Genomic DNA, 114,729 nt, shown 5'->3' on the forward strand with positions numbered 1-114,729 from the left:
CACCTTGGGCAACAAGCCTTATCATATACCACTTTTTGACTATCAAGAATCATATTTAATTTAGTTGAACTAAGTGTAAACTTATTCATTAAGGATTTGTATTTTTCTGCATCTTCTTTTAGCTTGATATTTTCAGCAATTAGATTTTTGGTTTCATTTGTGAACCTCCTACTTAATGTTTTATAGTTATTAGATAGTTTCAGCTTATCTTTGATAAGAGATTGATTTTCATCTTTTAGAACTTTATTTTTATGAATTAGCTTCTTGTGTTCTTCCATCAGTTCTAAAAATGCATCATGTAACTCTTCTACCGAAAAATCACATTCAAGTTCAGAATCTACCTCATCGTTATTGGCCATGTAGCAGATTTGAGCCTTCTCTTGTTGATCTTCCTCTTCCGAACTTGACTCTTCGCTTTCACTCCATTCAGCCATAAGGTTTCTCTTTTTAAGTTTTCTTGCCATCCATTTTAATTCCGGACAATCTATCTTGAAGTGCTCGGGCTTGTTACACTCGTAGAATATTGGCACTTCTTTTTTCTTTTCCTTTTCTTTTCCTTTTTTCCGGCTTGAGCTACCTCTTACGAAAGGTTTTCTTTTATGGAATTTCTTTTTACCTTTAATGAATTTTCTGAATTTTCTTGCAAGCATTGTCATTCCTTCTTCATCATATTCCTCCTCATCATCGGACTCCTCTGATGTAGTTTCCTGCTTTGGAGCTGTGGATTTCAAGGCAATGGTCTTCCTTTTCTTAACCTCCTCTTCTGAGTTTTGTTTCATTGTCAGCTCATAGGTCATGAGTGATCCAAGAAGTTCTTCCAATTGCAGTGTATTGAGATTCTTTGCTTCTTGAATTGCAGTTACTTTGGCCTCCCAAATTCTTGGTAGAGACCTAAGAATTTTTCGCATTAGTTCAGAGTTAGCATAGGACTTTCCCAAACTCTTTAGTCCATTTATGATTTCAGTGAATCGAGTGAACATTTCAGTTATAGACTCAGTGGATTCCATTTTAAACAATTCATACTTATGTACTAATATATTTATTTTAGACTCTTTGACTTGATTAGTTCCTTCATGTGTGACCTCTAGTTTATCCCAAATTTCTTTAGCGGAGATGCATGTGGATATTCTATTAAATTCACTTATATCTAGTGAGCAATAAAGTACATTAATTGTTTTAGCATTTAATTGTGCAAGTCTTCTATCACTCTCATTCCAATCCATTTCAGGCTTAGGAATGATTGTGCCCTCTATACTAACTGTGGGTGTGTGTGGCCCCCTAGTTACGATATTCCACATGTCATAGTCTAGTGCTTGAATGAATATCCTCATCCTAGCTTTCCAATAAGTATAATTAGTGCCATTAAATAAGGATGGTCTATTTGTGGATTGTCCCTCGCTAATAGAACATCTTACTTGGGTTGTTATGATCTTTGACTCTTGATCGTAAGATCAACAAATACTATGAGAGCACCTAGCTCTGATACCACTTGTTGCCCAAGGTGACAAGCCAAGAGGGAGGGTGAATTGGTTTTTCTTGATTTTCGATTCCATAATTTTGCTAATTGATGAGTGAGTGATTTGGTTAATATAGATTAACTACAAATAGTGAACTTAGAACAATACATATACAAATAACAAGAAGTATAGTAGTTCGGTGCTCTCCTATGCACCTACGTCCACTCCCCAAGCGACCCCTTGGAAATTCACTATAATCCCGTGGATTACAGTTGGATTATTTTCGAGGCTCACAATCCAAATACCTTTACACTTGGTTTTTTGGGATCACCAAGAATCTATATTGGTTTTACGGGCTCACCAACTAATCTTCACCGTTGGTTTTACGGGTTCACCAACAAACCTATACCGTTGGTTTGACGGGCTCACCAACAAACCTTACAAGATTGTTAAAAAGAGAAAGAAGAAGAAGCGACCCCTTGGGAATTCACTATAATCCCGCGGATTACAGTTGGATTATTTTCGAGGCTCACAATCCAAAAACCTTTACACTTGGTTTTCCGGGATCACCAAGAACCTATGTTGGTTTTACGGGCTCACCAACTAACCTTCACCGTTGGTTTTACAGGTTCACCAACAAACCTACACCGCTGGTTTGACGGGCTCACCAACAAAACTTACAAGATTGTAAAAAAGAAAAAGAAGAACGTTTAAACTCTTATATGAGCAGATATAACAAATATAAACTACAAAGAAGAGTTAGAATATAGTTATTGCTTTGATATGGCTCTTCTCTTCTTTGTCAAGGAATGCTTCACTCTTCAAGGGTTGGTGGAGCTCTTAATGCCTCTTTTTGATCTGCTCAACCACTTCCTTTTGACTCTTGAATGAAGCACCTCAATGAATAAAATTAAGGCTTTTGTCTTTCTTGGGTAAGCTTTGATATTTTGTAAAAGGATACTTTATTCTGATGAATAGTATCATTATAAATACTTTTCCACAAGTTTAGGTTACTCCCCATTGGTTAAATTTGAAAAACTATCCGTTACTAGCCGTTGAAAGGTCAAAAAGTACTTCTGCAGAACTAGCCGTTATGCTTCTGCCCGTGCTGGGGTCGACCCAAACTTTTCTGGGGTCGACTCAAACCACTGTTCATCAGACTTGGGAGGTCGACTCAACTTTCAGTGGGGTCGACCCAACTTTCACTGGGGTTGACTTCTGCTACAGTGGGGTCGACCCTCTCAGGGATCACAGAACCTTGTATTTTAGCTGTTTTTCACTGGGGTCGACTCAACTCTTTTTGGGGTCGACTCAAGCTACAGTGGGGTCGACTTAAGTTTCATTGGGGTTGACCCTCTCAGGGATTCCAGAGACAGTTTCAAACGACATAGCCTTGGGGTCGACTCATGTTCAGTTGGGGTCGACTCCATTGGGATCGACTCAAGCATTCCTGGGGTCGGCTCCATCTGGGGTCGGCTCAAGGAAAGTTGGGGTCGGCCCTATCAGTAAATTTCAGAGACTTATTTTTTTGAGGCTTGAAGCTAGGGTCGACTCAAGTATACTTGGGGTCGATTCAACTACTGTTCATCCGTGCCATTTTCGCAGAGGTGTGCCTAATGGTTCCATGATGTGCCAGGGTTGACTCCATCTTTCTTAGGATCGACTCATTCCACACTTTGCTGCATCTTAAGGTTAGACTCATCCATACAATAAATGAAATATACTTCAAGCAATTTTGAATGTATGCCATGGTAGTGCTACGTACTCTTAACAATGAAAATTACTATTGTGCCCTTAAGAGTATGTTTCATTTGAAACTTTGCTGAATTAGTATTTAGAATTTACTATCCCTTTTCTATCGCAAATTTTATCTCATATTAATCATTGAAGGACATCTTAATCTCATTCTTCTAATGTATCGAGAGTGTCGAACTCAATAATGATGTATCATGTTAACTTGTAGTATTTAATTAGATATTTCTTCAATGATATTGTTCATCATCAAAATAACACTATCATCCTCAGCTATTAAGGAAGTATTTGGTATGGAGTGATCATCTCAAGATTAAGGGTGATATGCATGGACGTGATGAGATGACCATGTTTGTTTACAACATGGTGATTCTATGTGACAATAATTTCAAATAACCGTCCAATATCGAAAAATCTATCCTTAAGATTAGGTATTTAAGATCATCCTAAGGCAGCAATTTTAGACTTAAATTTGAGGAGAAAAATATCCCTCATTTCAGTAGAAAAAATTGGTATAATAATATAATATATTATAATGTATTGATCTTACATATATTATATTTATGATATATACATATGATATATTGTTAATGATATTATTGTCATATTATTATTCAATTATAATGGAAAATATTATTGTAATTTATATTTATATTGTGAAATTATTTAATATTTATTTTTATTTGCTATAGTTTTTTAATCAAATTAAATATTAATATAATAGTAATAATATATTATATGAATTGATAGGGAAAATATTGGATACCTCGATCTCGAACCAAACCGACCTCGATAACCTTGGCACACGCAGGTGACTTCAGCCCCAGTTGAGGAGCCAACCAACTTTGTCTCCGACTAAGGAGCCAATTGATACGTGCTGACAAAGACTGATAATCCTGGCAATCGGCCGTCGTGACCATGACTAGCTGTAGTGGCAGCTCTGCATTCGGCGAATGGTCAATACCATACGTTGCCTACGCCAAAGCCGCACTATTGGCTATTGCCTATTGCCTGGAGATTGGTGCATATCATGCTGACCTAGGTAACAATAAAATTGACTCTCCTATATAAAGGGGCAGTTCGAAGGACCTCAAGTATATAATATTATGCAATATTAATTCTTCCTTCTATATTATTGCCTCTCTATTCTCACTTCGGCATCGGAGGATTCTCGCCAGAAACTCTCCAACAAGCGGCTTTCTTGCAGGCCATCCTTAGAGAAAGTCAGCTCCAGCACACCTCAACCACTTTGTTTAGCTTGGTTCCTGCCGACTTCATGGTCATTTCATGTTGCAGTTTGACCTCGGTCCGAATTCAATGACAACAAGTATAAATAAAAATATTAATTCTATAATAACAATCAATATATTTTTTTATAGAATTAATCATTTAAAAGATTAAATATAATTTCATAAAATATATTAATAGATATATTAATAATTTATTATAATATATCTTATATAATTAATAAATATATTTTATGAAATATATTAGGGGTAGTTTTGATATTTGATGGCCAGTGACCTTAAGTTTTGATGAAATACCAAATAGATTACTCTTGAATATCTAGAGATCTCTAATTATTAAAATATATTATATAAAATATGGTAATTTTAGATCATGAGAATTAGATTATTTTAGAATAAAGATAATCGGTCATCGAAGATCATCTTGGGGAGTTGCGGAGTTGCGAGCGGCATGTGAGGGCCTCGTTTAGGTCAGAGTGCATTTGGATGCTCGGTGGGTCCTACTTAAGGGAGATTCGACTACAGTAGTCGACTGAATTTGGAGCGGGCGTGTCAGGCTAGAACTGCACCCTCTTATCTATGATATCTGCTATCTTGTGTGGGAGTTGGACTTCTTCCGAGCCACGCATGTATTTCGGAAGGCGAACAGTGAGGCGGACTAGGTCTCCTTATTCGCAGCACACTACTCTGGGGCCGTCCTATGGGGGGTTTGAAGTGAGTGCTAGTGGCACTAGAACGTGTTTTGCTCTGTGATTATTCTTGGCGTACTCATGGCTGATGTAGTGCGATGCCGGTACTACCACAAAAAAAAAGAGGAAAAAGATCGTCCTGGGGATCACTAAACGCCTCGTTAGTGTTCAATCGGATCCATCTAGTAGTGCAAATGGGTCGGGTCGGGTCGGGTTCTGGGTGACCCCGATCCGATTCGGTTTTTTGTTTGGATCCTAATTTTGGATCCAGATCCGATCCGGTTGAAGATCGGATCGGGTCGGAGTCGGGTCCGAATTGGGTTCGGATCCGAGTCAGGTCGGATTCGGATCTGAATTGGATCCACTTTTTTGTACTTTTGGAGAAGGATTTGGACAAATCTAATTTGGTCATATCGTAATTATGAGGTGCTGGGTGACCCATGACTTGAAAGACTTGCAATTGACCTCCAGTCAGAACAGATGACCCATGGCTTTAACTAAGTCGGTTTGCAAGCCAAATTTCATATCACGCCCTATGTGACTGATTGGACGGAACTTGGCGTCTCCCAGCTCCCCTCTCACCAGGACAAAAAAAAATCCTAGACCTTCTTCCAAAATCCAATTCCATTGCAGAAAACTGGCACATGGCCCATATTCAGTTCAGTGTTCCCTCACCTCCTCCCTGCAAAAGTTAAAAAAAAACAGAAACAAAAAAACAGAAGGAAAAAAAAAAAAAAAAAAGCCAGCTACCGAGACACCAGAGGTATCAACAGTGTAATAGATGGGAGAGACTCCTGACAGACTATACGACTCCAAAAAAAAAAAAAAAAACTCTCTTTGCTTTTTTTTTTTTCCTTTTCTCTTTTTCTTCAGGTCCATCGGATAGGATCGGATCCGCTTAGTAAACTCAGATCCGATTCAAAAAATAATTTGAATCTAATTTTAAAATCCGATCAGAATTCACGGATTCTAAAATTTGAATCAGATCGAATCTAAGACCGGATCGGATCTCGAGTCGGCCCCACCCATTTGCAGCCTTAGATCCATCTGTACCGGTAGTTGTCGAGTTATGTCTGTATGTGTTGCCAACCCCAGACAAGCTACCCTGTTCCTATTTTCTTCTTGTGCACATCCATCTACCCTTCTCGCTTCGTCGCTGATTGCATCAGCTTTCTTCTCCGTCTGCGTCCCTGTCTCCTCCCGAGATGGATCCAAACCCTAAATCCTTCCCCATCCTCTCCTACGTCATGTCCCGCCTCCCTTCCATCGTCGGCCGCCGATCCCAGATCACCCTCGAGCCCGACATCGAGCAGCCCCCTGTCGACGACTCCCGCCGCCACAGCGATGCGGTGGAGCTCGTCGACCGCATGCCCCACCTCAACAACCCCGAGCTCCTCGCCGCCATGGCCGCCGCCGTCTCCGACGTCGCCAAGACCCGCTCCGTCCTCCAGACCCTCGGAGAGCGCCCCGACCACGAGGCCGTCGACGACGCCCGCGCCCGGATCGCCGAGATCGAGGCCATCCTCGCGCGGGAGCTCGAGGAGATCGTCCGTGCGCCGCGGCCGGACGAGGTGGACCGGCTCCAGTGGCGCGCGGAGCAGGCGGAGAGGGAGAAAGAGTGCCGGGCCCGCGCCGAGCGGGAGCGGCGCGCGTACAAGGCTGTGATCCAGCTCGACGAGATGCATGATGCCTACGAGAATTTGCTCAAGGAGGCCGAGGAGCGGCTGGTGAAGATTTACCGATTGGCGGAGGCCGGTGGCGACGGTGGCGGTGAGGGCAGCAGGGATCCCGCTGGGCAGGAGGACGTGCCGGTGAACGAGGAGGTGATCAGGATCTTGCAAGAAGCGTCGGAGAAGTGCCTGGAGAGGGTGGACCTGTCGGCCCGCCAGCTGAGGTACCTTCCAGAGGCATTCGGTAAGCTGCGTGGATTGGTCTCTCTTAACCTCTCCAGCAACCAGTTAGAGGTTTGTAGCGATCTTCTTCCCACAAGCTTTTGCTGTTCAACGATTAAAATTCCATCCTTGCTATCTTATCTCCTTTTGCTGGAGGGTTCATGGTCGATGGCTATTTTTCTTGGTTGTGTGCGTAGTGCTATGTTGAGCATTTATTTGGTATTCCATAAAGGGTTGTCTTTGAAAAGTTTGCATTTGCTCTCATAGCATCTTGGAGCATGAAGGCTTGGTGTTCTGTGGTTATGATCCCACTTGGTTTCATGAATTGAAGATTGTTATCATTTTGCTGCCATGAACTCTTAGTAGCATGCGTTTGTCAAGAATAATAAACCCACTCTTGCTAAGAAGTAAATTGCACATTCCTCAACATGCTCAAATTGATGCTGTATTATCTCATCCTTCATTGAGGCTCCTCTTCTTTTGTGTGTTTTATTCTTATTGAGCATGTGCTTTTGTGTGTTTAATTGTATAATTTGGTACATAAAGATGGAGTTAATTGTTCTTTCTCGATGTGAGAAATGTGAGACAAAGTAACAATATGCAGTGTTGGTGTTTGGTTGTTTTAAATTAGATGTCTGCTAGTTATAGAGATCATGAGGGGGGGAACAAAAATTTCTACCTTATCACTTAGAACCAGATTTAATTCTTTTCCCTTAGAACCAGATTTAATTCTTTTCCCTTGTACCCCAGTAGTATTGTAATTAATATCTGCACTATGTGGTACGTTTGTACTTGCTTGGTTGTCTAGAAGATGTAGATAATGGTTGATAGAATATAGGAATTTATAGAACTTCAGACTTTTTCATAATATCAATCACATATAAGTTGAAGCTATGAATGATGAATCCATTTATTTTACTTATGATTTATGAATGTATTTACTATGCAACTTAGGTTTTTGTTTCTTCTTCCAATTTGAACATAGACTAGTTCTCTTTGTCTCAATATCTTTGAAGTGCCCTACTTTCCTAACACCCATCTTAATTCCTAAGAACACTCCTGCTGTAGGCTACTATGGTTAAAATTAGTGCCTAGACATTAATCCAACTCTTAGGCCTTGTTTGGTTGCAGGATAGGAAATGAGGGGATAGAACCTATTCATGTGCGTCCCTCCAAGTTCCGTTATTCACAAGATAAATTGATTTATATTTGGTTGCACCAAACACTATTCCATGTAATGATTGTGGGATGGGATAACTCCAAAAATCTGTTTGGTTGCATGGGGCTGGGATAAGGGGATCTAAGTCCTTTTTTTATAGAAATGGACAAGATTGCCCCTTGCTGCCTCTTGAATTTGGTTGTGGAACAATCAAGTTACCGTGAGACCCTTCTCCCATGCAATGGCATTCGAAACAAGCCTAACTAGGCTTTACCTAAGTAACCAAATTGCCTGAATGCAATCAATTACGAATCATAATGACCTGTTGGTCATGTATGTAGTACAAGTGCAAACTCACCACAACAGTTTTTTCTAATTTTTTGAATGTTAACAACGATATTAAGAAATCAAACTCACCACAATCCTTTTTTTTAAAATGTTAGCAAGAATAGTGTGATATAGGTCACCATGTTCATGGAACCAAGGACAAACAAGACATGTACAATTATGGGTGAACGATATGGTAAGACTTAGGATGGCTGGTTGATCGGTAGATTGTGCGGTTTCTTGTCCTGAAGAGATAATCTGTCCTAGCATATCTCTGGAATGATAGCTAGCTTCACATTATCGCCAATAGAAGGAAAAAAAAATTAAATTAGAGGTATGCACGAAAAACTATAAGCTAATAGTTCACCGTTGAACTTGGTCCCTATGAACACAATGACATCCGTTCCAACAATGACTTAAACAGTTACTCCCACCCACTGTATTTAAGTCCACTAGAAGCCCCTATGCCAACCTATGCATCATCACACTTACCAGCCTATAAAATGGGGAGAAATTGAGCTTAATGCCATGCATTTGCCACAGAGCAACCCCACAAGTGGATTCAAGCTACCATGGCCTTCCAAACAAGCCATTGCTGGAGGGTTGAGAGGAGCAAAAAAAGGGCCAAGGAACAAAGATCCTAGGTGGCAGCAAGGTTCGAAGGAAGGTCAAATTGAGCAAAAAGGAGCATGATCACCATGGTCATGGTCTCAAACCAAACTATGAGGGAGGATTGTGAGAAGGAAAATAGGAACCAAGCCGCGAGCATAAGAGGGAGGTTGTGGTGTCTAGCCACCTCAACTGCGTAAATTGCCTTAGGAGCAAGATAATCCACCAATTGATTGTTATAATAGGGTATGCCCTAAAAGATATTTGTATATCATTTTTGAATATTGGTTGAAATATAATATAGATATTTTATTCACATGATCACTAAATAATACTGGATAATATAAATTCCAATGGCTTTTGCTACCATGACTTCCCCAACCATGATGCATATGCGGCTGAAGCTATTCTTGCATCTCCAGCCCCGGCACCTCTTTCTTTTGCACCTCCCTATAGCCAGCCTAAAACTCCTCTTTGCTTTCTTCCTCTGATCAAGTCCAAAAAGAAAAAGAAAAGAAAGAAGAGAACGAAAGGAGAACCGAAAAGGTGGCTGACTGGGCTTTCTCCTGGATCAAAGCAGATCAGCTCGCCGAATTCGTCGATCGAATCGGGCGCCAAGATTTTCTTCCTCTGCCTGCAGAAGCGTCTTGCCTACTTATCTGGGTTGTGTTGGGAATTGTAAAGGTGATCCTTCTCAGCCGGACTCTACTGGATTTTTTTTTTATTCCTTCCAGGAATTTCACCTAGAAATAAGAAATTCTAATGGTACCAAATAAAAAAAAAGTGTGTTTCATCGTTTCTATGGTTACTTTTTTTAAACGGTGACGCGATCTTGCTCGTGAAGGTAATGAAATTATCTGTGAAGCTAGCAAATGGAGCATTGAACTAGCTGCTGCTTGTGAAGTATGAAAGGAGATCAAATTTGAATTCGAACTAGTAGATAAGCTACCGAGATCCGTTTCATCTATCCCCTGCTTTCTTCTCTTTTTAGTCAGAGCATGGTTTTACCAGTTGGCTACGTAATGGGAGTGAGCCATACAGATGCTACACACTCATATTCCGGAAATATTGAAACAAATAAATCTCATGGCTGAACTACCAGAATGGTTTAGAAATCCGAGTCTTTCTTACCGTAGAGCAAGAAAAGAGTCCACGAATACTTTGGAAGAATTATCCATGTAGTCACAATGTTTATCATAGGATGAATGGATATTTCTAGCATCAAAATATTGTTCCCAACTGTGGGTGAGTTTGGTCATTGCATCTATATGGTTGTTGAGGTATGTCATGACTACATGGACTTCCTCATCTACTAAGGTGATCTTGCACTGGCACTTCAACGCGCTATCGTATTAAGCAGTCAACAATGGTAATCTACCTTGGAAATCACTATCAAGGATTGGTGATGGGGACATCAGCTAGGTCACCATTTTATTTGCATATTTGTTTATTTTTATTTCTGGGTTTATTTGCATTTTAGGGTTTATTTGTGATTTATTTTATTCTGGGCTTATTTGCATTTTAGGGCTTATTTGTGGGTTATTTGTGTTATTTGTGGGTTTATTAGGATTTATTTCTGTAAAAGGGAATTTATGCAAATTGTGTATTTTGGCCCTATATATAGGGACCTATTTTTATGATTAGGGTTTAATGAAGGTTTAACAATTTTCTTCCCCACGTCTTCTCCTCCTCTCTTTCTCCTTCTCTTCTCCTTCTTCTCTTCCTCTTCCTCCTCTTCTCCCTCTTCTTCTGTTTCTAATTTAAAGCTACAACGTGAGTACATCGTCACCACTGAAGTCTTCCTTCCCGGACTTGGTTCTACACCAACTTGGTATCAGAGCACTGGTGGGCTTTGCCTCTGTTGCCAAAGCCTCGATCCAACAACAGTCTTCTTTCCCTCTGTCAGTGTCAAAAAAAAAAGAGAGGAAATCTTCCCTGTGGCCGAGCAGTTCCACCGTGCCCCTCCCTGCCGCAACCACCTCTTTCCATCAGATCTGCCGGACCCCTCCTGCAGCGCCGTCTCTGGCCCTCCGCCGGTGCCTGCAACCGACGCCACCACCACCGGTGTATGGCCGAGCGTCGCCGGATCCCCGGATTTCAGTTGGCGCATGAGCTTTACGTGGTGCCCCGACCCCGGACACCGGAGCGCGCCGACGGGCCACAAGCGGTCCCCGTTGCCGTAAAGAAGAATATCACCGTCCTTCTTTCGGCCTTGTCGCTCGAACCCGTCGAGACACCCGCCGGCCATCGTGTACTCGTTCAGCCGCCGCCTGTCGCCGCCGACTACGGATCGGCGTCCGCTAACGCCGTAGCCCCTCTGTTCGGCCGTTCCGCCGCTGCCGCCGAAGCGACCGGTTCACCCTCCCGAATCGGTCGGGAGGTTGAAGAAGAAAGCCGAGTAACGGGTTAGTTCTAACCCGTTACCCACAACTCGGTAACCCGGGTCCAACAAGTCAAAAAAAAAACTGTAGGTTCACGTGACCCGCACGTGTCCCAAAAAGAAAACTTACCTCTGTTCTGCCGAGAGGAAACCCAAAAGGTTTCCACCGCCGCCACCGCCGCCATCGCCACCGTCTTCGCCGCCGTCACCACGATTTGTCGCTGCGCCGCCGCTGCTGCTGTCGCCCGCTGCCGCTGCCGTCGTCGTCGCCTTGCCGTCGCTGCCCTTGTCGAAGCCGTCGCAGCCAAGCCGCCACCATCTTCTTCCTCGTTTCCGAATTGACGGCGTCCGCCGTGCCGCCAGCGCTGCTACGCCGTCGCCGAGTTTGCGGTGCCTCTTCGTCTCCCCGCGGTGCTGCTTCACCTCCTTCTATGGCCGCCATCGTCCCGCCACCCGAGCTCCGACGTCTCTTCGCCGGCAGTCCGCCCCCCCATCTCCCTTCCGCCGCACCCCGCGCCACCCGAGCGCCACCGCCACCTCTCCTCCCTTTTGCCTCCGCCGAGCTCCGACATCTCTTCGCCGGCAGCCCGCCCTCCCCCCTTTCCCTCAGTCGTGTACCACCCTTCTTCATCATCTTCGTTCACCCACCCACCAAAGGAAAATCCCTAAACCCTCCTCTGAAGTCTCGCATTCCACTGTGGGCTTCATCCGATCCCACGCCCACGCGCCTAGCCCATTGGGGCCCATTGGTTTCTGCAGGTTCCTCAGGCCCGATTACACTCCATAGGCCGCCAACACTTCTCTCCGCTGCGGGCCAAAGCCCATTTTACTCCTTGAGCACGGCCCAGGCCCAAGCGGCCACAGGCCCTATCTCAGGCCTGAGCTAGCACCTTCGTCAGTCCATTCCAGGAGCCCAAGAACCCCTTTTGGCTGCAGATCCGGATCCACAGTTCGAGCTAGCTCTGCCTAGCGCCAACTTTGTGTTCAAGACTCTACAACAGACGCTTCCAGTTGACTGCATTCGCCACAGGTAACAGGTTCTTCTTTCTTTTGGGCTTGTTTATCTAATTATGTTCTAGTTCTCTTGCATGACAGTCCTATGTTGAAACTTATTTTATTGTCAAACTGCAAAACCTAGAACATTTACCACCACACCCGTCCTACCCCCCATTTAAATCTAAATATTAAATTAGCACACCTTAGCGACATGATAGTTCTCAACATCCATGGATCAGATTACTTTCGGACCTTGAATGACCGTAAAACGTGTTTGCAACCTAATTTTTATAGTGACTAATTTTCTACTTTAATTCTGAAATAACCAAAGTGCAAATTAGTAATATTTAATTTTAAGTTATTTTTGTGAAAATTTGCTGATTTCCAAATTTATAGTAGATTGCATTAGTAGGTTGTCCTGCATTGCATTTAGTAAGTTAGGGTTCATTAGTAGCATTGCATATCATATCACCAACTAGAGAAGTTCCTGCATGCCAACCCGTAGTGGTAGAGAGTACCTCCTCATTGACTCTTAGACCCCTTTACCCACTATGGACCCCAGAGTTCTACAAGATATTTTGAAACAATTAGCTGCATTACGAGCTGATCAAGAAGAATTCAAACGAGAGATCCGTGCTCTAGTGCAACACCCTAGGACTCCTGAACCGTCAACCCCAATCGCAGCTTATTCCGAGTTTGGTTTGACCACACCACCTGTAGCTTTTCCCCATCCCCCTAGGAACCAACTTCCTCTTGATCACCAGCGCGATCTTGATGAGCAACTACATCGTACTGTCCGAGTAGATGCTCCTACATTTGTTGGTCAATTAGAGCCGAGTGTGTACCTTGATTGGAGAGCAGCCATGGATAACTATTTTGAGTGGTACGAAATGACTGATGATCGAAAAGTACGATTTGCTAAAATGAAGCTTATTGGGCAAGCTCACTGGTACTGGCATAACGTTAAACATAGGCGTGAGACTCAGAGGCTTCCACGTATCACCACCTGGGAGGATATGAAAGAAAAACTGAATGAGAAGTATCTGCCATTCTCTTACCGACAACGCCTTATGGATAGGTGGCAGAAACTAACTCAAGAAACTTCAATCGTTGCCGATTATATTGCACGATTTGAGAAGTTTCACATGAGGTGCGGTGTAATCGAAGAGGAGACTGTTACTCTTTCTATGTTTTGGGCAGAACTCCGCGAGGAGATCCAGAAAGAATTAATCCTTCGAGAGATTACCACCCTTGGCCAAGCATACTAGTTGGCTCAAGATGTGGATAGTTTCTTACGAACCCTGTAGTGAGGCGTACGGACTCTCGGTCCATACCCCCAGGAGCCCGACCTAATCAAAACTATCTTCCGCAATCCAGACCATTTTCCAACCACCCTAACCAGCCCAGCTCTAGCCAAACACCAACTACGCCGTTCCCGATGCCTGCTCGAAGTACGTCAACTGATAAAGAAAAAGGCATATTAGGGGCCAACCCGCCCTCAAGAAGCCAAACCCAGTATTTCAGGTGCCAAAAGTTTGGCCATATCGCGTCCCAATGTAATGCTAAGACCTATCTAATGACTGAACTGGAAGCAGGAATTTAGGAGACTGAATGTGTCGAAGAAGTCTATGAACCAAACATCGAGGATTTTGTAGAAGACTTTGGAGACGAACAGACCGGGTTAGAGTTTGTTCAGACTGAATTCCAAAATGAGTCCATTGATCGGAATGACCAAAACCCTAGGCTTCATGTGGTTAGGTGTACTCTAGCCCAAACCAAGACCGAACAAGATTGGCGTAGAACCTCCCTATTTTACACGCTTATTAAGAACAATGGTAAAACATGCAAAATTCTATTTGACAGCGGGAGTTGCATCAATGCCATTGCGTCTAGAGTTGTTTTCCGCCTTGGTCTGAAATCTACCCCTCATCCAAACCCATATAAGGTAGCCTGGGTAGATAAGATGTCCATATCGGTGTCGGAAAGATGCCTGGTTCCGATTCAATTCTTATCGTATAAAGACGAGATCTGGTGCGACTGTCTTCCGATGGACGTAGGTCAAGTCATTCTAGGAAGACCTTAGTTATATGATAGGGACGTCACCCTTCATGGTCGGTCGAATTCGTGTAGCTTTCTGTTCCAGGGTCGGAAAATTATACTGAATTCATTGCCTCCTAGAGATTTCGCCCCTGAAAAGAAGGGTGCTACGCCACGGAAAGATGAGTCACTTCACATCATTACTTCGAAAGAGGTAATGAAGGATATTGAAAGCCAATCACCTGTGTTTGCCCTTGTGGCTAGGGTTATCAATGTGGAGTCAACTCCCAAGCACCCGCCCGCAGTAGTTTCCCTATTGGAGGAGTTTCACTCGGTTTTTCCTAATGATCTTTCAGATGCACTCCCTCCGATGCGTGATATCCAGCACGTAATTGACCTCATTCCTGGAGCGTCATTGCCAAATCTTCTCCAACATAAACTCAACCCAAATGAGCACACTGAACTGAAACGTCAAGTTGACGAACTCTTCACTCGAGGGTATATTCGTGAGAGTCTGAGTCCCTGTGCTGTACCTGCACTCCTCACTCCCAAGAAAGATGGCTCTTGGAGGATGTGCGTCGATAGCCGTGCTATCAATAAAATCACGGTTAAGTATCGTTTTCCCATTCCTAGGCTGGACGACCTTTTAGACTATATGTCTGGTGCTACAGTTTTTTCCAAGATCGACCTAAAGAGTGGGTACCACCAGATTCGGATTCGTCCTCGGGATGAATGGAAAACTGCATTCAAAACCAAAGATGGACTCTACGAATGGTTAGTAATGCCTTTCGGATTAACAAATGCTCCAAGTACTTTTATGAGAGTGATGACACAGATCTTTCGACCTTTCTTGAATAAATTTGTTGTTGTATATTTTGATGATATCCTCATCTATAGTCAAACTCAAGAGCTCCATCTCTCACACTTAAGGCAGATTTGTGATGTCCTGCAGAAAGAAAGCTTCTTTGCAAACCCTAAGAAGTGTGCCTTCTTGACTGATCACGTCACTTTCTTAGGGTTCATAGTGTCTTCCAAGGGTGTCTCCGCTGATCCGGAAAAAGTAAGCGCGATAGTCGATTGGCCTGAGCCCAAGATCCTAGCAGAAGTACGCAGTTTTCATGGCCTGCTACTTTCTATCGTCGCTTCATTAGAAATTTTAGTTCAATAATGTCTTCCATTACAGATTGCATGAAGAAAGGAGACTTTATCTGAACTAAATCGGCATCCCAAGCGTTTAAAGAAATTAAGAAAAGGATGACAGAAGCGCCTGTCTTGCGCCTCCCTGATTTTACTAAGGTGTTCGAGGTCGCATGTGATGCCTCTGGCGTTGGCATAGGTGGCGTGTTAAGCCAAGAAGGTCATCCTGTCGCGTTCTTTAGCGAAAAATTAAGCGACGACAGGTTGCGTTATTCCACCTATGATAAGGAATTCTATGCGGTAGTGCAAACTTTGCAACATTGGCGACACTATTTGCTACCGCAAGAATTTGTCTTGTATTCAGACCATGAGGCTTTAAAGTATCTTAACTCCCAAAAGAAACTGAACCATCGGCACGGTCGATGGATTGAGTTTTTGCAGGCCTATACTTTTGTACTGAAACATAAAGCTGGAGTTGAGAACAAGGCTGCTGATGCGCTCAGTCGACGGATCTTCCTCCTATCCGTGATGAGCACTGAAGTAATTGGTTTTGAAAGGATCAGGAAACAATATACCACTTATCCCGATTTTAGTGAGGTATACCTGACCCTACGAGATGGAGTAGAGAGAAAACAAGATGATTTCTTTTTACGAGATGATTATCTCTTTCGCTCCGATCGATTGTGTATTCCTCGAACCTTATTGAGAGATTTTCTAGTATGGGAAATACACGCTGGAGGACTGTCTGGGCATTTCGGAAGAGACAAAACCATTAAAATGGTGGAAAGACGTTTCTCCTGGCCGAGTCTCAAGAGAGACGTGGCCAAAATTGTCGGTCAGTGTCGCACATGTCAACTAGCCAAATAACGTAAACAGAACACTGGTCTTTACACTCCACTATCCGTTCCTGATTGTCTTTGGCAAGATGTTAGCATGGATTTTGTGTTAGGGCTTCCACGTACCTCTACCAAACACAATTCTATTTTCGTAGTGGTGGACCGATTCTCTAAAATGGCTCATTTTCTCCCCTGTTCTAAGACTTCTGATGCTTCTATGATTGCGAAACTCTATTTTGATGAAGTCGTTAGACTCCATGATCTTCCAAAATCTATTGTGTCCGATCGGGATGTTAAATTTATGAGCTATTTTTGGAAAACCCTTTGGCACATGATGGGCACCAAATTAAAATTTTCCTCTGCCTATCATCCCCAAACTGATGGCCAGACAGAAGTTGTCAACCGAAGTCTATGAAATCTTTTAAGATGTCTGATAGGTGAGCACGCTAGGACTTGGGATCTCGTGTTACCAACTGCCGAGTTTGCATATAATAGTTCAGTCAATAGGACCTTAGGCATGAGTCCTTTCGAAGTGGTGAATGGATATAAACCTAGGCAACCCATAGATTTGATTCCCATGTCTCATCAACATAGAATCTCTGAGTCTGCACAATCATTTGCTTCACACTTGCATTCATTGCATCAAGAGATCAGCAATCATATTCACTCTAATAACTTAAACTATAAATCACTTGCTGATTTGCACAGACGTTATAAAGAATTGAATGTAGGTGATTATGTTATGGTAAGAATTAGACCTGAACGACTTCCTTCGGAAACGTTCAAAAAGTTGCAATCTCGTAGTGCGGGACCGTTCAAGGTCCTAAAGAAAATTAGTTCGAATGCTTATGTTGTAAATCTCTCTGAAGACTATGGGATTAGTGCGACATTTAATATTGAAGATTTAGTCCCATACAAGAAATCAACATTCATTCCTTCTGACCCTTTTGTTGATTCACCCACTGTTGTTGATCACCCTGATCCAGCACCTGCTATTGAGCCTCCACCTCCACAGTTTCATGCACGCAGAGAACACATAGAACATATATTAGATGAGCAGGTTATATCTACCAGGAGAGGAAGCTACCAACATTACCTTGTTCGGTGGAAAGGTCGATCCGAATTAGATGTGACGTGGATTTCGCGAGCCGAGTTGCAGCGCCTTGACCCTGATCTTCTGGAGCAGTACGACAGTCTGCCAGATCTACACTCGACGGGGTCGAGTTTTTCCCACCCGGGAGGAGTTGATGGGGACATCAGCTAGGTCACCATTTTATTTGCATATTTGTTTATTTTTATTTCTGGGTTTATTTGCATTTTAGGGTTTATTTGTGGTTTATTTTATTTTTGGGCTTATTTGCATTTTAGGGCTTATTTGTAGGTTATTTGTGTTATTTGTGGGTTTATTAGGATTTATTTCTGTGTAAGGGGATTTATGCAAATTGTGTATTTTGGCTCTATATATAGGGACCTATTTTCATGATTAGGGTTTAATGAAGGTTTAACAATTTTCTCCCCCATGTCTTCTCCTCCTCTCTTTCTCCTCTTCCTCTTCCTCCTTCTCTTCCTCTTCCTCCTTCTCTTCTCCCTCTTCTTCTGTTTCTAATTTAAAGCTACAACGTGAGTACATCGTCACCACTGAAGTCTTCCTTCCCGGACTTGGTTCTACACCAATTGGCCTAAGGATAGGATACCTTTTTGCATTTGAAAGATACGTAAATTTGGGGCTCATGTATCGATCTTATTATTCTGGATTAAATCCTTAATAGGGAGCACCTAGTGTACTAGGCTCAGATGTGAGTGAGGGTCAAGTTGTCCAACAAAGAAACTATTATATGTTATGCTCATATTAGGACAAAGACATGTTCAGACATAGGAATCTTGGAGCCTAAGCAATTATTTATGTTTTTAGTAAATAATTAATTTAGTCTGCCCAAATTATTATATTTAATAACTAATTATTTTGCAAATAGTTTTGCATAAATAGTTTTACCTAAATATGTCTAGCATGATATTATTTCCTAATAGGCCATGACATTCTATGACTAAGGCTCTGATAGTGCATATGTTCTTAATTGTCATGCGAGGGCACAACAATGATGGGAGATTGAATTACAAAAAACGAAATTGTGTAAGGATGGGCAGACCATTAATTTCATCCTAGCTTACTAGGAGTTGGTAGTGCAATATAGGCTCCATATCCCGATGCCAAGCCACATTGCTAGTGGACCTGAAGTGGTAGGTTATTGGTGATGCAAGAAACTTGAGTTGACCATATACATAGCTACCTAAGTTGACCTATATATAGCTCTTCAATGCTTTTAATAATCTACAAAAACCATGGATAACTGTCAATCTTAGTTTAAAGTTCCTAATACTGAAACTACTATTGCTTGACTTCTCTTTTGATTATTTGATATCACCACCCGATATATGTTGTCTTTGCTGGGGATGGTACCTCATTTCACATTATTCTTATTCTACATTACGATTCTCAAAAAATCCAGAGACACTAGGTCAAGCTTGAAGGTCTTTAAATTCAAAAATGTGATCAAAGTAAATCATGGTTAGAAATGTCATTACTCTTCCTTTTGGAGATAAATAGAATTTTTTTTTGGGTTCTTCATAAATATTCTTCACTATCTCTGCCTCTAATGTAGTCATCACTACATCTTAGTAGTTGGAATACTCCACTTAGGGTGGCATATTCGCTTCACATTCTCCTTGGGAGCTCATCTTGGAACCCGTTCTCTAAGCATTTTTGCTTTCTAACCATTTCTTACGAACCTCTACTGGCCTTTCCATCAGTATTACCATCCTCGCCAACTTAGGTTCTATTGGACCTTTATTATCGCCTATGTCACTGCCCTTCATCCTCTATTGCTTGCTTTTTTGCATTTATGAGCCTAAGAAATCCCCACCTAGCCTCCAGTTTCATCTTTCCTTGCTTGTCATCACCACCACCACCTTGGGCACCATCATCCTTGATCAAGACCTCCTTGAACCTTTTGCTACTAGTGATACAACCTACTACCACCCCATTTGCATTTAACTGCTTCTACCCATAACCATCCAACCTTTTCCAAAACTATTTGGGGTTGGCTTTAACTATTTACATTTATATTGCAAAACATGGCAATATGCTCGTCGATGGAGACAAAAGTCACTATGATTTCCTTGTTCTTGAAAATATTTTATTTCCTAGATGTCGTAGAGAATTAAGAATTCTTTTTTGTTTTAGTTCTTGTAAATGAAATTTTGGTGGACATAAATCTAATAATTTGCAATAAAAAACACACAAGAAACTCTGGACAATTTTGAACGAGGACAAGCATTTCAATACTAATACTGATGCAAATGAATTCATTAAATGCAAATTGTTTCTTTGGCCCAATAACCAATCTGAAGATTTAGCTTATATGGTAAAAATGGTAGTTGTTTCTATATATTAAAGGATATATATGTGTGTACATATTTATCCTTACAATAAAAAAGGATATACTATTAGTTAATAATATGTTTTGGTACTTTGTGTGATATTTGTTGCTAGATGAAAGCCAGAAGATGTATGTATGTGTTGTTAATATAACTATAACAGCTTTTACCCATAATGGCTATATTACACTTTTTCTGCACTCCATAACTGCCATCCAATCCTTTGCTGAAATGCAAAGCTTCCTTCCTTCACCACTTCTAACTTGTTTGCTCTTATCATCTTATCACGGTCACTGTTTTATTAGCACTGCATTAGCTCCGTGCATAATCAGCCTCATGATGGACCCTAACTCCCCATCACCACCTGTTAACTGTTGATCCTTGCTCTATAAGCCCATGGCTCCTGTGGATAATAAATATCACTCCCCACTGGACCTACAATCCAGACCTTATATCTGCTAAAAGGACTCCTTTGGACCTCTAGAGATTTGTACTATGTCATATTGTTGCTTTACTAATTTGTTCCATTAAAAGATGTTGCAATTTTAATATCGTTGAAATATCTTATGTCTTAGAATGGATAGGAGAGGGGAAAAAGAATATAGGACCAGAAGTAGCTATGAGGTTTGTCTAATGCAAAACTAGTGAGTATCGATCCTCATAACAATGATGGTAGATTGATCCTTTTTTAGCAAATTTTGCTACAGCTGGCTCTGCAAATCCTTGTTACTACATGGGTGTTCAACTATAGGCAATCTTTGTATTATTCCCTGAAAACTATTGTGCTAGTTTGTAAACAATAATGTTTGAGTTGTAATTGAGCTTGGCAGAATCCTATATTACTATTGTGCTCCCATACTTGGACTTATTAGTGCCATTCTGCTGTCTAATACACCTTTCACCACCTACCATTACCAATATAGGCAATCATAATCATCAACTATTCATTCTTGTTCTTCTCACTCATCTTTTTTAAAGTAGATCATATGGTGGGTGTTAGAAAAGGAAGGAGTTTTGGTAGATATATTAATGTGATTAAAGACATATATAATGAAACGGTTACTAGTGTGAAAAATTGGTAGTAGTAATACTAGTGAGTTTCCAATCATAATAGGTTTACAACAAGGATCCGCTCAAAGTCAACACTTTTTTGCATTGGTTATGGATGTGCTTACTAGGCATATTCATGATGGTTTGATGAATGCTGTTTGTGGGATGATATAGTCTTAGTGAATGAAACTAAGGTTGGAGTTAATTGTAAGTTGGAATTATGGAAAACTATGTTAGAATCTAAGAGTTTTAGGTTAAGTAGGACCAAGGTGGAATATATGGAATATAATTTTAGTAAAATTATAAATAGAGATGAAGGTGGAGTGAATATTGAGGATTATGAAATTTCTAAAAGTGATCATTTTCTAGGATCGATTATTCATAGGAAAGGGGAGATTGAAGAGGATGTTATATAGGATAAGTAGGTTGGATAAAATGGATAAGTGCAATTGGAATATTATGTGAATCATAGGATACTTGCCAAGTTGAAGAAAAAAATTTATAGGATACCTAGGCAACTATCTATGCTTTATGGCACAGAATGTTGGGCAGCTAGAAAATGATATGTGCACAAGATTAGTGTTACGGAAATGCGAATATGAGATGGGTATATTATAATACAAGAAAAAATAAAATAAGAACTGAAGTTATTTGTAAAAAGGTAGAGGTAGCACAAATTTAGGACAAATTGAAAGAAAGATGATTTAGACGATTTGGATATATACAATGTAGGTTGAGGGATGCACCAGTATGAACAAGTGATTTGATACATATAGATGGAAAAAGGGATAGAGGTAGACCAAAAATTACATGGGGTGTAGTAAGGAAATACTTGATGCCATGACATCTTTCACAAAGTGTGGTCCTAAATAGAGCGAAATAGAAGAAAATGATTCTTGCAGCAAACATTAACTTGTTCAGGATGAAGTCTTAGTTGAGTGGAATTGAATAGTGTTACTTTACCGTTCTTGAATCCATTAGCGTGCCATCTTGTCCTATTGTGCCTCTACACTACTTATTGTTGCCAAAGCTTATTCCTTACCCGTATGCGATTGACATTATCGTTTTCTTCACTTGTGTAATGTAGTTAGACCTAATAATGATTTCTTATTAACAATATTGATTCATTGAGGTTTACAAAATATAGAAAGAATAGTTAAAGCTTATGAGAAATTTCCTTAGCTCTCCTAGCCAAGGTGTAAAATCAGTTTGGTTTTGCCTAGACCATAGGAGTTTCATTTTTAATGATTTTGGTAGTTTTGATAGTTTTGGCTTTAGTTTTAGTCCTTTTGAGTGAAAGTTATAAAACTTCCAACAATTTTTTACTAAAATTTGGAAAAATGTCAAAAAAAATAAATATAATAAGGCAAAATCAAGGGCCACACAATTAGTACTGGTTCATATCATACTGACATAGTATGAGGACCATGTTGTTTAGGCGCCGGTGCAGCAAAAAGGCATTTTTTTTTAAAAACTTTGTAAGGAAAAATCACCCTAGGCAATATTGTGACTTGGTGGGGGCAAGGTTGAAGTCGGCTAAGTGGGGTTGCCTTTGATGGAGCTGGCCTAAATATTAGGAAAGTGGAGGATGCAGCATTGGGGGGGGGGGGATGGCATGACAGTGAGAAAAATCTTAATGTGTTCCCAAGATGGTGGGGGATATCGGAGGAGGCTATAATGATGAAGGTATTGGGGTCCGTCATCTGAAATCAAAGAACGAGAGAAAGATAGCAAGGCGATGAGTGAAGAGAGAGAGAGAGAGATATTAGGGTTGGGAGAGTCGGGGAATTTTTTTAAAGGGTCTCAATTTAGTCCTGAATTGATAGATGCTAGTCAAAATCGAGTTGGATTGAGCGGAAGGGATCGGTTCCACTTGGTTAGGACCAGTTTAGACAAATGCATGCTCCATGCTGAAACATGCAGAATCGTCCCAATTCTACATCAGTTCAATATGGTACACCTTAAAGTAGGCGGTTTGAGCCAATTGTTCTGACCTTGGTCAAAATAAAATGGAGTTCATTTTAAAAGCATGCTACATGCTTTGGAACCTTTGGATGTATCATTTTGGTGAGTTCATGCTAAAATGGTCAAAATTTCCATCATAAAATTAAATATTTAAAAATCATGCATAAAACGTAATTGATCACATTACAATTTGATGGCAATTAAATTTATGGAAATCCTAAATGCTTATGACATGAGTTATATGATAACCATAAAAAACTTAAGATCTACAAAGTTACTTATCTCAATCTTCTTGAAGCCAAACTTTGCACGATTCAAAATGTTCTTAGAACTCATAAAACTTATATTTAGTATAAATAAAGTGATTTTTTTTCTATTTAAAGGAATAAATATTATAAATTAACATATGCAACTAATTTATACATTTCAAACCCTAATAATAGTGTTGCGATGAAATTTTAATGACAAACATTGGTCAATATAAAAGGCAGGGATCATGTTTCACATTGTTGATTACCAAGCTGCTTCATCAATTTTTACACATTATTACAACATTGCATATCCTTTTCTTACTAATATGGAGGGATATGAACTTTTACATAGTTTGATACTTTCTTTAAATTTACAGTAGTTAGTGTCAGCTCTTGATACATTGGTTCTAGTATTGGTTGGAGAGATAGGTTTGAAAGTAAAAGGGTAGGGAGCTAAAAGCTAAGATCAATAAATGGAAAGCAAGATGCTCGGTGTGATTGTGGGGACATAGAAAATGCAATTAAGCAGCAGAGGAAGTAAAAGAGATGATAATATTACTTAATAGCGATAGAGAATAAAAGTAAATTAAGATTTAATTTGTTATTCAGGAAAAAGCAAGTTTGTTTGGAAAAGGTGAAGTGGTTGAAGGAGGGCCATGAATCATGTAGATTCTTTTTAATAATGTAATAGCTAGAGAAAGGATTCTATGATAAAAAAGTGAAAATATACATTACTTTGTTTTTCTTGGCGTGGGACCATATTGTGTTGTCTGTCTTGTGGCTTCTATTCAATTGTATTTGTTTTGATATATTAGCCCATAATTCCACAAGTAAGTTAAGAAGGCTTAATAGATTAAATATATTTTATGGCTGTTTGTCACTTGTCGTCAACCTTTTAGCAATTAGTGCCGAATTCCAAGACAAGGCAAATCTAGGAAAGAGAGGAGCTTGCCACGAAACTTATATGGCTAGTTGGTTGGTAGGAAGATTTGTCTTGTTGGTCACAATTTAAATTTTTGCAACTATGCCGCAACCACTAAAATTGTCCTAGACTTGGAAAGAATTGAGATGGAGGAGAAAAATCATAACTGCTGATGTAGTAAGATATCTTCATCTCAAAAGTAAAAATAAGCCAAAGAGACAAATGTAAAGCAACCTCACAGAAGGTTATGGTTATAAGGAAGCTTGAATGAGATCTGATCAGATGGCGTATGCAATTTGATGATAAGGTTCTTGACTAATTGGTCCTAAAATTGTCCTTTTAAGAAGTCAGAATGGATTGTCTAAATGATGTTATGCAAGAACAAAGGGACTTCATTATTTATGAATAGGCACTGGAAGTCTGGAAGAATCATTGCTTTTTTCAATTCTTATATTTTATTTTTTGGCCTTCTTGCCTAAGAAAGGTGGTATAGGGGTGAAAGATTGTTAGTCTCTGCTTCATGTAGCCTTTTAAGATCGTGATAAAGACTTTAAATGTTGTTCAAAGGAGGACCTAAAGGTGGCAGGTTGGCATCCTTTAGTATCAGTGGACTTTGTAGGGTAGAGATATTTTCTTTATTATGTGCAACTTATGGAAGCAAAATAACTCTTAAAGGATCGAGATATGGAGGTGAGGTCTATGGAGGAGTGGGTTTTCATTGCATTTCATGCTAAAGCCTCTCAGTTTATGATGATTACAAATCATGATTTTTTCTTTTATAACCTCATCTATTTCATTTTGTTCACCAACAACCTTTTAAGTACTTTAAAAGCATCCATTTTGCACCTTTTGTTAATTATGAGATTTTGTTTTGTGAGGATTCAAGGGAAAGCAATATGGCTACCGAACTTGTTGGTTGGCTTGCAAGTGTGCTGGTAGCCCATTTTTTAGAGGAATATATGATAGTGAAGTTGAATGTTGATTGTAATAGGAACCGGGATGGAAGGCATCAATGAATATGGAGAGGTAGATATGGAATTGCCAACATCACACACCTTCCCCTCTTATAACAAATCTAATGAACCTTATCTGACATCACCTAAAAAGATCTGACTTCCCAAAGATTCTATTCTTCATTTATTTTATTCCATTTCCTTTCCCAGATCTAGTGTCATTGTTGATATGATTTTTCGGATGGTGTCAGTTTAAACAAATAAGGACATCTTGCACTAAAGTTGATAGATGGAATCATTTTGGCATATTCTCTCATTTTATTATAGATTATGCATGAGTTTCCATCATCTTTGGTAAAATTGAAGGATATCTTAGTATATTTAGAGAATACCTGGCCTTCTCGTTTGGTGTTCCTATGTTCTTCTGAAAGTAAAGTATGACATGTGGTGCTTGCGCCAGTCTCAGTTATACTTTATGATGCTGACACTTAACACACACTTGCTGCCTTGCTTGGAATGTTACACCAGTTTGTCAAAACATCTGTAATTTCTTAAAAATAGTTTTTACTTACTATATGGAAATACTATGTTACAAATTATCCTAAATACATGGGTTGATTGTTGTTTTAAATTTAGATTGCATAGTTTCTACTCTAGTCTATTTAATGATAAAAACTATAAAGGCTCGTTGGTGCAACTGAAGGATTAGGACAAGCTTTTCTTGAACTCCAAATCAGTTTATATGGTTAGGCCTGTTTTATCTCGTGATCTGATTCTATGGAAATTTTTTTAAAGAGAGCTCTATGGTTGTATTGAATGTCCATATTTTAGTACCAGGAAACTTCACCTAGGGTAATGTACCTGTTTTAGAAATTCCCTAGAAACTTGTACCGGCACCTGCTTCTTAAGCGCTCTCTTAAAGAGTTTTTAAAATGTCCCCTTCTCTGATCCGGCACCTGTACCCATTCCTGAACCCGCTCCTGATCCTAGCAACTAAGATCCATATAGCTGGCACTACAAGCCCAATATACCTTTAGATTATTTCCTTTTAAAGAGTTCTGATTAAACTCAAGTAAATATATAATTGCCAGCCACTTCTATCATTTGGGATAGCATGCAGTAGCTTGTTTCTCTTTTGAAGGTCCTGATAGGTTTCAAAGTAGAGGAACCAAGGATGGCCGGTTACTCCTTAGTTCTATGATTAGTTTCCTGTTATGAAATCCTAGAAGGTTTTTCAAAGAAAAGGGAGTCCAACTACTTCATATCATTAGAGCCTCTAATTGTTTTTTGGTTCTTAGGTTAACCTAATTTAGAAATCTAAGTAGGGTAGGAAAACTATTGGATTAGGTGTCCTTATAAGGGATTACTAGTTGGCTGTTTTGGTGGTGAATAATTCTGTATGCAGGTTATATTACTAAAAGAAATAAAGGCTAAAAGCCTTTCTTTTCCTTATCCTTTTCTTCTTCCTTCTACCTCCCATTCTCCTTATCATCGCCTTCTTTCTTCATTTTTCTTCTCTTTGATCTATATTTATCTTCATTGCAGTGATAAAATTTCTACAAGACGGCATTTCATTTGAAATCAAAAAGTTTTCAAATTCAAATCCCAATTTCGTTTGCTGTATATCACATTAACAAAAATTGAAAGCAGGAATTTTGTTCAGATTAATCAATGCTCAAATAAAATCACTGCTATTTGTGCAGCCTACAGAACATTTCCAAGTCTAAGGACGTGTATATTTTCTTACATACTAATGATACTGCATCCCTACTCCATAACCCTTGGGTATCTGACTCAATACTGTGGAGTCTAATGTACATGTTAAATAGGCCTGTTCATCAAGTTTATTTGCTTGCATAGGATGATTGGTTGTATTACAGTTAAATCTGCTGCCTTGTTTTTTTTTTCTATTATAATCATCTCTAATTTTTCAAATAATCTAAAAGAGAAAAAAGTTCTAATGGAAAATTTATACACTTCATCTTATGCTATGTGAAAATGTGTTGCATTGTCATTTATTTGTGTCATGCTAATTTTGATTGTCAGTGCAAAGATCAAGGGAACAGAGTGATGGGATGAGGGAGTGGTTGGAGGGGGCCAAAGAAGCTATTACTAGTAAGAGAAAGGATGGGAGGAAGGGACACAAGGAAGGTGGTTGAGGCTACGGGAAGGGTGCTAGAGAGGCAGTGGAGGCTATGGGGAAGGGTGAGGTGAATCATAGGGATGGTAGTCAAGTCATACTCTTTTAGGCCCACTCATGAGGGGCGGCATCCACCGTACTTCAGGAAGCAATTTTACTACGATGGTATCCTCCAACATGGATTTGAACACAATTAGGCCTAATACCTTGTTGTTTAGAGGCTTGAGAGGTTACAATGAATGGTGATTGAGTTACTAGTGTGAAAAGGTATTCTAGTAGCAAAAGGAGGAGAGCTGCCACCTTCACACAGTCTTTTCTAAGGTAGATAGGCTGAGGCTATTTCTCTCTCTGTGACTGTGATTTCTTTTCTTGTGCTGGGTCGTTGTAGGAAAGAGAAAAAAGCACCATAATGGAATTGGGAGGAAGTCACTTTTTCTTGGAGACTGCTAGTCTTCGTTTGCGACCAGGAGAGACAAGGAGGGTACAGTCTCCAAGCACTATTCGATCTTCAGAAGTTGAAGAAAGCTTCAAAATCATGGGTTTGGATTAGGTAAAGAAGGGAGAATAGGGGCTGTATAACAAGAGAAAGTGGATGGGATGAAGTAGGAGCCCTTTCCTCGATTTAAGGGAGAGAGCCTGATAGTTATTAGCTATCACAAAGAGATTAACATCAAGCTCCATTCATTGTCTTTGGCTGATGTGCAGCCTTATTAATTGCCACTTTTTTCGGACACACCAGAACTAGTGGCTTACAAGATAGCTATCGTGGCAAGGTCGTATGAAGGAATTGGACTCTCAAGTTGAGACCTTGAACTAGAGAGGATCCAATCTTTTCAAATATGTCTCTCATTCTAATCTCTCAATTTAGCTTAACAATTAAAAAAGAGTATTACTTTTAATACCTTGATTGTTAACTATTCTCTACAAAGACTAAAATCTCAATTTAAGAATTATTAAACCGGGTTATATCCATTGTTGAAATAGTCCAACACTCTACCAATTTGTTAAAGATTCAACTTAAAAAGAGAAACTCGAATTGTCAACATGTTTGAAGCATATGCGATTATGATACATAGCTGATGTAGATAATAGGTGTTAGATGCGAGTGTCCATGTAACACAGGATGAGGCTCGTTTTTCATCTTTGTAATTATTTTGATTGCTTGATGACAAATGCCATTGCTGCAGTTCGCAAATTAGTTTGAAATTCACTATTTGATTTACCCTTTTGGTAGTAAGTGGCATAAAAATGTACATATCAACTTCTACTCTAGGAGTTTAAATTATAAATTTTCTAAGATTAATTTCTTACTATCATCTTTGTCACACTTTCATAAAATAGGACCTGTTTGGATGTCCAGAGATCCTTTCTGTGGAATAGGACTCAAATCTTATTAGTTTTAGTTTAGAAAGTTGTTGAAAGGGAGGAGTTGAGCGAGGGATCAGGGTGGCCTGTTGATATTAAATCCTTATCTTTTGGGATAGGAAAAATCACCTTAGGAACAAAATGTATAATTGTTGAAAATTGGAATGCAGAATAACCTAATTGCATTCTCTCCAATCGAGGAATGCTGAATCGGGCCGAATCGCCCGGTTCGGCCTGTACCAAGCTGACCCGATGGAAAATCGGGTCGGTTCGGCTTTTGGATTCGGTTTTAGCCCTGAACTGGCCGGAATTGGTCCTGAACCGGCTGGAAAAGGTCCGAACCGGCCTGGAATTGGCCAGAATTGTCTAGAACCGGCCGGTTCTATTCGAACTTGGTGCGAACTGGCCGGTTTGCACTGAGTCGATTTGGTTCTGAACCAGGCCCCGCCCTTTCCCTATCTGGTGTTAAAATGTTGGGAAGGCCCGAGAAGGCCTTCCCAACATTTGTAAACGGTGGAGAACTTTTCGCCTTTCTTTTTTCCATCGGATCAAAAATCACACCGATTTAGCATTTCAGAAAAAAGATCCGAGCCTAAATAAGGTGTGCTTTCTTTCTCTTATCTTATTTTCTCTTTTTTTTGCTTTAAAAAATAGCTCAAAATTTGCAAAATAAGAGATCATGCCAAAATTTTTTGATTTGGGCTTGATTTTATTATATGTTGTATATCTATGAACGATTTACATGGTGACATAAAAATTTTAAATTTTTGGATTATATATAATTTTTCAAAATTAAAAATATTATTGGATTAAAAAATAAAAAAAATAAAAAATAAAAATTAAAAACATAAAATTAGAAGCGTATTTAGAGGCATGCAAGCTACTTTTTAGCAAAATTTGGTGTCCATTCATTCAAGTTTTGATACGATTATGCGCAAAGTGGCTTAGGCCTAAATTTGAAAAAAATTGAGAAATAAGTAGCTTTTGATGCATGCTCAAGGGCCTAAAAAAATATATGTAGTATCCATTGTTGGGTTCTACATGAATCTGAGATAAAATATTAATATTAAAAAATATTTTTAAATTCAAAAAATAATTAATAATATATAAATAATACCAAAAATTATATAAAAATTAGTATTACATGATTCAGAAGTAATTTTTGAAGGAGGAAACATATTTTTCTGCATTTATGACATTTAAATATAATTTTAAATTTAAAATTATTAAAAATATATAAATAAATAAAAAAATATAAAAATTAGTATTATGTATTAGATAAATCAGATATATTTTCTGACTAAAAAAATTATTTTCATCATAAGCTAATTTTACTATTTTAAAGAATTGATAAACTGATATAGTTGATAAACTTACAGTAATGGAGCCATCAAGAAAAAATGGACTAGAGCGTGATATTGGATGGGATCATGGGCATATATTCTTAGATCGACACTATTGGAAGTGCAACTAAGGCAACATAGAGTTCAAAGAAGGGATAATCAGGTTGAAGCAGCATTTAACTGGTGGTTATCCCGACATATCTATATGTCGAAAATGCCTACAGGAGATTCGGAAGATGATGAAGAAGTACTTCGCTGATTTTAGAGCAGCGAAGGAGAGGACTTCCAAAAAGATGGAGGTGGATGTCGAGCGAGAGAGCCATCTTTCTATCACTCTACAGTGTTAGAGGAGGCTTCCTCTCCAGATGATGAGGAAGCACAGATCCAGGTTGCTATGCAAGCGAGTCTGGATGATCAGTGGCAATAGGATAAGGTGGCCAGGTATAGGGTTTGATTTGGGCCCTCGTACTACGAGTCGGACTTCGGTTCTGTGAGCAGCAGGGTAGGTCCAGAGTTCAAGAGGATCTTTTCAATTTGGAAGGCCAGAAACAATGGCCGGATTGCATCTATGTTGGAGGCTTTTGGTAGCAAAAAGAAGTCATCCAGAGAGATTCCATTAGGAGTAGCAATCCATGATTTAGATTCACATGCTTTTTTCAACAGAGATTCGAAGCAGCAGAGGGTTGACTCAATACTGAAGAAGGATAAGAAAAAGAATATGTGACGAGCTATTGAATTCTGGTTTCATTTTAACCACATCCTAGCGAATGTGGCAGACAATACGTACTATAGGTTTGCCATTTCTGTCATACAGGCTGCTAGTCCTGTTATAGATTCTCCATGTCTGAAGAAAATCTACGATGAGCTTATTGACAATAATGAGCTAGAGAAATGGATTGCCACATACAAGAGTAAGTGGCCCACATATGGGTGATGGTGATGTGTGATGGTTGGACCGGTCCTATTAGGTGGAGCATTATCAACTTTCTGATATTGTGATACAGAAACTTTCTTTTCCAAGTTGGTTGATGCTTCTGATCAGGTGCACGACGCCACATTCTCAAACTGATGGAGGTGGTTGATCAGGTAGGAGAGGAGAATGTCGTGCAGGTCATCACTGATAATAAGCCACAATATAAGGCTGTCGGGGAGATCTTGATAGAGCGGCGGCCATATTTTCTGGATCCCATATGTTGCACATTGTGCCGATCTTATGTTGATGGATATTGCGAAGATTCGTAGGGAGCAACAGATAGTGGAGATTGCTCAAACCATTGCTAGATATATTTATAACCATACATGAATTCTTTCACTGATGAGGAGGTATGTAGGAGGAGAGATCTTGAGATCAGGAGTCACACGATTTGCTACTGAAAAGAAAGCAGCCCTATGTCAGATATTTGTTAGTTTCAAATGTTAAAAAAGTAGATATGTGAGGGCTGGTACTGAAGGGAGTATTGTCGAGGACTTAGTGACGAGGCATATATTCTGACAGCGGGCCATTGCGATAGTAAAAGCTATCAAACCATTGTATGAAGTGTTTCGGGCCGTTGACAACAAGAGATCTTCCAGATGGGCTTCTTGTATCACATGGAGAGGGTAAAGATTTAGATCATGGAGGCAGATTTGATGTATGCCCATGAGTACATCGACATCATTGAGCGGCGGTGAAACTATTAGATGGGTAGGAATTTGTCTCTAATAGGTACCAGAAACATAAAAATTAGACTACTCTTGTATTTGTACAATTTCACTAAGATAAAAACAAACTCTATCTGCAGTATACTATCTGAACCCTTGGTTTCAGTACATCAGAGTTGAAATCGATATGGATGACAACTTTTTGGCCGCTCTACGTAATATGATTTATAAGATGAAGCTTGATCCAGAAGTCGCAATCCTATGTCTAGAAGAGGTAAGATAACTTAAGTAACATATATAAGTAACTGGTATCTTCAATCAATAACATAGTGCAACATGGTTCTTTTTTACAGACCAAAATATTTAGAAAGGGCACCGACAGCTTTGGAGTCTCGATAGCTATCGTAAGAAAAATATAAATTTAGGTATGTTATACATCAGAAGGACATTTATCTGATGTTAGATGGTTACTAATATGATACTATCTTATATAATTTTCTTCAATATTTTTGCAGCTGAATGGTCGATTCATTTTGGGTTGTTCGTGAAAAATCTTAAGCGGTTAACTATTCGGATCCTCTTCCAGAAGGTCTCCTCGAGTGGTTGTAAGTACAACTAGTCCATCTGCGCCCTCATCCACAGCAAGCAGAGGAACCTGTGGAGTGATTGATTAAACCTCTATTTGATTTTGATGAGCTCAAAGCATTTGAGTATATCTTATGTTATACTAATTAATTCAATCTAGTATATCAGGCATATATTTGTATATTTTCAATTAAGTGCCTCAAGCTTTGGTTCAAAATAAGTTGGACAAGTATTGAACCCTATTTGAACCAAGGGCTGATTCTCGAGTCGATTCCGGAAGATTACAAGTCGACTCCAAATGATTCAGAGTTTCTGGCACCAGCTCGAGTCGACTTCGATACTCTACGAGTCGATTCCGACTGAGAACAGAAAGAAAGACAGAAAGTTGGTTTTCAGACCCTGTCAGCGAGTCGACTCCAGAAGGCTTCGAGTCGACTCCGATGCTTGACGAGTCGACTCTCTACAGATCCAAGTCGACTCCAAGGAGTAACAGACAGAAAGACATAGAGGTGTTTTCTAGACCCTGTTACCGAATTGACTTCAGAAGGATGCGAGTCGACTCCAACGTTTGGCGAGTTGACTCCTAATCATGCCAGAGTTGACTCTCAGAGGAAAGCGGACTGAAAGGCAGAGAACCAAACTCAGTGTCCCTGTGAACGAGTCGACTCCGTGAATTCCAGAGTCGACCCCAAGTTAGTCGAGTCGACCCCAACAAAGTGCGAGTCGACTCCGAGGCAGCTCAGATCAACAGACAGAGGATCGGTTTTTCGGGCTCTGAGAACCGAGTCGACTCCAGAGAGAAATGCAGAAAAATAGATCTCTAGAATCCTGAGAACGAGCCGTCTCCAAAATGCCGAGTCATCTCCAGATCTTAGCGAGTCGACTCCAGGATTGGACCAAGTCGACTCCAGGTCGGGACAACACTTTAATTCAAATCCTAAACAGTGGGCGAGTCGTCTCCAGTAAAGTATGAGTCGACTCCAGCAACAGCCGAGTCGACTCCGACCCCAATGGATACATTGTCAGGAGGTGCAGACTGTGCAGAACGGCTACAAATCAGTGTCTAACGGCTATTTTTCAAAGGAGACTGTTTAAATAGCCAGAGTAAATAGTAGTAGATAATAAGAGAGTTACTCCATCTGTGCATGAAGACATTTTCAATTACCAAGAGTCCATTGAGAGAAAAGACAAGCAAAAGAAGGAAGAAACACATTCAATGCATTCCTAGAAGTTTTTCCTTCGTATTCAAGGCTTTTCTTCTGACATCAAATCTTCAGTGCACTCAAAGAGGAGACTTAGAGTTCGCCCTTTCTTCCTCTTCCGAAATCTGTTTGAGGGCTTCTAACTTTATTCATATTGATTCATATTTGCTTTTTAAGAAGCTTTCCTTGTATCTTTTCACAAACTGTTTTTCTTACTTGATTCAATCAGGGGATTGAATCAAGGGTTGTAAGGTTTGTTGGTAAGCCAAAGGAAAAACCAACGGTGTAAGGGTTTGATTGTAATCCCGGAAAAACAATCGGGTGGTTCTAGTCAGTGAGTCTGGAAAAACCGACCGAGTTCGTTGTGATCTCGCGAAAACAACAAGTTGGGTTGTGATCTTGTAAAACAACCGGCTGTAATCTAAGGGATTATAGTGAACTCCCAAGTGAAGCTGGGGGAGTGGACGTAGGAGCAAGGGTTGGCTCCGAACCACTATAAAATTTTCTTGTGTTTGCATTGGCTATTCGTCTCTTCCAATCTCCTCATCAAGTAGCTTAATTAACCTGCTTGCATTAGAATTAAATAATTACTCATTAAGTTTTAATTTGTCAATAATTAATCCAAACCCAATTCACCTCTCCTCTTGGGTTGTCTCCTTGGGCAACAAGTGGTATCAGAGCAGGTGCTCTCATATCGATTGGTGTTTCAATCCGTAAATAGAGTTAAAGATTAAGATGACAACCCCTTTTGGGTCTTCTTTTAGTGAAGGGCAATCCACCAATAGACCTCCATTGTTTAATGGAGCTAATTATACCTATTGGAAGGCTAGAATAAGGATATTTATCCAAGCTCAAGATTATGATGTTTGGGACATCATAATTAATGGACCACATATCCCTTCTATCTATGTTGATAACATTGCTATACCCAAGCTTGAGAAAGATTGGGATGATAATGATAGAAGGAAGGCACAACTAAATGCTAAAGCAATGAATGTTCTTTATTGTGCCTTAGACCATAATGAATTCAATAGAATCTCTACTTGCAATTCTGCAAAAGAGATATGGGATAGACTTGAAGTGACCCACGAGGGCACAAATCAAGTTAAAGAAACTAAAATTAACATGCTAGTTCATAAATATGAACTATTTAAAATGGACTCTAGTGAAACCATCTCTTGCATCTTTACTCGATTTACTGATATTGTCAACGGCCTAAAAAGCCTTGGCAAAAGTTATACTAATAGTGATCTTGTCAGAAAAATTCTTTGTTCTTTACCAAGGTCATGGGAAGCCAAAGTCACGGCAATCTAAGAAGCAAGGGACTTGAACAAGCTGCCACTCGAGGAGCTTCTTGGATCCCTAATAACGCATGAGCTCACAATGAAACAACACAGCGAAGAAGAATCCTCTCATAAGAAAAAGGTAATTGCCCTCAAATCTACTTCTAACAAGGATCTATCTTGCAGTAGCAGCAGTGAAGAAGAAGACAATGAGGGAGACGATGAAGAGGCTCTTCTCGTGCGAAAGTTCAGAAGATTTAATTAACCGGAAGAAGTCTTTTCATCAGAAGAGAGGTTCCTCAAGTTCCTTCAACAAGGATAAAGGTAAGGAAAGGGAAAGTGAGGGAATCGGATGCTATGAATACAAGAAGCCGAGACATTTCAGAGTCGACTGTCCCTTGCTGAAGAAGGGCAGCAAATACAAGAAGAAAAAAGCTCTTGTCTCCAGTTTGATAGACTCCGATCAATCATCATCATCATCGGATGAGGAACAAGAGGAAAAAGCAAATCTTTGCTTTATGGCAAATGAAAATGAGGTAACATCTGAAACTCATTTAGATTTTACTTTTGAAGAATTGTATGATGCCTTTAATGAGCTAATGGATGAGTATAAATTAATAAATCTTAAAAACAAAGATTTGAGGCTAACTAATCAATCCTACAGTCATAAAAATGACAATCTGATTATGGAAAAGGGTTCCATTGTTAAGGAGAACTTAGAACTTAAAACAAGCAACCAATTGCTAACTCTAAAGAACTGTACTCTAATTAAAGACAAAGAAAGACTAACTAAAGAAATTTCAGAACTTAAAAACAATAATCAAACTCTAAAAGATAACCTTACAAAAGACTGAAGCTTACTAAAAACAGAGAAACTGAACTTAATAAAAGAACTTGAAAAATATAAACCTATTGTTAAGAAGTTTACCTATAGCTCTGAAAAATTAGAAATGATTTTTAACAATCAAAGAGCGTGTTTATTAAAACCGGTTTAGGGTATAAGCCAAAGAATAAGCAAAAATTTCTTAATTTTTTTTTGTAAAAGTCGGAGAAAATAAAACTAAAAATGTAACTTGTTTCTATTGTGGAAAAGTAGGACATAAAGCTAATGTGTGTGACCATAGAAAAATAGAAGCTAAAAGAAAAATTAAAAAGGTTTGGGTTCCAAAAGAAACCAACATAGCTAATCTTGAAGGACCCAAGAAAACTTGGGTACCTAAGATTATATGATTTCCTTGTGTAGGAGTGTCTTGCAGCCAAGCTCAATAAAAACTGTTGGTATTTGGATAGTGGCTGCTCAAGACACATGACGGGTGACAGGGAGCAATTCTTCGCCCTAGAATCTAAGAAAGGTGCGGTGACTTTTGGAGATGATAACTAAGGTCACATCATGGGTATTGGTAAGATACAAATCACACCTTTAACCTTTATTGATAATGTTCGGTTTGTAGATCGTCTTAAGCACAATTTACTTAGCAGTAGTCAATTATGTGATAAAGGTTTTGACGTATTGTTTAAGCCATCTATGTGCATCATAACCAACTTAACTAACAATAGTTTAGTTTTCAAAGGACTAAGACGTGGCAATGTTTATGTAGTAGATCTTGAAGATCTTGCTAAAAACAGCCACTGCTTAGTAGCTAATGATACTAAGCTTAGTGAGGCAAGTTGGTTATGGCATCGTAAATTAGGTTATGCAAGCATGGACACATTATCTAAATTAGTTAAAAGAGATTCCGTGATTGGTTTGCCAAAGCTGAAATTTGAGAAAAATAAAATTTGTAAAGCATGTCAATTTGGCAAACAATCTAGAAGTTTTTTTAAGTCCATAAATTGTCTCTACAATTAGACCCCTTGAGCTACTTCACATGGACCTTTTTGGACCAACTAGGACCACAAGCCTTGGTGGAAACAAGTATGGACTTGTCATAGTTGATTTTTCTAGATACACATGGATCATGTTTTTAGCTCATAAGGATGAAGTATTTTCAGTTTTTAAGAAATTCCACAAGGAGGTAACAAATACAAAAAATAGTTCAGTTATAGCAATTAGGAGTGATCATGGAACGGAATTTGAAAATCATCTATTTGATTAATTCTGTAGTAAAAAGAAAATAACTCATAATTTCTCTACACCTAGGACACCACAACAAAATGAAGTTGTGGAAAGAAAGAATAGAACCCTAGAGGAAATGGCTAGGACCATGTTGTGTGAAAGTGACCTCCCAAAGTATTTTTGGAGAGAAGCCATTAACACATCATATCATATATTAAATAGAGTTCTATTAAGACCAATTATAAAGAAAACACCTTACGAACTTTGGAGAGATAGAAAGCCCAAAGTAAACTACTTTCATGTGTTTGGATATAGGTGTTCCATTCATAATAATGGCAAAGATAACTTAGGTAAATTTGATTCTAAATCTGATGAAGGTATCTTTTTGGGATATTCTACATCGAGTAGGGCTTATAGAGTCTTTAACAAAAGAACTCTTGTTATTGAAGAATCCATTCATGTTGTTTTTGATGAGTCTAATGATGCTTCCTCCAGCAAGAGAGTAGTATTTGATGATGATGCAGGAATAATTGAAGAAAAGATGGATCACATGACTCTACAAGAGGATGAACCCAAGCAAGTTGAAGAAACTACAACAAGCCAAGAGGTAATTACCGAACATGGGCTTACAAAGGCTTGGAGGTATGCTCACGGTCACCCAAAAGAATTAATCTTAGATGATCCATCTCAACCTGTTAGAACTAGAGTCTCTCTTAGAAACATAAATAATCATCTTGCATTTCTTTCACATTTAGAACCTAAAAACATTGAAGAAGCTGAAAGTGATGTAAATTGGATAAATGCTATGCAAGAGGAACTTAACCAATTTACAAGAAATAAAGTATGGAACTTAGTTGAAAGACCCACTGAATACTCAATAATAGGAACTAAATGGATATACAAAAATAAACTTGATGAAAATGGAGTTGTGGATAGAAACAGGGCTAGACTAGTAGCAAAGGGCTATAATCAAGAAGGTATAGACTTTGATGAGACTTTTGCTCCTGTAGCTAGACTTGAGGCAATTAGATTGTTACTAGTATTTGCATGTAATAAAGATTTTAAATTATTCCAAATGGATGTAAAAAGTGCCTTCTTGAATGGGTATATTAATGAGGAGGTTTATGTAGAACAACCTCCTGGTTTTGAGAATCATCAATACCCCAATCATGTTTATAAACTAAATAAAGCACTTTATGGTCTAAAACAAGCCCCTAGAGCATGGTATGAAAGACTTAGCAAATTTCTATTAGACCATGAATTTTCTAGAGGAAATGTTGATACAACTCTATTTTTGAAAAAAGAAAATAAAAATATGTTAGTATTGCAGATTTATGTAGATATTATTTTTGGTGCTACTAACAATCGTCTTTGCGAAGAGTTTGCTGAATTAATGCAGAGTAAATTTGAGATGAGCATGATGAGAGAATTGAACTACTTCCTCGGATTCAAATCAAACAATCCAAGGAAGGGATTTTCATCAATCAAGCTAAATACATCAAGGAAATGCTAAAGAAGTTTGATATGGATGAGAACAAGTCAATTGGCACTCCCATGAGCTCATCATGCAAACTAGAGAAAGATGAATCAAGTAAATCAATAGATCAAAAGCTGTATAGAGGTATGATAGGATCTTTACTATATCTTACAGCAAGTAGACCTGATATCATGTTTAGTGTATGCATGTGTGTTAGATATCAATCTAATCCTAAGGACTCATACCTAATTGCAGTTAAGAGAATTTTTAAATATCTAATAGGAACAAAAAACATAGGTCTATGGTACTCTAAAGAATCAAGCATAAACTTAATAGGGTACATTGATTCAGACTTCGCTGGTTGTAAACTTGATAGAAAAAGCACCAGCGGGTCATGTCAATTTTTAGGAGAGAACTTAATTTCATGGTTTAGCAAGAAACAAAATTCGGTTGCACTATCTACGGCTAAAGCCGAATATGTTGCTGCCGGAAGTTGTGGTGCTCAAATTTTATGGATCAAGCAACAACTTGAAGATTATGGCATTAAATAAGATAAGATTCCCATAAATTGTGATAATATAAGTGCCATAAATCTAACTAAAAATCCAATCCAACACTCAAGAACTAAACATATTGAGATAAGACATCACTTCATAAGAGATCATGTGTTAAATGGTGATGTGATGCTTGAATTTATTTGCACTGATGATCAACTTGCTGATCCTCACAAAATCCTTGAGTGAAGATCGATTTTGTATCCTAAGAAGAGGGTTAGGAGTGATTAATCCATTTTTGTGATACTCTCCTATAATTCATTGATTTTGATGACTAGCTTAAGTTGGATATAGGATTTCTCGTCTATGGTCACCAAATCATTCCTTAAGTTCAAAAAATTTCCATATCTCTCTCGTCTGGCACGGAATTAACTGAGTTCTTGGTTATGTGCCAGAGTTCGAGTCGACTCGAATAGATTTTAGAGTCGGCTCGTGGGCGAGTCGACTCGCACATGTTTAGGAGTCGACTCGAGGTCGAGTCGACTCGAGGTCGAGTCGACTCGCGCATGTTCAGGAGTCGACTCGTGGTCGGCAATCCGACTTTTAACCCTAAGTGAAATATCCTTTTCTCCACTTCTATTCTCGGCCGCCACTGTTCAAAAACCTAGAGTCATCTCCTACATCGTCCTCGACCCTTTTTCCCGTCATTTCTTCCTTGTTTTCTTCCGTCCTTCGAATCCATCCTTCCGTATTAGGTTAAAAATGCCTAGAAAAGCAGTTGTCCCAAGCCGGAAGAGACCTCTCTCCGCGAGCGGCGCCGAGAGACGGTCCAAGGCGAGAAACGAACCCGTGAGGCCACCACCTCCGGTTCCTTCTCCGCCAAGGACGGTTCCCTCGCAACCGTGCGCCGGGAGGGTTGTCTCTACCGAGAGACGAGTCAACTTTGACTTCCTCTTCCGGGAAGGGTTCAACCTAGGGCATCACCTTAGAGCCCAAAACTTAGAATATTTTTGTTCTCTTGACCTCCCTACCTACCCAGGGTTAGGAAATTTTATGGGACCATCACAAGGGGTGGCGGTGGTATCCAAGGGGTAGTAGCCAATGTCCCCATTCTCATTTCAGAAGATCTCATTGCTAGGGTCCTCCACTTGTCTCGCGATGGGATCGCTCCCACACATCCCACAGACAGGACAGAGGTCCTTACGGCCATTTTAGGGAGACCACCCCAATCCCCCATAGAGGTGTCTGCAAATCAGCTTTCGGCTGAAATGCGACTCCTCCTATGCATCATATCTAGGACCCTTTTTTCTAAGACTGGTCGGTTTGACTTTGTCTCAGAAAAGGACCTAGCATTGATGTTCTACATTCTACATGACATTCCCCTAAACTTTCCAAAGCTAATGTATAGGTATCTCTGTGAACCCTTAGATAAGCTTAGGCTAAGTCTTCCCTACGGTATGCTCTTTACACTTATCTTTAGGGAATTAGAGGTCCCTATCCTTGAGAGAGAACCCATACGCTTCCTCAGGTACGCTGATCATTTGGGTGAGGGGACTCTTCACAGAATGGGCTTCCATTGAAGAGGTGGATGGAGAAGAAGAATATTGTATTATTTTTCACTAAGGAATGAAGAGGACTTTACTCTATATTAAATTTCTGCAACTCTCTTCAATACAAATTGACTCAAGTAACAACCCCTTTATAAAGAGGATTTTACAACCCTTCAAGTAACCTCTATACAAAATACTAAGTCATATTTAAGAATGACACTTCGGTTTTACTCATGAAGAGGAATTCTAAGTAAATTTCATAGGTAAGATAAAAGGTCTTTTTGGAAACACAAATGCCTTAAATAACATCTCTTGGATCAATGCACAATTAAGTTTATCTATTTCCAACACCCCCTTTTAAACTTAATTGTCTTCCATCCTTCATACCAAGCAAATCTTTGAATTTGTTGAAGAGATCAACTCCAAGTGGTTTGGTAAAAATGTCCGCAACTTGATCATGAGTCTTCACATAAATAAGCTCCACATCTTTGTTCTTCACATGCTCCCGGATTGAGTGAAAACGAACATCTATATGTTTGCTCCTTTGATGATAAACTAGATTCTTCCCTAAAGCAATTGCCGACTTGCTATCAATGTAAATTTGTGTAGCTTCATTTTGATCAATATTAATCTCTTTTAGCAAGCTCCTTAGCCATATTGCATGACTAACACATGAAGATGCCGCAACATATTCTGCTTCCCAAGTTGAGAGAGTAACAATCGCTTGCTTCTTAGACATCCATGAGAATGCCGTATTACTCATAAAAAATACAAATCCGGAAGTACTTTTTCGGTCATCCAAGTCTCCACCCCAATCACTATCAGAATAGCCTTCAAGTTGAAAATTATTAGAATAAAAATAGAATAAGCCAAGGCTTGAACATAACGTAGGATCCTCTTTGCCGCCTTCCAATGAGATGATTTTGGTTCCTCCATGAACCGACTCACCAAACCAACACCATATAGTATGTTCGGTCTTGTACATGTCAAGTATCTTAAACACCCTACCAAGCTTTTGTAGAGTGTAGGATCAATCACCTTGCCTTCATCATTCTTGGACAATTTTACACCACAATCCACTGGTGTGTTAATAGGATTGCAATCTTCCATCTTGAACCTTTTAATCACTTCCTTTGCATAGTGCTCTTGGGAAACAAAAATCCTATCTTCTAATTGATTCACTTCTAAACCAAGAAAGTAGGACATAAGTCCCATGTCGGTCATTTCGAACTCCTTTGCCATTGCTTGTTTGAATTCTTTGATCAATTGTATAGAATTGCCGGTGAAGATAAGATCAACATACAATGAGACAAGTAATTTGTTCTCATCCTTCTCTTTGATATAGAGAGCTTGTTCATAGGGGCATTGAACAAACCCATTTGCCTTGAAATAAGCATCAATTCTTGAATTCCAAGCTCTAGGTGCCTGCTTCAAACCGTAGAGCGCCCTTTTTAATTTCAATACTGTCTTCTTGTCCACTTCTGACATAACCTTTGGGTTGCTCAATGTACACTTCTTCATTCAAATAGCCATTAAGAAAGGCTGATTTGACATCAAGTTGAAAAATCTTCCATTTGTTTTGAGCCGCCAAAGAAATCACCAAGCGAATGGTCTCCATTCGAGCAACGGGAGCAAGAACCTCCTCATAGTCAATTCCGGCCTTTTGCTTGTAGCTTTTAGCCACAAGTCGTGCTTTGTATTTCTCCACTTCACCTTGTGGATTTCTTTTGACTTTGTAAACCCACGTTACTCCAATTGGTTCAAGCCCCCTTGGTAGAGAAGTAAGCTCCCATATCTCATTTTTTTCTATGGCTTCTATCTCTTCATTCATGGCTTTCCTCCACTTCTTATCTTTGATAGCATCGTCAAAAGAAATTATTTCTTCATTAGCAAAAAGACAAATAAGATTTAAGGAAGTTGTCACCTCATATAAATCTTGAATGCTTCTTGTCTTTAGTGGTGTTGAAACATCTTCAACCGATGAAGTAGGAGATGAAGGTGGTGTTGGCTCTCTAATTTGCTCCTTGATCTGCTTTTCATCTTGTATCATCACCATGTTAGTGTTCCAATTCCAAACGCTGTCTTCTTGAAACTTCACATCTCGGCTTACAATGACTTTTTTCTCCTTTGGTTCATAAAGTTTATAAGCTTTGGATCTTGTATTGTACCCGATGAAGATGCATGGTAAGCTTTTATCATCTAACTTGCTTCTCCTTTGATCCGGAATATGTGCATAAGTTATGCACCCAAACACCTTCAAATGAGAGATATCAGGCTTGTATCCACTCCATGCTTCTTGTGGTGTTACTTCTTCCAAGTTCTTTGTGGGGCATCTATTAAGCAAATAGACTGCACAATTGACAGCCTCGCCCCAAAACTCCTTCGACAACTCCTTTGTTTTAAGCATGCTTCGGATCATGTCAAGTATAGTCCGATTTTTTCTTTCCGCGATGCCATTTTGTTGAGGTGAGTATGGAGCGGTCAAAGGTCTCCAAATGCCATGAGTTTTGCAAAAAGCTTCAAACTCCTTGGATGTGAATTCTCCTCCACGATCTGACCGCAACGCCTTGATAGTATAGCCACTTTGATTCTCCACCAAAGTTTTAAACTCCTTGAAAGCTTGAAATGCTTCTGACTTCTCCTTCAAGAGATACACCTATGTTTTCCTGCTGAAATCATCAATAAAAGTTAGAAAATAGCGATGACCTCCAAATGAGCTTGGAGTGATTGGTCCGCAAATGTCGGTGTGGATAAGTTGAAGTGGTGTTTTTGCTTTGTTGTAAGACTTCTTTGGAAAGCTCCTCCTTGAGTGTTTGCCAAGAACACACCCCTCATATATATTATTAGGGACATCAATATAAGGCAGTCCCTTCACCATTCTTTTACTTGAAAGAAGCTTTAGAGCACTGAAGTTTACATGTCCGAACCGCAAATGCCAAAGCCAAGATACATCCTTCATACATGCACTTAGACATTTAGCAACAATATGATTTATGTTTAATACAAACATGCGGTTATTTGACATAGGAACATGAGCAATCAATTTATTTTGTTTCCTTAGATAGAAGCTTCCTTCCTTTAGTTGCATATCAAATCCTCTCTCCAAGAGTTGCCCAATACTAAGAATATTGGTTTTCATATCAGGCACATAATAGACATTGGAAATAAACTGTTGGCTTCCATCTTTGAGTTGAATAAGTATCTTACCAATGCCCTTCACCTTTACCTTGGAAGCATCTCCAAATGAGACATGGCCATTCACCGATTCATCAAGCTCCATGAAAATTTCTTTGTGCCCCGACATGTGGTTACTTGCACCGGAGTCCAAGTACCACATATTTTGATTGATAGCATCTCCTCCTTTTCGTGCTAGTAGAAGCACGTCATCTCCATCATCTTCCTTTTTGACATAATTGGCTTTCTCATGAACTTGACTAGATTGATTAGAGTAGCACTCAAAAGAATAATGCCCAAACTTGTTGCAATTGTAACATTGAACTTGACCCTTGTTATACCTTCGGCCTCTACCTCTTTGTCCTCTTCCTCCACGATTTTGGTTGCCTTCCTAAATATTGTTGTGGTCACCACGACCTCTACCACGATCATAAGATCCACCTCGACCTCTACCATGACCACGTCCTCGGTCACAACCACGACCTCTTTGGCTACTTTCGCCTCTTGACTCCTTTTTGTTATTGATGGAGAGCTTGCTTTGTAGAACTTGCTCCAATGGCTCTTGTCTTCTCTTTAGTATTCTTTGCTCATGGGCTTGAAATGAACCCATAAGCTTATCCACCGTTATTGTGTCCGAGTCTTTGGACTCTTCAGTGGCCGCCACAACATGATCAAATTTGTGGTCCAAGGATCGTAGGATTTTTTCCACGACCCGATTATCATCAAGTGTCTCGCCGTTCCTCCTTAATTGGTTCACAACGATCAACACCCTTGTGAAATAGTCCGACACAACTTCGGACTCCCTCATTTGCAAAGCTTCAAACTCGCCACTCAAGCTTTGGAGGCGAACCTTCTTCACCTTTTCTACACCTTTGTAAGAATTTTGCAAAATCTCCCATGCTTGCTTGGAATTGGTAGCGCTAGCAACCTTCTCAAAAGCGGCCTCATCTAGGCCTTGGTAGATGAAGTAGAGAGCCTTCTTGTCTTTCTTCAAAGTCTCTCGTTGTTGCGCCCTAAGAATATCTCTATCTTCGGCTTCTACATAGCCTCTTTCGACTATGTCCCAAATATCTTGAGATCCAAGCAACGCCTTCATTTGGATACTCCAATTTTCATAGTTGGTATTGGTAAGACGAGGAATGGGAAGCACTCCGGTAGCCATGATCTTGCTCTGATACCACTTTGAAGAGGTGGATGGAGGAAAAGAATATTGTAGTATTTTTCACTAAGGAATGAAGAGGACTTTACTCTATATTAAATTTCTGCAACTCTCTTCAATACAAAATGACTCAAGTAACAACTCCTTTATAAAGAGGATTTTACAACCCTTCAAGTAACCTCTATACAAAATTCTAAGAGTCATATTTAAGAATGACACTTTGGTTTTACTCATGAAGAGGAATTCTAAGTAAATTTCATAGGTAAGATAAAAGATCTTTTTGGAAACACAAATGTCTTAAATAACATCTCTTGGATCAATGCACAATTAAGTTTATCTATTTCTAACATCCATAAAGTAGAGGGTGTTTGGGTTAGGAAAACATCTTCATCCACACCATCTGACCCTACTACTCACCATTCACCTAGCTCTGACCATGACCAGGACCACTACACAGCTCCTCCCACTTTTCCATCCACTTCTGGTCCATCATTCCCAACTAAACCATCCACTTCAGCTGGACCATCTACAGCTCCACCACCTCAGCAGCCCCTAGAGGTCAGGATCAACCCTGAGAAGCTCCGGGAGCTGAGAGATGAGATAGTGAGAGAGCTGCGAGGTCCACTTAGTGCTCCTTCCACTGATGTCATCCCCTCCACAGCAGCCGTATCTATGATGATCGCAGAGGTTAGAGAGATGTCTCACATGAGGAACTTGGTCCAGGGTCAGTATTTGAGCCTTCAAGCTATTAAGGAAGACACGAGATAGATGCGAGAGCATCAGAGAGGAGCTTGGAAGGCAAAGTCAAGGTGCGGAAAGGCTTGCAAATGCCTTAATCTTCAAGCTTGACACTATTCAGGAGAATGTGACCCAGCTAACTGAGATACAATCTAAGGCCACCTCGGAGATCATCACACAACTAGGGAATGTATCTGAGGGGATAAGCTTGGTCATGCGACATACTAGACTAAGTACGGGAGCCACATCCTCCACTACTAGACGATCCTAGTGTATTTTTGATTTTATGATGTACAGTCCCTTGAGGACTTTTCTGATATGTATTCATTTTTATACTTACTATAATGAATAGAGATTTTCCTTCAAAAATCTGTGCAATTTGATTTAGTATCTCTTTATGTTTTATGTGCTTTTTGATGTGATGACAAAAAGGGAAGAAAAATGTAAAGGGATATAAACAAAAGAAATATTCTTAAGCAAAGGGATATAAACAAAAGAAACATTTTTAAGCAAAAATGTAATTTGTTCTTAGTGGATTCAATACGTCGAGGCTGATTATTTCTCTGTTGGGGCTCCTCAAGGAGTAATCTCCAGAATCTATTCAAGGGATATTCGTAGATTAGTTGAATCATATTAAAGAATCAGATTTTTTCCTCTCTAATCAAAAGAAATTTAATAAAAAAATCTGAACAAAGTCGAACAAAAGAGAATGCAAATATTGAGGGGGAGAATCAAAATTATAAGCAATTTAAATTGAAAGAATATAAGCCAAACAATTGAGTGTATGCTTTGAAGACTTATTTAATTCCAAATGAAAGGAGGAGCCTTAATTTCAAAGTTTACTGACTCATACCTTTCAATTTTGGATACACTAAATGACTAGACATTTGAATTCATTTTGAAACTTTACTACAAATCAATTCATATCTGAGCAATTCACTTTACAAATACTCAATGTTTTGTCATCATCAAAAAGGAGGAGATTGTGGAGTGATTGATTAAACCTCTATTTGATTTTGATGAGCTCAAAGCATTTGAGTATATCTTATGTTATACTAATGAATTCAATCTAGTATATCAGGCATATATTTGTATATTTTCAATTAAGTGCCTCAAGCTTTGGTTCAAAATAAGTTGGACAAGTATTGAACCCTATTTGAACCAAGGGCTGATTCTCGAGTCGACTCCGGAAGATTACGAGTCGACTCCAAATGATTCAGAGTTTCTGGCACCAGCTCGAGTCGACTCCGATACTTTACGAGTCGACTCCGACTGAGAGCAGAAAGAAAGACAGAAAGTTGGTTTTCAGACCCTGTCAGCGAGTCGACTCCAGAAGGCTTCGAGTCGACTCCGATGCTTGACGAGTCGACTCTCTACAGATCCGAGTCGACTCCAAGGAGTAACAGACAGAAAGACAGAGAGGTGTTTTCTAGACCCTGTTACTGAGTCGATTTCAGAAGGATGCGAGTCGACTCCAACGTTTGGCGAGTCGACTCCTAATCATGCCAGAGTCGACTTTTAGAGAAAAGCAGACTGAAAGGCAGAGAACCAAACTCAGTGACCCTGTGAACGAGTCGACTCCGTGATTCCAGAGTCGACCCCAAGTCAGCCGAGTCGACCCCAACAAAGTGCGAGTCGACTCCGAGGCAGCTCAGATCAACAGACAGAGGATCGATTTTTCGGGCTCTGAGAGCCGAGTTGACTCCAAGAGGATTCGAGTCGACTCGAGAGAGAAATGCAGAAAAATAGATCTCTAGAATCCTGAGAACGAGCCATCTCCAAAATGCCGAGTCATCTCCAGATCTTAGCGAGTCGACTCCAGGATTGGACCGAATCGACTCCAGGTCGGGACAGCACTTTAATTCAAATCCTGAACAGTGGGCGAGTCGTCTCCAGTAAAGCATGAGTCGAGTCCAGCAACAGTCGAGTCGACTCCAAAACGAACGAGTCGACTCCGACCCCAACGGATACATTGTCAGGAGGTGCAGACTGTGCAGAACGGCTACAAATCAGTGTCTAACGGCTATTTTTCAAAAGGGACTGTTTAAATAGCCAGAGTAAACAGTAGTAGACAACAAGAGAGTTACTCCATCTGTGCATTAAGGCATTTTCAACTACCAAGAGTCCATTGAGAGAAAAGACAAGCAAAAGAAGGAAGAAATACATTCAATTCATTCCTAGAAGTTTTTCCCTTGCATTCAAGGCTCTTCTGACATCAAATCTTCAGTGCACTCAAAGAGGAGACTCAGAGTTCGAGAAGCCCTTTCTTTCTCTTCCGAAATCTGTTTGAGGGCTTCTAACTTTACTCTATTCATATTGATTCATATTTGCTTTTTAAGAAGCTTTTCTTGTATCTTTTCACAAACTGTTTTTCTTACTTGATTCAATCAGGGGATTAAATCAAGGGTTGTAAGGTTTGTTGGTGAGCCAAAGAAAAAACCAATGGTGTAAGGGTTTGATTGTAATTTCGGAAAAATAATTGGGTGGTTCTAGTCGGTGAGCCTGTGAAAACCGACCGAGTTCGTTGTGATCTCGCGAAAACAACAAGTTGAGTTGTGATCTTGTAAAACAACCGGCTGTAATCCAAGGGATTATAGTGAACTCCCAAGTGAAGCTTGGGGAGTGGACGTAGGAGCAAGGGTTGGCTCCGAACCGCTATAAAATTTTCTTGTGTTTGCATTGGCTATTCGTCTCTTCCAATCTCCTCATCAAGTAGCTTAATTAACTGCTTGCATTAGAATTAAATAATTACTCATTAAGTTTTAATTTGTCAATAATTAATCCAAACCCAATTCACCTCCCCTCTTGGGTTGTCTCCTTGGGCAACAGAAGCGTCTCAACGATCTTGTATTTGTTCATTACAAGATGAGATTGAGGCTGATGTGCATTCAGGAGAAAATAGATCTAAAGTACACATCCAATCTATAGTGCTTTCGTTGATGAGAATGATTCTATGATCGGATGGCTTGTGGGATAGTAAAAGCCAGAGCTTAATGAGCGAGGATTGCCTCCACGATCGGTCAGTTTTGTAGCTAGTGGGACTAGGGTCAATGCAGGATAATGGGTAGAGAGCAATATTCCACGCATCTTTTTAGCTGATCAACTATAGCCATAGGGTCGTCGGCCACCACATGACTCTTTGTCTGAGATATCCTCTTAAAGATATAATTGAGAGATGTTTAGACGAGGCCACTACTTATCCGGCCGACTCAGTCAGGAGGGTCATATATCCTCTCAACATAGCCAGGTAGAGAGGGGCACGAAGGGTAAACAGGCAGCGAGTGGCACGAATGGTAAGAAGACAGCTGCCCAACACACTAAAAAAGAACAAAAGGCACCTGTAGCCCCAATGGAGAGTGTCGAGAAGTTAGTTCACTCAGATTCAGAAACCAGGAGTATCAATTTTAGTGGTAATGGATATGCTGATCAGAAAAGGAGTGGAGGATAGAAGACCATCGTTTATGAGATAGTCGCAGGGTGGTCTTCAATTTACTGGTGTCCTAATTTATGCTTGCTACATGGGATAGGGGCCACAGTGCACGATTTGGTGGAGCCCGTCAGAATTCAATTGCATATAAAAGATGGGCTCTTTGAGGTCATTTCGGAGGACATAATGCAATTGTGATGATCTTGCACGTAAAGTAGGATCCATAGACGTATCAGGTTCTGAGTTGTATGCTGGATTCTATTATCTACAACCACAAGCAGCTTATGATTCATATTGTTATGGATATGGATATGGTGCGTCTGAGGCATTTTCCGGTGGCTATTATCCTATGTAGCCCGGAGCATCTTATAGGTCGGATTTTGTTGCCGACTTATTCGGATGGGATCCTTTACAGTTGTTTTATCAGCCAGATAATACCTCTCAGAGCTAGAGCTTCAGCGAGATCTGAGAGTGCTTATAACCTGGAGCACATTCCTTATGGGATGAATATACAAAACTACAATGCCGCTTGGTTAGAATAATGGGCTGATGTGCCTCCTGACTATGTTGATGATTTGGATATCTACGAGAGACATTGCCACTCGATCCGATTTTAACTATCAGTATGTATGTCGTACTTTAAATGTATGTAATTGATTGGATTATTTTTATAATTTCACCTCACTACTTGATTTGAGGATATTTCATGTTGCTCCTTGTAGCATGCAATATCTCACTAATCATTTTATAATTTGTATCATTTTAAAAAAATAAGATGTATCATTTAGGTTAAACTAGAATCATAAAAATATCAAGAAAACATGAAAAAGCATCAAAAAAATATCCAAAAAAATCAAATTAGACTTAAAATCATTGAAAAAATTCAAAAAGAGTGATCAGCAATTAAATTAACTTGAAGTATTGCATTAAAAAAAATGGGCGTAATGGTACGGAAGTGGCACGCCCTACCGTACCGTATCGGTACGGTATCGAACTGGTACGGTACTAAACCGTCTGCTAATTGGTACGGATTCTGGTACCGGTTCAGCGGACTTTGTCTCCAACTACTATGTTGCTTTATATGAGATCTCTTTGTCAATGAGCCTTATGACTTGGATAGTAGCTTCTAATATCTGAGGAGAACCTTAGAGTTTTGGTTTTTTGTTTGCTATTTATGATAATCTTAATTAAAAATATAACGATAAAGCTCCATCTGCGTTAGCATCGTATGTTCATCACCATTCCTGCCAAGGGGCTTTCTGAAAGTCATACAATTCTTATATATGCTACCATTTGTCTTTCCTTGCTCCTTTTCCATATTCTTTCACACAAGGATGAGTAGTGTCTCTTTGGCACGACCTCTTGCTTATATTTAATAGAATTAGTGTTGGTTCCTCCATTACATAATGCTCACTTGGTGCTTCTAATCTCTTTACCGTTCTTGCAACCTTATGGTTGTTATTCAGACATCAACCTTGATATTGCATGTAATGCATGCCTAAGTGATGTCCTCCTTTTAGATTCTCTGATAATCTAACCTTCAACAACTTTATTTTGTGTTTTATAAAGCTTAGGTATCAGAGGTAAGGTTATAAGACACTCTAGGATGACCTGTTGCACATCATTGAACCGAATTTAGGTTTGCTAGTTCTTTCCTCATCATATCTTTGTTAATTTCTACAAAAGATCCAAGATCATGAAAATGATCATATTGTAGTACTTACGAGACGTTATCCTCATTTCTAATCTTATTGAAATTACACTTTGTGCTCTCTTTTACATTTGAACTCTGAGCCTCCATAACTTTAAATTTCTATCTTCTCATTAATATATTTTTTGATATATAGTAGCAGCTTCTGAATATAAATGGTTGATCTATTTAATAGCTGACCATTGGTTTAGGACCATCACATCTGGATACTAGTGTTCTTTTAAACCAATTTTTTAAGGGATGCTAACTCGGGCATGCTGGCCGTGGCCCACAAAGCAGCATGGGCATGGTAAGTGCTGTGTCATAAAGCAGCATGGACAAGGCAAGTGTTGTCATACCTTGCCAACACAAAAACATCAAAAAAGGACTTAGGATAAAAACATCAAAGAAGGACTTAAGACTTTTAAACATCCTTTTTAGTTAAAAGTGAAAAAATTGATTGAGTTTGTGTCATTTGACCTAGTGCTAGTATTAGCCTGGCAGGATATTGTCAGCCAGCACATACTAACATGGGCTGGGTCTTAAAGTCTTGCTTCTAACAACATTTCCTAGTTCAATCTGATTTTCATTGGTGAATTGGTATATAGACTTTGGTGGTTCAATTTTTGTGAGATATGATTTCTGCAATATTGCAAGGCCAGATGCATCAATATGGGATTTAGATGTTTATTTTCACTAGGATATGATTAATCCTTGTTATGGTTAGCTGAAATTTCCTTTTAATGACTGAATTCTTTTATATAATATAATTATTTTTCGACATATATGGTGAATTTTAAAGTTTTGTTGATTGTCTTACCGGCTGTTATGCTACACATATTGAGCCACCATTAACTTTTATTTGTAGCAAATGCAATGCATAATTATGACTGTAAAAGGGGCTGTCATATCAGGATCATAGAGGCCACCTTGAAATACAATGATTTTTTGGACATGCAGCGTTTCTTTTTGGAATAGCTACTCTTGATTATACCATCATCTTTGTTGCTGTGATGATCATTTCTAAATAACAAATGCTTTTCCGTATGGTCCTATTGCCGTTGGGAACTATAAATACTGTTATGCAGCATTTCATGGTTGATGGTAGTTTCCTGCAGCATTTTTTGCACATATTGGAGTTGTAAAATCCTTATGCTATAATGTTTAATTTTCGGACCCTCTAAGCTAATCAGTGGTATGTCAGAAGTCATCTGTACGGCAAATTTGCTAGCAACTTGAGAATTGATCTAGGTGAATCCATATTCTCTGCTGTTTAAGACTCACATGGCATGTAAATCTTTTTTGGTTGCACGATAGATCATTCCAGATGCCATAGCAGGGCTCGATTGTCTAGAGGAACTCCGTCTTTCTTCCAACGTTCTGGTCTCATTGCCTGATTGCATTGGACTGCTGTCTAATCTTAAGATTTTAGATGTATCAGGTAACAAGCTCAAGGCATTGCCAGATAGCATTTCGAGGTGCAGGTACTGTCATCTCTAAACTTTCTTTCATGTAAAATTACTAGCACTGTTTTGTGGGTAGACATCTGACTGTAAATATATTATCCAGATCCTTGGTTGAGCTGGACGCAAGCTACAATGAACTCACTTATCTGCCAACTAACATTGGCTATGAGCTAGTTAATCTGGAAAAGCTTTGGATCCACCTGAATAAGATCCGCTCTCTTCCCACATCTGTTTGTGAGATGAAATCGTTGCACCTTCTGGATGCCCACTTTAATGAACTTCGGGGACTGCCTTATGCTATAGGGAAATTGACAAATCTTGAAACTCTAAACCTGAGCAGCAACTTCAGCGATCTGCAAGAGCTGCCTCCCACATTTGGTGATCTGATCAACCTCAGGGAACTTGATCTCAGCAACAATCAGATCCATGCACTGCCAGATTCATTTTTTCGTCTAGATAAACTGACTAAGCTTAACTTGGACCAGAACCCAGTGGTTATTCCTCCAGTGGACATTGTGAACAAAGGGGTGGAAGCAGTCAAGGAATACATGGCAAAAAGATGGGCCGACATTTTATTAGAGGAAGAGAAGAAGAAGAAGTCTCAAGAAAATGCACCTCAAGCTGGTTGGCTGACACGGAGCACTTCATGGTTGAGTAGTGTGGTTTCTGGAGTTTCTGGAAGTGTTGCAGATTATCTGGGTACTAAAGAGAAAAACAGAGATCCACTTCTTGATCAGCAGTTGTGATTTCATTTTCATGCAGCTTTGGTATTGTTATTTTCATTAGCATGTACAGTTTTTTTATCACTCTTGCAATACTGGGAATTAGCTACCCGTTTCAGAAACTGCGGCAGTCTGCTTTTAGGAATACTCTGTATGTTCTTTGAAGATAAGCGCAACCAATACTTTGTATGGAATCCATGTACTGTGTTTTCTGGAATCTGCTACCTATTTCTTCCCATTGGGACATGATCATTGTTGTCTCTTTTTCATTGTTTTCTCGACTTAGTATTCTTGCATTAAGACTTATGAAAACAACTGTAGAACTCTAAGAAAGCGCAGCGCACTGAAAGGATACTTGAAGAGGGCTTCGGTAAATCTATTGTGCTTTTATTGCCTCCTGTTGCTCTTTTAAATGGTAATGGATTTAGACATTTTTATACACCTACAAACCCTAAGGTGAGTGAGCACCGGTTTACGTTCTGTCTACATCTCATGTGGTGTTTTATTCATAGATTTACTTGAAATCTTATTAAGAATTTAACATGCTGACTCGAGTGCATATCCCTAGAAGGATATCGGTAGATTTGCATAGCCCATCATAGATCAAACCATGTTTAATAGAGTTCGATTTCTCCTTTCTAACACACCATTATACTGTGGTATACTAGGAAGAGTCTACTGGGAGAGGATCTCATTCTCTTCTAGATAAGTCATAAACTTACTGGTGAGGTATTCACCTCCTCGATCTGATCGAAGAGTTTTAATACTCTTTTCAGTTTGTTTCTCTATTTTATTACGGAATGGTTTGAACATTTCAAACGATTCTGACTTATGTTTCATAAGATAGACATAACTATACCTCGAAAGGTCCTCTGTGAACGTAATGAAATAAGAATATCCATCTCTAGCATTTGTGCTCATTGGCCCACATACATCAGAATGTACAAGGGTCAATAAATCACTGGCTTGTTTACATTTTTCAGTAAAAGGTGACTTAGTCATTTTACTAAGAGGACATGATTCACAGGTTGTTAATAATTCACAATCATTAACATTGAGGATACCCTCTTTATTTAACCTATTCATCCTGTTCTTGTTAATATGACCTAGCCTATGATGCTAAAGGTAGATATTTGTGACATTATCTATTCTAGGGTGCTTACTTGACTTGTACATTACGTGAACAGGTTGTGATAATATGTAAATGTCATTACTCAATTGTCCATGCATTACAACAACATCATTCATAATGTTATCACAATAATCCTTTTTTATTAAAATCTCATAACCGTAAATGGCCAAAAGGCCTATAGAAATAATATTCAATAAAAAACTTGGACAAAAGTGACAGTCACTTATGACAATTACATAAGAGTTGAATACAAGTTTAAGACTTCCTAAAGCTAGAACTGGAACTGATCTTCCATCTCCAACGTTCAGGAATCTTTCACTCTCTCCAAATCTCTTATTGACCTGAAGTTTCTGCAACGAATTGCAAATATTAAATGGACTTCCAGTATCCAATACCCAGGTCGAATTATCATAAATTAAGAAATTACAAAGCGTTATCATATAAGTACCTTGATTAGCAACTGATTGCATCTTTTTTTTTGCCTGTTCGGATCAAAAGAGGCAATGTACTAAGCACAGTTACTCTTCCAATGCCCTTGCTTCTTACAGTAGAAGCACTCTGTCTTACTTTGATCAGCCTTTACCTTCTTGGTCTGATTTGGCTTAGCACGCTGCACCTTTTTCTTTTGATTCTTATTTTTCTTCCATTTCTTAAAGGGACGACGCCTTCCGGAAGAACCTCTCACTAAATTCACCGACCCTTTTAAGAGCAGATGATCCTTCTCAAATGTCTATAGTAAACCCAACAATTGGTGATAATTTACTGCAGGTTTCGTCATACGAAAGTGAGTAAGAAATGGGCGGTATGATCCTGGCAGGGAATTCAGTATTGCATCTTTCCCCAATTGGTCATGTAGGAAAAATTCGAGAGTACTTAGGTGCTCTATCAACTCGATCATGTACAATACATGATCAGTTACTAAGGCCTCATCCTTTATTCGAGTGCTGAAAATGGCACAACTAGTTTTGTGCCTTTCAACGTCATCGAAAATGCCGAAAGATTCATTCAACACTTGAACAATTTTTTCTAGCTGTGCATTCTCGAACCTGCGACTGAACTCGTCGTTCATCGCAGCGAGCATAATGCAATGGATAGTGATACGGTTACTGACCACTTCTAATAAGTGTCTCTGACTGTCCCTCGTGCATTAGTTGCTAGCTGCTCAGGTGCCAGATTTGTTATCACATAAAGGATCCATTTATGCTCAAGCACAATCTTAAGTTTCCTAAGCCAGTTATTAAAATTAGGTCTTGTCAACTTGCCGTTATCCAATAACGAACGTAGCGACAAACTGGTAGCCATTTCTGCATGAAAAGAAAATCGACTATTAGTATATGAATTGATAAAGCCTAAAAACTTGAACTTTAGTCTTAAGGTTCTTTCACTATTTTATACAAATTGATAACCTGTACATTCAATTCGAAGAATTACTCTTAACCCTTTAGTAGGCACTAGAATCCATTTGATCGCATATGGGCACGAGTGTGGCTCGGCCAACCCATGGGCACCAATAGGTAGGTTCTTAACCAATTGTTTCATCTAAATAATTTCTAGTGTTTATTTTGCCCCAGGCTCCTCTTCGGTAGGCATGTGGCACCTCCACTGAAAGTCCTGGTTAGGTCCAACCATTAAATGATAGGGTTCCGTGTAATCTACTAATAGATGACCAAGCCCGAGTGTGGCTCGGCCCACCTGATCACCTATTGAAGGTACACTTGACTCATCATATATTGAATGATAATTTCAATAGCCAAATAATCACCAAACGTGTGGCGCCTCCAATGATTATCTAGTCATTGGACCCATTATCACCCAACTTAATGGAAGGCTATGATCTAGTTATCTCCATAACTATTTCATTTTATAGACCTAATAATTTTAGAGGGTTTGATTTAATTGAGAATAGATGAGAAGAACCGGTTAATCTTGATCCTTCCACTGACTTCATCAAGTCAGATTATTAAGAACTAGATTCAATCCGATTAAGGAGGCACCTAAATCAGTCATACTGATTTTTCTTAAAGGCATGGGTCTACTCGAATCATTAAGTGATCCAATCAAAATGTAATTGACCATGTCAGCCAGGTGAGTGAGATCGGTGGAAGGGATATGTCATTGACTCGACAAAGACGAATCAGTGCGAGTAGCTTCCAATTAAAAACCAACGGTCAAGTCTGCCAAACTTACCTTAGACACTGACTGGTTAATCAATTTCGATTTGATTTCTCAAATGACTCAGGCTCAATCTCTGAGCCTCAATCAAGTTCCATCTTGGTCTAATCAAGCATGGAATTTGATCAACTACAACTATTGTATTTGACCTAGAGTTTTCTTGACCTAATCTAGTTACTACTTAATTAGATTTGATCAATTAACTCTAATTAGACCATGTTTGATTCTAACTCTAGGTCTAATCCAATTATAGAACTTGACTTGAGCTAATCCAAAACCCCAAGAATTATGTAATGTTATTTAATTGAGTTCATAATTCTAGATCAAGATTTTCATATCACTTAATTCAGCTCTTTAGTCTCTTTTCTTCCTACCCCACCTTTAGTTTAGCCCAAAAGGTAAGGCCTATGGAAAATCATTAGTGTAAGCTTATGAAAATTTCAGATTATTGCATATTCTTTTAATTACATACTAACTACAAAGTTTCAGTTATTAAAACTTATTTTTTAGATCTAAGATTTGCAATTAATCATGTTAAAATTTAGATTTAATTCATGTTTAAATATTAGATGATTTATGTTCATATATCACATATACAAACTAATATGAATTAACTTAAACAACATACATCATATGCATTTGTTTTCAGATCTGATTTGTTATTCAAAATTAGAAAATAAATAAGTCATAAATTTCATTTAGATCTAATCTAATCAAGTTTATAATTTCAGATTTCTTCATGTTCTCTATATCACATATACTAACATGAATATACATGACATGCATCCTATTTTTCAGATTTAATTAACCATGTAAAAACAGCAATTAAATCAATCATAAATCTCTTTTAGATCTGATCTAAATATATTTATGATTTGAGATTTAATTACAAAGATTAAAACTACTTTTAATCTTCTTTTTGTGGTTCATCTTCAAGGATTGAATCATAGTGGCACCCCTACACGCTATAAGAGATCCCATTGAATGGAAAAAGAGGGTTATGAACCCTTCTTTCTCCTATGACTAGATGACCTAGTGATCATTCCAATCGGATTACTTGACTACTAGGATTAGAAAACTTGTTTTAGGCATAAATATTTAAACTACTTTGAACCTATGGCTCTGATACCACTGCTGGGAATCCTAGTGGTCGCATGCATATATTTTTAAAAATTTTACAGCAGAAGCATGAATTAAACTATTTAATTTCTATGCATGCTAGAGATCATATCTCTACAACAAAAATAGATCCAGGACTTCAAACATTTATCCTAAACAAGTATGCATGATTCTATGTCTAACATGTAGTCATACAGAATTTCAGCAACCTAGTTAATTTCTAATCCTAATTTCTAATGAGATCAGATCTCATAACTTTTTGATTTGAGAACTTTGATGATGCCTTGATCACCTTGTGTAGCCGCACATACATCCGGCCTCTACGGATAGTCCACGCGAAACTCTAGGAAGATCCACAACTGCAGGAGTGCTAGCTCGTGTAGAGGTACTGCAGTGGCTGAACTTTTCTCCCTCGAAGCATTCAACTTTTGATTCTTTTTTGAGAGGATGAAAGATAATGAAGGAGGAGAAGGAGGAGAGAGGGCGGCTGGCTCTCAAATTTTTTTTCAGAATTTAGAACCCTTTCTAAAGACTATCTCTTGCAAACCCTAAGCGTGGGGGTCTTTTTATAGCCAAAAGACCCCCCATGCCTCATACCTCTTTTAGCCAACGAATTTGGCTGATAAAATTTCCAAAAAATTCTGGTGAATCGGCAGCTAAGAGATGAACAAATTTTCTTTTCTTGCAACATGAATTCCTAAAAATCAGGGGGTTATTGCGCCCCAAACTTCAGCTGCACGCCACCTTGTTTGATGCGCCATGCAGTCCCTACAAATTAGGAATTTGATTCCTTTTTTTTTGGAAGATTTGAAGTACCATATTTTTCTAAAAAATAGCCCCACATCTTCTGTTTCCTCATGCTAAAAATTGGTAAAAAATAAAGAGGATAGGTACCACTGCTTTTAGGGATAAGTATGATGTGTTTTTCTTCTCCAAGAAAGAAAGCTAGGGTCCTAAAAATTTAGGAATTCTTCTTCTTATCAATTTCTGAATTTTTAAACTTAGAATCCTTATCAAATAAGGACTTTTAATGGGCTTAGATCAAGCCCAATCCAATTGGGTCAAGTTCAATTAATTGGGTCGAGCTTAATCTACTTGGATCGAACCCAATCCAATTAGGTCAAATCCTGATGTAGCCGAAATTGAATTTTATTCATTTTGGCTTAACCTAAGCTCAATCATTCAATCAGTTGAGTTCATTAACAATCTAATTGCTAATTAATTCTTCAATAATTCAATAATTATTTTACTACAACTTTTGCTTAGGATAATTTGTCAATCAAATTGACCAATGTACCCTTGGATGATTCTTAATCGTCGATTAGCCATTTGATCAACCTAGAAACTTCTATGCGTGTAACTCCATAGGTTTGAACCTAAGCCGGTAGCACAAGAACAACTTTCTGTACTAATCGAAATGACCATCTAGCAATGGTACCTGATATTTGGATAGGCCGAATAATTGCAAAGCAATATTCTGAAACTCTTGGATTATGGTTACCGTATAATTCATCTCTATGACTTCTAATGCCTGGATGACATCAGAGTTCTATCAACTCTGTAATAGTACATCCACTCTGTGATTCAACCTTAGAAATTCTGTGACTCCTCACAAGGAGTACCTAACCAAGATTTTGCTAAATTGAACACAAGGGCATTATCTCCTATCATCAGGAGGGGTCAATTCCATATTGACTCACACACCGACTTCGCAAGTACTTGACTTCACCCAGTGACCTTCCATCCCTGAATTAGAATATCAGCTGGTCCGGTACCAAAGTATAGTGAGTTGCTTGCTAATCACCGTGGTGATCTCAGGTCTGAGGGACATATATATCCATATCCACTCGGAACATCTCTTGACAGCAGAGCGTTTCAGAATGGTCACGTTCAGTGAAGTGTACTCCTATACTTCACCTATGTGATATATCAGTGTCTCCATACTCCTTGGTTAAGAGGACAACCAACTTATATGGCACACAATGACCTAATCTTGATAATGCTGTTGTCCTAGTAATAGCACATCATTTGGTCGTGAACTATTTTAAGGACTCGTAGATAAATCCTCCTTTATTATAAAGGAGTCCTAAGGACTTCATCTCATAACAAGAGTTCATTTGAAGATGTATAAATAAAATGATGAATAATGCCAAATAATATTTTATTAATTAATCAATTCATATCCAAATTCAATCATCAACAGGCTGATGATTGACTTTTAGGATACAATTTCCAACGGTAACAACTAGCAGGGGCACGCTAAAGTATTGGAGAGGCTGGATAGAGTGTTTGCCATAGTGGGGTGGATTTAGAGCTTTTTGGACTACTAGGTGAACCATCTATCTCGTATCACATCAGACCATTGCCTGATACTAGTGAGTAACTCTTCCCCATCTCCTTATCGCTGTCAATTTAGATTTGAGAAGTTTTGGTTATCATACCCTAGATCATGGGAGATAGTTTGGAAGGCATGGAGGGTGCCAGTTCGGGGAGAGGTTATGTACAGAGTGTCCGACAAGCTCGAGATAACTAAGCGACGGTTGCAGTGGTGGAATTGGGAGGTGGGGAACATCTTTGGGAAGGCAGAGGAGGTTGAGGATGCCATTGCTAAGCTGCAGTTCTAGGAGGAGCCGATGGGGGGTTGACGGATGCAGAGATGGGGGAGCTCAGGTGTCAGCTATCTTTGTATGACTTACTTCTTCGACAACAAGAGATTTTGTGGAGGCAGAAGTCCAAAATCCAGTAGATCAAAAAGCAAGATCGGAACACCATGTTCTTCCATCAGTCGACGATCATCCGAACACAGAGAAACAGGATTAGAGCTGTTAGAGGAGCTGATGGGCAGATTACAGAGGATCCTGAAGCCATCAGGTGGGTCTTTAAGCAGTTCTTTCGTACCTGGTGAATGGATTAGGTGGGGAGTGAGAGTCCACAGGTCATGTAGCCCCTAGTGGCTAGAGTATTGGAGGAGGAGAATGCAGCGTTGATTAGGTCGATCTCTGACGAGGAGATCTAGGAGGCTTTTTGGTCCCTTGCTGAGGATAAGACCTTGGGTCCGGATAGTTTTCCCCATGTTTCTTCAGGAGGAATTGGCCATTGATTAGACGGAATGTGGTGGAGGCTATTCTTCAGTTCTTCAACATAGTTGCGATGCCAGCCATTTGGAAGAGGACATTTATTCCTTGATCTTGAAGGGATAGGATGCCACGGAGCCATGCCACTACCGATCGATCCGTTTGTGTACCACTTTGTACAAGGCCAAGACAAAGGTACTAGTGGCCAGATTGGGGAGCATTTTATTGAGACTCATCAGCCCGGAGCAGAGAGCGTTCGTAGGAGGTTGTAGCATCTCCGACAACGTTCTCATCATCCAGAAGTTTATGCATGACCTCTAGAGAGCTCCAAGCTAGAGGAGCTTAATGGGGATCAAGCTGGACTTGAAGAGGGCCTATGACAGGATGTACTATGATTTTTTGAAGTGTTTGTTGGTGAGTTTTGGATTTCATGAGGATTAGATTGGCTAGGTAATGTGTTGTGTTAGATCTTCTTCCTTTGCCATACTGGTAAACGGATAGCCTACATATTTTTTTGAGTCTTCGGTTGGGCTACGGTAGGGGTACCCACTCTCTCCATTACTCTTTATTCTGTGCTCAGATGCGCTATCCAGAGCCTTTCGGCCTGCTGTGGAGACCTAGGTTTTGGAGGCATACAGACCTAGGACAACGACTATTCAAATATCACACCTTCTATTTGCTAATGACTATTTGCTTTTGGCGCGAGCTACGAAGCATACAATAAGGGCCATTTGGAGCATTCTTGGGGATTAGTATGTAGCTTCCGAGCAGCGGGTTAATCTGGCCAAGTCCGCGATCAGCTTTAGCCCAAAGACCAAGCCGCAAGTAAAGGCTTCCATCAAGGAGATACTAGGAGTGGGAGAGCAAGAGGGCACTATGAGGTACATGGGGTGTCGCCTCAAAGGTGGTGACTATGCTGACATCGAGTTGAGCATCAAACACAGGCTGGATGGGTGGAAGATGGGAGCACTTTCTATGATGGGCAGAGTGACCTTGGTGCGGTCGATTCTCAGTTCTATTTTGGCCTACCTGTTATCGAATACCATTATGCCGGTGTCACTTTTGAGGTCTCTAGAGCAGCTGTTCAGAAACTTCATTTGGGGCAGACAGGAGGTTTGAAGAGGCATCCACCTAGTGGCATGGGAGGTGGTCTGCCAGCCGGTTAGATAGGGCAGCTTGGGGTCCAGTCTTCAGTGGTGAGGCGAGAGGTTTTGGCGGTAAGACATGCAGCCAAGTATATTCTAGAACCCAATAGCCTATGGAGTGCCCTATTGAGAGCCAAGTACGGAGCTCACACGGTGGTAGCAAATTTCTAGGCTGGGCATTGGTGCTCTTTCATGTGGAGGAAGATCTGTTCATATGCTCCGATATGCTTGATGCGGTCAGGTGGGCAGTTAGTGATGGTCGGTCCATTGGTGTCTTGGAGGATAACTGAATACTCGAGCAGCCGCTCTGTCGAGTGTCGACCTTGGTTGATTCAGCAAGGTTGGAGGGCTGCAGAGTCATTGATCTGATCATTTCGGGTGAGAGCAGGTGGAATAAGCCGCTGATTAGGGAGGTCTTTGGAGAGTAGCTGGCCGAGAGCATTCTGGCCATTCCGCTACCTATGGGGGAGACGGCGGACAGGTTGGTCTGGGTGGCCATAAGCAGGGCCAAGGTGCAAACCACGGACTTACATAAGGTGATGGGAGGGGATGATATCAGACAAATGGATGATAGATAGATTTGGAAGATGCGTGTTCACCCCTGTGTAGCCTTGTTCTTATGGAAGGTGGCATGGGGTTGTTTACCGACCAGAAGCATATTGGCAGGGAGGAAAGTCAGGATCACCCAGAGCCGTGGTAGATGCCCTGATATGGATGAGTCCATCAGTCATGTTCTGTTTGAGTGCCCGCGAGCGGTACATATCTGGAGGTGGGTTGCGTTCTTCTTGCTTCAAGCCATCCGATCTACTGACAATCTACTACACCAGATGAGGACAACCATGCGGAGCCCGAGGATGATGGGGTGGGGAGTCACATGTGTTTGCGTAGCGTATTTCATATGGTTGGACAGGAATGCTCGAATCTTTGAAGACAGGCGAGCGCCCTTGAGGAGTGTTATGGAGAGAGTTCTTTTTCAGGTTGCCGAGTTCACTTAGGCTACCACGACGACCTCATTTGGGATGGCCAAGAATATCTGGGACCCCCTCTTTGCTGTTACAGTGCCCAGAATCATCCTTGTCTCTTGGGAGTCCTCATCCCCCGACAGTCTTAAGGTGAACTTTGATGGTAGCGTCTCAGGTGATGGAGATAAAGTAGGTGTGGGTTTCTTGATCAGGTGCCACGACTCATGGCTGGTTGCTACGGGGGGCGAAGCACCAGTGGTTTGACAGCTGTAGGGGCTGAGCTCAAGGCAGCATGAGAAGGCATCACCTATGCAAGGTGGGTGTTGAGGGTGGAGCAAATCCTTCTTGAGGGGACTCAACCACGGTAAACGATTGGATATAAGAGGGGTGGAGGGGGATGAGACCCCTCTACTCTGTGACATCTGTCGGATGGCGAGGAATTGTAGCGCCTTTCAGACTGTGCATGTGTACCGGAAGGCAAACAAGGTTGCAGATTAGATCGCCACCTATGTCGCCCAGCACTCTAGAGAGATCTTCTAGACACACCAGGGGGTCTCTCCTCTACCGTTGTGCCATTTTCTCACTCTTAATTATGTTGGTTGCACCTATATTAAAATAGGGTGAGTAGCCATTGTACCAAAAAAAAAAACCTTCACGATGGGATTTGGTTGGCCGGCTCTTTATATAAGCTATGGTCGATTCCATGACCCATCACCTATATATGTCATGTACTTGACTTGAGGTCGGATGGGGGGGGGGGATGGAGTGTTTTGGGATGGGAGGGGGATAAGACATGGGTTAGACAAATTAAATGGGGTAAAACTATAAAAGTCTCTTTTTTTATAGTTAAATTATTTTTTAATATTTGAGGAAAGTATTTATGAAAAATTATATATATACATGTTGGATTTTGGATAGGTTACCCCGTTACTTATATTGGTTCCGCATCCACTACAGGTGGGGTTAAATCCATCACATCAGAGTCGGGTCCGGGTTGGCTATCCGATGGGCGGAGAAAATTACTGCTCTATTATGGGGTTTGGGTTTTTTTGCATGGTTACCCTTCTAAATATCAAATTTTGCGTGAATATCCTTTCAAAATTGATATTTGCATATATATCATCGTAAAACTTTGTTATTGTACAAATACCCTAATATAACAGTTGTTCTAACGGTATTTAAAAAAAATCATATTTATATTAATTAAAAATAAAATAAAAATTTGAAATGACGTTCCCCTCCTCCCCCTAGTGCCATACCCTCCCCTCCCCACACCCGTAACCACCCCCCCCCCCCCCTTCCGGTGCCTTACTCAACCACCCCCCCCCCGTGCCCGGCTTCCTCCCCGCCCCCTATGTATCGGGATCCAAAGAAGAAGAAGAAGACAGGAGCTCCACACAGCTGTGCTCTGCTTCAGAATCTCTTGGGCCCAGAAGAGAGAGAGAGAGAGAGAGAGAGAGAGAGAGGACTGCTGGTTCACAGAATCCAAAGGAACCTCGACCCATCAGGATTCTCTCTCGATCTATTACACTGTTGATACCTCTGGTGTCTCGGTAGCTGGCTTTTTTTTTTCCTTCCTGTTTTTTGATTTTTGTTTCTTCTAACTTTTGAAGGGAGAAAGTGAGGGAACACTCAACTAAATATGGGTCTTGTGCCAGTTTTCTGCAATGGAATTGGATTTTGGAAGAAGGTCGGGCTTGTAGATGGACTCAGTTAATAGATCATGGGTCACCTATTCTGACCGGAGGTCAATTGTAAGTCTTTCAAGTCATGGGTCGCCCAGCACCTCATAATTATGATATGACTAATTAGATTTGTCCAAATTCTTATCCAAAAGTATGGTAAAGTTTCTGTTTACTTGTATATCTTTATAAAAATTTCTATTTACACATCTACCCATTAAGAATATTTTAGTCATTTTAATTTAAAACTGTTAATTTTTTTTACGGTGTTAGATAATATGAATACAAATACAAAAATAAGAATAAAAAAAAAGGTAGAATAGTAAAATAAATATTTTATAAGGGTGTATATGTAAATATTAATTTTAGAAGGATATTCATCCAAAATTTTATATTGAGAAGGGCATTCATGCAAAAAAAAAAAAAAAAAATCCTTTGGGCTTTTATGCATCGGCCAGTTCTAGCATTCGGTTCACGCTCACGGGCTATCGAGTTCGTTCGACATCGCCCCTTCTCCCACGCTTCTTTCTCAACTCCTAGCGGCTCTTCCTCCAGCTCCGCTTGGCACGCGGCCGGTATTCTCCCTTCTCTGTATATGTGCTTGCCTGCCAGATCCCGAGCTCCGGCCACCAACCTAATCTCGCTCACCCGCCTCACTCTCAAAGCCTTTTGCCCCATTTCAACAAACACCATCCACTCTCTCATCAAAGCATGCGCCCATCTGGACCACCTCAAGCAAGTCCACGCCCAGCTCCTCACCCACGGCCTCCATCACTACCTACCCTCCCTCCTCTCCACCACCACCCTCTCCTACCTCTCCTTTGGTCTCCTCGACTTTGCCTTCCTCCTCTTCCGCTCCATCCCCAACCCCTCCACCTATCTCTGGAACATCCTGATGCGCTCCTGTGCCACCCATGCTCGCTTCCACCACTCCCTCCATCTCTACTCCAATCTCCTCTCCTCCGGCCTCCGCCCCGGCAAGTTCACCTTCCCCTTCGCCCTCAAATCCTGCGCCGCCCTCGCCGACCTCCAGCTCGGGAGGCAGCTCCACCACCATGTTATATGCTTCGGGTGCGCTGACGACCTCTTTGTCGGTGCCGCTCTTGTCGATATGTACTCCAAGTGCGGTGACGTCGACGATGCCCGTCTCGTGTTCGATAAAATGAGCAAGAGAGACTTGGTCTCGTGGACTTCGATGATATCGGGTTACGCCCACAATGGCTGCAGTACTGAGACATTGGAGTTTTTCGGTCTCATGCAGCAGTCGGACGTGAAGTCCAACCGCGTGAGCTTGTTGAGTGCCCTATTGGCGTGCGGTCATCTGGGGGCCCTCAGGAGGGGAGAGTGCTTTCATTGTTATGTGATCAAGACTGGATTGGAGCCCGACATTTTGGTTGCAACTGCGGTTGTTGATATGTATGCAAAGTGTGGGAGTCTCGATCTTGCACGATTGGTGTTTGAACTTGCAGATGAGAAGGATGTTGTGTGTTGGAGTGCAATGATAGCGAGCTATGGATACCATGGGCTTGGGAAGGATGCGATTGCAGTTTTTGATCAGATGGTGGAAGCTAGGGTGAAGCCAAACCATGCCACCTTTACTAGTCTCCTCTCTGCGTGTAGCCATTCAGGGCTGCTAGAAGAAGGCGAGAGGTATTTTCATTCGATGAATGACACATTTGGAGTGGAGCCGAAGCTGAGTCACTATGCATGCATGGTGGACATCCTTGGACGTGCAGGGAAGTTATATGAAGCTCAAGTGCTTATAGAACACATGCCCATGGATCCTGATTCTAGTTTATGGGGGTCTCTGCTTGGTGCTTGCCAGATCTATGGTGATTTAGATTTAGCAGAAAGAATTGCGGATAGAATCTTTGAGTTAAACACTAACCATTCTGGGTATTATGTTCTTCTCTCGAATATTTATGCAGCTAAGTCGAGGTGGAGCGATGTTGAGAGAGTGAGGAAGTTGATGGTGGGAAGAAAGGTGAGTAAAGTTCAGGGGTTTAGTATGATTGAGTTGGATAACAAAGTTTATAAGTTTGGAGTAGGTGACAGGACCCATCCACTGTCTTCGGAGATACACTCTTTTCTACAAGAAATGCTGGCAGAGATGAAACAGCTAGGTTATGTTCCTCTGATGGAATTTGCTCTTCATGATGCTGAAGATGAGACTAAGGAAGCTGCACTGCCCTATCACAGCTAGAGACTTGATTGCAGTTGACCCAAGCATCATAAGCGCTGGGACTCCTATGTGATTCATTCTAGTCAAATTTGCAGAGGTTTGGTGTTTCTTTTTTTTGGCCCTCTGTGGAATGCCTAGTAACACAGATGAGCTTTCAAGTTAGTTCCTTGAGTTGATCTCTTATGTCCCACTCTTTCTTACACTGCATGACCTATGAAATCTATTCATATATAATGTTTGTTAATCGGAAATAAAGAGCCATTACCACAAAATTGAAATGTTTCTATCCATGTAAACGACAGCTTCATATATGATTTGAAGAAGCATTGGAGGTGGTGTTGGAGCCTGTTTGCATGTCTCTTAGTGACATGTTGGAAGTTGCAAAGCTGGAATTCTTACCTCATTAACTAATAAAATCCGTCATTTTGAGGGAAAAGCTTTATCTTATCTACATATGTTTGTGGGCTTTATAGTTGAACTTTTTTGCCATTTTCTATCAGTTTTTACATGTTCTTCCTCTTGGGGTTTTCCAATTCTTTTTGGAAACTCTTAGTGACATGTTGGAAGTTGCAAAGCTGGAATTCTTACCCCATTAACTAATAAAATCCGTCATTTTGAGGGAAAAGCTTTATCTTATCTACATATGTTTGTGTGTTTTATAGTTGAACTTTTTTGCCATTTTCTATCAGTTTTTACATGTTCTTCCTCTTGGGGTTTTCCAATTCTTTTTGGAAATTATCCACTCAGTTAATGTAAATTTTTTTCATCTTTATGGTCTATAGAAACAAATCAAACATTCTTATTTATTGGGGGACAGTCCTTTTGAAGACCTTTGAAAGTGCACATTACCATCCAATTGGGTGCTTAATTTCTTTGTCTAGTGTAGGTGTGACATTCTGAAACCTGCTCTAGTCTACTTATTCCACATCTTCCATTTTAGGATTATGCTTTACTGGTTTCTCTTTCTTTTCTTTTTTTTTTTTTTAAATTTATTTTCAAAGGTCATGAAGTATAGTTGTACAAAATGTTAGAAGTCTTGCTTTGAGCTTTCTTTCTGACTTCAACATTGCTCATCAACTAGGTGCTAACATTTGATAATGCCAAATTCTTGATATATGCTATGCTCAGTGGTTATTTGAAGGTAGAACTTAGATTCCTTTACTTATCTTCATAATTCTCTATATTTTATTCGATAATTAAACAATATAATTATGAGTTTCTTTGTTTGCCTTGAGAATCTATGTAGAAGTTTTTACACACCTATCAGATTATGGGGTATCTTGAGATGGTATCACGAAATCAGTCCAAACTTTTGGTAGCTGTGATATCTTAGCACAAGCAAATGCTGCCAATAAGATGTAGAAGATGTTGATTATGATAAATGTTGCTTAAACTTTTAGTAAATATTGGTTAGTTTCTAAAGTTATAAAAGTTCAAATTTCAACCTTGCCTCATTTTTAGCAAGAAAGCACTACTCATATCAAAGGTAAATAGTTTTCTACATATCATGCTATTATAATATAGTGAGATTCTATGCTACGTGCCCTAAATTTGGTCTCTTGGTTGTGGGTTTAGGTGCATGTGTCTAAGTGTTTAATTATTTCAATATAGAAGAATTTCTTCTTATGGAGCCATGTCCAAATGGCGTATGAATGTCCAAATGGCATATGAATGTCCATGTTAAGTGTCAGATGCAGATATTTCTGGTTAAACTGAAGAGTCTAAGTAACATAGGTAAGAGTTCTTTGAGGAGAATCTCACAGGGCTATCTTACATCAATTTTATAACTAGGCATTTGGCATCCTGTCTTAATGTAAAAGCAAATTATACTAATCAAATGTATAAGATGCAAATAATTTTTAGACATTGTAAGCATCATGTTTAAGGTGCTTAGGCTAATATTTGAATGCAATCTAAATTTTAAAGTTTTTGATTGCTGAATTATCAAACTTTTGTTTTTTAGGATGTATGTTCTGTTATAGTGCTTTATGAATTTGTGTAATTGAGTTTTGAACATTCAATTTCATGTTTTGATTGTCTAGATGCAAGAATGAGGTGAGAACTAGATTTTAAGTCTCACCAGCAAATAGGATTAAAGAGAGAAAAGAGGGGAAAGGATGGAAGAATGCTCTATTTTCTTTGTCCATCCATATTTCCTTTCACCGGCTTCTCTCTCTCTCTTTCCATGATTCCTATGGATGGGCCCATGTAAGAAAGGACAAGCTGGGGTTTTTCTTCTTCTTGTCGCTTAGGGAAGGAGAGTGAAAATGAAAGATCTTGTAAAAAGAAAAGAGATAGAAAGCTCAATTATTAAGTAATATGTCATCTTATATGACCGTAGGTGCGCTAGATATAGTTCCTACTCAAACTGTAAGAAACAAGGATAATCTCTGACTTGCAATTGAAGTATGCTGCTCCATAGGAATCTTTAACAGTCGATTGGTGAAAGGGAACATTTATACATCCAGGGATGAGGGATGTCCTTCCATTTCTTACTGGCTTCTCTTTTAGTTCTATTGGCCAACCCAGTATGAGGGCCTTATGGCTTATTTGTGCTGAATTGGGTACGGCATTATACCTAGTAGTTCTTGTCCTGGACAATGGGAGTATGGAGGAAATTAAAGCCAATCCAAAGTAACACTGAAAACAGAAATTAAAGCCTAAAACAACAAATAAAGGCTGGATAAACTGAAAAATTAAATACGGTCAAGCAATTGAAGGATCCAAAATTCAGATTTCAATAGATATGTTGTAATTAGAGGTTATTTCTCAAGTTATAAAATTTTCACCTTGTCTTATTCTTTCATCATTAAAAAGGATCGCTCATGGTAGGGCAAAGGTTTCGTCTGTTGTAAAGTTCATCAATCAACACTCATTTGAAAGGAGATAGAAACATACACCCTACTCTTAAGTCTTATGGATGCATGAAACAAAGATAAGTGAGGATTCAAAGTCAGAAAGAAGGCAATTGAACCCATCTTGTAAGGTTGGCTTACCTTGAATTCGTTATATAACAAATGAGGTTCTTGAAGATTCCAAGATGGTTGTCTACTTTAATAATTTACAATGTCATTTACAATGCCTTTCCTCCTGCTCTTCTTGTTTCATATTGTGGTCTTAGCCTGTTAGCAGGCAGCATTAAAAGCCTGAACAATGTTTAACTATTAAGGAGGATGGGAGAAACAATATGTGGAAAAGGTATTTAGTGAAGACCTCTATTACTACCTCCCCCCCAAAAAAAGTCAACCTATATTCAGATAATTGTCTATTGTCTCTGGCACATAACTTGTCCATTGAAGTTACACCTTTGGACACAGTCCCAAAATGAGGGATGAATATTCTGTACCAAAGTTGAAAGCATAATGAGAATGCTGCAGGCAGATGAAACTTTATTAGCAATTAGAACCATAAAATTTGAAGCCATCTATTACTAATATCAGAAAGAAAACATGAATTTAAATGTACCAAATTGTATGCAATCCTGAAACATGTGAAGCATTCAACACATCAAATGTTGTGTTTTTGTCATTCAGTTCCTTTGAATTCATAGGTTTGTACTGAAATCTACTTAGGTTAACATCAACTAAATCAATGATAAGTTTCTACACAATGGAAGCAAATGATGCAGGAGTTCCATTCTTTCTTAGAATTGAGTTCTATTGCAAGTTTTAAGGTACAGGTTTTTATATTAATTGGATTAGATTTAGGTTTTCCAGTTAAAATTCATAACTCAAATTTGGTCACATTCTCGCTTTGTTAGTTGTGACGTTTATCTTTGGAACTATTTTCATGTTAATGTCTTTTGATAGCTCGAGGGGACGAGACTACTAGAGATGGTAAACAAAACAAATAAATTTGTTTTGACCAAGTTTACAAGATGGAATAGTTTAGCATGATATTAGAACATGATAGCTTTTAGATATTTTTTTTTATTTTGTTTGGTTAGATTTTTGAGATGTTCTATTCAAGTCAAATGGTCTATATTTATTTACGAGGAAAGTAAAATTGTACACTTTATAAACAAAGTTGGAATTTAAATTAAAACAAGACTGGAAAAAATTTCATTGAACTTATTACTTATTGTTGTCATGGAAATATTTTTGGTGATTTTTTTTTTTTAATGCTAAAGATGCTAGGGCCATCAAAATTTGAGGCAAGAATCTAGTGAGACACTTTGATCGTATAGAAGACAAGTTATAGCGAGCTTCAATTTAATGTGTTATCTTAAGAGTCATTATTTTTATTTCTTGCTATTCCTGTAATATTCTAGATTATCACGGCAGTGACTCTTCTAAGATTGTTCCTGATTTTGGACTGAATGCCTTATACACTAGTGATGCCTTTCATACAGTTACAGTTTTCTCCATCATCTATACTATACTGTGAGAACTCATTCCACAGTTCTGCAAAAATGTTCAAGGACCTGAGATCAGTTCAATAGTAGCACATCAGCTAATTCAAATCATTCCTCTATCTTATAACAACTCTTTGGAAAGTCTGCTAATGTTTGCCCCTTGGTTTGTGCTTTTTTATTTTCTCTCATTTAGATGTTTATTTCTCTAGATTTTGTTGATTTGATAAACATTGAATATGCCTCTAGCGAAGCTAACCTTGGAGCCTAATATTGCAACTAGTGTTATTTTAATTTATGTGTCCCTGTAGTTCAAGATTGTGGATTACATGGGATCAGTTCTCCCATGATAATACATTTCTAAACCCTTTCTATGGAAGTATAACAGTTATATCCATTTAATAAAATCTAGTTGATAAATTTCTAGAATTATTGTCATAGTGTATTTGGGGCAAGTTTTTTGATCTAATTGCTTCTCTACCATTCTTTTCCTTGAGATATCATTATTTTGGTTTCTTTTCTTTTTGTTAAATTAGTTACTTTCTTTTTTACTTTCCAGGTAAAATATGATAATACTCTTAAGTGATTTGGTGCTTATGTCCGCGGGCATACTGTGGATTTCAACATGAGCAAACTTAGAACATGGATTATTAGTTATTTCAATGTCAGCCCAGATGCGGAACTAATTCTTACCTATACCGATGAAGATGGTCAGATGTTTAACACTGGGTGATGATGTAGGCCTGTGAGATGCTGTTAGTCAGTGTTTGGACCCTCTTAAGATTAATGTTCTGTTGAAGTCTGTTATTGGCAGACATTCTGATCCAGATTCTCACACAGCAAACTGTACTTCCCATACATCAGTGCAGAATGCAGATTGAAAATTGACCACTTCAGTTTAGTTTTGCTGTTCATAAACACTGACATATCCCCTTGAACCATTTCAAGTGCACTTACAAAGCTCTCTCAATATCTTTTCCTGAAAGCTGTGTCGTCTGCACCAGCATTTGCCAAGTTCATGGACCATTTCTCCAAATTGGGATTATCCAATGGTTATCAGCCTTCTAGCAGTCCTATAAAAATTGTCATCAGGCACATGCAATGGCGCATCAACTCAACCAATGGATGTAAAATTAGTGATGGGCCAAAAGTTTCAGATCATTTGGCTTCACTATCAACTTTAATACCAAGTACTAATAATGATAGTGCAGTTTCAGAAGGCATGCAAAAGCATCATGAAAGTGATAACGTGAGCACAAGCAGAATGGTCAAATTTCTTGTTGAGCTTAAATATGAACATTCCTAGACATCCACACCCATCAGGATATCCCCCAATCGATGATCTACCAACCGACCCTGACCCCCCTCTGGGAAATTAATGATATTATGAATCATGAAAAAGAAACTAGTGATGCTTATCATAAAGGAAAATCTGTTATATCTGCTGCCCCTTTCTCTGCGCCTCCTGTTGATCCCACTGCAGAGCACAGTTCACAAAATTATGAGATGCAAAACCCATTTCTTGCTCCAAATTATGGAACAACTGTCATCACAAGTGGTGATAACAGGAAACAGCTTCCTGTTGGCATAGGCCCTTCAGCATCAAATTGTGGATTAAGTTCTCTATTTGATATCTCTATCAACAAACATATTGGTGCACCTACTCCTGATGTTCCTCTGTCAAGTGGGTTCTTCCCTATAGGCCGTCGATACAGGAGGGGCGATGGCTACCATGATATCATGCCTCGAACTTTCTACAGGGGTCTCCGAGTGATGACTGTGCATTGCATCCCATCATCGGTCCATGGTTCAAGTCGAATGTGTAAGATGTTCCATGTTTCCAACCATTTGTGATAAACTGTGCTTCTCAGGTTTGCCATGCATGACTTGTTTTGACTAGGTTTTTCACTTTGCAGGAAGGAAGATTATGATTTATGCAGTTTTTATTTCTCAGAGATGGGTAATGAAGCTGATTATACCAGAATTTACGGTGCTTGTTCCTCTCACAGATTGTATGAGGACTTTTACAATACTATATGATGCTAATCTTCTGTTCAGCTCATTAATTTCCCTCGATTTAAAATGATGTTAACTGTCTCTCCTCTTCATTATTCTGGCATTCTAGATATATCAGTTTCCTTTGTCACATGTTCATGGTTTGGGGATGAGAATCAAGGGAAAAACTGGAAATTTGCTTTATTCAAGAATCAAGACGTAACTTTCCTGGATGGAACTCTAATGCCTCCTACATCATATACTAAGATTTGGCAGATGTGAAATAATGGTACCGCTCAATGGCCCCATGGTGCAAAACTTGTGGGGATTGGTGGAGATCAATCTGCTGCATATTGCTACTCAGTCCAGTTGGAGGTGGCTAAATAAATTTTATGCTTCCAGATAATTTTTTCACATTTGGTGGTGGAGTTGCTTAAAACCTAAAACCTGCAAGCAGTTAGTCCAGAGATGAATTTACTGCTAGTCTATTGGACCTGACATTAAACTACTATCCTAACTTATGCAGATTCCAGTAAATCGATGCCCTGTGAACACAGAGATTGACATTGCAATTGACTTCACAGCACCCGTCAATGACTGGTCGGTATATTTCATACTGGATATTGGCATCACCTTCTGGACAGATTGGTTCACGAGTTTGGGTTCTTCTCCAGGTATTTCTTCTGCTACAGTATTGTTCCCATGTTAATATTACTGATTATCGATAGTCAATTTGTCGTTTGTTCTCTAGGTGGATGCATTGTGACCAACTTCCCCTTGCGGCAACTTCCCCTCTGATCTCAACTTGAACCTTCCTCCCAAAAGTAGTGTCGGAAATGGAGTTAGGAAGTGTAGATGCGAATGCTGAACTCTTGGCTGGTTTTGTTCAAAAGCCAGTTTTCTGACACGACCATTGAGTTGGTTAAACAGTTAATTACTGAAATCCCAAGTAATGGTACAAGCCCATTGTCTGTGATGGGATTGCACAGCCTGTGCCTGCTGTGAGTTCTTCAATGCCACATACTATTATTGATTTCCCAGCATCTTCATCTGATGCATCCTCGGTTGTTGTTGTGCCACCCTCTGAAACAGTCCATGATGACAACCCAGTAGAGCAGATGCTACTGAAGGAGCTGGAAGAGATGGGCTCTAAGCTGATTGGCTTGAACAAGGAAGTACTAAGGCTGAACAAATACAACCTGGAGCAATCTGTTGATGATCTCTGTGGCTTTCATGAATGAAATCCTCTTGCTGATCTGCACTAAATGGTGAGACGTGGCTATTGTGTCTGTTGTTTTCCATCATAGTGTCTATGTGGTAGATTTCTGGTATGATCTAGGAAGCTGATGGGTTGATGCTGTTGCAGGGTTTTTCTGACGGAGATGAACAAGAAGCTGATGATAAAGAATTGGTGGTAGCTTCAAGCAAGTTGTGTTAGATCTCATCACTGGAGAGAACGGTGAGTAGCATGCCTATAAAAAGTGTAAATGTTTTGGTATATATGGGAAAGAGGGACATGGTTATTATTTACTGTTGTCTGCATAGCATGAGTACAAAAATACGTAAAGGCATAAACAGGAAAGAGGGCCATGGGTATCTTATTTACTGTTGTCTTATATGGCTACTATATCGAAGAGATGTTGTGAGTATGCTTAATATCATGGATGAAATGTTCGTATTTATCTAGCATGTCAGCAGCTATTATTCTATGAGGTAATCATCGGCTTCCTATTTCCAAATAGGAGCACATTCCATGGATGATATACATAATATGCTGAGATGCAAGCAAGCAGCCTTTTGGACGTGCATTTGGTGCTTGCTATAACATTATAATGAGTTTCAAGAATGATCTTTGTATTATGTACATATTTATGTATCTAAAATTTTCTTATTAGGTTGCTTTTTGTTATTCTACTAAATCAATTTCTTTTTTTGGTCACACTGCTTTTTTCTTCTTGGGATCGGTGGATTTGGAATGGATATTAGGAGCAAAGCAAGGGTTAGTGATTATTTTTTACCCTCTTAATCTCTTTCTTTTTCAATTTTTGGCTACTTTTCTTTCTTTTTTTTTTTTGGGGGGGGGGGGGGGGGGGGGGGGTCGGGGGTCGGGGGGTTGTTAACAAAATCTACATGTTATTTTTGAATTGGTTTAGACTCTTTTGGGGTTGGCATTTGATCCATTTAAGCTACCCAAGTGGAACTACGATGGATCCAACACTAGCTAGGCTCCAAGAGATGATAATGAAATAATCTTATAGTGAGTTGCATTTTTATTTTAAGATCTTATTATCATTCTAAATCAAAGTATTTGATTCATGTGATGTTTATGACCATTTTTTGTTTCTATAGTTCTTATGCTATTTTCAAGGATCCATTTAGGAGAGACTGATATTTTGTACTTGTAGTAAATTTACATTTTTTAGTTTACTTTTGTGATTTTTTGGTTAGATAGATCTCATAGGATCCATTATTTTGACTAGATTAGAAGATTTTTTTTAAAAAAAATTCTCTTTTTCTATAACAGCATGTTAGGTTTGTGCGATGCTTATTTTTCTTTTACGTTCCTCCTCTACTTTTTTCCTTTTTTTTTTTTTCTTTGCTCCATCTTTGGCCGCTAACCAAGGAGGTCCAGTTACCTTGCAGCCTCCTTCCAAGCTTGGTTGGGGATGCCATTTTTGGCCACGCCAGCCAATAGGTCGACTAGCCCCTTCGGACTGGCTTTCCATATCAGGAATAAAAAAGAGTGATGGTGCTTTACATTTTTGGCCACTCCCTTGTGTTATTTTTCTTCCCCTTCCCTATTTTTTTTGGGCCAACATCTTCTATTTTTGTCTTTCACCGAGACCGCTACTATTCTCCTTGCATCACTACTCATTAATGCCTCCTTCACCACCTCTTTGCCTCTCCTCTCTTTCTTGATGCCAATGCCATCGTAGGATGTCAAACAACTCCACCAATTGCCCCATCTCTTGTGTTCCCCTTTCCATTTATTCTTCTCTTTTTTTCTGAATCGGACATTAACCAGAACATCACCGCTTCGCACTCTTTGGGCCACATCCACCTCATCAGTGAGACAGATCCTTTTGCCCAACAACTTGCTGCTGCTTGCTGCTTGCTGATGGCCATGGCATCATGCTGCAATGGAGAGGTAAACCACAATTGATTGCTCGAAATTCTCTTTTGTTTTCTTTCTATCTCTTCCTCACTCTCTCCCTTTATCTAACTCTATCTCTTTCTCTTAACTTTTTCTATCTCTCTACCATTTTCTCTACTATCTCTCTCTTTCTATCTCTCTCTCTAACTTGGTTATTGTCCTCTAATAGATCAAAAGGATTGTGAAGCACCCAATTTTAGAGGCACTATTTGTTTCGCAAGCAGATCTCATCACTGAGCTAATTACAACCTCCTTGTTCTTACTATTCTTAGATCAGGGGGTAGATGGCACCTTGAGGACTAGATTAGGTTTGAGGCATGCACCTGGATCCTAGCTACTAGTCGGCAAATCTGGGTTCCTGACCCTTGATTTGGAATATTTTTGGAATTATGCAACCTCAAATGGGCCCCACGAACTAGGAAACCTTTGTATACCTGAGATTTTAAATGATATTTGTGCTTGCTTTAGAGGAAAACTTAATCATAAATTTTGTTTGTCTAGGTCATGCCTAATTTGATAGAAGTTTTTCCGTTCCTTGTGAGTGAAGCTGTAGTACCTTTACCCTGGTGATTTATCATATGATTTGCTTTATAATACTTAATTCTATATCTACATTTGAATATTAATCTGAGTATTGAAATTTAATTATGAATATTATTCATGCATATGTATGTTGGTGTTGTATATGTTCTGCATATTGGATCAAGCATAAATTCATTTACTAAGGTATGAACTGCATCATTGATGCTTCGAAACATTTGTCGATTTAATAAGATGTGATAGTCTTCTCTCTATCCTGTCTATGATCACATAGGTTTAGGATCTAGTTTTCTTTTGGGCCTCTAGTGGGGCGATCACTAGCGCATGTTGGTTGACAGCACGTTGTAATCAGAAGCTAATTTCCTTTTAGGCCACGCTAGTAGGGCAATCACTGATATATGCTACCGTGGGTATGTTTTCTATGTGATTTTAGAGCTTACTTTCTTTTGGGCCTTCAATGGGGCAATCACTAGTACATGCTGATAGATGACATATTGTAGTTAAGATCTAGTCTCTTTTGGGGCTTGCCACGAATTGATCATGGCCATAGTTGTAAAGGCTAGGATAGAGTATGGCTGGTTTAAATACATTGATTTGAAAATTTATCTTTTGATTAAATGCATTAAATTTTTTGAAATGCATATTGTTATTCTACAACATGCTTTTATATATAATAAAAGATCTTATATTATGAGAATTGATATTCTGTGCATATTATGTTTGATTGAGCTAGAGATAGAGGTGACTTATGAGAATTGATATTCTGTGCATATTAGGCTTGATTGAGCTAGAGATAGAGGTGACTTACTAAGCTTTTAGCTCACTTATATTTTCTCTTGTTCCTTTTCAAATGCCGACAAATAGTATGGATGGAATTATGGGCTGTAAGCGAAAGAACTAGAGCTTAGAAGTTATTCTTTTTATTAAATAAATGCTATGTAGTTGTGTTGTTCGAGTTTGAAAATAATTTTGGAATTTGTACTGTGGACATTTATCATTCTAAGAAATTTAAGGATCCTAGTTTACCTGCACTAAAACTGTGTGGAATTCTTCCCTAGGCCTTGCATATCCTGCAGGTCAAATCTTGCAGGGTGTGTGGTCATCTACGGTGTGCTCGCTCATGCTAATGAGATGGGGTGTGACAGATTTTATAGTATGAAAGTTTAGGCTTTAGATCCTTAGGGTTTAAGTAGCTAGTTGAGAGGGGGATGTAATTTAATATTTGATTGGATAACTTAGAGTAAGTATTTCTTATAAAAAAAATTCTCCTAGTAATAGAAGACTATTCAATTGATTTATAATGTTGAATCAGATATTTTCTTGCAGCTATAAGTTTTGATCTCTAGGGTTTCACTTAGTGTAGATGGCTTACAAAATCAAGACTGTTGATTAAGTGCACTAATCTCAGGTCTAGGAGAGGAATGTCATAAGAGTAAAATAATTAATATATGTGAATTTATTTTGAGTTATGTGAATATGTTATATTATGTTGTGTTATGTATTCAGTTGTCAATTAAGTTATTTTGGAAACTTAGACTCGATATGGATATAGAATGTGATAGTAATTTTGATGTTGGTGAAAATTATTTTGGATTACAAAAAAAAAATAATAACATGGTTTTGCTAAGAAGTTGTTTAAGGTGCAGTTTAAGCAATAACAGGACAAAGAGAGAAAAAGGTTCCTTACTATCATAAAATCAAGCAACAGGTTATGGATAAGATTTGGAAATTGGCAGAATTGAAAAAGTTGAAGTGTTCTGTTGAGAAAGAGTGAAAAGGAAAATAATCAAAAAGCTTACTCAAGAATATTTCAAATGAGAGAGAATCCTTTGGTAATTGTGATCTAAGATAGAATTGTATCAATAAATAAATAAATAAATAAATAAAAGGAGAAGGGCTGATCTGTTACTGAAAAGGATATAAATTGTTTAAAAATAATTATCATGTAGTATCTTATCTTTACTTGATCTTTTGGAGGTCTTCTAAGTGAAGTGGGTTAGTCTTTTATTTTCAAATATTTTAGCAATTTTTTGAAATTATGAAAAAAAAACCATTCTGAGCTTGTTACTAAATATCTAATTATTTGACTTTAAGCAAGATTTGTCATGATTTTTTAGTGTTGAGCCGCAACATGATCATGTCCAATTCATTTCCAAGATCTGCTCAAAATACAATTATTTTTACTGATCTATCCTACTATGAAGAATTAGTAGTCTATTTTTGATCCTAGTTTAATCTTGATGAATCATGCATTCAAATCCGGATCATAAATTCAAAATCAAATTCCTAGTCAATCTTTTTATAAATACTAATCTTGTTGACCTATATCTCAATCTTGAATGCGGCACTAAGTTATATAAATAGATCATAATCTGGTCATCATACCACTTTGATCATATGATTGAAGAAAGTTGAGATCTAAAATTAGAAGTGAGAGATTTTTGTTTCTTGAGCTCCTACCAAGGATATAATAAGATTTGGGCCGAGAACTCCCTTATCATTCTGAAGGCCCGGGTGCGCTTTAAATTTTGATGAGATTTTTTTTTTTTTTTTTTTTTTTTTATTTTTTAAGGGGGTTAAGATGTAACGGCCTGCATTTAGACGAAAATAGGAGAGGTTCCTCCTCTGCTTCTTTCTTATTTTTTTTCCCTCTGCACCATTTTCGATCGCCAACCAAGAAGGTCCGGTCATCTTGCAGCCTTCTTCATAAGCAAATATAAAATATATAAATAAATTTGTCTCATTCTATAAGCTTAAGCTTTTGGAACAATGGCTGATTTTAATATGGTATCAGAGTAGAGGTCCTAAGTTCAAATCTTGTCTCCATATTCTTTAAGCTTCTACGACAAGTGCTGGTTTTAGCATCCTTCCAATCTCGATCAGGGAAAGCTTTGTTGGCCCTGCCGGACGGAAGGTCGGCGTTGTAGCTTTCTTCTTTTTCAAGCCAGCTAGCCCCTCTGGGTTATGTTTCCAGAGAGGTAGTGGTTCCATTTTTAGCCGCTCGCAGATGGGATGAGCTGGCGTGGGGGAGGCAACTTGGAATCGCTACCTCCCTTATCTTATTTTCCTTCCACTTCCCTATTTTTCTTTTGAGTCGGCATTCTCTATTTTCATCTTTCAACAAGACTGCTGCCATCCTCCTCCATCGTTACTACCAGATGCCTCTTCACCACCTCTTGTCTTTCCTCCTCCTCCTCTCTCTCTCTCTCTCTCTCTCTCTCTCTCTCTCTCTCTCTTAATGCCAATTGCAGGGTGTTGGACACCTCTGCTGGTTGCCTCACCTTCTGCACTCCCCTCTTTGGGTTTTTTCTCTTGCATTGCATGGTCGATAGAATGCCACCACTTTATGCACCAACAGCCCAGGCGACCTTGCTGGAAAGTCGGACGACTTCACCTTCCCCCTCACTGGTACTTGCATGTGGCCATGGCATCGCTCTACAATGGAGGGGTAAACCCTGGTCGACCGCTTGAGCTGTGAGGACCCGTGCAGACATATATTTAGTTCCACATCGGTTATCCGCTGGATACATCTTCGGTACTTATATAGGATCAAGAAACCCAAATAATACCTTTCAACTAGCTATTTTGGGTGAGGTCCTGAATTGTTATAAATGGTATCAGAGTAGACTCGGCTCATGGCCCATGTTGACTAGGTTGACCACACACCAATCATGGTGTTTGTGATCAGATTTGAATAGATTTAGACTCTTAGGCCGACAAGGACGTCAGAGCTTAAGTAAAGGGAGTATGTTAGGATCTATGCGAGCGTATGTTTAGTCACACATTGGTTATTCACTAGGTAGATCTTAGATACTCATATAGGATCAAAAAATCTAAATAATATCTTTTGGCTAGCCTTTTTGGGTGAGGTTATAGGTTGTTACAAATAGAATCAGAGCGGACCTAATTCATAACTTGTATAGACTAGGGGACACTACAGCATGGGCATATTTGAGATGACATGAGCTGATTGTGATGTTTGTATTTGGATTTGAATGGTTTGCATCCTTAGCCGCCATAACTTAAATAGGGGGAGTATGTGATGACCCATGCGGGTGTGTATTTAGTCTCATATCAATTATTCGTTGGGTAGATCTTAGATATTTATATAGGATCAAGGAACTCAAATAATATTTTTTGGTTAGCCATTTTGGGTGAGGTCATGGGTTGTTACAAATGATATCAGAGCAGACCCAATCCATGGCCCATATGGTTTAGAGAACATTACAACACCTGCTTATTGAGGCTAACGATAGGCCAATCGTAGTGCTTATGATTAGATTTGAATAGATTTAGACTTTTAGCGTGATAAGGACGTTAGGACTTAAATGGGGGAAGTATGTGAGGATTCATTCGAGCGTTTGTTGAGTCCTAAATCGGTTATTCGTTGGATAAATCTTGAGTACATATATATATGATCAAGAAAATCAGATAATATCTTTTGACTAATTATTTTGGGTGAGGTTTTGGGTTGTGACAAATGTTATTAGAGCAAACTTGGCACATAGCCTATGTGGACTAGGGGACACTATAGCACGGGTTTATAGAGGCTAACTACGGGCCAATCATGGTATTTGTAATTAGATTTGAATGGATTTGAACCCTTAGCCTCACGAAGACGTCAGTGCTTGGACCGGAGGAGTAAGTGGCGATCTATATAGGCATGTGTTAAGTTCTACATTGATTATTTGCCGAGAAGATCTTAGATACTTATACAAGACTAAGAAACCTAAAAAATACCTCTTGGCTAGCTTTTTTGGATGAATTTTTGCGTTGTTACATGAGCTGCTTCTTGTTTTCTCTCTCCCTCTTCCTCACTCTTTTGCTCTCTCTCTCTCTTTGTCTCTCAGTCTTCCTTTTATCTTTCCCCATCTCTTTTTACCTCCTCTCTCTCTCTCTCTCTGTCTCTCGGTAAAAGCGGCTACTCATTTCATATAACTCTAACACGAGTACAACCAGCCAAATCACGGAAAAGTAAAAAATACAAAGGAGGAGGAACGTCTGATGCGGACGTCCAAAGAAAATCCTTGGAGTGCCTGGCGACAAAGGAGGCGACCCAGTCTGCTGCCCTGTTCGCTTCCCTGAACACGTGCCTGAAAGTCGCCCATCAACTGAGCCATCCTGCGAGTCTCCCGGATAAGAGAATGACCATCACCATACCGATTCACCCTCCGGATCTAATCGATCACCACAAATGAATCTCTCTCGAGGTACATCCGCTCGACGCCAAGTACCTGCCTTGTATAGGATATACTCTCCCAAGCTGCCCGCAGCTCTGCCCCGACCACTGTAAGTCCTGGCGTGCGTCTCCATCCTACTGCTATCATCCTACCAAGGTGGTCTCTGATCATAAATCCAACCCTTCCAGTCATACCATCCACTGATCTACTGCCGTCGAAGTTTACTTTGAGATAGCAAAAGGATGGGGGTACCCAAGAAACAAGGGCAAACCGAGGTGCTGAAGCAGCGTGAAGAGTACCCAAATATCCCTAGCCATCCCAGAAGAAAACACAGTGGCCGCCGCAGTGACCTCCCTTGCATGTAGCGTCACTCTATCCACCACCATCCTCGGAGATGACCTCCTCCCCTCAAACAGGCCGGCATTTCTGTCCAACCAAATGTAGTAGGACAAGTATGCCATAAGATCCCTGCCTCAACAGATTTAGGACTCTGCATGGAATCTCTCAGCAAATGAGTCAAGTCCTGCGCCGATACTATCGAGTCAGATAGTGGGACCGGTGACCTCTCTCGGGCCCTAGGGCACTGCAGAAGAACATGCTTGGTGGTCTCCTCAATATCTACACACTCCTTACAGCACTGAGAGACCTCCATGCCACGTCGAACTAACAAACTCCTGGTTGGAAGGCAACCCCAAGCCACCTTCCAGATGAAGAGCGCCACACGGGGATGAATCCGCAACCTTCATTTCCAACCACCCTCAATCTGTTGAGCTGGCTCCCTACTGATCAGAGCGTGAAGATTTCTAACTCGCACTGGTGACCGTCCCATCGGTATCCATACTAGCTTGTCAGACTCTTCCTCGGTAGGGACTGGCAGAGTCAAAACCAACTCTGCCAACTGCTCTCCAAAAGCCTTCCGAATCAGCTCCTCCCTCCATTGACCCCCATCTGAATCTAGTAAATTGCTAATCCTGCAACCTGCTAATCTTGCTGGTCTACCATGGTCAGCATGCGACAAATCGGCAACTCGGTCACCCAACTATCCTCCAGCATATCGATAGAACGACCAATGGCCCATCTGATCTCCGGAAGCACCATTATAGCTCTGGCACACATCTCCCTCCAGACTGGAGAGTGGTGACGTCCAGCTCGCACACCTGGTACCAAAGCGCCATACTTAGCTCTCAACAGTGAGGACCACAAACTCTCGGGCTCAACCACAAATCTAACCGCGTGTCTAGCCGCTAAAGCGTCCCGCCTCGCCACCAAGGATTGCACCCCCAAACCTCTGTAGCTAGTCGGCTGGCACACAACTTCCCAAGCCATCGGGTGGATGCCACCTCTACCACTGCTCCTCCCCCAAATAAAGTTTATGAAAAGTTGCTCAAGGGACCTCAGGAGTGCCACTGGGATGATGGCGTTGGAGAGTACGTAGATAGGAACCGAGGTAAGAACTGATCGAACTAGAGTGATGCTACCCATCATTAAAAGTGTATGCATCTACCAGCCCTCTAATCTGCACTTGATGCTGAGCTCAAGGAAAGTACAGTCCCTACTTTGCAGCCGCCGGCCGGAGAGTGGGATCCCCACGTATGTCATCGTACCCTTATGCTCTCACACCCCCAAAATCTTCAGTATAGAGTGCTTCATCGCCAATATAGTCTTCGGGCTGAAACTAATAGCTGACTTGGTCAAATTGACCCGCTGTCCTGATATTGCACAATAATTCCGAAGAATCTGACCTATAATCTGGACCGTCTGCCGCGACGACCTAGCTAGAAGCAAACAATCATCAGCGAAAAGCAAGTGGGAGATCAGAGAGGCCCCCGTCACCGGTCTATAGGCCTCTAACTCCTGAGTGGCCACTGCCTGCCGTAGGAATCTAGACAATGCATCTGCACAAATAATGAACAATAGCGGAGAAAGGGGGCATCCCTGGCGCAACCCCCCTGACGACACAAAGAATCGGGATAGCGTGCCACTCACGAAAATAGCAAAGGAAGGAGCACGAATGCAGCCTATGACCCATCTGATCCACGTCTCATGGAAGCCGAACCCCTGCAAAGACTGTTGCAAAAAATCCCATCTCACCCTGTCGTAGGCCCTCTCCATGTCAAGCTTGATCCCCATCAAGCTTCTCCTTATCAGAACCCTACCGAGATGAAACATGAACTCCTGGGCAATAAGCACATTGTCAGATATACTCCGCCCCTCCAACTTGGGCATTGTCACTCTTATAGATCAAAGGGAGTATGAAGCACCTGATCTTAAAGGTGCAACTTGTTTCGTAGGCAGATCCCATCATCGAGGTAATTACAATCTCCTTGTTCTCACTATTCTTAAATCAGGGAGTAGATGACATCCTAAGATCTAGATTAGGTTCAAAGTATGCACCAAGATCCTAGCCATTGGTTGATAGATTTGGGATCCCGACCCTGATTTGGAACCTTTTTGGAACTGTGGAACCTCACGTGGGCCCAATGAACCTAGGGACACTTCATATGCCTGAGATTTTATATGAAATTTGTGCTTGCTTGAGAGGAAAACCTAATCTTAGATTGTGTTTGTCTAGGTTGTGTCTAATCCAATAGGGTATTTTTCTGTACCTGTAAGTTGAGCTAGAAGTATCTTTACTCTAGTGATTTATTATATATATAATTTGCTTTATAATGCTTAATTTTATATCTTCAAATATTGGTTTGACTATTGAAATTTAATTATGAATATTGTTCATGCTTGTGTAAATTAGATATTATGTATGCTCTGCATAGAATGAATTTATAAAATATTGGACAAGCATAAAATAATTTATAGGGGTATGAACTGCATTTGATGCATCGAAACATTTACGATTTTATAAGTTGTGATGTTATGCTCTCTAGCTTGTGATCACATGGGTTAAACATCTAGTCTCTTTTTGAGATTTCATTCTGTTGCTGGTGGTCCAAACCGAGAACGATTGGCACAGCGGTGTGAACGGCGTTCCGTTTGAGTTGCCTTGGTTGGTGTTGATTGCGCTCCACCTTCCACCGGAAAACCTGCAAGCAAGCCTCGCACCACCACTGGGGCAGTGGGGGTCCTCCGACGATCAAGTCAGAGGAGATTGGAGGAGAAGGAGAGGTAATAGTAGCAAGTAGGAGAATGCTCTGGAAGTTCTTGCTTAACCCCCCCTTCTTCCCCCAGCCGCATATATACCAGGCTGGGGGGGTCTTTCAGGGGGGTTCGTCATCGTGGGGCACGATGGAGCTGCCACTGACACGGCCGTTACAGGGCGTCGTGGGGCAGCGCTGGGTACGGACATGACAGGGCGTAGTGGAGCTCCGCCTTGTACGGCCGTTACAGGGGATCGTGGAGCAGCGCCAGATACAACCGTTGCAGGGAGTAGTGGAGCAGGAGGCTGCGGCGTGCCTCTGGGGAATAGCCTGTCGTTGTCGAGAGATGTCCGACTCGGGGTCGGGCTGCGGAGACGAAGATGTCCGACTCGGGGTCGGATTGCTGGATCAAGGGGCTGCCGACTCGGGGTCGGGCTGCGGAGCCGAAGATGTCCGACTCGGGGTCGGATTGCTGGATCAAGGGGCAGCCGACTCGGGGTCGGGCTGCGGAGCCGAAGATGTCCGACTCGGGGTCGGATTGCTGGATCAAGGGGCTGCCGTAGTCTTCCTGGGCGCGCGTGCCGGTCACGTGGGGCATGGTGGCTAAGTTCCCCCGTAACAGTAGCCCCCCACTTCCGAGCCTGGAACTAGAAGGGGAACGGGTGAAGGGAGTGATGCTTCGTGATTGCCGCCATCCCTCGGAGAGGCGCGCGCGCTTCGAGCTCCCCGCCTTCTTTATGGCGTATGGCGGTTGTTGCTGACCTGGCAGTCTGAGGATTTCGGCGGACATCCTTCCTTAAGGGCGTCGATTCGCCTTTGGGGCGCGAGCGATCCTTCGGCAGCCAGGCGTCCTCTGGCGTCACCGTGGCGTCACCCACCTTTCCGCCTATTTAACCGGGGGCCCTCCTCCGTCCGCCTTTCTCTTTACAGACATCTCCGAGTTTCTCCTTTGCGCTGCCGTCATTGCCGTCGGACTGTTCGCTTGCTCCTCCTTTGACGCTCTCGGAGCCGTTCTTCCTTTTCTTCCGGTGAGTTGCCCCATTCTTCAATTTAAGGCTCTCCATACTTTCTCCTTTTGTATTAGGGTACTCCAGTCGTTCCGGTCCTTTCCCCCTTCTTGACCCCGTCCTGACCGTAGATTCACTGGCCATTAGGGATGGGCGAAGTGAGAGCAGACCGCATTAAGTCGGAGCTGGTCGCTGAAGACCTAGATAGGTTCGTGGCTCGATACCACCTTCCCGAGGCCTGCAATGTTACGCTCCCGGGGCCTGAGGAGAGGATGTCCCATCCTCCTCCAGGGAAGGTCGCCATCAATGAGGGCATTCTTTAGGCCGGGTTTCGCTTTTCCCCCTCGGACTTAGTCGTTCAGGTGCTTCGGGGTTTAAGAGTGGCGCCGACGCAACTGGTGCCGAACTCATGGCACGCCCTGACGGCCTTTTAGGTTCTCTGCCGCATGCACGAGGTTCCCGCCACCCTGAATGTCTTTTGGGAATGCTACGGCCTGAGCGGCCACCCCCAGGACAAAGGGTGGTGGTGCTTTGCGGCGCGGCGAGGGTGCGGCCTCGTCAAGGAGGCTCCTACCTCCATTCTCGGCTGGAAGGGGCGCTTCTTTTTCGTTGACGCAGATCCCTCTTGGGGAATCAGGGCTACCTGGGAGACGCCGATGAAGTCCCCGATTGGCCTATCGAGGTTGTCGAGGGAGGAATCCGATGGCGTCGCCGTCTTGAAGGGGTTGGTTGCCGAGGGCCGGCTCCCCCCGGTGGCTCGCCTTATTTCCGAGGATACCTTGGTGAACGTCGGTCTGAGCTCGGTCCCCGCTGACCGTGAGCCCGCCACCATTTCTTTTTTAGCTCTTTTCTCCTATTTCGTTTCTTCTTTCCTTCAGTTTCTCAGCCTCCGACCATCTCGTTCTTTTTGCAGAGATCGACGACATCATGCGGTCGGACAAGGCAACGGCTGTCGGTAGGACGTCCCTACTGGAAGCGGTCCGGAGGAAGAAACGAGCTCCTCCGAGCGGGGCCCTTCCGGCGAAGAAGTCCCGCCGGCAGGCGACTCCGACGCCGACAGACGGGTCCGGACCCACCGATCAGGGGGACGCCGCGGGCGCGGACCGGCAGTTGATGCTATATCAGCCCTCCGATGCCGAGACTACCGTTTCTCCGGAGGCATCACCCGGGCGCGCCCGAGATGGACGGGTCGGACGTGATCGGTCCCCAGCCCAGCCTTCGACTCGGTCGGCTCCGGATGATACGAGGAGGGACGCGCCGAGGCCCCGGCCGAGCGGGACCCTGTCAATTCCAGGGGCGGTCCCCGCCCCGAGCAGGGTCAGCATGACTCTTCCCCAAGCGATGGGTAAGGGTAAGGCTGCAGAACCACCGTCCGACTCCGGGGAGAAGTCGGGGTCGGCCTTCACTTTCGCCGGCGCCCGAAACCTCATCGAGATGGTGCTGCTGGAGAAGGACCGCAGGCGGGTCCGGGAGATGAGGGTCCCTGACGTTGGGGCTGCCAGCTGCGTCTGTCTCATGTCGGTGAGTGTTCTTTTGGTCGCTTTCATCATTTATAGGCTCTGTTGATCCCCGCCTGACGCCCTCGTTTTTCCTATCTCTTAGCTCGCCCAGTACATGATCCGCCTGGAGGAGTGCTACGAGGAACAGGCGAGGCTTCTGGCGAGGGCCGAGAGCCAACTGAAGGCAGTAGAGGAGGGAGGTCAGGCTGCGGCGGGGAGGACGACCAGGGACCTCGAGATGAGGCTCCAGGTGGCCGAAGAGCGGGCGCTCGGCTTCGTCACCCTCGAGAAGTAACTGTTGGAGGCTCAGGAGCAACTCAAGGTTGCCTCGGGTCTCGAGGGCGAGATCAAGAAGGCGGAGGAGCGGGCCGAGAAGCAGTCCCGGAAGGCTGCCGACTACCGAGAGAGGTGGGAGAAGGCCCAGCGGTCAGCCGACAACGCCCGCAACCGAACCCGGTCTCTTGAAGCCAAGCTGGGCGAATTGGAGTCGGCCTTGGAGAAGTTCCGCGCGAGCGACCAGGAGCTTCATTCGCGCCTGGAGGAGGCTGAGGCTGCTCGCATTGCTGCCGAGGCGAAGCACAAGGAGGCTCAGGCTGATCTGCTGAGGGTCTCCTCCGAGGCGGACGACCGAATTGTGGCGAAGGTCTTGGAGGCGAAAGCTCAGATTATGGAGTGGGCAGAGGCGGCGCTGGCCGAGAAGAGTGCGGAAATCGGGCGTCAGGCGGTACAGGCTTATCGTCAGTCCGCCGAGTTCACCCGTGATATGTCGGAGGCGGTACAGGCCTATCGTCAGTCTGACGATTTCGTCCGTGACATGTCGGACGCGGGGTCCGACTCCTTTATCTTAGGCTTCGAGGAAGGCCTGACAAGGGTGTCGGCTAAGTACCCCGAAATTGACCTGAGTGGGATCTCTCTTCTAGACTCCTCTCCGGCGCCATTGCCCGCTGATTCTCCAACCGCCTCCCTACCCCCTGCGGACGTGCCCGGCGTTCCCGACCCGGGGGTTCCTCCAAGCTGACCTTCTGTATTTTTGTTCTTTTCTTTGTGTGTTGGCGTTTTGCCAAGTTGTATGGGTCTCGACCCTGAAACAATGAAAGTTAATGCAAATAGAGTTTCTTCATTTCACTTTCGTCCTTCTTCTTTTTAACTCTTGGTAGCGTCTCGCTGACTCCCGACTCTTGAAATTCTTCTGGCGCTAGGCCAGGTATCTGAGGGTTAGGCCTCAGGAAATTCTTCCGGCGCTAAGCCAGGCATCCGAGGGTTAGGCCTCAGGAACTTCTTCCGGCGCTAAGCCGGGCATCCGAGGGTTAGGCCTCAGGAAATTCTTCCGGCACTAAGCCAGGCATTCGAGGGTTAGGCCTCAGGAAATTCTTCCGGCGCTAGGCCAGGCATCCGAGGGTTATGCCTCAGGAAATTCTTCCGGCACTAGGCCAGGCATCCGAGGGTTATGCCTCAGGAAATTCTTCCGGCACTAGGCCAGGCATCCGAGGGTTATGCCTCAGGAAATTCTTCCGGCACTAGGCCAGGCATCCGAGGGTTATGCCTCAGGAAATTCTTCCGGCGCTAGGCCAGGCATCCGAGGGTTAGGCCTCAGGAAATTCTTCCGGCGCTAAGCCAGGCATCCGAGGGTTAGGCCTCAGGAACTTCTTCCGGCGCTAAGCCAGGCATCCGAGGGTTAGGCCTCGGGAACTTCTTCCGGCGCTAGGCCAGGCATCCGAGGGTTAGGCCTCAGGAAATTCCGCTCGTTGGTCGGCCAAGGCTGGCGCAAGCCGAGGCGACCGGTCGGGGCTTCAGGCTAGTCTGCTCCCGGGATGATCATCGGGTTAGCCTGGCATCCGAGGGCCAAGCCTCAGGAGGTTCCGCTCGTTGGTCGGCCAAGGCTGGCGCAAGCCGAGGCGACCGGTCGGGGCTTCAGGCTAGTCTGCTCCCGGGATGATCATCGGGTTAGCCTGGCATCCGAGGGCCGAGCCTCGGAAAATTCCGCTCGTTGGTCGGCCAAGGCTGGCGCAAGCCGAGGCGACCGGTCGGGGCTTCAGGCTAGTCTGCTCCCGGGATGATCATCGGGTTAGCCTGGCATCCGAGGGCCGAGCCTCGGGAAATTCCGCTCGTTGGTTGGCCAAGGCTGGCGCAAGCCGAGGCGACCGGTCGGGGCTTCAGGCTAGTCTGCTCCCGGGATGATCATCGGGTTAGCCTGGCATCCGAGGGTTGTCAGGCCTCAGAAAATTCCGCTCGTTGGTCGGCCAAGGCTGGCGCAAGCCGAGGCGACCGGTCGAGGCTTCAGGCTAGTCTGCTCCCGGGATGATCATCGAGTTAGCCTGGCATCCGAGGGCCGAGCCTCGGAAAATTCCGCTCGTTGGTCGGCCAAGGCTGGCGCAAGCCGAGGCGACCGGTCGGGGCTTCAGGCTAGTCTGCTCCCGGGATGATCATCGGGTTAGCCTGGCATCCGAGGGTTGTCAGGCCTCAGGAAATTCCGCTCGTTGGTCGGCCAAGGCTGGCGCAAGCCGAGGCGACCGGTCGGGGCTTCAGGCTAGTCTGCTCCCGGGATGATCATCGGGTTAGCCTGGCATCCGAGGGCCGAGCCTCGGGAAATTCCGCTCGTTGGTCGGCCAAGGCTGGCGCAAGCCGAGGCGACCGGTCGGGGCTTCAGGCTAGTCTGCTCCCGGGATGATCATCGGGTTAGCCTGGCATCCGAGGGCCGAGCCTCGGGAAATTCCGCTCATTGGTCGGCCAAGGCCGGCGCACGCTGAGGCGACCGGTCGGGGCTTCAGGCTAGTCTGCTCCCGGGATGATCATCGGGTTAGCCTGGCATCCGAGGGTTGTCAGTTCTCAGAAAATTCCGCTCGTTGGTCGGCCAAGGCTGGCGCAAGCCGAGGCGACCGGTCGGGGCTTCAGGCTAGTCTGCTCCCGGGATGATCATCGGGTTAGCCTGGCATCCGAGGGCCGAGCCTCGGAAAATTCCGCTCGTTGGTCGGCCAAGGCTGGCGCAAGCCGAGGCGACCGGTCGGGGCTTCAGGCTAGTCTGCTCCCGGGATGATCATCGGGTTAGCCTGACATCCGAGGGCCGAGCCTCGGGAAATTCCGCTCGCTGGTCGTGCGCCTGTCGCTTGCCGCCCGACGGGATTTCTCCGTGGCCAGCTGCGATCGTGTTTCTCCTCCTCTCCAAGCGTTGCCTGGGGAACACCAGATGGGCATTAAATGCTAATTGAGGGGTTACCTGGAAAATCGGATCGCCAGTTGCTGCTTGCGAGGAGTGTCAGTTAAGCGGCCGCGATACGCGCGTTCTTCGAGGCGGATGCGGCCTGGGCGCGAGCGGAGATACGTGGACCTAGGGGTACAGGCCACCCGGAGTGTCCTGCACAAAGAATGCGATTAAGGAGAATGACGCTTAGGAAATCGCGGGAAGATACGCCTCGAGAGCCGGATCGGCTCCGGATTCAATGCGCCCGCATTTATTGGAGCCACCCACATCGGAATGACCGGGGGGCCGCAATTTGGCTATAAATATAGGTGCAGGTGCGATGGAGCCTGCCAAGCCGGAGCTGTTCAGATTGCCATGGATCGTGGGCCTCCTCTCCGGCGCATGGTTGAGAGACCCCTATCGAAGGAACGGGAGGCGCGCCCTTCGCGACTTCCGCCAACTAGCCGTTTCATCTGTGATCAACAAGGAGGTTCTCCCCGGCGGAACTCCGCTCTAGGCGTTTCATCCGAGATCACGTCTCCCCTCCTTGAAGTTCAGCCTCCCGATTGAGCTCCGCACCAGACGCTTGATCCGGGACCGCGCCTCCATATGCTCTTCTCCCTTGTATTCCTTCTCTCCCCTAACACCGGGGAGGACCGGAATATCCCTTGGAGGTGGCGTTCCCCTGGAGGCAGCGGGAGCTTCTTCTGCGGCGGCTCCTCGTCTTTTTCGTGAGGCGTGGATGGCGCCTCTGGGTAGGAGCAGTGTGGACTTCTCCTTCGTCCACTTCTTCTTCATCCGCGCCGGCTCTTCGTCTTTTTCGTGAGACGCCGATGGCGCCTCCGGTTGGAAGCACCCACTTCCGGCGGGATTGCAGCCGCTTCGGATGGAGGTTTCGGGATCCCAGATCTTCAGCTCCTCGGAGTCTCCACCTCTTCTTTACTTTCTTTACACCCTAATTCCCCTCTGGGAATTCCTTGTAATCACACGAGCACGCCATTGTAACCAGAAATTATTGAAATGAAAAGTGTTATACATTTTTGAACTGTCTTTCTGGCATTGTCGTTCTACTGGTAATACATCCGCAGGTTAGCGGAATTCCAGCTCCTTAGAATTTCTCGACCATCTAGGGCCTCCAACTGGTAGGAGCCAGGTCGGTTTACCCAGCGAACCCTATACGGGCCTTCCCAATTTGGCGCTAGCTTCCCACCTTCCGCAGGTTGAGATGCTTTAGCTCGCCTTAGCACCAGATCTCCGATTCTGAAAAGCTTCGGTCGGACCTTGGAGTTGTAATATCGGGCCACCCTCCGCTGATACATCGCCATCCGAACCTGCGCCATTTCCCTTGCTTCTTCCAAGAGATCCAGGTTCCCTCGGAGTTGCTCCGAATTGGCCTCGGGTCGGTGCGCGGCCACCCGAGGTGAGGGGAGTCCGAGCTCCACGGGGACAACGGCTTCCGTGCCATAGGTTAGGCTGAAAGGCGTCTCTCCGGTAGGGGTCCGATGCGTGGTCCGATACGCCCAAAGGACATTCTCGAGTTCTTCGACCCAAGCTTGCCCCGTCCGACCGATTCGCGCTTTGATTCCTTGGAGGATTGTCCGATTTGTGACCTCGGCCTCGCCGTTGGTTTGGGGATGCGACACAGATGTGAACCGATGCTCGATCCCGAACTCCTCGCAGAAGTCACGGAAATGCTTGTTGTCGAACTGTCGACCATTATCCGAGATGAGGACCCGAGGTACCCCAAATCGGACAATGATGTTCTTCTTCACGAACTTCCGGACTTGCGCCTCCGTGATAGTGGCCAGCGGCTCTGCCTCCACCCACTTGGTGAAGTAGTCGATTGCAACAATCAAAAATTTTCGCTGAGCTGAAGCGACGGGGAATGGTCCGAGGATATCCATTCCCCACTGGGCGAAGGGCCAGGGTGCAGTGATTGGTGCCAAGGGGACAGAAGGGACTCTCTGGACGTTGGCGTGGCGCTGGCAGGCGTCGCATTTCCGTACATGATCCTTTGAGTCCTCCAACAAGGTAGGCCAATAATAGCCTTGCCTCATGATCTTGTGCGCCAAGGACCTAGCCCCCAAGTGTGATCCGCAAACGCCTTCGTGGACTTCGCCGAGGACGTAGGCCGCTTCCGAGGGGCGGAGGCACTTTAAGAGGGGGGCGGTGAACGAGGTCCGATACAGCCTCCCTTCATAGAGTACGTAGTGGGCGGACTTCATAACAAGTCGCCGAGCTTGATCTTCGTCTTCAGGGAGGATCCCTTCGGCGAGGTAGGCGACAAGCGGGTCCATCCAAGACGGCTCCGGATCAATCGCCATCACCGCTCCAGCCTCGCCGATGCTCGGGGCATCCAGGGTCTCCAGGTAGATCGCCCTCGACAAGTTGTGCGCGTCTGCGCGCACTAAGCGGGACAACCTGTCGGCCCTGGCATTTTCACTTCTTGGGACCTGCTGGATGTCGACACTGCCGAGGTCGGGAATGAGTGCTTGCACCTTCCGGACGTAATTCTGCATGGTCGGGTTCCGGGCCTCGAACTCCCCACGGACCTGCCCGACCACCAGCTGGGAGTCGGTGAAGACCTTCAGGCGCCGGATGCCGAGCTCCTTGGTGAGTTTGAGTCCCGTGACTAGGGCCTCGTACTCCGCCTCGTTGTTGGTCACTGGAAATCCGAACCTCAAGGCATACTCGGCTATCACTCCATCAGGACTGGTAAGGACCAGCTCGGCCCCTCCACCTTCGGGGTTCGACGACCCATCGATGTGAAGCGTCCAAATCGGGAGGTCGAGGCTGGGTGTTTCCGGCGACCTAGGTTCCGCCTCCTGCACCGTGCACTCAGCGAGGAAATCCGCGAGCACCTGGGCCTTGATGGCGGGTCGGGGCTGGTAGCGGATGTCGAACTCACCAAGTTCTACTGCCCACTTCACCAGCCGTCCCGCATTCTCAGGATTGCTGAGGATCTGCCGCAGCGGTTGATCGGTCAAGAGGGTGACAGAATAGGCCTGGAAATAGGGGCGAAGCCTCCTGGTCGCGGTCAGCAGCGCGAAGGCGATCTTTTCAGCCTTCGTATACCGCGTCTCGGCATCCCGTAGGACCCGGCTGATGTAGTACACAGGCTTCTGGAGCTTTGCCTCTTCCCGAACCAGTACCGCACTGACTGCGGTTGGGGAGACCGCCTGATAGAGGTAGAGCATCTCCCCTTCTTGCGGCTTGGACAGCAGGGGAGGAGACGCCAAGTATTCCTTGAGCTGGTCGAATGCTGCTTGACATTCGGCCGTCCAGAGGAAGTCTTTTGGGCGTTTCAACACCTTGAAGAAAGGTTGGCAGCGTTCGGCCGATTTTGCCACAAATCGTCCGAGCGCGGCGACCCTCCCAGCGAGCTCCTGAACCTCCTTCCCTTTGGTCGGAGGGGACATATCTTGGATGGCCTTGATTTTGTCCGGGTTAGCTTCGATCCCCCGCTGGTTGACAATGAAACCGAGGAACCTCCCGGCCGAAGCGCCAAAGGCGCACTTCGCTGGGTTCAGCTTCATGCGAAACTTCCGCAAGGTGGCGAAAGTCTCCTCCAGATCCGCGATGTGCTGGTCTGCACGGCGGCTCTTCACCAGCATATCGTCCACGTACACCTCCATGTTCCGGCCGATTTGCTCTTTGAAGATTTTGTTGACGAGGCGCTGGTAAGTGGCGCCAGCATTCTTCAGACTGAAGGGCATTACCTTGTAACAGTACAGCCCCCGGTCTGTTATAAAGGCAGTTTTCTCCTCGTCCTGTGGAGCCATCATTATCTGGTTGTAGCCGGAGAAGGCGTCCATGAAAGACAGCAGCTGATACCCGGAAGTCGCGTCGACCAGTTGGTCTATCCGCGGAAGCGGAAAGCTATCCTTGGGACACGCCTTGTTCAGGTCGGTGTAGTCGACGCACATCCTCCACTTTCCGCTCGCCTTCCGGACAAGTACGACATTCGCCAGCCATTCGGGGTAGCTGACCTCCCTTATGAATCCTGCCTCCAAGAGCTTGTCTACCTCCTGGTCGACCACTCGGATCCGATCCGGGGCACAGTGTCTCTTCTTCTGTTTTACCGGTCGGTGGGTCGGGTCGACGTTGAGGGCGTGAGAAATGACCTCCGGGTCGATCCCAGGTACATCGGCCGCCGACCAGGCAAACACATCGACATTGGCTCGGAGGAATTCCACCAACCGGGCCCGAGCTCCCAGGTCGAGATTGGCGCCGACCCGGATCGTCCTGTCCGGGCGACCTTCCTCGAGGGGAACTTCGATCACACCCTCGGCCGGCTCCCCGTGCCGCAAGGCCACCTCGTCTCTGGCGTCGAGGGACTCGACGCTTAAGGCTTCTACGGGCTTCTTCCCTTTGAGAATTGCTAGGAAACATTGCCTTGCGGTCGGTTGGTCACCTCGGACCTCTCCAATCCCGGCCGCCGTGGGGAACCGCATGAGCAAGTGGTACGTAGAGACCACCGCGCGAAGGGCGTTCAGTCCGGGTCGTCCGAGGATAGCGTTGTAGGCCGAGGGAACACGGACGACCAAGAACCCGAGCCGCACCGTGGCTTCTGCGGGTGCAACGCCCGCAGTCACAGGCAGCTCAACGACACCTTCGGCCGAGATAGCGTCACCAGTGAATCCTATGAGGGGGGTGGATGTTTTGTGCAACAATTGTCTGGACAAGCTCATCTTTTGGAAGGCCTCGTAAAACAAAATATCAGCTGAGCTTCCACTATCCACAAGAACACGCCTTACATCATAGTTTGCCATAGTGAGGGAGATCATCATGGCGTCATCGTGGGGGGTCTGAACCCCCTTTACATCTTCATCACAAAAAGTGATTACATTACCGACCCTCTGCCTCTTTGCGACGGCTGCCCCTGACGCTTCAGTCGAGCCCCCTGCGTTCCTCTCGGGCCGGGGGCAGCCCCCAGTGATAGTGTGGATCACGCCCGCGACGGGTCGATTCTGCTCCCGAGGCTCCTGAGGGGCCGGGTCGGCCGGACGCGGGTCTGCGGGGGGATGTCGGTCGTTCACATATCGACCGAGACGCCCTCGGCGGATGAGAGCCTCGATCTCGTCCCGAAGCTGGAAGCAGTCTTCGGTGTCGTGGCCGTGGTCCCGGTGGTACTCACAGTACGCCCGAGAGGGCCTCCTCCTAGGAATCTTCTTCATCTGTCTCGGGACCGGGAGGTCCTCCCGCCCCTTGATTTCCATGAGGATCTGGGCCCGGGGAGTCAGGAGAGGAGTGTACCGGTTGAAACGTCGGGGCGGAGAACGAGGGCGTAGGGCGCCGTGGTTCCTCGCCGGCGACAGGCTTCTGCGCCGACGTTGAGGCGTCGGGCTCCTCCTCTGGCGTGCCTCTTTTCACCTTTTCTTCCCGAGCTTTGGAGGGATCTCGGCGGCCTCCTTGCTCCGGTGGGCGGCCGCCTCCTCGGCGTCCGCATACTGGTTCGCCCGGGACAACAGCTCCGGGAAGCTCCGCGGCAGGCGTTTGTCCAGGGAGAAGGTGAGTCTGCCCTTTCGGAAGCCACGCTTCAGGGCTGAAAGAGCCACCTCCTGGCTCAGGTTCCGGACTTCCAGCGTAGCCTTGTTGAAGCGGGTAAGATAATCCCGCAAGCTTTCTCCCTCGTTTTGCCGGACATCAAAGAGGGAGTCGGAGACCAGTCGCCGCCGGCTACTGACGGCGAAATGGGTGATGAAGAGGCGAGTAAACTGGTCGAAGGACTGGATTGAGTTAGCCTCCAAGCCGGCGAACCACGCCCTTGCCGGGCCACGGAGGGTCGCCGGGAAGGCCTTGCAGAGGAGAGGATCTGATGCTCCGTGGAGGAGCATAAGGGTCCTGAAACTCTCGACGTGATCCCGCGGGTCCGCCGCCCCGTCATAGGGCTAAATTGCCGGCATTTTAAACCCCGGCGGATTCGGGGTCCGCAGGATCCTCGAGGCAAGCGCCGGCTGGGAGGAGATCTCCAAGTCGGCGAAGGGATCTTTGGAGTGGCCCTTCAGGACCTGGAGTTGTCGGTGGAGATCGTCCACCCGCCGGTCCAGGGAGCGCGACCGATGGGTGGGAGACAAGGAGCACCGAGAGGGGGACCGACTGGAGCGCGGGTTCCTTGAGGACTGGGGGGTCTGGGAACGCGCCCGGGCCCGCCTTTCGTACCCCGCGCAGCTCCGATGGGAAGGTCCCGGCAGAATGGACCGTGCTCGAGAATCTTCCTCGCGCCGGCGCTCCTCCCCATGGGAGAGGAAGGAGCGCGGGTTGAGGAGGACAGGTGAGCGCTCAGGGAGCAGCGGCTCCTGAGCCCGCTGCGGCGCCCGAGACATCACACCCTGCAGGTTCTGCACTGCCTCCGCGAGGGTGCGAACCTGCTGGGCTAACTGGTCGAACTGAGCGGCTTCGACCATCTGAATGGGAGGTGGAGCGGTGGAGTGTTGCTGAGAATGTGTTGGAGACGCAGCGGCCTCCCGGCCGGAGGCGCGAGAGGCCCCGCGACCGGAGGCATTGGAAGCTCCACGACCACCTCGCCGTGCCATTACGATCGCTCTGAGATTCGTGCCCTTCCTCTAGCGCCAACTGTTGCTGGTGGTCCAAACCGAGAACGATTGGCACAGCGGTGTGAACGGGGTTCCGTTTGAGTTGCCTTGGTTGGTGTTGATTGCGCTCCACCTTCCACCGGAAAACCTGCAAGCAAGCCTCGCACCACCACTGGGGCAGTGGGGGCCCTCCGACGATCAAGTCAGAGGAGATTGGAGGAGAAGGAGAGGTAATAGTAGCAAGTAGGAGAATGCTCTGGAAGTTCTTGCTTACCCCCCCTTCTTCCCCCAGCCGCATATATACCAGGCTGGGGGGTCTTTCAGGGGGGTTCGTCATCGTGGGGCACGATGGAGCTGCCACTGACACGGCCGTTACAGGGCGTCGTGGGGCAGCGCTGGGTACGGACATGACAGGGCGTAGTGGAGCTCCGCCTTGTACGGCCGTTACAGGGGATCGTGGAGCAGCGCCAGATACAACCGTTGCAGGGAGTAGTGGAGCAGGAGGCTGCGGCGTGCCTCTGGGGAATAGCCTGTCGTTGTCGAGAGATGTCCGACTCGGGGTCGGGCTGCGGAGACGAAGATGTCCGACTCGGGGTCGGATTGCTGGATCAAGGGGCTGCCGACTCGGGGTCGGGCTGCGGAGCCGAAGATGTCCGACTCGGGGTCGGATTGCTGGATCAAGGGGCAGCCGACTCGGGGTCGGGCTGCGGAGCCGAAGATGTCCGACTCGGGGTCGGATTGCTGGATCAAGGGGCTGCCGTAGTCTTCCTGGGCGCGCGTGCCGGTCACGTGGGGCATGGTGGCTAAGTTCCCCCGTAACACATTCCATGCTAGTTGATAATATATTATAGCCGAGAGTTAATTTTCTTTTGGGCTACATTAGCAAAGCGATCTCCAGTACATACTGCAGCGGGCATATTTTTCGTGTGATTTCAGAGCTAGCTTCTTTTTAGGCACCAATAGGACAATCACTGGCGCATATTGATAGACGACATATTGTAGTTAGAATCTAGTTTCTTTTATGGCTTGCCATAGGCCGATTATGAACATAATCCTAAAAGCTAGGAGACAATGTGATTGGTTTAAATACGTTGGTTTGGATATTTATCTTTTGATTAGATACATTAAATATTTTTGAAATGTATATTTTTATTTTTTAGCATCCTTTTATGTATAATAGAAAATCTAATATTATGAAAGTTAATATTCTATACGTAGTATGCTTGATTGAGCCAGGGATAGAGATGATTTATTAGGGTTTTGGCTTGCTTTTATTTTACTCATTCCCTTATATGCCGGCAGATAGTGCGGATGGGATCATGGGCTATGAGCGAAAGAACTAGAGCCTAGGAGTTATCCTTTCTATTAAATAAATGCTATATAGCCGGCATTATTAGAGTTTGAAAATAATATTAAAATTTTTATTATGAATATTTATTATTTAAAAAAATTAAATATTCTATTTTATCTGTATTATATTGATACTATGTGATTTTTTTTTTTTTTTAGGTCTTCCATGTTCTACAGGACAAACTATGTAGAGAGCACCTGTCTTGTTTTGTGCTCGCTCATGCTAATGGGCTATGGCATATTGGCATGACAGCAATTCCATTTACACCTAGCATTCTGATCGCATGCGCTTGCCGCATTACTAGCAAAAGGAGCAAGGTACATATAGGATGTGGACGTTTATTAATCATGTTCGCAGTTGGAAAGAGTCACTTACAAGGAACCCCATTCTGTGTCACCAAAAGGGACCATTTGCCAAGCAACACGTTGGGTCCTTCGTGAAAAGGACTCTGCGACCTACATGCTCTCCTTCTATCTTTCTGATCAAACAATGAAGTAGACGGAGGAATCGTACTCGGGGAGGAAGGTGTTGTACAACGAAAGCAAGTCTCCTTATTTTCGACAATATTTTACACAATCCTATCTCCTTAGCTTACATGGATCGGCCGCATACGAAGCTACTTACTCTGCGACTTTTTTTTTTTTGAAAAAAAGGTGTTCATTGAATTTAGCATAGTTAGTACAGTAACCTCTTAATTCCAAATTAATAGCTGATCAACATTATGTCAATTAGGAGATGTCTTACTCTCCCTCTCACATCCTATGGTTCATGTGAAGTGTTCATAAGATTCAAAACACTAAAAAATTGTTGATATATCCAGACAATTAACTTTCAACAGCAAATGATTTTATTGGACTCAATAAGATTCATTAGCATCTTCATTTATTCCTATTGATAAAGTGTGAGTAGCTGTAAGGGAACAAGTGGCATCTTTAACGTGTTCCAAGATAATATTAATGGCAAAAAAGTAATAACATAGATTATAACGTTGTCATCCACGCCGCATTCTAAATTTCCAGCACCTGTAATCTAATTGTTGTGGCTCAAATCTGGCCCGAGGGTGACCACGCCGGAGGAGTCGGAGGAGCTGCCGGTGAGTGGAAGGAGAGGACGGAGGCCACCTCCTACGCAGCGATGAACATGCACCAAACCTCACCGGTGGGGTTCTGGTGAGGGCCCTCCGACGATCAAGTTAGAGTGGATAAATTTGGTCCAGCCAAAGGTCCCTTAGAAATTACCTAACCGAGCTATTTATAGCCTCGGTGGAGTGGCCTAGGTGGCGGAGGTACCGTCAGCCCTCATCATGAGGGGGCGTGGCTCTGAGCCGAATGGTGCGCAGCTCAGATTGGCTGATGACGTGCGGTACAATCCGTTCTTGTGAATGGTAGGGTGTTGATAGTCACGGCAGGGTATGGCCAGAGTAGTCAAGGTGTCGTCTGACTGCTGTTGACCGATTATGGAGACATGACACGGCAGTGTGGTGAAGTATGGCCACGTAGGTAGGCGTAGGCCCGCACATGGGTGTGGTCGTTGGCGAGGCCGAGCTCGTTAAGTAGTCGCGTCATGCGTTTGATGAGGTCGGCTTGGCGGGTGCTGGGAGTAGCTCGGCTTTCCGAATTTCGAGATGTGCTCGGTGGAGTGCCCTGAGCTCGAGAGTCGGAGCGCATCACTGGGTTGGCGCCTCGAGCTTAGCCGGGGTGGGTCGGCGATTGTCTGGAGGTACCCCGAACTTGGTCGGAGGAGTCGACGAATGTCTGGAGTTGGTGGAGCTTTCGGCGGAGTTCCAATGACGAGCTGGCCATGGGCCAAAGTGAAAATTCAGCCGATCGTCGTTGATTTTTACTGGGCCGAAACTGAGCGGCCTTTTAGTTGTGGGCTGGACAATCCATTTTTTCCTCTATCACTAATCATTACAGAACTTTTTCGAATTATTACATAGCTCTTAGTGGAATGCCCGGTTTGGATCCATTATCAGTCACTAAATCTCATGCTCACAAATTGATGGCTAATTTAGAATGGGGTCAAGTTCATTCATATAAAATTGGTTCAAGGAGTCAAACATTTAAAAATCAAAACCAGTCTGACCAATATTAAACCAGTGCCCATCGAGCCCACACTACAAAAAAATTGAGCATTGTCGGCGCTTTTTGTTGTTTATACCAACGCTTATAAGCATTCTTAGTTTTATTAGCGAAGCTTTATAGATGCTTTTTGTTGTCTATACTGATGCTTATAAACGTCCTTAGTTTTATTAGCGATACTTTATAAAGCGTCGCAAAAGCATCGGCAATATGAACGTTGACAAAAAAATTGCCGACGCATGAAGAAAGCATCGCTAACTACCGCCGCTTATAAGCGTCGCTAATTGGCGACGCTTATTAGCATTGCCCTTTGTCAACGTTTTTGTGTCGGCTAATAGCAACGTGGTGGGACTTGGCCTCGGACGATGCTTATAAGTGTCGCCTTAGGTCTTAGGCTTCCGACGATGCTTATAAACATTGTCTTAGGTCCTAGGCTTCTAAGGACGCGTATAAACGTCGTCTTAGGTACTAGGCTTCCGACGATGCTTATAAATGTCGTCTTAGGTTAGTGTTTAGGCGGAGTTTAGTGGAAGTTAGAGTTAAGAGTGTGTTAGTAAGTAGAATTCCAACGATGCTTTTAAGGAACGAGATTAGGCTCTCTCGCCACGAATCCGACAGGCAAGCTGCATATCCTTGGGCATGCTGGTAATGCGCTTGGCGTGGATGGCGTAAAGGTTGGTATCCTTGAAGAGGCCAATGAATATGCCTCGACGACCTCTAGAGGGCGGCGATAGTAGGGTTCTAGAAGCGGAGGTCGGTCTTGAAGTCTTGGGCTATCTCACGGACGAGGCGCTGGAAGGGGAGCTTGCAGATGAGAAGCTCCGTGCTCTTCTAGTACTTGCGGATCTCCCACAGTGCCACCATCTCGGGGCGGAAGCGGAGGGGTTTCGTCATGCCGCCGATGGTCGGGGCCGACTTCCGAGCCGCCTTTGTCGCCAGCTGCTTGTGGGGGGCCTTGCCGCCGGTGGACTTTTGATTTGTCTACTTGGTTCTCGCCATCTCAAAAATGAAAGCTATGATGAGGGTTTCGAATTAGAGGATTGGGGATTAGGGCTTGGAGAAGGGATGTCGAGACTTGGGAGTGGGGATGGGAAAATTTTTAGGCGATGGAGAGGCGGGGACAGTCGGTAGGTTCAAAATTTTGGGAATTTTGTGCGCGCGTGTTGATTTGGAGCATTAGATTGTTTGGTAGCGAACGGTGGAGATATCCTTCCAAAACAGCATGTAGATCACGATCTTAGGATTGTAGTTTAATGTTCTCGATATGTGTGTTCACAGCTTCGTGTCTTGTTGTTGCGTGTCTACTCATGTCTTGTTGTTGCGTGTCTACTCATCTTGCTGCATGCTATTTTACAATAACAATAACATGTAAGGCATTGGGAGACTTGGCTTCCGACGATATCGTCATAGGTCCTAGGCTTCTGACGATGCTTATAAGCGTCGTCTTAGGTCTTAGGCTTCCAACGACCCTTATAAGCGTCGTCTTAAGTTAGTGTTTAGGTGGAGTTTAGTGGAAGTTAGGGTTAATAGTGGGTTAGTGCGTAAGATTCCGATGATACTTTTCAGCATCGTGTGGCTTCTTTCGTTCATTTTCTTCCAATGGCACTTATAAGCATTGTCTTAAACCAATTCTTGGTGTTCGACGATGCTTATAAGCGTTATGTTATTATTTGTTTTCGACGACAGTCTTAGTTTCATTTATGTCGGCATTCCTCCGTTTCTTATAGTGCCACTTGTCCCACAGGTAGAGATTCTCCTCATCTTCCAATGGAAAGAACGGACAAAGCACTCTCACACTGCCCGACTATAAGTTTTCCTCCTTGGACCTAAGTTTTCCTTGTGTATGAAAGCTCCAAGAATCTATAACGTTCCATTATTCTTTCTTCTAGGCTTTCCATCCGGTTCAGAAACAACCCAACCAATAGGAGAGCAGCCATGGACTGGAAATCCACTGGATCGGCCATTGCCACTCTCGTGTTCCTCAAGAGCATCCCTACGCTCATCCCGGATGAGGTCTCCTACCTCATCCGGACCCTCCTCAGCCATCTCTCCCACTCCCTCAATCTCCACCGCTTCCTCCGCCCCCTCGACCCCATGGTCACCGTCACCATCGACCAATTCGACCCGGCCGGCTTCTCCAGCGACATCTTCGACTCCACGCAGGCCTACCTCAGCTCCAAGTCCCTCGCCGCCCGCACGTGCTATCACGATGTACCGCCACCACCACTCCAACACCATCACCTACTCCTTGAGCCCCAACGAGAGCATCGTCGACACCTTCGACGGCGTCACCGTCACATGGACCTTCCGGCCGATCTATGGGCCGGAAAGCAGCTCCCGCCAGAGCCGCTGCTTCGACCTCCGGTTCCACTACAAGCACCGTGCGAAGGTCCATGCCGAGTACCTCCCTTTCGTGCTCTCGCAGGCTGCCGCCATCCAGTTCAAGAACCGGGAGCGCAAGCTCTACACCAACCGAAATTTTTGAAACCAGTGGAATGCTGTGGACCTCCATACCTTTCACCCACCCATCCACCTTCGACACCCTCGCCATGGACCCTGGCCTAAAGGAGGAGATCAAGAATGATCTTCTCAAGTTTGTGGGCCGGAAGGAGTTCTATGCCCGGGTTGGCCGGGCTTGGAAACGTGGGTACTTGCTCTACGGCCCTCCCGGCACGGGGAAGACCAGCCTGATTGCTGCCATTGCCAATTTCCTCGACTTCGATATCTATGACTTGGAGCTGACTTCTGTGAGGAGCAACTCCCACTTGAGGAAGCTCCTGGTGGCGACGGCAACCAAGTCGGTGATCATCGTCGAGGATGTCGACTGCACCGTGAATCTCGCAGGCCGGGGGACGAAGAGGGGCGAGAAACGGGATGGAAGTCCGGCAGTTGATTAGCCTCTCAGGGGTTCTGAACTTTGTTGATGGGCTCTGGTCATCATGTGGAGGAGAGAGGCTGATGGTCTTCACTACCAATCACAAGGAGAATCTGGACACTGCGCTGCTCCGGCCGGGACGGATGGATAAGCACATCAACATGGGCTACTGCGGATTTGCAGCATTCAAAATGCTCATCAAGAATTACCTCGGCGTCGACGAGCATCTACTCATGAAGGAGGTGGAGGAGACTCTATCTTCAGCCCAGATGACTCCGGCTGAAGTTGCGGAGGTTTTGATGGGTAGTGAGGATGACCCAGATCAGGGATTGAAGGATGTTGTTGAAGCAATCAGGAAACGGCGTCGAATAGAGAACGAGACAGCAGAACCAGTGGAGAAGGAAGACCAGGCGAGTGTTTGGAAGCAGTACTTTCAGTTCTTAATTATTCACCGTATATATAAATAGATGGAAAGTAAAACTGCAAGGTGGATGCTTATAATCATGATGAATCTTTAATGATAAACTTTTTTTTTTTAGGTCTTTTGCTTGCTTACTTTGTCGTTAATCTTTATTTACCTGTTTCTAAATTTCTGTCCTCTTTGCTATTGCTATCTTCCTTTCTACATTCTCTTCATTTCTGCATATGAAGTTTTTGTCTATTTCTTTTACTTTTCTTCCGAGAATAAACTCTCTATTCTTTCTAATGGCTTGCAACGTGTCTTATTGACTTTGACTCTTTATTTCCATCTCTAGATCTGTGTGAAGGAGGTGAAAAGCAACCAAATGAGTTTCTTCAGGGAAAATCGGTTGGATTCCTAACTTAGTTTCTATCTTTTGCCTGACAAGGATTGTACTGCCATGACACTGAAATTTCTTGAATAGCGTTGGTTGGATGAAAATGTGGTGGATGATGAGGATGTTGATGAAGATGGAGAGGAATATGACGATTTTGAGTGATCATGGTACTCCAATGGTAAAGGGTAATTGATCTTTGCTCTTACCATTCATGTAGCGGTCTCTCATTCTATAATGGCAAGCTTTTAAGTAACAAAAGGACCAGTTCACTCAATGATATGAATCAGGTCTTCAGTTATCAGGTGGAGTAGATTATTGGAAATGTAAACTCAATTTAATGAGTTTTTTTTGACTTTTTGCTTTATGGCATCCTATGTAATTTTCTGGTTTCTTAGTGTACTTAAAAATCTCTTAGTTTAAATTTCACTTTATGAAAACCCCCGTGCAAACCCCTTGTGCCCTTACTCCCCTCTCATAAGAAATGCAAACCCCCTGTGCCCTTACTATTCTCTCCCACGCACATAAAAAAGGCCAGTGATGCTCGTCCTCTCCTCTTTCTTTCTCTATACAAAGATCAATTCCGGTTTCTTGTAAATCTCTCCAACAAATCTCCTTTTCTTTCATTCTCTCCTATATATATTAATCTAATAGTCAAACAACTTTCGTTATCTATGTTCTTTGTTTTAAGAACAAGAAGTATGCATGGAACAATTTTTGCAAAAATAATTTCTAAGAAAACAAAATCTACCTTAAGTTTCTGTAGACACTACAGAAACATCTGCCATTGCCCGACACTTTTCAAGGCATTTGCCGATGTGAAAAAGTGGCATGAGTTAGATTCCTGATGCTTTCTAAAGCGTCGCAAAAACTTCAGCAATGCAGCCGTGGAAAAATAATTTTACGACGCTTTTGGTTCGCATCATGAGTTATAACAAACGACACTTATGAGTATCGCTAATCGTTGACGCTTTTAAAAGGCGTCGACACTAAACCTCTTATATTAATGATGCTTATTTGTGTCTCCAATTAACGATGCCAATTAGCATCGCTAATGTATATGTAACGATGCTTTAAAGCATTGTTATATTTAAAATATAACGACACTTTATAATATTGTAAGTGTAAATTATTTTTTAAAAAAAATTATGTAAAAAAAATTGAAAACTCTGTAACAAATATATAAACCAAAAACATTCATAACAAAATCATATAATAACACATGATATATATATATAGAAATAGCAAATATTTATATTGTTAAATATGATTATATTTATATTATCAAACATGATTGGAAAGTCAAATTACAACTCAATGTGCTTCAGAAAACATAAAATTATACACATAAAACTCCTAAAAAAAAGGGTGTAAGGGCTATTAGAGATCCATAGCAGCATCGTCATCATCTCCACGACTACTAAAAGAACATAAAGCTATAAGAAAAAGATAAAAAATTTAGAAGTTGAAAATATAAATATCACAAAGTATAAATCATTATGCTTATACAAAAATATACATGATAATTATACAAAATATTAAAATAGATGTAGTTATTGACTCAAGGAGGGACAAATCTATGCAACAAAGATGTAATCTGGTCAAGCTGAGCCCTCAAAAATTGATCTATGTCTAATGGCTCTATCTCATCTCTTCCATCTCTGCCTCGAACCTACGAATCTATGCAATGCTACTACTATGTCTAGCATCTAAGGTATATCTACTCATTGTAGACAACTGAGTGGGGGTAACTCCAATGCCATAACCCCTCACTCGACTATAAACGCTTTGGGTCCCATCAATTCGATGAACACCTGAGCTTCGACGCGACTGGTCTCTTTAGATGATGATAACTCTCTGACACACTCTGCAATAAGGAATATAGCCCTCTATATTTATGAAAAAAAGGTCACATATTAATGTTTGAAACAATGAAATTACAATCGTTGCACAAATTTGATTATCAGTACATATGACTGTCACTCTCGACTCCTCCTGGACAAGTTGCCATCTCAGTGGGTATGAGTCATCCTGTGGGACTCCACCTCATCAGGCTCCCTTTCATGCTCTTCCATCCATGATATGTAATATATGATAGAAGATACACGGTTTCATGATACACACTATATAATACATAACACATGATAATGATACCGAGTTGAACTTACCTAGCGGTTGGCTCTCTATTGCTTAAATATGCTTAGTCGATCGAAGTAACAAATGATTTCCTGTGAGATTAATCAAAGAAGGTGGGGTAATTTTGTAATGAGGAACCCTAATCTTCGGAGAAAAGAAGACGACGAGATGGGAGAAAAGGGACTGAGATCGATTGGATAGACATCAGTAATATCTAGGGATAGCTTTCATCTTTTCATATACGTAAACAGCTTGACTGACGTCGTTAAATCCCAAGAGTGTAGTTGTAGGTTTTCCAGACTAATGAGTTGTTAGTAATAGAGCAAATAAAAATCTTTGGGGGCTTTTGTAATTTACTTAAAATTATAATGCATCAATCTATATTTCAATGAGATACTGAAATGTGTATTGATTAGTTAAACAATGTGCATCAACATATATCGCTAAAAATTTAAAGAAATTTGCCTTAACATTATCATTTGTGCTTCTATATAAATCACTAATTCATTAAGCACAACCATATCAATATATATATTTTTATTAGCAATAAATAACATAAAATTGAAATATATTGGCCTCTTGGAAAAAACCTTTTCCTCTTCAGCTTTGTCAGGATAATAGCAATGTATAAGTAAGAGATTTCAAACTACACTAAGCCTTGCTTGTGCTTATTAGGATACATAGATGAGCCATTGGAGATTTCAAACCATCACCCGTACCATGTTTAAAAAAGAAAAAAACATAAATCTAAATAGCTGCCCAAATAACAACCAGAGACAAAGTACTGGAGTTAATTAATTATAATGTCAATATCATAGATAGAAAAGCAAATACTAGGTATAGGAGATTTGTAACAGACTTCATCATTCCAATATTGATGCATAGAGGCTAAAGCCAAGCACATCCGTTGGCATAATATTCAGCCATAACAACAACACCATTTATCATCAAGACTTCAATATAAGTTTCAGATGACAAAACTTATATATCAGCTGCAAGTTCATTCATGAAGGGCTCTTCATCATCCATAAATTATAGCATATCTTCTAAGTTCATCATATTTGATTCTATGATCAATAGTTATTTGCCTACACCTCACCCTATAGTTCTAAACTTGTGACCACTGAATCATGACTAATACCCATCCTAGTAGCCACACCATGAGAGACTTTCACTTCCAACATTATATACCATACCATGCATTCTTGAGAAACAATTTTGTTAGGCACTCCTTGTACTAAACACTTGATGCGTAGCTAGGCAATGGAAAACGCACAATTTCCACGTTACAAATAAATAACCAGCTTCATTAGCTCGGCCATATATATATCACTGTCTTTGTTAATTAACTTAGTATGCCACTAATGTGGTAGAAAACCAGGAAATAAAGAAGGATGGCGAAAGAGAAAAAGCTGCCAAAGAAAAAGAATGAAGCCATAACCCTACTCCAACCAGCACGAAAACAAAGTACTGTCAAGCTCGATGATGATAGAGAGAATACTAGGAAAAAAGATGAGGGAAGACAAGCAAAAGAAGAAGATGAAAAGAAAGTTGGGCAAGTCAAAGAAAGAAGCCTCAAAGAAAGAGATATATAAAAAAATATTTGAAAATATTTCCTTCTAAATTTTTCTTGCATTAAGCGAGGCTGTGCAGGACAGTTAAAATCATAGAGCCCATGTATATAAGTTCAACCACCTTTCCTTTCTACAAACTGGGGTAAAGGTGACATGGTGAGGAACAAGGTAGAGTGAGGTGACATGGTGAGGAACGTTTTAGTCCCAATAAGTATTAAAATGACAGAATAGGGTGCTAGATGCTATGGATGTCACTACTAGGGTGGACGCTAGGTGAGATGGATGTGGTCATCAATGACGGTGTGATGGTAAACGGGATAGGGTTTAGGGTTCAAGAGAAAAGAGGAAAGGCACCTATACTCAATAGAAGAGACGTGACAAGGTAAGGAAGTGTCCAAAAAAATTCAAGTAATAAATAACAACAATCTAAATTTCTGTATTTTTATATTCTAGGAACTTAATTTCTACAAATAAATTCCTATTCTAACTTCTAATAAAATAATATATGGATATCCATATATTTATTTTTAATTTTCTTATTATTGTAATATTATAACATGTAACTAATTTCTAAAAAACTGGATGGTTGTAACTAATTTTATACAATAAAATTAAACTAAAATTCAGATTACTAAGTTTCTGTATATCTGTTATAGTCAGTACCTTAAATCCTATGTAACCTATTTCAAAGATTTATTTCTATAAATTATTAATCTAAAACTTTATATATAGTAAGGTGATTTGAATTTAATTTAGCATATCTATAATATGATATTTATTTTGAATAAAATAATATACAAAAACTAAATTTTAGGTTGGTCAATCTCCATGCAAAGCTCAGGATCACATAAAGTGTCAGGTAATTATTTGGTTTTTCTAGATCTTTAAGGGCATCAGAAAACCATAGAATTTTATTTAAAATATTATCAATAGTCATATGTTAATGAAAAATATATTTTTAGACCTAAAGTCCCTAATAAACTTTTTTGAATTAGAAGATTTGTTTGGCTGTGTGGTTGCTTGCAAGATAAATAATGATTCGGGCCTTTCCAGATTGCATTCATTTAACGTCTAAAAACAATATTTGATATAAAATACATTATAAATTGATTAACAAGAAAGTCATGAAATCTAGATATTTTATTTTCTAAATATCAAACAAAATATTTCAAAAAAAATATCAAACAAAATATTATAAAAAAAATTTCTAAATATTATAAATTGATACATTATAAATATCAAACAAATATTTTTCTAAATTATAAAAAAATATAAAATAATGGTTAAATATGAAATTTCAAAATATACTAAAATTGTTATTAGTGATCGGAATACATTTCAATAAGTAAAAAGAAAACACCAATTTAAATAAAGGCAATCTTGTGGTTCGGTGGTTGGTGTTTTTTTGTTGGTTCGAATCCTATATTTACAGTGTATTTTAGAAGATTTCTTTTATCAAATATCTGGATTAGAATTGAAAAACTTTAAAATTTGAATTTGGATCCGGATACCCTACAAGATATAAGTAAATATTCAAATTCAGATTTGGATATAATTTAATACTATAATTTCCATTTGAATCTAACCCATTTTCAGCCTTAATACTGAATGTGCATACTTGTTTATAATTTTACATGCGTGCGTGCATGCGTGCGTGTCTCTATGTCTATATATTTATATATTATATGTATATGTGTGTGTATATTGTATATACATATATATGTATATATATATGTATATATGTGCATATATATATATGTGTGTGTGTGTGGGTGTGTGTGTGGGTGTGTGTATATCTATATGTATATATCAAGAGACAAAGAGAGAGCTGGACTTGGCTATACTTGAGTGTGTTAGATGTATGCCCTAGAAGCCAATTTGGCTGACACATTGTTGATTCTAGGGACATAATTTTGTACTTGACTGTTTATTATTGAATAAATAAAAAGCATCTTTTCATTCATATTATTTATGTGTCTATGAATCGTCCAAGGAATTAATAAGATGATGATACATATTCTCAAGAGTTGAGAATTTGAGCCATGTATCATTGGTGATTAATTTCTAAATGCTCCTGATCAATGGATCATCACGAGGACGGTGATCGATCCGATCAGTGCACAGATCACTTTCCTTCTAGATGGACGAGACTTGAGTCCACAGTGTAGGGACACTGAAGTGATAGTGCAGGTGCTTGTTAGAGAACAAGGGTACTGAGCGTGACCAAGACAAGAAGTCACTTGGATGTCTATCCACTCGTCAGTGACTTGCTTGATGTTGCAGTAGTGTGACTGGTCCTTTGACCTGCGGTGCTTCGGCTACTCACAGTGAGGTTATTGTAGTTTGACTGCACACATACATGGTCTCTAGCTATATGGGTCCATGCAGTGTAGATTGGCTACAGTAAGTTCACTGTAGGAGTAGGGTATGCACCTATAAGAATCTATCGACCTTGATAGAAGAGGAGTGATCCTATGTGATTTATTAGACTGAGTTCTAAGACCTTGGCCAGGGCAGTAATATAAAGTGGAAAAAGAGTTTTTCACTATCGAACTCAAGTCGAATAAATCTTGACATATGACAGACGATGGGGTTTGACGAGTTGTCCATGACCTCCGTCCTGTAGGGATCCACGATAGTAGGACTGTATCACATGTTAACTGCACCTAAGGTTCATCATTCTATTCTGCTGGGTAGCCACTACATGCTGCTAGGTGTCACTGGTGGATGGTGGGACTCATAGGGATTATCTTGATGATCGATAAACCCTAATGAGTTGAGTTGGAATCGTTCCAACCCATTGAAAGGAGTTTTCAATGATATGTGATAGAGATCAAAATATATCTCACTACCAGTCAGAGTAGAACCTATGGGGTCACACACACTAGAAGTATTGACCGATCCGATGGTTGAAATCGTGATTATGAATCACGAGATCAATTCAATTGATATCGGTTGAAGAAGGAACAAAGGAATTAATTAATTGGACTTAAACACAAATCCTACTTCGGGTAGGATTCCTAGAGTCCTAATTGGATTAGGACTGGGAATCCTAGTTGGAGTAGGACTGGGATTCCTACTTGGAATAGGATTCCTACAATCCTAATGAGATTAGGAATTTTGAATTAAAATTGGATTCCTACTTGGAGTAGGATTCCTAGAAATCCTAATTGGATTAGGACTTCGGATTCAAATAGAGTCCTAATTGGATTAGGACTAAAATTAAAACATCCTAATTGGATTAGGATTCCTTAAGTCTAAATTAATTATTAATCTAATGAATCAACATGACTCCTAATTGGATTAGGATTGAAGAGTTCAATTGAGTCATGGTTCATTCAAGTCCTAATTGGATTAGGACTAGCATAGATTGAACCCAAATTTGGCAATCCTAATTAGATTAGGATTAAACCATAAGAGACACCTAATCCTCTTTGGAAGAGGATTAGGCATCACAAGAAGGAGGATCACGCCCCTCCTCCTCTCCTTGTGTGCGGCATGAAGAGAGGGGCCGGCGCCCCCTCTTGGAAAAATTCTAGGGCTCCTAACTTTAGGAGCCCTTGATGCTATAAAAGGAGCTATGCCGGCGCCCTAGCTATTGGGTTCTCCTCTTGTGCCGTGGCCACCTCCCTCTCTTCTCCCTTGGTTCAGCCGCAAGCAAGGAAGAGCAATCCAAGTGTTGGCGGCCTCCTCCCTCTCCTTTCTTCCAACGCAAGGAAGAAAGAAGGACTTCTTCTTCCTCCTTCATCCTTCTTCTTCCTCCTCTCAAGCACAATCAAGATTGAAAGAGAGAGATCAGCCATCAAAGAAGTCTTTGCAAGGGAGCTAGCACCCCGGGAAGACAAGAAAGCTTTGATCGGTCCTCTACTTCGTGTGGATACCCGTAGAGGCCGGACGTTTGAACGGCTTCAAGCGAACCCTCTTCCAAAACCACGAATTCAGATTTGCGGTGATCATCTACCCGCGCAAGGTGAAGATTTGATCTTCCTAAGTTTTAAAAGTTTTAATTCTTACCTAATTACGAAAGGTCTCGAAACAACGTTCATGCGATGAACGACCCGCATGCCGATTCCGCTGCCATCTGTTTTTGAAATATCAGCGGCATGGGCGGGTTCCCAACAGTGGTATCAGAGCCTAGGCTTCGTAGATTAAGGTAAGAATTAAATATCTAAAGGCTTATTAGATCTGAAAATTGAATGATCATGCATGCTGAAAAATTCTGCATGCAGATTTTTCAGGGGTGCTGATTTTTGCATGCTGATTTTTATGTGATAAAAAGATGATTCTAATTGCATTGTTAATGGGATTACAAAGTTTAGAATCATGATTAGCATGATCAGCGACCTATGTCATGATATAATCAGTTAGTTTTCAGATCTGAAAATTATAATTGTTGCATACGGGATGATCATAGGATTCAAACCCTTTTGGTATCAAATGTAATGACCTGCGATGTGATCTGCGATGTCATGTAATTTTTCAGATGCTTGCATGCATCTTATTTGATGTTTTGAGAGGCCTGCGTGCCTCCTAAAAGGAGATGTAATTTATTTTTATTTTTATTTTACATCTGGTTGTATTTCTGTGATGTGATGTACATCAACGATCAAGTTGAAGCAAAGGCATGAGATGAAAGGGATCTAAGCGGTTGATGGCGATGGGATCAAGAGTTGATCAAGGATCGAATCAAGGAGGCTTGGAACCAATTCAAGAGTTGAAGACCACTTGATCGATTGATGTGCATGTGCTTGTAATACGACCTAATTAGAATCCATGATCATCACCTTTAAAGTTTAGCTTTAATTTGATGCGCGATTATAACTGTTGTGATGTGAATGAGAGTCGGGTAGATAGGTTACATGTGATGTAGCAAACCCAATTGAGACCTAAATCAAAACCTCCTCAATCAAGTCGAGAGTGAACCGACATGAGCAAGTCATATTAGATTAATTGATCTAATTGGTGTCTAGGAAAGCATGAAAGGTGGTTACTTAATTAGGACCTTACTCTCTGAGTAAGGGGAGCCTCCCACCTGCTTACCTGGCCAATTGTTCGATTACCTCTTATGAAGGCTCAAGTTGCAAACACTAAGACCTGATTAACCAATATTAAGTCAATAGGTCTTCCACTGTAGTAGAGCTGCTAAGGCCTTTCTGATGTTGATTTGTCTCGGCTGGACACAGTGGTCAAGTTGCATCGGGGGGCTGGACCTCTCTATAGACATGAGATGTTGTAGGGTAAAGGTGGGGTTGGGCACCAATAACTGTTAGGTGAGGACCCAATGACGACTTTATTCCTACGGTTATACGGTGGGTCTGACTTAACTAAGAAATGGGACCAATAACTGTTAGGTGAGGTCTTCATGGCTTAGAGACCAAGTTACACTGCAACATGCTTGAGAAGCATTGTACAAGAGTTGTACACTCATCCATCTATGTGTCACCAATAACTGTTAGGTGAGGTGGCATGTAAATTGGTGGGACCGCAGTACCCACTAGAAACCCTAGTCGTGTGGGATTTCCGTTTTCCTACCAGGGGAGTGTGAGGAATTCGAGAAAATAGTGGGAGTACATTTGTTCTAAAAGACCTTAGAACAGATTAGGATCAAGTACAAAAGTCTAACTAGAATCTTTACTCTCTGCAGATACAATGTCGGCTTCAAACCCTTTGACCCGTATTCTTGAGACCAACCGACTGACCGGAACCAATTACAAGACTGGCTTAGAAATCTCAAAATAGTTTTGGACTGTGAGAAGATAGGCTACATACTCGATTCAGATATCCCCACACTACCAGCACGTCCACTGATGTTCAGCGTGAGATGCATAAAAAGTGGTTGGATGATGACATTAGAGTAAAATGCTATATGATGGCATCATGTCTAATGAACTCCAATGCCAGCATGAAAATATAAAGACTGCTAGGGACATACTGGCACACCTGCAAGAGTTGTATGGTGAGCAGAGTCGCACAGCTCGTTTTGAAGTGTCCAAGAGGCTTTTCAAAGCGAAGATGCGCGGGGCAGTCTGTCCATGATCACGGTCTGACCATGATCAAGGACCTAGAGGAGCTTGAGAAGCTCGGTATGGACATGCACAAGGAATTGCAAGTGGATTTGATCCTACAGTCACTTCCTGATTCATTTGGTCAGTTTATAGTAAACTACCACATGAATAAGATTGAATGCACTAAGACTGAACTAATCAACATGTTGGTAACTGCTGAGGGAGCCTTGAAAGGTTCAAGGGGCAATGTCCTTGCTGCTGAGTTGACTTCTGGTTCCAAGAGAAAGTCTACTTGGAAGAAAAAGAAGCCTGCAAAGAAGCAGAAGAAAGACAAGAAGCCAAAGAAGGAAGTTCAAAAGAAAAAGGCTAACGACAAAGGAAAATGTTTCCACTGCAATGTCGAAGGCCACTGGAAGAGAAACTGTCCTTCATACCTCGAGAGCCTGAAGAACAAGAAAGGTGACACACCTTCAGAAGGTATAGACTTGCTCATAATTGAAACTAATCTAACGGTTTCTTCTACTTCTAGTTGGGTTATAGATTCTGGTTCTAGTGCTCATTTGTGCACTACCATGCAGGGTCTAAAGGAAAGTAGAAGGCTGGCGGAAGGTGCGGTAACCCTTCGGGTTGGCAACGGGGCAAAAGTTGCTGCTGTGGCTGTGGGCACCTACCATCTGCGACTACCGTCTGGATTTAGTTTAATACTTAGAGACTGCTATTATGTACCTGTTGCTAGCAGAAATTTGATTTCTGTTTCATGTCTAGCACAGGAAGGTCATGTTTTTACATTTGACAAAGACTGCTGTTCTATTTATTTAAGAAATAAAATAGTCGCACGTGGTTTCATGATTGACAGTCTCTATCATTTACATATGGATGTATCTGTGAATGTTACCGAGCAAGATGTGAGTGCCAAAGGATCCAAAAGATCCAGAGATGAGATAAACCAAAGATATTTGTGGCACCTCAGACCATATTGGAGAGGATAGATGAACAAAATGGATAAAGATGGGCTTCTAGGCTCATTGACTTCCGAGTCATATCCAGTTTGCGAGTCCTGTCTTCAAGGAAAAATGGCTAGACTGCCCTTTGTAGGACATGGGGAGAGGACCACTGAAATACTTACCCTAGTACATACAGATGTATGTGGCCCATTCGATGTGCTAGCCAGGGGACGTTATTCTTACTTCATTACCTTTACCGATGATTATTCACGGTATGGGTATGTGTATCTTATGAGACACAAGTCTGAATCTTTGAAAAGTTCAAAGAGTTCAAGAATGAAGTAGAAAAACAAACTGGAAAAC

The 114,729-nt window shown here is 42.1% G+C and overlaps 2 protein-coding genes and 2 pseudogenes across 4 annotated transcripts; 3 read left to right on the forward strand and 1 right to left on the reverse strand.

Moving 5' to 3' along the window:
* Positions 1 to 6,229: 6,229 nt before the first annotated feature.
* LOC103697064 (plant intracellular Ras-group-related LRR protein 3-like) lies at positions 6,230 to 52,875 on the forward strand. Its single transcript, XM_039133898.1, has 3 exons — positions 6,230 to 7,109; positions 51,736 to 51,902; positions 51,988 to 52,875. The coding sequence occupies exons 1-3, from the start codon at positions 6,351 to 6,353 to the stop codon at positions 52,628 to 52,630; spliced, it is 1,569 nt and encodes a 522-aa protein (XP_038989826.1). The 5' UTR covers positions 6,230 to 6,350; the 3' UTR covers positions 52,631 to 52,875.
* An 11,472-nt stretch (positions 52,876 to 64,347) lies between these two features.
* On the forward strand, positions 64,348 to 74,109 carry LOC103697062 (pentatricopeptide repeat-containing protein At5g43790-like). 3 transcript variants are annotated; one of them, XM_039133901.1, is made up of 8 exons: positions 64,348 to 66,171; positions 70,985 to 72,247; positions 72,342 to 72,437; positions 72,551 to 72,795; positions 72,947 to 73,094; positions 73,172 to 73,421; positions 73,513 to 73,688; positions 73,787 to 74,109. In XM_039133901.1, exon 1 carries the CDS (start codon positions 64,488 to 64,490, stop codon positions 66,093 to 66,095), a length of 1,608 nt encoding a protein of 535 aa, XP_038989829.1. In that variant the 5' UTR covers positions 64,348 to 64,487; the 3' UTR covers positions 66,096 to 66,171; positions 70,985 to 72,247; positions 72,342 to 72,437; positions 72,551 to 72,795; positions 72,947 to 73,094; positions 73,172 to 73,421; positions 73,513 to 73,688; positions 73,787 to 74,109. The 3 variants fall into 3 exon arrangements, with proteins under 3 accessions (XP_038989829.1, XP_038989828.1, XP_038989827.1); XM_039133900.1 differs by having other exon boundaries at positions 64,348 to 66,232; positions 72,342 to 72,795; XM_039133899.1 differs by having other exon boundaries at positions 72,342 to 72,795.
* A 26,477-nt stretch (positions 74,110 to 100,586) lies between these two features.
* LOC103700504 lies at positions 100,587 to 101,037 on the reverse strand (annotated as a pseudogene).
* A 688-nt stretch (positions 101,038 to 101,725) lies between these two features.
* On the forward strand, positions 101,726 to 103,655 carry LOC113461287 (annotated as a pseudogene).
* The last annotated feature ends 11,074 nt before the right edge of the window (positions 103,656 to 114,729 follow it).

The sequence above is a fragment of the Phoenix dactylifera genome, chromosome 14 (genome assembly GCF_009389715.1).
Source record: "Phoenix dactylifera cultivar Barhee BC4 chromosome 14, palm_55x_up_171113_PBpolish2nd_filt_p, whole genome shotgun sequence".
NCBI lineage: Eukaryota > Viridiplantae > Streptophyta > Magnoliopsida > Arecales > Arecaceae > Phoenix > Phoenix dactylifera.

Excerpts from the sequence above, each read along its gene's own strand:
- LOC103697062 (XM_039133900.1), top strand. The coding sequence starts at position 64,488 with ATGTGCTTGCCTGCCAGATCCCGAGCTCCGGCCACCAACCTAATCTCG.
- LOC103697064 (XM_039133898.1), top strand. The coding sequence starts at position 6,351 with ATGGATCCAAACCCTAAATCCTTCCCCATCCTCTCCTACGTCATGTCC. Across the intron at positions 7,110-51,735 it reads TCTCCAGCAACCAGTTAGAG|ATCATTCCAGATGCCATAGC; the intron begins GTTTGTAGCGAT and ends GTTGCACGATAG. Across the intron at positions 51,903-51,987 it reads GATAGCATTTCGAGGTGCAG|ATCCTTGGTTGAGCTGGACG; the intron begins GTACTGTCATCT and ends TATATTATCCAG.